Source organism: Aulonocara sp. 'chitande type north' Nkhata Bay, linkage group LG6, assembly GCF_057382095.1.
Source record: "Aulonocara sp. 'chitande type north' Nkhata Bay isolate Kocher_YH1m ecotype deep benthic linkage group LG6, A_spYH_male_GT1.1, whole genome shotgun sequence".
Classification (NCBI taxonomy): Eukaryota; Metazoa; Chordata; class Actinopteri; order Cichliformes; family Cichlidae; genus Aulonocara; species Aulonocara sp. 'chitande type north' Nkhata Bay.
The window spans coordinates 28,260,550-28,387,810 of record NC_141349.1 but is presented as its reverse complement, the minus strand read 5'-3'; the positions used below and the strand labels follow the sequence as shown (position 1 = coordinate 28,387,810).

At 39.8% G+C, this 127,261-nt stretch overlaps 2 protein-coding genes and 1 long non-coding RNA gene across 17 annotated transcripts; 2 read left to right on the top strand and 1 right to left on the bottom strand.

The window, feature by feature from the left end:
- The first annotated feature begins 17,644 nt into the window (after positions 1–17,644).
- Positions 17,645–24,426, top strand: LOC147328012 (uncharacterized). The gene is made up of 3 exons (XR_015129906.1): positions 17,645–18,574; positions 19,901–20,100; positions 23,603–24,426. It is a non-coding gene; the product is annotated as an uncharacterized LOC147328012 (long non-coding RNA).
- On the bottom strand, positions 20,498–51,630 carry palm3 (paralemmin 3). 10 transcript variants are annotated; one of them, XM_086296107.1, is made up of 8 exons: positions 51,211–51,630; positions 30,218–30,270; positions 29,636–29,716; positions 26,409–26,536; positions 25,719–25,791; positions 24,003–24,027; positions 23,375–23,422; positions 20,498–22,291 (listed from the first exon to the last, which is right to left on the bottom strand). In XM_086296107.1, exons 2-8 carry the CDS (start codon positions 30,260–30,262, stop codon positions 21,336–21,338), a joined length of 1,356 nt encoding a protein of 451 aa, XP_086152233.1. In that variant the 5' UTR covers positions 30,263–30,270; positions 51,211–51,630; the 3' UTR covers positions 20,498–21,335. The 10 variants fall into 10 exon arrangements, with proteins under 10 accessions (XP_086152233.1, XP_086152232.1, XP_086152234.1 ...); XM_086296106.1 differs by having other exon boundaries at positions 23,375–23,425; positions 51,211–51,629; XM_086296108.1 differs by lacking the exon at positions 23,375–23,422.
- Positions 51,631–58,078: 6,448 nt separating this feature from the next.
- On the top strand, positions 58,079–126,123 carry LOC147328010 (phospholipid phosphatase-related protein type 5-like). Of its 6 annotated transcripts, XM_086296101.1 has the most exons (9): positions 62,025–62,039; positions 62,184–62,221; positions 64,405–64,433; positions 64,567–64,677; positions 85,534–85,722; positions 117,257–117,377; positions 118,585–118,835; positions 120,842–121,018; positions 122,106–124,096. In XM_086296101.1, the coding sequence occupies exons 4-9, from the start codon at positions 64,567–64,569 to the stop codon at positions 122,355–122,357; spliced, it is 1,101 nt and encodes a 366-aa protein (XP_086152227.1). In that variant the 5' UTR covers positions 62,025–62,039; positions 62,184–62,221; positions 64,405–64,433; the 3' UTR covers positions 122,358–124,096. The 6 variants fall into 6 exon arrangements, with proteins under 6 accessions (XP_086152226.1, XP_086152229.1, XP_086152230.1 ...); XM_086296103.1 differs by lacking the exons at positions 62,025–62,039; positions 62,184–62,221; positions 64,405–64,433 and adding exons at positions 58,081–58,750; positions 124,108–126,123 and having other exon boundaries at positions 122,106–122,236; XM_086296104.1 differs by lacking the exons at positions 62,025–62,039; positions 62,184–62,221; positions 64,405–64,433 and adding exons at positions 58,086–58,750; positions 124,108–126,123 and having other exon boundaries at positions 122,106–122,252.
- The last annotated feature ends 1,138 nt before the right edge of the window (positions 126,124–127,261 follow it).

Genomic DNA, 127,261 nt, shown 5'->3' with positions numbered 1-127,261 from the left:
AACAAAGTTAAATATTATATCCTCTGCTCATGTCTGTGACTTGCATGTGATCAAATCAATTTTTTTTCTATTTTTAGAAATATTACATATTGCCACACAAAAAGTTTGGTTAAAAATCAGATGGTTTCAGTGTAGCTGAACAGATTGGGCAGACGATCGATAGCCATAAGGCTATTGCAGAGACCTGGTTTTAAATCTGCCTGAGGCTATTTACTGCATGCCTTCCCCTGCTCTTTCTCCCAGCTTTCCTGTCTTATTTTCTTTGCCTTTTCTAAATCAAAGTTAAAAAGCTCCTTCAAAGATTATTCAAACACTTGGAGTAGATTTAACTTTTCTTTTCAGCAGAGGCCATTAGAGACTCTAATATGCTCATGTAATACGTCACGTTTTTGTCACTGGTTCAGTCTTAACCATGCAGCATGTGAGGGATTCTCAGATCTTCATGATGTTAAAATGTTTTTGACGTTAAAACTTAAGAAGAAGAAGAAATTTCCAAAAGTCAGATAAGTATACAAATACAATGTTAATTCAATAGCCCCAAAATGTACAAGTATATTTTTTAAGTACAAGCATAAAATACCGTTTGACGAAAGTTAGGTAAAGTAGAAATACCTCAACACTATACTTATAGAGCCTAAGTAAATACATCTGACATGAAAATAACTATGATTATTAAACTAGTTTGTAAAAGTTTGACATGCTTACTTCAACTTGTAGCCTGTTAGCTTAGCTTAGCTTAGCTTAAGAGGCAGGGCCAGTTAGCTTAACTCTGTCCAAAGGTTACAAATCCACATAACAGCTCTTCTAGTGCTTATTATATTTCTACTTGGTTGAATCTGCAATGCAACTTTAAAAACAGCAACAGTTTGAATGAAGTTGGAATGATCTGATTACTTATTAGCAGGTATTAATATATGGAGTCTTTGTCAGTTGGGTAGAAACAAAACCCCAGCCACATAATCCCAATTTAAACACGTATTTTTTAAAACATGTCATTTTTTTGGTACAGATTTGATTAACAAACTAAGTTATTTATTATTCTGGTTTGCACAGTTCCTTATTAAGCTACTAAACAGAGCTATGCTAGCTAGTGGGTTTCTTCTGTTTTTTTCATGCTGAGCTATACTACTGTTTCATATTTATATAGTTTAGTTTAGTTTTAGTTTTAGTTTTTTTGAAAGGCAATGGAGATTAAATTGTGCCGTGGAGGTTAGTACGGTGGCCCTGCAGGCCAAATGGACTGCAACTTAAGAAAACACCAGCAATAAGAAAAACGCTGCAAAAGCACACAAAGCACAACGGAAATGTTTTAGGGGATCAGTTGCAGGAACCAAAATATGCTAAGAATTGCGCTGGGAGACACTTAAAAGAAGTGGAGGATTTGTGGGGAAAGAAAAGATGAGAAGCAAGTGTGCTAGCCTAACTATTAGCCTAAAAATCTGTCATCAGTATTGTATGAATCATGATCAAACACACCTACCATGTTTTGGGTTCCTGCAACTGGTCTGTCAGGTTATTGTCTCCCCAGAAACACTTCCTTTGTGCTTTTGGAAATCAGTTTTTCCTATTTCCGTTTTTTTTTCTTCCTATTTCCCTTGTGTTTTGTGTGCTTTTGCAGCGTTTTTCTTATTGCTGGTGTTTTCTTAAGTTGCAGTCTATTTGGCCTCTCAGGGTCACCGTACTATGAAGCTCTCAATACCGCCAATCTAAATAACAACTGTTGCATAAAGCCTGTATTTAAATTAGTAAAAAAAAAAAAAAAAAGATACAGGAAAAAATTACATAGAGCAAGCAATTAATGAGGTTATACTATGGTGAGCATCCATCATCTGTCCATATGTCTTGACCCAAGATGCGTTCGCTATCAAGGTCACATATGTTGTTTTACCAGTAATAACCTGTGAAGTTATTGAAAAGAAGAAATTGTGAAATGTTGATTGTAGTGAGATTGATGTCTGTCTGTCAATGTGTATGATTAAGTGAAGTCCAACAAGATGGAAGTTGAAGGTCCTTAGAGTGTTTTGTATAATATGTGTGAATCTCTGTGAGCAGCTTAAAAGACTCTGGAAAATGATGGGCATTCAAATTGAAAAAAAAAAAAAACAACTGATAAAAGTTTAAACTTTCTGAAGAGACAAGCAAGGTAAACCTTGTTCCCTTGTTTTCTTCTCTTTTTAATTCTTGTCAAGAGAGTCAAGTATCACTAGTTATAGCTTCTTATCCTTTATAGGGTCAGAGGGTAAAAAACAAATAAATACTCTTGAAATATTGTTATAGTCCACCTTGCATGCAAGAAGGCACCAGTTAAGGCTGCAAGTCCTGACATGTTTTTATAAAGACCTTAAAACTGACTTTTTAAACTCATTTCTTCTTTTATTTGGGATACGTCAGCATTATTAGAAGAAAGTACAAAAGAGTAGTCAAACAAACTAAATAAACAGTCCAAAGAATGATTTAGGAGTGGGGTTTCTGTTATAGCAGCAGAATTATGAGGAGCAAAAGAGGATTTTTTATCTTGCAAATGCAAAAATACTACATTTAACAAAATAGCATTAAGTCAAGTTTTTCCCTCTCCAGGAAAGAGCAAATCAAGTCTTGACAGGCTGTGTAGTGGAAGGACCAGGTCAAACTGAAGTACCAGTCTAAATCAGAGACAGAAGTGCTACTTTCTGCTGTGAAGCTGTAAGACAGATAATAGCACTTGTCATCTAAATGACTGACATGGGTGTAGGTATAGAGTGAAGTTTCACTAGAGTTGGAGAAGTACACAATCGTGCTGCTTCTGTGTTTCAGGTCTTGCAGGTCATGTGGGAGAGCCATGCTAGCTGCGGTTAAAGCCCATCTTCCTGGCAGATGATGAGAATCCAGCTGATCCAAAGACTATTCCAAGACTTCCGAGGACAGAGGAGCTGAGATGCTCACAGACATCAAACAGAGTGATGGAAAACAGAGGTAACATGTCTGTGTGTGCAGAAATCATACTTTTAGGTGACAATTTCTCATTGAACTGCTTTATTGTTGCCTTTAATTTTTAGCTTTACTAATAATGCCACTGGGTTTTTTTTCAGTTTGATCAATATTTGCACTGCCATGTCCCGTCACACTGCCTTGTTTATCCTGGATTTAAGTAAGTACAGCTACAGATTGACAAAGTCAATAATTTTCATGTGTTCTTGGAATCTCGGGTGGAAGTGCAGCAACTGTGGGTTTTCTCAGAAGGGTTGGGGTTACAAATGGATAAATTAACATAGACTTTCAGAAAATAAAGTAACGTAATAAAGTAACACCTTGCCAGTGGAGCTGTCTCCTCTTACTAATCTTATATCCTTGATGATGTATAATTATTATAAACTGTGGACACCAATCTTTGAACCTCTGGAAACTTTTTGTACCTTCATATAACATAATATTCTTTCAAGAAGGACAGTGGGTACCCATTAATTTACTTTATATTTTATATTATTAAGATTATTTTTTCGTGCTACTGGAAATGGACTGGCATTAATTAAGCACTTTTTGTAGTCTTACTAAAAGCTTCACCTAATTCATATCTGTGCCTAAGGCTAATTTAAAATCACATATTCACCTCACATGGATGTTTTTGCATTGTGAGAAGAAATCGGAGCACCCGAGCAAGCCCATCAAGCAAGAGGAGAACAAAAGTCCTTAAAAGGTTCTGCGGCACGGCACCGTCATGCTGTTGATATACACTATATATGCAAAAATACTGGGCCACCTGCACATTACAGCTAAATGCAGCTAAGCTACTTCCTCTTTACCAAGATGGCCTTCTATAAGATTTTGGAGTTTGGATATTTTTTGCCAGTTCATCTAGAAGAGCAGAAAATCTAGACAGTGTTGTTGGTTAGGGGTTTGATTTGAGAGTTATTTGTGCACCACACACATTCTTCCACACCAAACACATCCAACCATGCTTTTATGGACAGAAACCAAGAGGCACAGACCAACCCCACTGTTAATATGGCCAAACACTTTTGTACAGAGTACAAGACAGTTAAATAAAACTTAAACTTTTAGAAAACAGGAAAACTCTAAAACTGGGTAAGAGATTAAAATTGACATTTTACCTAATTTATTATTGTATTTGAGTAAAATGCATCTGTTATGCATTGTTTTTGTATCTTTTTGGCTCTCAGAAAGTAGACTTTATAATTATTTTAAAATCCAACAATTAGCCCTACATCATTTATAAAGGCCTATTAAAAGGGGGAAATAGGAGAAAAAACATAATGTCTGTGTGTTTTATTCAGATTTAATTTGTCTGATTATCAGTACAACACTGTTGCTGCAGGTTATATTTTGTGTTTAATTAAATTAAATCTACAAATGATTTTGTCTTCCAATCGAAATTTAAAAACAATAAGAAATAAAAACATCACCATAGAAATTAAATCATTGAAAATGCTGATTTTTACTGTAAAACTCGAACCTGTTTGCAAGGTTCCGCATCTTCCGGGCAAGGACAGAGAGACTCAAGGGGAGCTTCTATCCCCAAGCCATCCGTGCCCTAAACACACACACCCGCCCTCTCACATCATCTATAATTGACTGAGACAGGACTCTCTTCCAGACACTAAACCAAGGCACAATGTACATTTCAATTCCTTTAATTTTAAATATGTTTATATTGTCTATCCTGTAAAATAGTCAGATGTCTATTCATATTAATGTACAGAATTCACCTGCTTGCTGCTACTACTGCACATTCACCCAGTGTATATACTATATATACACTGGGTGAATATATATATATATATATATATATATATATATATATATATATATATATATATATATATATATATATATAGTGTCAGGCTACATTTCACTGTGTGTTATGTGACAAATAAAGAACCTTGAACCTTGAACCTTTAAAGAGTTTAAATTTAATGCTATACAGAAACACAGATAAAGAGAAATTTAAAAACATATTCATACAGTGCACCATCAATTTTATCTTGACAATCTCAAATTTGAGAACGAAAATAGGATAACTAATTAAAGATATCAAAAACTGCATTGGAGATTTATGCATATTTTCAGTAATTATTTATCCACAAATTGATGTCGTCTCAAGCTTGTTGTTCACGTTCAGTCTGAGCGCTCTGGCCTTGACAAAGCTCCTTGGTAGGGTCCATCACAGCAGTTGGAAGCAGATTCAGGCACCTCGCCTGAACTCTGTATTCCTCCAGCTCTTCTGGCTCGGCCGCCCTTCTCTTGCTGAACAGAAGCAAGCGCTCTATTTTCTTTGACTCATTGTCAAATCGCATCACCAGACAGTCTGAACAGGATGTGAAGAGGAAGGTCAGGGTGAGGTTCACCTGCTCTCTTTCATCAAAGTTCAACGTGCTGCCGTCCAGTGAGACGCTATGAGTCTTATGATGACACTCTCCACCGTAATAAACGCTGGGTGTATAGGAAACGTTCGAGGTGACATTAGTATTTGAGAAGTGAATGCTGCTGCTGTCTCTGAGTTTGAAGAACTTCAGGTGTGCTGGGTCGCTGAAACTGCCTGCAAGTAGAGCCCATCTGCCCTCCAGATGACGAGGATCCAGGTCATTTAAAGGCCTGACCAATTCTTCGCAGGTGAGAAGAGTCGAATAGCTCACAGGCATCAACCACAGGAGAACGACGGCACATGCAGCAAGCATGGTTATCTTTGTAGACACCTTTAGTGGTCACAGACTTGAGTTTCAATCTTGTATGCGACCAACAGTAAAAAAGCCTGTCTTAGTTTATAATTAACCGCAAGTGACATAATACTGGAAATGTAAGAGAGCAGAGTCCTCTTTTATTTTATGAAATTTCCTTTTTTTTTAAAAATAAAATAAAATCAGCCCACTCATGGACTCATACAATAAAGATAAAGACGCGGATAACACAAAAACCCCTCTGTTGTTTTGTCATTACTGTGCCTTGATTAAAAAAATCTGTTGGTTGTCCTGAAATAACGAATATTGCCAAAGGTTTCTCACAGTATAAAATTATGTACATGTATATATATATATATATAGCTAAAAGGGTACAAAATGTGTGGTTTGAAAAATAACAGTTATTCAAAGTTTCCTTTATATACTTGTGTAAATAAAAAAGTTGGTATTTATTGGTAATATGCTTTAAAAATACAGTTTTGACAGCTGTATTTCGTTACTCTTCCCTAAGTAAACTTGAACTGTGAGGGGATGTGGATTTGGAAACTATTGGCAGACATTCAGGGATTAAAGAAATCCGAGTTTTCTCCATAGCTGCGTCTCTGTGCCATTCAAATAAATAATGGTGGAAGAGAAATAGAGCCAGGCACATCATAATGAGACAAAAAAAAAAAAGCCAAATAAAAGACACTTAAAAATCATTTAGCAAATGCAAATATTAGGCCAGATTTCACAGAGTTGTTTTTTAAATTTTATTTAAGTGGTTCATTATTTTTACAGAATGAGCAAATCAAGTTCACACATGTGCTTTTAAATGGACGATTCCCACTGCACATCATTTCAGTTGTTTGATGGTTGGTTACGTTTTCTTTTGAGGAAGTAATTGAAAAATATCGAGACATTAACATTTTTTTTATTATTCAAGAGCACAGAGTGATGCAATTCATTTTCTTACACTTTGTCTTTCTAATCTTAGGATGTTTTACGCTGTTTTCAATGGCAACCAATGAAACCATAAAACCCTCTACCTAACGTTATCCAGTCAGTCATGTGTTTGCAGTCTGAAGGGTGATTTAAGGATTCGTGTCCAAGCAACAAGAAAAATACAGAAAATCTGCATCAATTTAGTTTTTGCACATTATGTCCACATTTGTATTCATTCAGCTCTTTGTCACAATATGTCAAAAGCCAGAGTGTCTTAGGCATTTTGACCCTCTGGATTGCCGGATATCTTTTCAGGGCAAAGTTCCTTGGAAGGATCCATCACGAACGGTGCAGTAATGTTCAGACATGCCGCCTGGGCCTTAAACTCCTCCATCTCCGTCTGTCCCACCTCCCTACTCCTGCTGAACAGGTAGAAACGCTGGACTTGCTTTGACTTGTCAAAACGCATCGCCACACAGTCTGAACAAGATGTATTGAGGGCCGTCACAGTGACGTTTAGCTGTTCAAAGGTGAAGCCGCTGCCTTGTAGTGTGATATTAGAATGCATGTATTGACAGCTGTCGTGAGAACTGAAAACGCGCGTGAAGGATATTTTGGAGGTGTCATTGTTACCAGCAAAAATAATCCTGGCACTGTCTCTGCTCTTGAGGCTTTCCAGGTGCGCCGGATCACTCACGCTTCCTGCAACCAAGGCCCAGCTGCCCTCCAAATGGTGAAAATCCAGTTGTTCCAAAGGATGGAGCAAGTTTTCACAGGCAGAAGGAGCTGCATGGCTCACAGACTTCCAGCAGATGAAAACGATGATATAAACAGCAAACATGTCTTATGTGTGATATGTGGCCCTCTTTATGTTGGCAGTGTTCAGATATTAACTGTCACAAGTTAGCATCAGACTGAAAATGAGCCTGGGAATGCAGCTCAGGGGGTTTTCATCCAGTTTTTTTTTTTTTTTTGCAAGCTCTGAAGAGCAGAGTCCTTTTCTTTTGTGTGTCTGTTTATTTTGTGATTGTGAAATGAGCGTTCTGGGACTATCTAATATTAACAGTGCTCGCCTCTCTCTTGCATTACATGTGATGCAGCATTTGGTTCACTGTTGGGTCAACTGTGACTCGGCTGTTCTAGGGTTTGTACATTGTGGGAAACTTCAGGGGGTTTTAATGCATTTATTTTATAAAATGCAAATATTTAGATACAATACTTGTATTATTTTCATGAGACACGCTTTTTAAACCCTCTCTTTGGGTTGATTGTCAGTACAGTTACATACACTTTTACTCACAGCACAACTCTGGTTCCTGTTATAAATTATGCAATTTCTGTGATTAAAGATCAAAGTTAAGGCAAAAAGAAAAGAAAAAGAGAAAAGGAAAAAAAAGTCCCAAAACAGCTCACCTTCTCTTTTCATCGTGTAAGAATTTGCCAGCTTGCAGAAACAAGATGAAATATTGGAGGAAAATTAATCCACTCATATAAATAGACTTATAAAACAAACATTTGAACATACATAAATTAAATTCAGTGTTAAGAACATACAAATAATCAGATGCCTGGGGTGAGAGAAAGACCAAACCATGACTTAAGACTTTTTGCAGTTTAAAATTAAACAATTTAACATAATAATTAATTTTATCAGGTTGGGATAATGATGGTGTTGGCATCGTTTGTTGTGTAATTTTGTTATTATTTTGTTATTATGTGTATTTGAAGTTAAAAGCCCCTGAAAAAATGGTTAAAAAGGATGAATGTGCCGTAACATTACAGGCTGTGAACACAATCTGTACGAGTGTAACGGCGTCACCGTGTTAGACGACAGTTGATTCATGTAAATACAGAGAAGAAACAAATCAGGCTCTGAAGAGTTTTACTGATTACAAAGCAGTAACTTTAAAAGAAATCCGTCAAATATTCTGTGATGAGTTTTTACAGATACCGTGTTGGCACTTATTTTCGGTGATGTTTTCAGTCATTGTTTTCTCCTATCGCAGAATATTAGCAGCACGGTTCCTGTTGTCACGAAGCTTAAATTAAAAGCTCAAGACGCTGCAAGAGAAAGTTTTCTTTGAAGCCAGAGGCTTAAAAATGAATATACTTCTAGTTACAGACTGTTTGAAGAAAACAGATATTAATGAGATGGTTTCCATCAGTGACAGTTGAATTTTACCGAGCTATTATCTCATTGTCTTTCAGTACTTCCTTTCCTCTGCTTTTCTAGCATCTTTAGCTGTTTTCTCTTCAGGACAAAGCTCTTTGGTGGGATCCATCACAACAGGCGGAGGCATGTTCACACACTCCACCTGAGCTCTGAACTCCTCGATCTCCCTTTGCTCCAACTGTCTCCTCCTGCTGTATAGGTAAAAATGTCGCCGGGTCCCCGATTTTACATCAAAACTCAGTAGTATGCAGTCGTCACAGGATGTCTGGATGAAGGTTGTGTTGACTCTGCCGTTGTCAAAGGTGAAGGTGCTGCCCTCCAGCGAGATGTTGAAGGACTTATAAGAGCATGTATTATTTAAACTCATGGTACGTCTAAAGGAGACGTTGGTTTCACTGGCGCTGGAAAACTTAGCAGTAGCACTGTCTCTAAGTCTTAAATGCTCAATCAGGGGTAGTTCACTCAGGCTGCCAGCAATCATAGCCCATCTGCCCTCCAAACGATGGTGGTCCAGCTCATTCAAAGGCCGGAGCAAATATTCACATGCTAGAGGCGCAGCATGGCTCACAGACATCAAGTAGATGACAGCAACGGCACACACAGCTAACATGGCTCTTTCTGACACAGTACCGTCTCTCTGCAGGATTGTGTTGATTTGTTAAGTCTCAGTTTGTATCAGAAAGGTTGGTTAATAAATATATATTGGTTTTATAGTTGCTTAACAAACATTACTTTCACAATACTGAAAATACCAGGGAGCAGAGTCCCTTTTTCATCTGTGGTTTCTTTGATTACACAATAAACAAATGGGACACTGCTTTGTAAATAAGTACACCACGCTGATCTTATACAATTCATCCATCAATCAGTAATCTGTTAAAAGAAGCATAACAAGTACAATCTGTAATAACACCCCCCCCCCCCTTAAGCCCCGGGGCGTTGGGGCTTAAGAGGCTAAGTGCCTTATTGATTGAAGTCAGGGGAGGATGACTAGACCATTTTGAAATAATAGGAAGGAAACAGTAACTCAACAAACCACTTGTTGCTAACAAGGTATGCAGAAGCATCTGAAGCAGGTAGCAGAAGAGCATCTTTCAATGTGCAACACATTGATAATGGGCTACAGCAGCGGAAGACCACACCAGGTCCAATCCCTGACACTTAAGAGCGGGAAACGGAGGCTACAATTCACACGGGCTCACCAACGCTGCAGCAACTGTGTGAGGCTTTGTTGTCACCATGGACCAAAATCTCTGAGGAATGTTTCCAGCACCTTGCTGATCCTTTATGTGACTGTTTTTATTGTTAACTAGCAATATACAAGTGAGTTGAACTGAATCTATGCCACGAAAAATGAAAGCAGTTGTGAAGGCAAAGGGTCCGGTCCTTTTTACTAGCAAAGTACTTCTAATATGTTTGTTTGGAAAACTACATTTTATTTGATAATATTACAGGCACTTATGATGAAATGAGTCTTATGTGTTCAAAGCATCTAATTTTTCCCTTTCAAGAATGTCTTAAAGGCCCTCTGATGAAATTTTAATTTTAAGCCTTGTTAGGATCTGTATGGGTTTTTTTATATGCCAGAAAACACACCATGACCAATAAAGGTTTTTACCTTCTGTGTTGAGCACATTGAGTTTGCATGTGATGAAATGTGCTGTATGAATAAAATGAAACAAAGGACAAAATATACCATCTTGCAGTGGTACATTTTCCATCGTTTCACACAGCTTCATTATTCAACTGTCCATCTCAAACTGAAAGATAATGAAGACACAAAAATGCCTCTATGTAACTGTCTTCATACAGTTCACATCACAGAAGTTGGCAAGCTTTTTGAAATTCATTTTTTATGGGCCATTTCACCTTTATTAGATAACACAGTGAAGAGTGACGGGAAAGCAGGGAAAAGAGCACGTGGGAAAACATGCAGCAAGGGCCCTGGTTTGGAATTGACACCCTTGTGACAAATGGATGCTCGCTCAGCTTGCAAACGAAACCAAACGGGGTCAAACTTTATAATAATGACACACTACTAAACATTAATAAAAATAAGTAAGTGCTCAATTCATCATTTATAGAGCAATACTCCTCCTTAGTATGCAGTTTATTTAAATACAGATATAAATGTTTATTCTTGTTTAATAAGCTCATAACATGCTCATTTTATCATTTATAAAGGCTAAGCATGTATATATATTATGATTAAGGTATGATCATTTGATTAATAATAATTTATTAATTAATAATGTGTCATTATTAAAACAAAACAAAAAAAGTCAACTCACTGTTTGATGGGAACTCCTGAGGTAAAAGTTAAGAAATGATAGTTTTTGTGATTTTAACAGTTTTCATGTTTTTAATTAATTACTTTATTTGGGTTGTGAATTTAGAATTTAAATTTGCACCTTAAAATATCTTCTCAAACATGCCTGAGATACAACAACCTATGAAACAGAGAATAATATGGTGGTGAAGGTGAAAGCTAAAACGTGTATTCTCAGATAATCTTCAAATGAGTTGAAAAACAAAACACTGTATCATAGAAATAACAATCATTTATTTCAAGTTACAAAATCAAATATCAGACTTTTGATCTTTCTACACTAAGGAGTGTGAAATGCACTTCACACACACAAATAATTTTTATTGCTGTATGTTCATCCACCACATCAGAGTGAGAGTTTTCACTTTCTCTTATTCCTTCTGTCCCTCTGTTTTTTCTTCAGGCTGTGCTGCTGGATCGCTGGCAGTCTCTTCGGGACAAAGCGCCTTGGTGGGATCCATCACAGCAGGTGGAGGCATGTTAAGACACTCCACCTGAGCCCTGAACTCCTCCATCTCCTTCTGCTCCAGCTGTCTCCTCCGACTGAACAGGTAAAAATGCTGCCTTTCCCCCGACTCCATTCTCATGTGCATCAGCATGCAGTCATGGCAAGACGTATGGGCAAAGTTTGCACTGAAGTTGTCGTTCTCTGTCCCGTCAAAGGTGTAACTGCTGCCATTCAGAGTGATGTTGTAGGTGTGATACTGGCACTCGTTGTGTAAGCTGATGCTGCGGGTGTAGGAAATATGAGTTTCACTGGTGTTGCTGTAGAAGTTCACAGAGGCACTGTCTCTTTGTTTAAATCGCTCCAGGAATGGTGGGTGGCTCAAACTGCCTGCAACTAAAGCCCATTTCCCCTTCAAATGATGAAGATTGAGTCGGTCTAATGGACGGACCAACTCCTCGCAGGTCAGGGGAGCTGAATGACTCCCAGCCACCAAACAAAGAAGAGAAAGCGCAGCAAAAATCATGTTGAGCTATTAATAGGCAGTCAGTGGAATGTTGTCAGTCACACTGCAGTTTCAAACCTCTGGAGACGGTGAAGTGTGCCGGGTCGTTTTATAGTTGTTCGGAAACATGTAGTTTCACAACACAGGAGAAAAAAGCACGGTAATTTTTCACCTGTGGTTTCCGTGATTGTAAAACTAAACAATATTTTGAAGTCCTGCCTGTGACTATTGATTGTTCACAGATAAGTTTTACCCGCTGACTGGTTTCTCTATTCCAGTACCTGTGGTGTAACACTGTGAAGTCATATTGTTTTTATTTACTGTTCCCAGATTCCGGCTGTTGAAACATATTGTAAGGGATGAAATGCCAGGAGTTGAATAAACAGCACATATTAACAACAGGTGGTGCGCTAATGAAAGCTGCAAAACCTTATTCTTTTTTATTGCACTTTGGTAAACTTAGCCTGGTTGGGAAAATATAAAAATCAGCTTGGTGTTGCATATTTTCTACAATTAATTGTATGCTGAAATATGGAGTTTGGAGTATATAAAATATTCCAAATGAATAAAATTCAAAATCTGTCAAAGTCTGTCAAGTCAAATTCTTCTTCTTCTATTCATCGTCATCTACTCTGATTATAATAAATTTAGATGCTGAACTTTATTGTTTTATTTACTGATAAAGCAACTTTACATAATATTCTGTTATAGTACAATGAACTATGAAGTATAAGAAAGATGGGTGGAGGTAATGGTGGCGATATTTACTTACCCTCTGTTGCACTTTGTGTGCAACTATTTGATTTGGTCAGAAACCCCACAGTTATGCAACACTACCAGAGCCAGAGGGCAGAGTCCTCCCTCTACATGCAGATTCTCTGACATTTTTCTGAAACCATTTCGAATTCTGATGTAATTACATAACTGGGATTTGCTTCATCATAAAAAAAGAAGAAAAATCCCTAATTTCAAAGAATGAGCACACTTCCTTCATTAATTTGTGTTTAAAAGCAACATTGTTATATTCTTATGATATCTTTATTTTGTTAAAGAAGATGTAAGCAGGTACAAACAACCCAGTGGCTACAACATGACATGCATATTTTTGTGTCTGACTGCATCACATCTGTTCAAAGTTTTTTATTCAGTTCATGATTTGTAGGAGTTTATTTAATAAAACCTTTTTAGTTTGTATACATCAAAAAAAAAAGTGGGATATTCTTGTGTATTTTGGTATCTGTAACCCAAAAATATAAGTGGCTGAACTATCCATTTAAATGAGCAAACTAAGAAAATAATTTAATAATGTTATCTAAAGCTGTAAGATTATATAATGGATTTATTAAAGGCCTGTTATTTCTAATTAAAATTATATCCTAAATTCCCACAGCTTAACAAATTAAATCAATTATTTAATCAAAAAGGACAGTCAGACCCAACAATATGAGCCAACGAATGTTCTTTGCTAATCATGACATACCTATGATAGCGAGAGCTTCTTCTTCTTCTTCTTTTTAATAGTAGACTTAATTTAAGTATACTGATAATTGATTTAGTTTCAGTTTTTAAGTTGTTCTTCTTGGGATCAAAAAATATGTCACACAAAACAACTGAATTAATAGCATATAAATATACTAAAGGTATAATATCATAAAAAAACCTAATTCAGTCAGAATGATAATTATCTGTTTTTAGTACATCCAAAGATGTACTAAAATACAATAAGTACATGCACATGTACTTTAAAGCTTTTGATTATTTTTGTGTATTAGAGATAAACTACATATTTATGAAGCGAGAGTAGGATGATAAAAATGTGAAGGAAAAACATTCCAAGATTAAAGTTTATACTGTCAGTTTATAATGAAAACCATTTAGTATGTGGGTGTTTGCATATTTTTTTATCTGTAGTATATTATGTCCAAGATATAAATAATGCAAGTCAGAATCAGCAACAAATATTGCAATCGGTGAAAAAACAAAAAGCATACATTTCAAAAAGTAGCATCATATAAATGAATTCATTTCATATACAGCCATCTGTTATGGTTTCCAACACATGACCTTGATTTGGTAAACTTAGAGAGATTTCTGCTTAGTAACAAAGCTCCTTGGTAGGATCTGTCACAGTAGGTGGTGGCACCCCACTTGAGCACTGAATTCCTCCATCTCCTTCTGCTCCAGCTCTCCTCTGGTTGAAAAAGTTAACTGACTTGTAAGTGGAGGTCATGATCCCAGCAGCGCAGTTTGGACATGTATGAAAGAATGTTAGAGTAAAGGTGAAGCTATTCAGTTTCATGAGGAAGAGCGCCAGTGTGTAATGTACTCTCCGTACTGTGTTTCTCACTGATACTGTGTCTGGTAAAGACGTTCAGGTTTCATAGTTCAGTTTCACATATTTAGCTCAGGAATTCAAAAGATCCTGGATATGTTGATTTGGGAACTGTCAGACCAAAGGGCATGGACTGTGCGTTATTTACACTGGCTGTTTGGTCTTGGTTAGTCGCATATTGTTTATGAAATTAAATTAAATTACAAAAACAGAAGTGTAGTGTTTTTGTGAAATTTTGTAAATTCAGTATTCAGTGTGATATTTGTAATATTTGGGGAACAAATATGAGTTGTACTCTTCTTGTGATTAATACATATGGATATATTTGCATGCATACTAATGAAAAAGCTCACTTGCACAAAATGTGCATACATTCTGCAAACATGCAATGTGAGCAGTTAGACTTAAATAAACTTATTAAGTAGATCAAATGCACTTCCACAGAGAATTTAACTTTATATTATATAGCTTGTGTTTAGTTGTTGAGACATCAGGTCTACTTTGTTGTGTCTCACACGTTTGTCTGACAGTAATGTCTTGTGTGGGCAGAGATTCTAACATAGCCACATTAGCTCTACCAAGCTGTAAAATAAACTGTATAAAAACTCATAAAATGGTAAGACATCAAAGCTTCATGTTGAACCTATAGGTCACAAATAGGTGGTCTTTATTCACCCTTTCTTCCGCTTCAGTTTCACTTGACTTGATTTTGTGTTAGTTTCCGCGTTAAATGTCTTAATAATTTTTATCCAGATTGACAGATTTGGTTACAGCAATAGTTGTACAATACTTTGTATTGAGGCAAATGTAAAAAAAAAAAAAAAAAACTAAAACAAAACACTAAAAGAAAGGCGGTGGAAGCAAATCTGGCTATTGTTTTATAATGAATTAAAGTCTGAGTAGGGGAAAAAAGTCTTCTCTACCAGGGTTCATTAAAATTAAACTACAACCTGAATCTAGGTGCGGAAAAAAATTCAGTTTAATTAAAAAAATGACTATTCACAGCCATCTTCATTGGAAACTGGGCTTCTAATCTCTGCTTTCGTATAAAGCAGCAGGTTGACCACTATCTAGCTGCTGGCGCAGGATCCATATGTAATTGCCCTTTGAAATCCAGTCGTCAGGCAGGACAGACGTCCTGGGAGTTCTCAGCTCAGCAGGAGTTATTTTCACGTAGAAGACATGCTGCATTCCCTTACTCCAGGCGAGTCCAGAGCCTCTGACTTTGGTTTGATCCACATAAGGACCCTGCTGTTATCCATGGGACAATCCCAGGAGCTGGTAGAGACACATGCAGTGATACATGCTGAAGGGAACAAAAGGCACAGACACCGAAAAACAACAGACACTCTGGGCCTTCCAATTTTCTGTCCTGATTCAGTTTTTATCTCTCAATCGTCATCTTGATTTGTCGTAATGCTACCATCTATGCCTGTGAGTGACTCACTCTTCTCTGTAAAAGTTTCTGTTTTTACTTTCTCCCACACAGTCTTACCCCCCTTTCCTCACTCCCTCGTCGCCTGCTTCTGGATTTAGCAGAAGGATTTAATCTGACTGTGTGGACTCCGGTTGATCTGCCTGCTATATAACGTCTCCATAAACATCATGCCCATCATCGTCTGCTCTCATCATCAGAGTGCCCCTTTCTTCCTCCCACTCTTTAACATTGTCATTTGAAACCCGAGCAGGATCTGCCTCAGGAAAACCCAAATCCATTTCCATCCTCATGCTAAGAACAGTGGGTGTCATTGACCTGTTAGCAACTGACTGATTATTCTGCCCTCGAGCAAGGTTTTCCCTACTATTGGTTAGGATGAGTTCATTCTGCTGTTTAACAAAATGTATCAACCACTTCAAAAACAGCAAATAATAAACAAAACAAAAAGAGAAGAATTATAAAATGTTCTAAACCTTTATGCTACGTCGCAAAGCAAAGAAGCAATGGCTGATTGAAGAGTTGAACACAACTCTTGGTGAATTGTGCAGTCTGGACAGAAAGTTCTAGACACTGGATGATATAAATATAAATGAAAGGGTTCAATGTATTTAGCAGACTGCATTTATTGACAATATGTAGTCTGCTACTGAAAGCTGCAGCACTCATTTTCGATTGGTATTTAAGGTAGCTTCTGAAGGGCTAAAAATATTTTCAGTTTGGCATATTTTTGCAATTAGCTGGATGTTATGTTAGAACAGTTCACAGCATATAAAAGCTCCAAACTAAATAAGAGAAGTTTACTGAATAAGAACGTCAAAATAGACGTACATATATTTCTTTAAAATGATATAAACTGCTATAAAATAGTGCTGAAGCCAGTTACCCTCTTCTGTACTGTGTACAACTATTTAGTTGGATCAGAACCCTCCAGTTATGCAACACTGGCAATAACAGGTTCTATGATTTTGAAATAGCAGAAATTTCTGTGAACTGTAGCAAAATCAGATTCAGTTACTGAATAGGGATACACTTTTATTCTATCATCAACAAAATAATGAAAAAAAAAAGTCAAACAGTGAACTAATTTTTGTCATGAATTGATGCTGATTGAAAGCTATATTTTCACATTCTTATTCTACCTTAAAGACAAGCACACATTTTAAAAGGTGTGACCTACTGCTTACCAAATATGCAACATGACGAACATGAAATATCATGAAACCGTGTGTGGATAGTCATTTTTGTTACGGTAAACTGGATGTCATTAATCTCAAGTTTCACAATTTCCCACTGCACAACAAAACTAAACAGACTTTATCTTTCTTTGCACACTGGGAATACTGAAGCAGACTATGAATACTTCCATGTGAACCCATAATTGCTTTAGTTTGGTTTATTATGATGCTACAGTTTCCCACTTTGCTCTTCCCGAGGACAAGGGGAAAAAAGGTATCATCATAATACGCAACATAGGAATTTAATTAACAGCATATGAAAATGTACTAGCGTGCTATATTTGATGCACTAGCAATTTCAGTAGGTTAGTAATATAACATTAGTACACCCAAAGATATGGAGCAATACCGTTAGCTAAAGCTACTATTCTGATGCTCTTGGTTAAACAAAATACTTTGGTTAACCTCTCAGTATACTATGTATTTGAATACATTTTTCAGAGAGCTTCTATTTACTTCTGTGTAAAAGGGCTTATCAAGGTAATTTAAAAATGATGAAGTGGTATAGTGGGGTAATGTGCAGAGAAAAGACTGAGAACTTCTGAGATTAAAGTTATAAATTTACAATAAAAATCATTTTACAGTCTTGGTCTAGCATGGTAATTTACAAGCAAAAATATAGACATTTTTTGATGTGCAGTATGTCATTTCCAAGATATGATTAAATGCACTATATAATGGATCACATAAAACTCATAAAACCATCCAACAAGAACAGGTTCAACAAGCTGTTGTTGGTCCTTAAACATAAAAAAAAAAACACAGATTAAAAAAATGGAGAATTAGAACTCGTTTTTATAGCTTCCAACACATGATCATCAATTGTTATTCTTTTTGTCACACTATACGCTGACATTTGGCACATTGAAGTTAACTGTCTTCTTCGCCTCCTTCTTCTTCTTTCCCCTTGCTCCCTTTATGGGACTTCTATCGTTCTCTGGTCAGTTTGTTGGTTGGTTGTCTGTACAGGACAAAGCTCCATTTTAGGATCCATCACAATAGGTGGAGGCATGCTGAGACACAGCACTTGAGCACTGAACTCCTCCATCTCCTTCTGCTCCAGCTGTCTCCTCCGGCTAAGCACGTAGAACTCCACTGCGCGGTAAGTGGGGGACTTGATGTGCATGGTGAGCACCATACAGTCTGCACAGGATGTATAAAACAAAGTTCCAGTGAGGTTGACATTTCTCGCCGTCATGGTTAAGACGTGGCCTTCCAAAGTAAAGTCAAGGAGTTCATACTGGCATCTGCCAGCAACTCGTTCAGCTGTGATGTACGAGGAGTTGCGGATATCAACAACTACACTGGCTCTTCTTCTGGCAATGGAATCAAATTTCAGACTGACAGCGACTAAAGACCACCTTCCTGTCACATTGTGAATATCAAACTGTTCCAAAGGCTTGACCAACTTTTCACAGGCCACAGGAGCTGAACGGCTCACAGACACCAAACAGAGAAGTGTGAGAAGTATCGCAAACATGATGTCCGTCGCACCGTGGGGTCTCACTGAAAATGTGTCTGGTAAAGAGGTTTTCCTTCTAGTTCAATTCTTTCACATTCTCAGTTTTTTAGTGCTGGAAATTCCAGGATGGGTGAAAGGATTGTGTGTTGTTTACACCACGTTTGGTAAACTCAACATTCAGTCTAATGCAATATTTGAGTAACAAATGGTCAATGACCTCAAGTTGTATGCACTCTTCATTTTATCAGTTGTGATAAATCTGTTTTAAATTGAGAAGAAATGGAAAAATATTAAAACCTCACTTTTGCTTTATTTAGCAGAGACGTTTGAAAGCTTTTGGGTTGGTTTAAGTACCTTTGCCAGCGTGGCTGCTTTAAGCGTAAAATTCATCATCTGCTCTCCCCATAGAGAGAAAATCTTAAATATGAAAATCTAGTAATAATGTTAACACGATACAGGCTGTTCCAATATATTGTGTGCAAGTTTTTTAATTGTTCAGGTTTCAGGCTATTAAATCATAAATGAGAAGTTCTTTCTCAGATGCTCCCCTACATATTACCAAATCTAACACTGAGCTCTTGAGATGAGAAGACAACTTGTGGTTTGCACCAAGTAACTGAACAACTTTGCTTTTTAAGGCATTCTTAACCAGAGTTAAGCCAAGTAATAACACCGGTTGGGCAATATCTCATTAAGTCTCGTTAAGTCTGTTATTGAAAGGAAAGAGTGATGGCGATGGAGGAATATCTGCCTGTTTTGCAATGCTATGCACAACAGCAGTGACTAGCACTGTTACCTCCCGGCAGGAATTTCCTGGGTTTGAATGCTGCAGTTGGCTGGCTCATGTCTGTCTGGAGGTCATATGTTCTCCGTGTGCCTAAGTGGGCTCTCTGAGGCACTCTGTCTTCTTTCTGAAGTCCAGACATGTGCATATTAGCTCAACCAATAATTCCAAATTGGCTGTAGGTGGAAATTTATTGTCTGTCTCTCTTTGTTAGCTCTGCAACAGACTAGTAACCTGTCCTAGGTGTGACATGGATGTGTGGGCCGGACCAGTGAAACTTTGCCTTCTGCCAGTGTGAAGACTTTAAACTGCACATTTAATCACTGAAATATCTCTGTATAAAATGACCATACATGATAAAGAAATGCTACAATAATAAATGAAAGAAATCTTAAATTGAAAGAAATAAGCGTGTAGGTCAGTAGACTTAATCTTGGTGTTGAAAGAAAGGGTTGGCTATAATAGCAAATTTGTAAATATGTAATTTATAGCTTGGACAAATATATCCATGCACAGCCAATCTGCACAGTGATGTTTCAACCTAGTTTAGAGAGGTACAGGATCCCCATGCAATAACTTTTTGAAATGTCTTTGTTGTCAGATGGAGCAGAGATTCTGGGAGCTCTCAGCTCAGCAGGACTTCTTTTCAGTTCGAGGACATGCTGCAGTCCTTTCTCCAAAGACTCCAGCTTTAGTCTGGTCAATAAGAAGACCCTGCTGTTATCCATGGGACTATCCCAAGACCTGGGAGAAGCACATGCAGTGAGACATGTTGAAGGGAACACCAGCTACTGCCAAAAGGTGATGACTAGTTCCCTTATTTCTTTCATAATAAAAAGCTTCATGTGCATACATTTGGAAGACTGGTCCAGTGTGCACTCATGATTCACCTTTCAATGCTTTAACATATCTTTTTCTAAGCAGTATGTCCAAAATAAAAACCAATAAATACAATCTAAAAGTAAACTGCATGTAGTAATACATGCAAAGTTAAGTTTTGTGTCGTGGGATTTCTCAATCTGAATCTTAAATTCTGTTTCCTAGTGGTGTCTATATAACTAGGTAAAAAACCATGAACAGAGAAAAAATGTAATACAGCCATTTTTGCATTTCTTTTGCATGAAGCATGGATGATGTTTTGGGATAAATCCAGTATTTGAAGAACAAACACTCTGAATGCAGACCAAGTTATGTTAAGAAGAGTATTGCAAATGACAGTTTAATCATTAAATCATTTCAAAAAAAAAAAAAAAATTATACACGCTTTCTGTATACAGTATGTACATTTGTAACAGAGTCATCTCAGGAATTCCAGGCCTTCCATGTTAAGAATTTTTTTTTAAAAAAACCCATATGTATCATACTTTTAGGTAATATTTTTTTAACTATCAATGGAGCACACTGTTTATAAATGACACAATTTAACCAAATAGTCAGTTGGTTAAACCTGTTTAGGCTACTGTAGTGGGATTAAAAACATTTATTAAAAAGCCTAAAGCGATAACAGTCCAGCTTCAAGTCAGTAAAACAGAATATCTCCAGAAATTTATGAACCTTTCCATAACATTGCAATTTTCCAGTTACAACTCAGATTTTTAAAACTACAAAATGACTTCAGCAAATAATGTAAAATACATGAAATCATTTTTGTTCTCTCAAGAGAATTTTATCAAACTCAAAACAGTGTGGCCCAAAAAAAACCTGTGGTTTTTCTTTTTAAAACTGTAGTTCCACTTTAAAACTAGTTCAGTCCATGTGATTCCTCTCCTCATGTTGGAGCGAGCACACTTCCTGTTGCAGCATCAAAGCTTGAGACTGGGGATGAGGAAATTTCAAGAGGAATACTAGGAATGTTGGCAGTGGACAGTGGAGGAAAGGGAAGCAGCTTCCAGGCATTCTTATTAAAAAAAATGGATGGATGCACAAAACAAAGAGATGAGGGAAGTAATTGTTATGAACTGAGCAGCCAATGCACAGGCTGAAGGATACTGGCAGAGTGAAGAGGTTGAGAGTAAATGCATGTACACAGAGGGCATTTACATGACAGAGCAGCAGTCGCATTTTTTGGGCTTGGTTGACTCTCCTTGGCTAGCTGCGTTTGGGCTCGGTGCCCCAGCATTGGCTGGGCTGTCAGCGCCTGCTGGCTCTACCATGGTGCTGGGGGCTTTGGCGTTCAACAGAAGGGGTTCCTGTTCCCCAGACCCTGCCTCTGTTCTTTGGTTTTCTTGGGCATCAGCCAGAGGCACCTCCTGGAACTGATCAGTAAGACAGGTAGCCTCTTGTGCTTTTGATGCTGCCTCAGTTTCCTCTGGTACTGCTGCTGATTCTTCAGCTTGAACCTGTAGATTGGGACTAAGATTAGAAGGTTGTGCCTCAGTATAGACAGGCAACAAAGCCACCACAGTGCTCTCTGGAGGACTGATTAGGGACTGCGACTGCACACAGGCTGGATCTTTCAATTCGTTGTCCTGGCCCTCAGTTTTTACATCTCTATCTTCATCTTCACCTGGATTTGCCTTTATGCTATCATCTATGTCTCCCAATGGCTCACTCTCTGGCTCTGTAAAAGTTTCTGTTTGTACATCCTCCTCTGCAGCCTCCCCTCCCTCTTTGCTGGCTTCTGCTTCTGGATTTGGCAGAAGGATCTGGTCTGACTGCACGGACTCCTGTTGATCTGCCTGCGGCACAACCTCTCCAGAAACATCATCCCCATCATCTGTGATGAAGATGCATTCTGCTCTCATCACCAGAGTCCCTTCTTCTTCCTCCTCTTCTTTAACATTGGTATTTGGAACCTTGACTGGATCTTCCTCAGAAACATCCAAATTCTTTCCCATCTCCACACTAACATTACTGGTTGGCCCATTAGTGAGTGACTGATTATTTTCATCTGAAGCACTAACTTCAGTGTTTTCCACACCATTGGTTACAATGACTCCATTTTCATCCAGTAGTGCTTCTTGGTATACCTCCGTATCACTTTCACTTTTTTCTGAAGAAACCAACAAATACATATCAATAAAGGTCAACAAAATTCGTTAAAAAATGTTCTTCATTCATCAGTATTGAACTGAACCTTTTACATTGATTATAAACATTCATAATGGCTGGTGTAGAAGCAGCTTTTCAATACAGTTAGAGGTTGCTTTTTACATCATTAGCTCAGTGCAGCCAATTCATGTGCAACATTTAACCAAACGGTTTTCTATCCATGAATGATCCATTAGATGGAAAAATTATTGACCTGCTCCATGAAGTGCATACTAATGAAGAGAGGTATCCATTTGAATGAAGCAGAACATATTGACCATTTCAACATCAGCTAAAAATACATTAAAAAAGAAAAATAATAATAATATAGATATATTTTTTAGCTGATGTTGAAATAGTGTATATATCAAATAGTAAAAAAATAAATATATGCTAAACCTTTTAGGCTCGGCCATGAGGTAAAGAAGTACTAGCTTTATAAAGAGTTGGAGACACGAGAATGGAAAAAGGACTGGACTTAAACTAGATACGTATGCCAACTAATGTTTTTGAAGCCATTTCAATTCTGCAGTCTGGACAAGAAAGTTTTAGGCACTGGATGATTTCAATATAAATGGATGGGTTGATTACATTTCACCAACTCTTTTGTCTACTTTAACAGCTTGAGTAGCATCCCAACGGACATGTCCATGAACCTGCTGAACTATAAAAATGCAAGTTATGCACTTAGGTTTCTATTAGCATATATTTAAATTCAAACCCTTATCCAACATGTGTAATTATTCATAACAGAATATATGATCTTCCAGTACAGCATAGGTACGCGTGTGCCACTCTGTCCTTTATAATGCAAATTTCTATCAGTGTATACAACTCATATAGACAAGCACATCTGCAGGGAATTACGTGGTCTTTGAGGTGAGATAAACAGGGTCAGCACAAGCTGGTGATTAGATAAGAATTAACAAGAGGAAGGACAGAGAAAGGATAAGATTTTATCAGGCTCAGGATGATGACGGAGATTTTAATAAAAGCCTGGATGTTTCTGGATGATATTCTGTTGAGGTGAATGTCCTATGCCCACCTGATCCAGTTGAATTGTTTTCTCCATTCTGTGCAACATCACTGACCACTTCTAAGGACAAAATAATTAGTTATTAATAGACATGTAATGTGTAACTTGAGCATGCTGAACATGATGGAGCAATAATTAACCAGAATTTACAGTATAAGGTGTAGTGCATCAGTTATTACACCTGTGCTTTGGATAAGCTGTCATGTCCTGACTAAATAACGTTATTCTTTTCTATAGGATGGCATCCATTCACAATCCATTGCAAGTAAAGAAAGAGAAGCTGGAAGAAGTCCCAGAATTAAAGAAATGAAATCTAACCAGTATGGACTGATGCAATTAAGTAAAAGCAGAATTAGTAGCGCAGCTGTTGACTGATAGTTGGTAGGTGCCAGAAAAGTGTGCACGCACACATTAAAAGGTTTTGGACAGAATACCATGTGAGTGTTAAGTGAAGCAGGCAGATGGATGACAGCAATACCTCACTCTACATTTATACATACAAATTCTTTATGAATTTAAACTATTTTTCAGGGTTGATTTACTGAATTTATCACTTTCTTTGATTAAAAAGACAATGAAAAGCAAAGCACCAAATTTTTACATTTCTTAATTCCCAAAGAGATGTTCATCTACTTACCATCTCCAGCATGTAACATTTTTACCTGTTGGGTAAAAAGGAACAGGGGACAAATGAAATGTATTGTACTCAAATGGTGACATTGTGAAGTGTTGACTTTATAAAGTTTGCTAATTTCTACCCAACACTATAATCAGTTAAGACAAGTGCAGTTTAAACTGATCTAAACTGACTAAACTTCCCCCTTCAAATGGGTGAGATCTGATGAGATTGAGACAGATGATCCGCTATGGCAACCACTAAAGGGAGCAGCCAAAAAAAGATGATGCACATTTTAAGTGTACTTAAAGTCAATGCTCTGTCATAAAATACAAACATTAAAAAAGCAACAACCACAATAGCATGAAAGAAAGAAATGAAGCTTTATTTCTGAACAGACTGTGGCTGTAGCCAGCAGCTGCCTGCTGGCGTCACCTCTGCTAATTCGAGTCACTGACTCTCTCAACCGTTATTGTGATGTTGATGCCCTTTGGGGCATTTCTAATGCAATTACCTAATTGCAGACCATCCAAGAAGCTCATTCTCCACTTTTAGTGACTGAAATTTTGGCATTTTAGCCTAAAACTTCGCTCTACAGTTTTTTTTAAAGGTCACCACATATTATTTTCTGTGGTGTGTGAATGTGCTTGCAGAATGATTGCAGTGTTAATGGCATTTATTCACATACTGACTAACTTATCTACTTGTTGCTGTGGCTTGAGCTTTCACCCCTGCTGTGTTAGTCAGCACCACTCAATCAGTGTAAAGCTAGCACAGCACCGCTGTCTGTTCAGATGATTTTGGCCAACGTAATCATGCTGATGTAACATGGATGGAGAGACTAGCTGATGATTTGCACTGAGATAATGATTTTATGTTTGCTGGATGAGTCATTAATAAGCTACGTCCCAGTCCTCCTCCTTTAGATTTAGCGTTCGACACAATTTATTTTGCCAGCTCCCTATAAACAAGCTGCTGCTGCAGCTGATGAGCAAAATTTATGTGGTTTTGCTGTAACCGGTGAAAGTTGACCCCATCTAAAGTACTTAACCACATCAAACACGCAAGAAGTGAAGAAAAATGTGAATTTGGTTTATCAGATGTACTGTACCTTTCACTCACTCCCAGTCTGGCCCACTAAAATCAAAGCCTTATTGGCTGAGCTTGTTTAAAACATTTAATTTTCACAGAAGATAAGGTCAAGCATTCAAAGGTTCCTCTATCACAGCCAGCATGGCTAATAGGCTGTAAAACCTATTAAAAGTGGAATCTTCTGTTTACGTCTCCTACTGATTTTAGTTGAGCTCCAAAAGCCAAGGTTAAGATATACAAGTATGACAAACTTTACTAAAAGACCCTGGAGCAGGCAGTAGACGAGGACAGACAACTTTTGTCCGACTATAAAGGCCTTCGGACGTGAAGTACACATACACGGCCTTGGCTTGAGCTAAAACAATAATTCAAGAGAGGATCTAATGCCGTATTGTTTACATAACGGGGTTGCTTGCATTTATAAAGTTCCTGCTTTTGAACAAGAGGTGCTACATCAAAGGTACATTAAGAGTGGAATGCATTATGCATGGCAAAAAGCCACAGACAGAGGTTGTGGGAAATTTTCTGCTTAATGGAAGATGATGGAGCAAGCTTGTTCAACACATATACCAACCCCTTTTGTGTCCACATAGTGACTGGGTGAGTGGGTGAGTGTGAGTGTGTGTGAGCACACAACTACCGCACCGTTTCACCATCCTCTGTCCTTTGCTCCAGCTTTTCTTGCTCGTCTGCCAACTGCTTATTCTCTGACTGCGACCTGAGATGGACACAAACGTACAAAGAAAGAACAAACACAATCAAACCTATGATAACAACATCCTCATACTGGGTAAGGTCTAAAAGAACTTGGGTAAATATTACATTACCCTAACTGAATAATAGTAGGCATCACTACTACAAGCAGTTTCCCCCAAAATTTTAGTTTACATTTCCTCAAAGGCCATGTACAACATGTGCTGGAAAACTTATAGGAAAGTGATACAAAGCTGTGGACCTTTGGAATAATTAGAGTGGGATCTTTGTAATTTTCAGAGCTTTGACAACTTTGTGCACTACAGTTCAGAAAAATCTCTTCGTGTGTGGCTCCTTCTCTGCGTGAGTTCAGTACTGGCAGGATTAAAATTCAGTTTTGCCAAAGAATACATTATGTACAACAAAAGCAAAAAAAGAGAAGAAAACTATTAGAAGACTGAAACAGAAGAGGGTATTCTGCAATATACATGAAGTTTCAACTATGCAAAAACAACTGAATTGTGACACTTCTCTCATTCTCTGCTTTGCTAACTGTCTCAGACAAACACAAAATGTCTTCCTTGTCTTCTAGCACTAACACACAGATGCACACACACAAAATCCCACAAACTGTGGATATACTTTTCAATGTGCTCTTCCATATGCTGGGCCTGGGCACTCGATGGAGGTGAGTGAAGGCTCTCAGCGTCCAGAGAGGTTGGGGATAAGGGAGCTCCTTCCATTAACCACTGCTCTCTCAGCGACTTCCTCTACAGGAACAAAGAAGGGGTGAAGGAGATGAAGGGGGAAAAACAGTGAACCAACTTTCATTAGTATTGTAGTTCATTAATGTAATTATATTACTGATGGGTTTAGAGGGTAATAATATGGAGAAATAGACTGCAAATATTTTATATATATCCTGATTATATCTCAGATCATTTTCAGTCATATGTTTAAGCAGCACTGCAAATCAATAGATAAACTAGCTTATTAGCAGCACTGGAGGCCTGCCAACATTCAGTTTTTTCATGTTTTCTCCTGTATTTTAAGACTCCCAGCATTATCATTGTGTGTCTAATGATATTCACTTTGCCAAACCATCCATGAAACACAGTCTACACCACAGACATAATAAAAGAGGGACGTGGCTCCAAGACTTATCGTTGCATAGAGGTTTATGGGAAAACAGTCCTCTGCCCCCTCGGTCTTTGACATCAGTAAACACTTTCCTGATGACTTTACTGGACTCAAACACTGTTACAGGTCACATTAAATGGAACATTATTCATTTTATAAATTATAGTAATTTTAAGACTCAGACAGGAGGATTATAAAGGGTACTGCTGATTAGTTAACAATATGTCACTCACAAGTGGTTAGCCAGTAAACATGCAGCTTCGTATCCATCGTGTCTAATTTCAAAATCCCACAATAAAGTGGTCAGGTTTCGTAACAGGACAAACCAGCAGCTGAAATCATGGTGACTACATCCTTTAAAAAAAAACAGACCGTCTATTGTCTAGGCACACAATCAACACACTGTATATAATTTCAACTCTTCTGCCACCTTAAGATACCAACACAAGACCTGACACAAGAGGTGTGCGCACAACTAATAACTCTGTAGGAAGATCTTTTAGATGCTTCACAACTTTTACTTCGAAGGTATGGTAATAAAATGATGAAAACAAATAAATGTGACTTGGGACATATGTTTGAATCAGTGAAGTTGAAAAGCTTTCTAATATTGTACTACTGGATTTAGCATGATTTTTAAAGAAAACATGGTATCCAAACAGTCAAATTATTGACAGGTTTGAAAAGCTCTGTGATATTTTATTTTTGCATTTGTTGAGTATTTCATTTGGTGGATTGGCCAGAAACCAAGAGACTTTTTTTTTGCTACTTGTTAGCACAGGGGAACAGAGCTGTATGAATTTATATTTATCTTCTGTCTTTTATTTTTTTATTATTCTGATTTATTATGTTTTGTATACATATAGATATGAAATATTAAATAAAAATATTCTTACTAATGTGATTATATTATACTACAGCAGTCCACATATAAGTTTAACAGCACAGTCAGAAAGTTTAACAAATGACAGTTAGCACACCGCTACTAGCCTATTTAGCACGAGGCTAACCTGGGCTAGTAGAAATTAATAGACTACAAGAATATTAATAAAACAGCTTCAGAAAATGAAATACCTACAGATAGTGGTTCAGCAAGGTTAGATAAGTTATATCTGGAACGTAGTGAAAGCAATAGAGTTAAGCTAGCTTACTGTTAGGTTACTCTTACTGTGCTGTTAGGTTATGGAACCGAGTTAGCATATTGCTAGTAGTGGTTGCTACCAGCAACAGACGTTTAACTGAAACTCAAGGCCTCTGAACTAACTGCAGGTGGCAGTATAATAAAACAGGAAAACAGTGCAGTAATATTTCATTAACACTTGCGCTAATATATTTAATGCAGTTTGGGGACATTTAAAATTTAATCTTGTTTTACTACAAAAACTAACATTTGATAATGTTATGATAATAGACAGATTTTGTTGACATGTACTGTATATTCTGAAATTGGCAAAAGTCAATATTACCATATTTTAAAGGAAATCCCAGTTGGCCAAGAAAATTGCAACTTGTGAATCTCTGCTTAACATGTCTCTAGGCACCTGCTTGTGCAGTTAATCGAAGCATTACATCAAATAACCTTAATTTAAAAGCACATATCTGATAAAAACTGCTCAAACCTTACCTCGAAATAAAGCATGGCATATAGAAGGCATAGATTTCTATTGAGTGTCATGTCTCTCTATTAAAATGTCTGGTCAAATCAATTCCAGCTGACACCGGGTGAGCTCTATCACAGTCCTCAATGTGATATAAATCTTGTAAAAGTGATATCTCTCACTCTGTAATACGAGGCGATGTCTGCAATCTTCTCAGAAACCGCTCTGTTCCAGATTATTGGCCCATGTGTTCATAATCTGGCCACCGTTGGCCAGTAGTTTCCTACTCAAAAGTAAACGTCACAATACCATCTCTGTGTTTTCTCCTGCTGTGCAGGACAAGCCTAGCTCTGTTCCCCTCCCTGTGCCTTTGGCTAGCTAGGCAGGCCCCTCTAAACTTCTCTGCAGGTCAGGAACTGCATATAAGCTGCTACTCCCACTTATCAAATCCTTGCATCTAACCAGAGGTTAGAGTCAATGTCAAAGCTAATGAATGTGCTAAAAGCTGTAACGATAATAACTCCTGCGAGACGGCAATACAATCATGTAAGATTAATCGCTGAAGCCTCTTGCACATAGACTTTTGATCTCAAAAACGCACATTTGGAGCACTCTGCACAAATTCACAGGCACACACAATATTCTGCTACAGGATTTATACTGGCACACACATGCATACCTGCATGCACACAAACACTTTCTGCACAAATTTCACAAAATTTGAGGAATGTGCCCCAGGGCAGCATAACACAGTGGAGTAGGAAGTTGGAACACCAGTGTGGAAATGATGTGAAAACAATAGAGCAGCTCTGTAACTATGTGAGTGTGTAAACACACACATAAAAACTGATTTCAACAAAGGAAGGCTTGCCGCTAACCTTGTGAGAGAGTGACAGGGCGAGGAAATGTGCAAGTCTGTACTTACAGCTCATCCGTGTGTCTATGTGTGAGATACTGAATGTGAAAAGGAAATAAATTTGGAGGCAATCTGCTTGTTAACAAGCTGGAATGAGCTGGAATGAGCCTACGGAGGATTTTAGCTGAGTGAAATTAAGGCTGTGTCTCTCTGTGTGAGTAAGTGTGTAAATGAATGAGACAGGTTAGCTCATCCTGAATACGTGTGTGTCAGACCTTGAACTGCCGTAGTCTGAGCTTCTCATCCTCCTTCTCTCTTCTGGATCTGTCCTGCTCTTCCTGCAACCGACGCTTCTCCTACAAAAAAGAAGTGGAGGAATGCGAAATATGGCAAGGAAAGAGAATAAATATGGACATACTTAGAGAGTTTAGTAGAAATGAAGAGAGGCAGCAGGAAGATGATTTGGAAGAGTAAATAACACATCAGAAATAAAGAAAGGTGAGAAGCAGCCATGAAGAAGAAGTTAATGGAGAGGAGAAGTGAAATGAGGACACATATCTAACCACCCATCATGTCATAGGACACTGTCACTGTGAACATTAGGTGTACTCTATTTTACATAACGCTCAAAGCAGCTGTTGCCTGGCAAACTGGTGTTGTTTTCGTGGGACCGGGGACAGACTGGCTCAGCACGCAGCACACTCATTAAAATATTTAAGAGTTAAGGACAGCTCTAAGAGCACGGTCTCTTCACCCTCTTTTTTTCCGTGTATGCAGACAAATATGTGTGTGTGTGTGTGTGTGTGTGTGTGTGTGTGTGTGTGTGTGTGTGTGTGTGTGCGCGTGTGTGGACTCACAGCGATGGCCTCAATGCGCTGTTTGTATTTCTCAGCCTCATCCATCTCGGCACCTGGGACAAAAACAAGACGGGATAGGAGCAAAGGTTAAAGATCAGAGGTTAAACAAATATGAGGCGAGTCAGCTGGATGCATTTATGCTCAAAATGTACCATATTCACTGAATTGAGAGAATGAGCTTCAGCACTTATTTTGGATGAATGCTCTGGATTCCTATTATGTGTTTCCTTTTGTTGAGATGTCCATGTTATGCAGTTTTTGACGAGGTTTTTGTGTTCTTGCAAAAAATGTCTCTTGCCTGAAGCAGTATTTCATAAACTTTTTTCAAACTTTTCTCAATAATGTTCCTCCTTTGAATTGTCTTCTCTAAGGGAAGTAAGCCCGAGCAGCTCAAAGCATTTTCTAGTAAAAAAAAAGAAGACATCTGCATAATATGTGTCATTGAACATAAAAAAAGACTTAAAATACTACTCATTAGCTGTTTAAATCCATCACTAAGTTAGTGATAAACAGTATTTTCATGACTTTATTTTTGCTGTGTTGTAGCATTGTTTTTCTTCCTCTGTCTGGTTTAGAAACTGGCTAATGACAGTTACAAAGTGCATCGGAAACAGAAATACTGAACATAAAAATGTGGCTTGTCAAACATTTTTATATCAACAGTTTTGTTTAAAAAACATGCATAACTGATAGGTTTTAAATTAACATAAAAATCATAAGAACCCTCAGCTCTATTTAGACTAACACTAGGGGTTCTAGTACCCCCAGTTGAGAAACACTGGTTTGAAGAGTGTATAAAGATGAGAATCAAACAACATTTCTGCATTGGTCCCCAACTCTCGGAGTGCAGTTGAGTCTCTACATCAGAGGACAGCGGCAGCTAATGAGCGGTATCAAAAATCAAAGGCAGGAATTTAGCCTTTGCTATTTGTGAAGTATGCAGCTGGACTAGCATTACTATGTATCCTCATTATCGGACCCAATATGACTCACGATCATCCGCCCAAAATGTCTTTCCAGTACCCCCATTAAGCTTTTTGTTTTTGTCATGACGCAGCCTCAGGCATCTGCAAGAAGATAAGCACAGACAATATTTGTTTTCCCTTGCAGCTGACACTCTGTGGGATAATATTTGAGTTACCCCAAACTAGGAGCAGAGCCACACATAGCAACCAGCTCACGGCAACTCAGTCATTACCGACTTCCTGCCATCACAAGCCATAACTCTCCATATTTTGCTCTCCACAGAGTGAAACTCTTAAAATAAAATTTAAAAATAAAGTTAACTTCCTAGGAGAAAAACAACACGTATTTCTGACCCGCATGTAATTCAGCACTGACTAGGTTCCATAAAAATATAGGAAACATAATTAAAACAGTTATTGGAAATTGACGTTTTTGGGGGTTTTTACCCCACACAATGACAGCAACATTTTGCTTGTCACCGTCAATCCTGTGTGGTATGCTAGGAGTGCTGTCCTACACCAGTAAACATTTAGCCACCAGGGTAACTGAGATGTCACACTGGGACAGATCTGACTAATGCAGGGAGCCGTTTCTATACCAAATGCCACGCTGTCACAACTACTGCTGCTAATCGCCATCACAGCACTTTGAAGCGCAAAATATGTGCTTACCAATGCACAACATGCACTCGCAAAACACTTTCCAGATGCATAACCTGTAAAACCTCATAAAGATGGCAATAAGCACACCAACAGGAAGGTTACATTTCAGAGATGATGCCAGATTTGAGACTAAAATAAAACTTTATCCTGGCACATCAAATTCAATAAAATTAAAGAAGCTGCCAGAATAAGCCTTGACACATCAACTCTTGGACACATTGCTTGTTTTTCCCCAAAATGCCCTCCCCATCCTGATACACGCACATTGCAAATCAGGTCTCTTTTCTTTCTTCCCAGAAGGCAACCTAGCACTTTAGCTTATGTTGCTCCTAAAATATGGTAGATCTTTCAGGGCTTATCATAGCAAGAAACTTTCTCTTACCAACACCTGAAGGATTCCTTTTGGCACCCTCCAGGAGTGGGGAAGGTAGTGGTGGTGGAGGGGGAGCGGGAGCGGGACTCAAATAAAATATATGAAAATGTGCATGCACTTTGTATGGAGAGGGGAAACAGAGAAAGATGGAAAAAAGGAGGAAAGAGAAAAATTTTGATGAGGACACAACCTCCAGCATGGCTCTCATTATTCTGCCGTTCTCTAAAATGTGCACAAAGTAAAAGCATCAGCAGAAAGACATGGGAAAGTATATACATATGCTATATATACAGAGACAACATAGAATGCAGCCTTCAAGAGCAAAAGAGCAAAAGAGGTAGAAAGAGACAAAATCTTATTGTGCCAGGGTTTTGAATGACTGAAGGTGCAGTGACAGCTTACAGTATAACCCTCCGTGGGGAGCGGCGGCTTGTGTCTCATCAGGGCTCCAGGAGAGCGCCTAGAATAGCAGCCAGAGATAAACAAGCAAACACAAACAAGAGCTTTGATGAGGAGGTATTGAGGAGCTCCCCGTAGACACACAGACTTCGATAATTAGACATGATACAAGAGGGTAGAGAAGGGAAGGCTGACAAAGTCAAAAAGTTAAGAGACTAGGAAAGTCAAGCTGGCTGAAGCTACAGAAACGGAAAAGATGTAAGGGGACGGAGGTGACATGTGCAAATGTAGCAACTGCTTAGGGATTGTGATTTCTTATTGTCACTGCGACTTATTGTCAATGTGACTGACCTGTAACACAAAGAGCCAGAGAGAAAACAAAGGATTTAGAAGAACAGATCCCGATTGTCATCAAACTCAGGTCAGTGGGTTTGCAGCTAAACCAAAGAATAAATTTGTAATCTGGAATTTTAAAAGCCTGGAAGTGGCGCAAAGAAAAACATCCAACATCTGGAGAACTGATTTCCATGCCCTCTGGTGAGGAGGATTTCAAAACCAATCAGTCAAGCTAAGTCAATTTTGTTAATACAGCTCCAAATCAAATCCACTGACACTGTCTAACTGTAGAACCTTAAAGCAAATGCGCTACAAGCATATTTTAAAAGGATAAAAAACAGCACGATGTGCATGATGGGAAGATGTGTAGGCCATATTAGAATAGATAGAAATGGTAAAACAAAAACAAAAATCTGATTTGTGGGGACAGCAGTCTAAGCAGAAACAACCTGACTTCCTCCTCCCTTGCCATCTCTTCCAGGAGGACACCAAAGGTTTTTCCAAGCAGGCTGAGAGGCATAATCTCTCCAGCAAGTCCTGGGTCTGCCCCTGGGCCTCCTCCTGGTAGGAAATGCCTGAAGCATCTCACGCAGGAGGTGGCCAGGAATCATCCTAGTCAGATGCTTGAACCTCCACATGGGGGATATTGGCTTGAACCCCTCTTGAATGACCAAGCTCTTCATCATGTCTCTAAGGGACACCCTGCCACCTTTGGGAGGAAACTCATTTCTGCCACTTGTATCTATTATCTCAATCTTTCAGTCTCACCCAGAGCTCATGGCCATAGGTGAATGTAGGGACATAGATCGACCAGTAAATCAACAGCTTCACTTCACCACAGCTACAACGTCCACATCACTGCTAACACCAAACCAATTTTCAGTCTCCAGTTCCACTCTCTACTCACTTATGACCAAGACCCAAGATACTGGTACTCCTCCACTTGGTAGAGCTACTTATTACCAACCCCTAACTGGGTAATCCATCCTTTTCTGACTGATAACCACGGTTTCAGACTTGGAGGTGCTAATCTTTATCCCGTTCTCATTGACACTCGAATGCAGACCACCCAAGTACAAACTGAAAAGTCAAGTCAACAACCCCCCCCCCCAAATTAGGAGTCATATGAATATGAAATCTTTTTTTTAAACTATGAATCTTTTCACCTCAACTGTGAATATTAACACGACTCCCACAATCATATTCTGGCATTAAGAAAGCCCAGCAGCGCATAAATGTGCGGGACTTCAGGGCCTTTATTAATTTGGCCTAAATCCAATACATCCCAGAAGCAGACAGCGGCAATTAAGTCATGTGGTCATAATCATAGTTTTGCCACTACAGCATTTAATTACAGATAATGCTTCACCTGTAACACCTGCTACATGCCAGCTTAGATCAGTTCCATTAAACCAGATTTGGTTTTGAATGCTGTAATTTGCGTCGAACACAAAGCTTGCCAATTGAAGCTATCTGCTCTCAGTGGTATGACCCTCTACCACACACACAGACACACACTCACACACAGTAGTCTGTGTGCGTCTAGCAATGCTGAGATATCGTTAACAATAACCATTTTGCCAGTGAACCAAAGCAGTGTGAATGTGGGCCAACATAAACAATACAAGGACAGGTTGAAGAGCAGAATTCAGCCATCAATAACTTTGTTTTTCAAAGTTCTAGATGTCGTAGTGCTTTCCCCTCTGTGACATATAAAAATGGCTGGTATAGAAAAGATCTCTCTTGAGAAATGTAAGGGTCAACTATCCACTATCAGAAATAAATGGCAGCTTCAAGGGATGCAACCATACATTTGCTTAGCGCCAGTTGACCGATTCACGCTGACTTGCATCAGCCTGTTGGCCCTTCTTGGACACTTCAATGAACTGCTAATTGATGTGTTCATTGGAAGGCTGAGGAAGTCGAGTTGCGTCACCGTCATTCAGCATTACCCCAGCAGGGTTTCTTTACAAACATTCCTCCTGCCCCGTTGCAAAAGAATGTGGTGCATATTTGCCGTGCATGCATGTGTATGTAAAAATGTATATTTGCCTAGTGGGGAGTCATGAAGTCTGTATACCAAGTGCTTGTGTAGTGACATTAGCTCTGTGGGAACAGATGGAGGAACAGTAGGGTGTCTGCAATGCAAACTACAAGTATTATAGAATTACAGCTCGCAGTTTGTGCTGTTCTCTGATCCACACCGACGGGGAGTGCACAATTGACTGCATATGAGACTGAAAAATGGGAAAGTTGGGTAGTGTTATTTCTAAAAGGCAAGGCACTTAATCAAAAGACCAGAACAACTTCCCTACAAACTTTGATGTTCAGCTAAATCACAGGGCGAATGTAAAGAAAAGTCTGAGAAAATACCACAAAAACCACTTTAAAAAGAAAGTCTCTAAAGAGTCTGCGTGGGATGCAATCAGCACAGTCAGTGTTACCTGATAGGCAGTCATCACATGCATCAATGCCTCATGTTGGTCTCTATTAGGTGGAATACAACCTATAGTGGTAGGAAAGATGCAATGTCTATAAGCTTGCTACATGGGTGTCATAGAAATCTAAAGGATGTTTCTGAGCTCAGAACCTTTTTAAAAAATAATAAATGACTCAAACATGAGAGCAGCAACTGCAGTGAAGCATGGAAACTGAACTTTTGGTATGAGACTAGCAAGATTGTGACATGGTGCACTTTGAGTCCAGACATTGCTACATTGGGATAAATGACTGACAAAGCTCCTGTGATGAACAACTGGCTTAAACAGGAGCACTATAACACCCTAAATATATTTTGGGGAAATTGCATCAATTTAGTCAAAAACTGAGATTATAGGGGAGGACGGTGAGGAGAGGGAGTCACTGAAAGGCCACCCATTTACATTTTGATTGTGGGTGAGGATGAAATCATGCTGCTGACAGAAATACAGAGAAGCAGGGTGGCCAGCACCGCAAGTTTCTGCTCCATTTTTTTTAAAGCTCCTTTCACAGTTCATCCTATAATGACGCTAAGAATACCCCCTCATTAAACTGCTTTTCCTGGTTCAACCCGAAGCAAACAAAGAGGGTTGACGACTAACACAGCAGTGTAGGTGTGCAGGATGGCGTCCTGCTATGCTGGCTCCCTGTTTCACACAGATGTTGATTCAGCTCTGTGACTGGCTCTGTTACAGGCTTAAAGGCAACAATAATCACATAAAAATGCATAATGGCAATGTATGACTATGTGAAAGGGGCTTTGAAGAGATGTGGGGATGGAGATGGGAGATCAAAAAAATAAAAATAATATAAAAGAAGGTGCCGACTGAGAGGAGTGGGGAGCAGATAAGTGTGCGGTATCGTGTGTCCTCAATTACTATAAGCTTACCTAAGTACTAACAGTGTTAGCTTTTTTTCTTTCATAAAAGCAAACCTCATACGCTGAAATCAAGTATAAAGTTTATTGAATCAGCTTGAGGCTCATTTACAATATTGCTTCTAAATGTCCTATTTGTGTTTCTGTTCAGTATTGCTGTAGTTCTTTTCAGCCTTGGGGAATAGAGTCTTCAACTGTAGCATTTAAACTGCAGAAAGGAATAGTCAAAGATGACAGGAGCAAAAAAAAAAGGTTCAAAAACACACTGGGACTAAAAGTTCAATCTGGAAAGTTTCACATTTTCTAATCTGTGAAACAAAGAGAGACAGACAAAGTATTTCAAGGCCACCGCAAGTTCAAAATATCCTTCCACCAAAGTGCTTGGGAACAGGAAGAGCGAAAACATCATCCTTCGGCAGGAGAGCGTGCAATCTCACCGACCCTGATCTCTGAACCGATGCATCCTCTGCTTTCGTCACCGGCTCTTGCTCAGGAAGAGGCAGATTTAAAGAGCCTGCAAACTTACTGTAAAACAAATTAGCAGACTGAACTTCATTTGGAGACGAGTCAGTCAAAGAAGCAATTATTCTTTAGCTTGAGGGATGGACAGAGCAAACTGTAGTAAAGTGCTTTTTCATCAGCTATTGACTTTTGGTTGCTTTGCAGACCCAGCAGCAGAAATTACTTATTGGAGATGGACATCCTGCATATCTAGATGGAAATAAATCTGACACGCAGTGGGAAGGTGTGTTTATGTGGGTTATGTGTGTGTGTGTGTGTGTGTGTGTGTGCTGTACATGAGTGGGTGGTATGAGTGGAATTTGTGTAGCTTGGATCGTTCTGTCTCAAAAGCACACGGCCAACATCCTCTGATTGACAGTCCAGGCCAGGGAAATGAAAACACCACATTCCACTGCTCTGTGTGTGTGTGCGCACACGCGCGCATGTGTGTGTGTCTGCGCACAAATCACAAAAAAAAAAGTTTAATGTGCAATTTGTGTGTGCATTCTAAATCACAGAGCTAACAGTGTAGTAGACACCGGAGCATGTTGAGGATTATCAGAATCAACAGCAGACATCACAGAGCCACTCCAAGTCATTTATCCACTTCATAACTCCAACTACAACCTAGCATCTACGTAACAAAGAGGATAAAACAATTTGTGAATATAAAAGCGCAGAGAAAATCATCCACCTACGAATCTCAGATTTATCAGAGGGTTACCTTTGCAGATGCGAACAGTAAGCTTGCACAAGTCATCACAAGGGAACGCATTTGCTTGAAAGCATCAAAGGACTCACTGCAGGAGGATATCAAAAGACATGTTCCAGTGGCTAAGACTAAAGTGAATTTAATGCACTGACAATCTGACTAAACAGTGTTGAGAGAGGAGACAGTGATGGAACAAAAGCACCTCCAAGGAGCAAATCTCTTTGCTCTCATTTGGTCTCTTAAGTTTTACAGCAGTGAAAAAGATTCAGCGGGATCAATAGGATCCTGTCAGGTAATACACTCACAAGTGCATGTGTGCGCACAGACACACACACACACACAATAGAGTCTCTGTTGAGCAGGTAGTGGGCTGGTCTTCGTTCTGCCCGCAGTATCCTGCTCCAACATAGCACACACCCACAGAACTCCATCCGGGGTTGTACCTCAAAGCAAGTTCAAAGATATGTTTTTGCGATCTTGCTCCACTAAACCTAATTTCTGCAGTAAGGGCAAATACAAAGCTGCTTATAAAATATTTGAATCTACCAAAGATTTGTCAATATAGCTACGACCACATTCAAATTAAATGGGTGATGTTGTCAGCTTATGAACTTATGACCAGTCACAAGTCAGGAAAGATCTACTAGCAGCAGAGCAGACACATTTTACAAAGAGCAAACTATATATATGAACTATGACAAGGTTAAATACGTTACATGCTAAAAACAGCAGCGTTGTTCCAGCCCTAGCAGCACTGTGTGAATGCGTGTGTTTTAGGAAAAGTGTTCAGTGTTCAGATCGTAATATTAAACTGTCTGAAAGCAAGTAAAGAACAAATAAACAACCAGCAAGAAAACCTACGCTTATACAAAAGGTCAACAACTACAAAGAGTTGGACATGAAACAATGGAAACAGATAAGTCACATCTGTGAGAAAAAGAACAACAGCAAGGGTTTAAAAATACTTGCAGTCAGTGGTTAAAAAGAAATTTATAGATTGCATGAAAAAAGGGCTGACTCTGCTGGAATCTATATTCCTCATGATGCTCGCCAGGAAAGACAAAGATTTTAAGCAGTCTCTGAAATCTATACACCTCACTATCTCTTACGCAGGGCTGCAGGATATTCTGAGAAGGAATGAATGATGATGCAATTTTCAAAGAGGTAACTGGTCAATTGGAAGTGATTTTCATATGTGCTGGTCTCTTATCTTGAACGTAACCTGTTCCTGGGCAGATTAGGTGGGCAGAAAGTGAATCATATTCATAATCCTCGGCTGATTCATGAACTCCGGTTGTGATTCTCTTTCCCAACTGGAGTTTGGTTCACTTGGTTTGAAGCAGGGAGAAAAAGTTACACACTGTAACCTATTAGACCTGGAATGTCAGTGCTACATGGATCCATGTACAGAAATGAAGCAAAGCGAATGATAGGGGGCTCTTTCTTTATGGAAGGTTTAGTTTCTTTTGTGTCACAAATAGCTCAGAAAGGTACAGGAAATACTTATTGGGAACAATTTTAGTCAATACTGCAGCTTGACTGAATAGTGTTATCCTGTATCTGACAAAATGATCTACCAAGTCTGCCTTGCTGTGCCTACTGACATATTCTGTGCTGTTAAACTACAGTTTGTGCAGCCATTATGTCTTCAGGCAAACACAGATGGCTGAAAGAATACTAAATACCGTATATGGCTACCTACTGCTCGATGCTGCCCTCCGAGTGGTTCTCAAGACGGGCAAGCTTCTGATCACTGGCTATGTCAAACTCACCATCTGCCACACACATTTAAAATATTAAGTCTAGATGGATTTGGGGTGAGAAATATCAGTTCCACAGCCATTAGGCTGAGCGACTGATCAAAAGCGACAGCATGGCGAGGCCTTTGTTAAGACCTTGTCATCCACTCATCAAATCAGCAGAGGGGCTGCAGAGATTAGCACGGTCATCCAGAACATACATATGTATGATGAAGCTGAAGAATAATGCGCGACGCAGCTTGGATGAGTCATCGTGGCTTACTGAGCATGATTAACATGCAGGATTATCTGTTTTATCCAAATGTGAAGAAGTCAGATTGCTGTAAGAGTCTAACTGTACGCACTTTATAGAATGGCTCAGTTTTAGAAGTGTCAGTGTGCGGAAACACCTCTGTGATCTGAAGGTTTGTGTGAAGTCAGCTCAGGCAGTCTTAATGTAATTAAGAGCTAACAGGGGATTATTATTTTGTACTGAAGATTTCATAATGTTCACAAAGATTATATTTAAATTTGGACTAGATTAAGGTAAAATTTCAGTATTTTTTATTTGGTCTGTAAAGTCAGTGAATCTCTTCACGCCTTAAATTATGGTATGTTGGGTTGGACGTCTCTAAGGAAAGTTAACATTATACAATGTAACGACTTTGCGATTGGGCTATTAAAAAGATAAAATAATTGCATTTCATTTATCATCCATGATGCACTGAACACTTCCCTTAAGCCACCACTGAAAACCATTAACTTTTGAGAACTGTGACTGTATAAATGAAAATCGAATTGAACCTAAAACGAAGCACAAAATGTTAAATTGACCTTTTGAACATTGAACAAATTATTTTTAATATACATTTTTTGCTACTATTTGTGACATTTTTGTGCAAATGACAGAAAATGTGTTAAGAGTTTTCATCTCAATGAATAAATAAAGGCTTGATTCAGTTTGAGTGATGCGAATTTTGTCATCAGAGGATCAGCGCCCTCAAATTTGTACTCCAGTACTCGAGATGTACTCTTCAGGGACTTGAAAAAGTGAACAACAGTAACTGCTCATCCGTGGTGCCTGTAGCTGTTTGTGTGCATCCACAAGTGAGCCTAATCCCAGCCTCAAGCTTCAATTAAAACAAAACCAGTAGTTAAACTTTTAGTTTTACAGCTAGTTTTGTTTGGTTTACTGCAGTCGATGACAGTGCAACTTAGTCACTGCTTTGAAAAACACAGCTATGAGAGCATGATGAGTGGCCATCTAAAACCACCCAAGGTGTGCCTTTATCCACATCTTCTTAGCTGTGGACAGCTTGCAATTAAGCCCACGCACTTCCAAACACTATAGCCACTGTCCCACTGCAGGGCCAGCAGAAACTGCAAAGGAATGCAACACACTGTTCAGCATGTGGGTCTAATAAAATATCCCTATTAATATCACTAAAGGTTTCAGCCGTGTTTCCCTGGCCTAGGTGAAACCCATCGAATTGACAAGGAAGATGTTTGCAAAATGACCATCATGAAAGCACTGGCTAATAGCTGGGTTACCACCCAGCTTTTTGTTTGCATGTAGACTAAGTCATGACCCTGCATGACAGTTATAAAGTGTCACCCTTAAACTGTAAGATGCGTAATCACTGTGCTTTCAGTGTTTTGGTATGCACAAATTCCCTCTATCTGCAGCTACGAAACACTGTGCACAGGTAGTCAAGGTACGTATTAGTTTTCCCGATAAGTAGGAAACCACTGGTTTTTAACCCTGAGGTGGAATGCACCGAGTGGGTGGTGTTACACTCAGATGAGTGAAGATTATATGTTAGATGAGGCTTCACAGGAAAGCGAGAGAGGGTAACTCGATGTCATTACAGTCATTATAACCTTTTACAGTATATTTCACTTTGGTACATGGTGCCAGTGTCATTGCAAGACGTATACTGTTTACATAATAGCTCTAGAAGTGTAAACTTGAAATGAATCTGTAATTTTAAAATGACTAAAACCTCCTAACTTGGAGGAGCAGGGCGAGCTTCAGAAATGAAAAAAGTAAGGGGAGATTAAAGAAAGCATAAAAGACAGATGAGACGGAGACATAAAAGGAAGTAGAGAGGTTAAAACAAGCGGGAGAACAAGAATTAGAGGAAGTGAAGTTAAGAGGGGGATCAGAGTTTCAGACACCTGTTCTGACAAGTCCTGACAAGACACTTGAGGCAGTAACACCACTTTTAACAGTCTACCCGCACACATTAAGTTCACACCAAGACTCTTTATAACGCCCCTGTCTTCATTCTGTGCAGACACATTCACAACAAAGCTAGAATAAAACTAGGAATGCGATAGTAATTTCACCTGCAATAGTGCACTAACAGTTAAAACTGTAAAATAGTCATTTTTCCTAGAAATACAAAAGTGACATTCACATTGTAAGTAAATTACTGAATATCCTGAAATAACCTTTGATGATATCCTCTTATAAACGCTCTATTCCATAAAAAATATTGGACTAAAACTGAGTTTTAAACTTGACACAAGCTTATATACCGAAACTGTTCACTAAGCATAAATTTAGTTTGGAAAACATACTGGGTACTTTTGACTATTCATTCATTAGAACCTGATAAAACCATATTGGGTTTGAAAATACAATTACTCTTGTTTTGTTTAGACTTCATTTAGGAGCTGATGTGAAAAGGAGGCTTCAACTAGGCTTGGACAGACTGGGCTTGTTCTTTTCAAAGAGCACTTTAGAAGCCTTGTGCACTGGCAAAATGTCATCAAAATGAAGGAGAAGACTCTTTTCTCCCCAGCCCAAAGTGGCTCTGCCTCCTCTGCTCAATGATGCACGCAGGCAGTGAGGATGTTCATTTATATTGCTGCCTTCAGGTTATCTGTTTGTGCTGCTTTGTGGTTTAATCATTCACCACTCTCTGCATTAGGAAACTGTCGACTGTGTTAACTGAAAGCAGGTCGTGACAGGTGGCATTCATGCAGCAGAGTCTAATAAACAAAGGCTGCGAACAAATTCTGAATTAAATACTAATCAATTTTAAAATGTATTTCTTGGCTAGCGTACTGATGATGCAGACTGGGCCAGGACTTCATTTATTTTCAAGTCAGCACAGAAAAGTCTGGGAGTAGAACTGAGCGAGTACAGTGAAACACATCTAATGATCGTTATCAATGATTTGACCTCTTTTTGGTTACTAAGACTTATGATTGTGTTATTTTAGGATGTTCTACTCAAGTATTTTCAGACTTTCTATTCCCACACAATTCTTGTCCTAAGTACTCTCTTTGCACTTTAGGCAAGAGTGTGTTAGACATGTATTGGCTTGCTTCTGTGATCTGTCTGCTTGTGTGCCGGATTAGTGCGTGTATGTGTGTGTGTCAGGCAGGTTTGGAGAGGAATGCAGGACTGTTGTAATCCAGTCTCGGTTCATTTTCGCTATTGTCACCGAGTCAAAAGCCTGTAGGCCTGTTTGCCACAGGGCCCCATAGCTCAGTCATGACTACAGACATATTCTCACATATAGTACTGCAGCCTAAATCGTTTTTAAAACAACAACGGGACAACACATCATTAGAAAAGCAATCTGTAGATACAGTGAAAAGAACTCTTAAAAGATCTTTAAATTTCAAGTTTTGAAATAACCTAAGGATACAGTTCACTAAGGTAACAAAATGACCTTGGAGTTTCAAAGTGGTGTTTGTTTAAATTTGTTCTGGAGGATATCCAGTCACCTTGCAAATGTCTAGTCAGGCAACTTAATGTTTAACTTCCCTCCTTCCTTGTAATCATTGTGGACAAGCAAACACAATTTCAACCAATCATTAAATACGTTAAAGACAATACACTGATCCTTCAATCCATAGCTGTCAACACTCTCAGCTTACCATTATGTAAACACAATGTTAGAAATGTGACATGATTTTGCTGCATTTCATTTGGGCATTATCAGTGCCAGACTTAGCTAGGCTGATTTAGTTATTATGGTATAGTTTATCCCCGGATGTCAAACTCGTTTTACACAGAGGGCCACATACAGCTTACTTTGATCTAAGGACGGCCAGATGAGTCAAACTTGTAAAGATGTTTAACTACACATTAAAATGCTGTGTCATGGCAGTGAATGAAAGACATCCGTCATTTGTGCTTAAATTGTAACAAACAAATGCGTAAAATTACAGGTGAAGTTCTGGTAACATAGCTAGTTTTTGTTATTTCACAGAAGAAAAATCCCTTCTTTTTCTGTTTTGTTAAATGGGGGCCCGTTGTAGAAAACAAAACATGTACTATAGTTAAATTTCTATAGTAGATAGTGGGGAAAAATGAAAAAGTCTACAATTTAAGCTTCACATTTTTCAAAGTGTCCTTGCCGGGCCGATTCTAGCCCTGGGGCATTATGTTTGACAAACCTGGTTTACCCTACCAAAGAGTCTAACATTTTTAAATATTTTTTAAACATAGTCATAGACAGTTAGGGAAATCTGTCACTTAAACCAGCGGTCCCCAACCTTTTTTGCGCCACGGACCGGTTTATGCCCGACAATATTTTCACAGACTGTCCTTTAAGGTGTCGCAGATAAATACAACAAAATAAAAGTAGTACCGGTACTGAAAAAAAAGAAGATTTATTCATAACACACGTGAAAAGACCCAGGAAAACCGAGTTAACGATAAAAACGATAACAAAATAACGCTGAAAACCGATAAAAACCCTGAAAACCATACATTTCACACCTGAGCCTCTACTCTCGCGGCCCGGTACCAAACGACTCATGGACCGGTACCGGCCCGAGGCCCGGGGGTTGGGGACCGCTGACTTAAACAACCCTCTTTTTCAAAATTAACTTTTTCTACTGCTCACTGAGTGACTCTGCTCTGCTGACCTTTGGCGTTCCTCAGGGATGTGTTGTAGGACCTAATGTTTTCTTTAACATTCTTCTTTTAACAACATATTTTTCATCATTATGAAAAAAAAACCCAGAGAAAAATGCACACCTCACATATTCTCAGACTTCTTAACTTCAGCTTTAACATGTTTAGTTTAGTTTGGATTGCAAACACAAGCGCACAGACACACACTCATACTTATGTAATTGTTATAAACAGCTGCATTCGTGTGTAATGGTTGTCCATAGAGACGCCTGCTCTGGCATTGTGGAATAGTTTATTAGGCTAAATAATTAACTGCCTTATTTATCTTGAGCTTATCTAATAAAAACATTCAACAGTTTGTGCACCTGTGTCTCCGTCTTCATCTCGGGCTCTTAGAGCCACCCAAAGCTGAGTGGCTCTAAACACAAGTGGAGTAAGCTATCACAGATAAAACAGGGTTTGCTGCTCTTCTTCATGTTGCCCTCAAGCTTTTTTTGTGCTGATATGCTTTTTTTGCCTCACATTTGTAGTCTGACGACTTCTCCTTTTTTTCACCCCTGCCTGGTTCCTTTGCTATTGCATAGAAGTCTTTTCCTTCAGTAGTGTTTGTTCAGTCCTGATTCCAAAAGAAAGAACATCTAATAAAGCAGTTCTCCTTTTCTACTCTTCTCGGAGTTTCTTGATTTTACATTTGGTGTGCGGGATTTCAATTAATGGGGCTTGTAGATGAAGATGAACACATTTTCTGAAAAGAATCCATATACACATTTCTTCCTTCGTTCACACAGATGTGACACAGTTTTATACATCTGTCCCCTGGCCTTTGCTCCAAATCACTCCTTGGGTAGAGTACAGTGTCGTTCATCTTGATTTTCTTTTCCACTTAAAGGGGATCTATTACAATTTCTCCAACTTTCAGTCATTCACACACACACTATTATCATGTTGGATGCTCATATTTAAAGATGGCCAAAACTGCAAATAATAAACTCATTGTCTGTGTAAGTCACCCCATACTTGAAATGCTTGTGCTTAGATACTCTTACATGTGTGATGTCGGACTGGGAAAATTCATAATATAATCATCTTGGCTTAAGGAGAGGTTCAAGAGCTAAAACTGCTCATTTTAGACAAAAGATGATGCTGCACCAGGACACCAAAATAAAATAAAAGGGGTTGTTTTGTTGATCACATAATGCTTATTCTGTGAATACAATGAAACTTAAGAATTAAGAGGTAGATAAGAAACCACATTAAGAAACCATGACCTTATTCACTCATATCCTCCAAATGTAGAACATTACCTCCTTGGTTCCTATTTATCACATAAATCCAAAATCCCACTCTTAATATGAGGTACATAAACTCCACAGGTCATGCTATCTCAAGTCCTCGTACACCTCAGACTTTCAGTACAACCGATTCTGCAGTGGTTGGATGCATTAGTTATGGGCATGAGAAGGAGTATACAACACTAGTGGGTGGTTTTGTGGAGTGGTCTGGGAGAAATAATCTGCTTATGAATGTGAATAAGACCAGAGAGATGACCTCAGAAGGAAGAGGACAGCTACACAACCCATGTCTATCCTGGCGCAGGATGTTGATATGGTGGAAGCGTACAAGTACCTGGGCGTCCACATCAACAACGGGCTGGAAGACCAGTGCTGTATACAAGTTAAGGCTGCATACAAGAACGAGATGAGCAGGCTCTGTTTCTTAAGGAAATTCAGATCCTTTAATACAAGCAGCAAAATGTTGGAGATTTCTTCCAAAAGTCCATTAGTGAGTGCAGTATACTTTGCTGTGATCTGCTGGGGATGCAGAATCAGACCTGCTGACACAAACAGACATAATCAACTGATTAGGAAGGACGCCTCTGTGACTGGCTGCAAACTGCATACTTTTGGAGGGGAGAGGAGGTCAACGAATAAATAGTTTTCCATCACTGACTCATTGTATCCCCGTTGTTTGTTAATTTAGTGGCAGCAAGTTGTGAAATGATTTTGGTCCCTTAGCTTGTCAGTTTGTGGACTGAGCCTACCTGGTTGGAAAATGTTTTACGTACGGCCAAAACTTAACTACACCACCTTATTCTGTACAAGAATGTTTGGTTCTTTGCAGTACTGAAATCTATTAAAATGGTGTAAATGAATATTATTTCCAACCATATATGCTTGAAAAGTCTTTTGTAGCAGAAGTATAGGCTTGGCAAGGGTTTCAATAGCAGCTGACTCAATAACACTTTACCACACTAAACAGGCTATTAGTCAATGTATGAAGGTAATAACTCTCTTTATCTACAGAGCCAAACTTTGGAGTTGGCCATTAAAGTCTGGCACGTAACACCTGCAACTCCATCACAAGCTCTGTGTCTAGTTAGACTTATTGACAGAAATCCAGTAAGAGTGAAGAGTCCAGTAAGAACAAAACCTTTCAGAGCAGGTATGATACACACGTTTCTTCAAATATCCAGAAAGGTTACAGCTCACAATCTCTCATGGTTGCCATTAGACACGGAAAAGGGGTTTAAATGCAACTTCAAAACAACATGTTGAACATTAATTGGTATAAAAACTCGTGACTGCAAACAATTATACAAAATAAACTTCAATAATAAGGGAACAAGTAATATGGATGGGTTTCCAGGTACAGACATCATCATGTGTTCTGGACCTTTCTTTACTGGGAGGGGCAGACGTAAGAGCATAGGACCTTTCTTGACCAAGCAGTAGTTGTACTAATTGTATTTTACTGAATAGCGGACAAGGACACATACCTCTAGGCAGCAAAAGAAAACAACACATGTCAACCCCCTCTGATGATGAAAATACCGTGTTTATGCTGTGATTGCAATAAGCATTTCTGCCAGGACTAAACCACAGCCACCAAGCCCCTACAGACAAACTATGCTTGGTACATCAGTTATATTTTCAGTGTGGGATGTAGATCTGTCACTGGCAGTTTGTGCAGTTCAGCTACAGGTGAGGTTCTTCCAAAATTAGTTGTGAAGTGGCAGTGAGAAGATGTGGTTTACCATATAATTGACTAGACAAGAGCATCACACATTGGCTGCAGCTATGGAAGGATGCCTAACATTAGACTGATTTCTGGAATCACAAAAATGTGAGAAGACTTCAGCTTCTCCCACCACAAAGACACAGACTCACCAAAAATGTGGACACAGTCCTTTCAGTTTTGTTTTTTTTAATTGGGCTGTTTTGTTAAACCACTTTAGTGCACATAATCTAAAACATATCCAGTTCCTGTTTTGCAACCATGCTATTCCAGTGTTTTAAACATCCAATACTTCAGATAAAGATTACCACATTGTTCAGAGTAATTGTTGCGTACAGTGTGCATTAGTGGGATTCTTTTGTTACATCTGTGCATTGCTTGATGGCCAACCTGACTTTGTAACCTAGTAACCACAACTGTGGGCTTTTTTTTTTTTTTTTTTTCTGATGTCTTGTGGTTGTATTACTTATGTTATCATCTTTGTTTCATTTGCAGATAGAAACACCAAATCATTCTAGTTTCTGGAACAGAGCTGCAGCTAGCAGTTACTCTCATTGTTCTCCATTATTGATCAGTTGTTTGGTTCGTATCACCCTCCCACATTTCTAAAAGCACAAGGTTTGTCATGGAGCGCTTGTGTTGTTAATTTATTATCATATAAAGAGTAACACAAAGAAAAATCACAACTGAGACACTGATTCAGATAACCTTTTTGGATTTTTGCTTGAAAATGTACTTAAATGATCAACAGTTTTGCACAAGCAGCAGCTTAATTTGCTGTTAATTACCATTGTATGTCCATCAGAAAGGCCAGATTATCCTGTGGCGGTTCATTAACATTCCTTTTCTATGTATAAATTTGAATTTTACAAGTTGACTTTCCTCCAACGTTTAATATATGATAAAAGCCACAAAGGCACAGGTGACATCTTAATGAAGACTGCAATCTTACACCACAATTTAAAAAGAAATGCATTAGAGGGATGTTTTAAATGCTGGCAAGCTAAGAAGCTAAAGTATTCAGACAGCTTTCAGGCAGCTCTGATATTTCTTGTTATCTCCTCAGACTCCTTCGCTGCCATAACACATTACTTAACTCCCTAATCCTTGACCGCTTGATTAATACTTTTCTTGTGCAGACAAAAGAAGGGATCTTTACTCTTTACCCAGTAAACTGAAGATAGTAAATGTTTTTCCATCCACCCCCTCCCTGTTCGTACTGTCAGCGAGGATTTTCTGAGGCTTTAAGTCATTATTATTGCAAATGAAAGGAATACCACACACAGGCGTTGATTTGAAGAGAAAAACAGTCGTCTGTGCCTAAACAAGACAAGCTAAAGAGACCTGACAAAAAGATGAATCTTATACCACTGTTGATAGCTCAGTATTAGGGAATGGTTGCCATGTGAGGCATCTTCGAAGTGACATGGTGACATATCGCTGAAACATCCTCCAAGGTCATGTAAGCAAACTAGGAAACAATATTCTAGGATGAACTCTTCTTAAAGGGAGAATCCATCCTTTTACACAAATCAATATCTTCACTACTAAAATCGGAAAAGTTAAACTAGGTTATATCTTGAAGGTTATGCTGGCTTGGGCAAAAAGATTTCTAACAAGAAAGCCTGTGTTATAAACAGGGCATGTCAAGTTTTAAAAACATAGCAGTGCAAAAAGCTGGAAGGCTCTAACCAGGGACGCTTTTAAGTTCTGTTTTAAAGCTTGGCCCATATTAGGAACTAAGTAAGAATCTATCCATGTATGATGTCTTTGATGCAATACCTAATTGGTGGAGGAACTGCAGTATGAGTCATAAAGTCATAGTGGGACACAACAGCTTTGCCTAAAATTCGAATTCCAGTTGCTAAAATTTAAATACTGGCAAATGAAACCTAAACCAAATAATACAAGAATGCTGAGACCTTTCTGTCGCAATAGGAAAGACTAAAAAAAAGCTTTACATGTGACCATTATCATAGTAATCTGTTGTTTGCACAGGAACCAGCTCTGCCCATGCTCTGCAATCTGAGTCTAATTCTCTGTTTAGCCAAAAAAATAACCTGAAGCAAGATGTGCATTTTGCACACTGAGATAGAAGCATGAGGCACAGAGTGTGTGTGAGGTAGTACGCCCAAGCAGTACCACACAGTGAGCAGCGGGAATCATTAATCAGGCAAAGCTCCACAGAACATACTTTTAATGGAAAAAGTTGCACTTGTGTAAAAAGCTCAGCTAAAATTTGACAATGTGCTAAAAATCATGGAGGAGTTGGTTACTGGTGTCAATGCTTCAGTGAGGGGCAAAGAAATGTGTAAATCCAATCTCACTTAAACCAGGGATGGACAGACTTTCACGGAGAAATGCTGGAGGCGATTTGACAGTGAGGAATTTCCCTCCTGCTGGAAATTCATCCATCACCCAGTTTGCCAAGCAAAGAAGTGGTGGGTTTCATCACTCCCAGCTACACTTTTGTCTCCTCCCCTTTATCTTTCTGTTTTTTAATCTCCCTCTGCCTTGTCAGAGTCTAACTCTCCAATGCTCTTTTCAACAGGATTTGAAAAGATAAAACTCTTGCTGATTGGTGGTGCTGACGACCACACAGTCTCTCCTGTCCTTTTATCTGCCTTTAACAGCCCGCTCTCTCTTCCTTTTTGCACATTTGTGTAGATTTCTGCAGATTCATATAAAATCTAAATGCTCTGCAAGCGACGTGCATGCGGATCTGGCTGCTATGGTATATTGTTTGTGCATCAAAGATAAAACTTTTCAGCTGAACAACAACAAACAGGCCGTCACTTTTTGCTACACAGGAGTTGGCTTTATTACTATGACACAAAGCAAGAGAGACTGCTGTGACAGCCAAAATGCAACAAAGACATCCACACCATTAAAAGTATGAAATTAAAAAATACCCTTCATGCATGTTTCATTTGTGTCCACATAATGTGGAACATTCGAAGGCTATCTTAGACAGATGTGCTGTCTGGCTTCTTACAGAAGATATTAGCGAGTTTAATGGTTATTTAAGATAAAAATAAAACTGTCACTGTGCAAGAGCAGAAAAACACAAGTTGGAATCAAACAGATGAAAATGTGACAGCAGCTGAATGCAGCACAACTTGCTCTTGGTTGACATTTCAGTCTCCTTCTTTCTCCAAATGGCCTCAAGGCCCTCAGTCCTTCAACCTGACAGAAGACGAGCCATGTCTGGAGCTCCTGCTGGGCGCTCGGCTTGTAAATCAGTATACTCAGCTGCATGCTAAGCAGCCTTTGTTTGATAGGCTGCAAGTTAAATACTGGTTGTTTAAAAGCGAAACTCAGAACACAGATCCTGCATGGCTGTTGGCGAAAATGATGAAACAGCAATGTGTTCCGCTGTAAGTTAGTGAGTCATGAGAGCGAGAAAAACAAATGTGTGGTTGGTCTGATATGCACACCTTAAAATCTGCCTGCTGTGTATCCGTGTGCGGGGTGTCTGCGAGCACCGCTGGTGACATGCAGCTGCAACAATAACTACAAACATGCAAAAAGATGGAGCCTCTATCTCAAACCACATTTCTTGAAGCTACTCTAAATGAACTGCAGACTTGTGCCTCATGGGCGTAATTACCCTATCTCTCAAAACTGATAGAAAGATATTGGAGAACAGAGACGCAAATAGTCTGATACTTAACTGTGAAAAGTTGGGGGTTTTTTGGTGGGGGGTTAAATGATAAAGTCCTAATATGCAGGACCAAAATTTTCTCTGTGAGTTGTATTAATGTTTTTGATCAGGATTAAAGAAACTAAAGAGGGTCCGAAAAAAATAACATATGCGACCCTTTTAAAATTATTTCTTAATGGCTTTAATCAAAAGGTAACTCATTAATGTAGAATGCTTAACAGAGGTCAGACAAGTCAACAGCAGCATGGGCTGTCCCAACACTGTGGCTGGGCTCGCTTCCACCTCTTGGCTCAAACTCAAAAGGTGTCAACCGACCACGTACACCAAATACTTGTTGCAAATCATGCAAAGAATATTCACGGGGAAAATGAAAACATTACGCTGTTACTCACCAGCTCAGGCTTGCCCGCTTGATGATATTATAAGTCCAACACGGTGGGAAAGCTGAATTACACAAAATAGAAAAGTTAAAAAAAATGCGGGGAGAAAAAAAAGTGACCCTTCTTCCGGCTCAATCAATTTTATGAAGAGAGCAAGAAGAGTTACAAAAAATGCGACACAAACTCCCCGGGTAGTGTAACTGTACACCTGAGTAGCTTCAGCGCGGAGCTGGCCCCAAAATGTGACAGTCGTCACATGGAGGCTGGACGACGCGTCGTCAAATGTGTGAAACTTTTTACTTTGAAAGAAAATAAAGTCCTCGTCAAACAGAAAGCGCTTGAAAAAGTGAAAGAGTCCTGCCTTTCGGCGCTCTCCTGCTCTTCCAAACCCGCTTTTTTGGAGTGTATGCGTGTGTGAGGAGGACCAGAGTCGGTCTGTCCGGCGGTTACCTGACTCCAGTCATTACCGTGAGGCCAGCCCTCCTCACAACAGCAGCTGCCGCCTCATGTTTCCTGGTATTGTCGCTCTGAGTGGCTGCAAAACCGACAAACAGCTTTCCTCAAAAGCAACAGGTTGAGATGCTTTCCTCTTTTATTTGCCGAGGACTGAGCTGTGACCTGCGGCTCTGGCTCTGATCCGTTACATTAACATAAGAGTAACGGCGAAAACTCCAGTTACTGTAGTATTTACTTTTCTTCGCGTTTCCTTGTAGCTGTGTAGCTGCACTGTATTAAACCAAGTCTCAATGCTTGTTTCTCGTAGGTGTGCAAGGCCAAGTCGTTTAAAAGGTATGACCATCACGAAAGTCTAACCAGGGTATGAACAAAAATATAATTATCATTATTAGCATCCCTTTCAGTTTCAGTTTCATTAGTGGCAAAATTAATATGCATGCTTTTTTTCTCTCTCTCTTTCGTATGTGTGCAGAGGTGGATGCTATCTGATTTGAACCCGCTGTTAGATCTGCAATACATTTACCCAGTGGCCGCCCCATCTAACACAGCTAGCCCAGCTTCCTGTCTGTTTTCAAAGGAAAAGAAGCTTATTAAAAATAACCGAACTCAGAGCAATTATAACACTTCAGAGGACTGCGCAGTAAAAGTGCAGCTAATTGCATGTAATTAGGTAGCCTATATATTGTGATCCAGCTTTATGATTATTTGTGATGCTGTTCAGCTCCTTTGTGTTATGCTGACAGGTGTTTATATTATTTTGACCAGTCTTTATATACCACCAGTCACCTCTAGCTGTGAGGTGAGTGGGTGGTATATATTGGATTGCCCAATATGTAGCTGTAAAATTAATAGACTGTAACTGCTCAGGGCTGCATTAAGCTATGCGTGTATTTATTATTTATATAGGATGGGAGCCAGGGATTAGATTATAAAGTGTGACCTGTGGGTCATCTGCCTAAATGCTCCTGAGTGTCTGATGTAAACAGGTGCCTGAAATCAACTAATTCAGCTGCATTCTGGTTGCTTGATGGAAACACGAGAGGCTGTTTGGAATATTAATAAGCAAATGAGACAAGGGTAATGTAGGAGTGGGTTGCACATTTATTTGGAATAGCTAATGTGTCATGTCCCTAACCTTTATTTTTCTGTTTGCAATATTTTAAAAAGCAGGGGGGAAAGACACAAAGAAGAATTTCTTGTTGCCTTTGGTAGTAATTTTGCTTGTTTTGTGAACATATTAAAGCCTAACAAACTCTGCATCTACTTTTAAATTACTCTTCAAAGCTTACTTTAACCAAAAGTTGTTTTTAAATAAATAATACAATATTATTTCTTTATCATCCATTTCTTCTTATCGTTAATTAATTCATTACTTAGCCTACCTCTCATAGTCTGTCTGTCCAGGTTTTATGCCGTGCTTTCATATATTGTTATTTTAACTGTGTTTGCCTTTCTTTTTGAGTTTGGATTGTGATCTATTGTCCTGCTTTCTGTACAGCACTTTGCAACCACACTGTTTTGAACAGTGCCCCACAAACAAAGCCTCATTGCTACTGGTAATCATTCAGGCTCTTGTGCAGAAAAATCAATGTTGAGATGCAGATGAATAGTAGAGAATATATATGCTTGTGTTATGATATATTGCCTCATATCAAGGAAAAAGGGTGAAAAGCAGGCACGGTTATACCATTCTGAAGTCCTAATCTCAGACAGTGTCACATACCCCTTCTTATATATCAGCTTTCCAGATAAAGAAGCTCAGTATGTCTCTGCACTGTCGGCAAGCAGCTAGGCTGTCCTTGTGTCTACCAAGGAGCCAAAACACCAGGCACCACAAGAAAGCCAAGGTCATCATCCTAAAAGCTCCATTAAGACTAATTTCGTTTAACCTCCAAAAATCTAATGCACTATCATCTTCACAGTCACCAGATCTGTGTGTTAATTTGGACAGAATCTATTTCAAGGTGCACTTTTGGTGAGCTGGTAGGCACTGGGCCCAAAATCCTTACTAAAGTTGTTTTCACATGTGCCCTGCAGCAGATTTTTCTAGACATTATTAAGAGGAAGTGCACGGGAAAATACTAATGTCTGACTCAGGGAGACTGCCCATTAATCAGTCTTTAACCTGCCAGTTCCCTAGTACAAAATACATGTGAGTCCAGTTGTGCAAAGTTGGGCCGATAGTGCCTTTAGTCCAGTAAATTTACAGCTACTGAGTAGTTGTCTGGCCTCCTGTACTCCCATTGCTCATTGCAACTCAACGATGTATTCCCATTAGCTGACGCAATCTAGCTCCGGCTCTTTGTCACATGTGAGGAAGGACAGCTTCAGACAGTGTCTTGACCTGATTCACATGACATTATCTATGGTTCACGTGTGAAAAAGTCTCAGGGCACTTTATATCAGTGATAAAATAATTTTATGAGTGACAGAAAGGACAGACCAAAGGCGCTATTCAGCTACTCTATAGACCCATGAAATAAAACTAGGCCAAGCTATTTTTACGTATCATTACAGCTTAGTCATATTTCATTTATACTACATATACTTCATCCTCATTTTCCCGCCATTAATTGCTTTTTTAATTTTCCCAAATGTAGGGTATGAACCCCTGATGTCCAAGCGTAACAAGTTCTTTAGAGATGTATTTTAGCCTCATGAATCACAGCTTAGCTGACCTGTGCTGTCTCTTCTTTATAATCCCATTTTGCTTAAAATCTGATTAATTCTTTATATCTGAAAGTCCCTACCATGGCAATTTGAAGTAAGAATGTCCTTGGCTGTGATCCCCTACAGTGATATTATATGAAATGAGTGCATCCACTGACTCGTCCTACTTCTAATTCCCCAAGATACAGTCTTCACACCACACCAGAGAGAGAGAGAGGGAGCACGCAGGCTAAAATCATATAGATAACAATACAGCAACTAGTCCTTTGTCTGTGTTTGTAGGGGAGGCATTTGGCAGGGTAGCAGCGTTTCTTTAACAATACTGCATGCACAGGCTTTTTGTACCTTTGTGTTCACGTGTAGAAGTACCAGCACGGCTCTTTGTTTGCCTGCATCTGTTTTAATGGCATAGTTTGAAAAAAGCGCTGTTCTTGTCTGCGTGCTTATGTAAACACAATACAAATGTAAAGAGGAAGTGGGAACACTGGTTTCTAATGGGCGGTTTACTGACAGGGTTTTGTGGTTTTTAAGAGACAGAATTATCTCAGTGAGGTTCAGCCAGGTTGTTTGCCGTGTAGGTGTTCTCACACATAATCAGGTAAACAGGTACTTTCCACAGTTGTAGCAAACAGCACGAAATAATACACTTCATTCATACATTTTTGGCAATCCAGCATCACACAAACAACTAAAGGCTGGCTAGTTTCCATTTGACTGAGTAGGAAACTTTGTTTTTACATGTACCCTGGTCATCAGATGCTCTGTATCTAGAAAACATTGGGGTTGCGGTTCATTGGTGAAAACACCTTGTGTCTTCTAACAAACCAGTGTGAGCACAGTTGTTAAGGCAAACATTAACAGGGCAGACGCTTGTCAGCACAAAGGTATAACCTGGGGCTGAAAACAGTGCTGACATAAGATGTGACAGTGAAGGAGTAAATCTTTGGACTTCATCTGGTGCTTGCAAACAATTGTGTGTGTGTGTTTATGTGTGTGTTGTCAAGCATTTAAGTAATGTTAAGCTTCACCTTTATTCACCATCACCTGTATTCAAACAGTCATGTGATCCACTTGTGACGTAAATGCTGATTAGGTTATCAGCATCACATGACTGTTTTTACATTACTTCCATGCCTGAAAAGTCCTTTCTAGTGCAAACCTGTGACCTGTGAAGATTTAGATCCTGCCACTCTCTAATAAAACATTAGCTGCACACTTAATAAAGATTTGTGAAGTCTATTGTAAACACAAAGCTGTAGTTCCTATAGATGGGGCTATAAGGAGTGTGTTCAAAATGACTGTAAAGATGATAAGTGTACTGCATGTGTTTCTGTTTGTGTGCATGTCCACTGCACTTGTGTGTCTCAGTGTTTGCAGGCTACACATGCCCACCTCTGTGTGCTTGCTCTATTTAAAGAGCTCTGCAGTGTCTTACCTTGCTTGTTTTGCCCTTGACTTTGTCAACTTTTCGTGCTTTTTCTGTTCTTAGAAAGCGTGATGCAATCTAAGTTATTTTGTCAGACATACATCGTGGTATCAGACCAGACGGGCATATCTAAAAGCATCAGCTGTCATAGAAGAGATATTACAGAAAAATGTACACCTGCAGTGTTTGGGCTAAAGTGATGGGATGGAAAAAGTAGCTCTCCTTTGGGAGATTATAAAAGACAGATATTAATGTAGTCACAAAAAAATACTGCAGTTCTTATGATGTCCTCGCAGGAAGCAGGTGCTGTGGTGACAGGAAATTTGTATCTGTGCAAAAAAAATCCACTTATCCTTATTTTTTTTTATTCAGATTTATTAGCTGTGCAGTTATTGATATGATTTTCTTTTATTTATTTTTTTCATGCCCAACACTTTTTTGTTGCTTCCGAGAGCAGTGATTTAGGCTAGTTGCTAAAGTGTTTTTTTTTTCCTGTGTGTGTTTTACAAGTGGTGTCATTAAGGCAAGGTCATTATTAAGTGGCACTTGTTGAATCTACATTGCGTTTGTGCTGTAATAGCATACACGTTTCTGCGTATTCACATTCCTTTCCTTGATATACCATTCAATGAATGTATTAAGTTACCATGGGAACCATGACATCTGTGACACCACGTGATATTATCTCTGATTTTCAGAAAAAAAGAAACACACTTTACCACATGTGGTCCGTTGTCCCTCTCCAGCTGTGAATGATTCGTTTGAGTGCATTAGAAAGGTGGGTGGCTTCCTGTTAACGACGGAGATGTATTCAAAAAACTGTGTTAGCAATAGGGATGCCAAACACCTTTACTTATTCTTTTATTCTCTTTAGATTTCATTCATCATAATGCTATAGTCTCAAGATGCAATTTGCTATTATTGCCTCGCTTTTATATATTTAAGAGGGATGCAGATATCGTAAACAAGGTTGGTTTCAGCTTGTCATCTAAGGGTGGGGTTTTGGAAGTAGTGGGTGGAAATTTAAAAGGAAGAGGTTTGAAAAATGGATTGGTAATTTCAGATCAAAAGCTCTCTCAATCTCTCTGAGATTATGTTTTTGTTGTTGTTGTTGTTGTTGTTGTTGTGTGTGTGTGTGTGTGTGTGTGTGTGTGTGTGTGTGTGTGTGTGTGTGTGTGTGTGTGTGTGTGTGTCCCTGACAAGGACTAAAAACACTTAAATATATCTATCACTGTTTTGTTTTGTTTCTTATCCAAGTTAGAGTGGGTTGGAGCCCCAGAGGAAGCCCACATGGCCACAACAAAATCAGCAAATTCTGTCAACAACAAAACGAAACTTAGAACACAAATTTTGTTACAGTGCATTTAGAAAAGGTTATGATTTTAGGTGTTTTTTTTGTTGTTTGGTTTTGTATGTGCATGTGTGTGTTTGTGCTAGTATGTATGATTGAAATATGAATTATCGGAGTTCCTTCTGTTTCAGAACTCTGTGTGTCTGTGAATGCAACAACAAATTTTTTTCTTGTCTTTGTCATTTTTTTCTTTGCAGTCAATGTGAAGCCGCAGCTGTATGATGTGCCAGTAGTCCGAATGCATCTTCAGTGGACGCCACGTCCTCTGTCAGTGTGAACAGCCAGCCAAGACAAGACACTACAGCATAAAGAAGTAAAGTATAAGCTCACAATATAATCTGTGCAGGCTACGTCCACCCATTGATGAATGTAATTGCGATGCCTATATGAGACAAAGAAGTACAGACCTGTGCAACAGTGCTGCCTGGTTATTTCACAGTGGTCCAACAGTTCAGCCTCTGCAGCATGTCTAAATATTTACCAAAGGTTACCAGCACATCAACATGTATATGCATGCGCGGCCACAGAAATGCACAAGGTTTCGTTTTAGCCCTGAGGGAGGCAGAATTTATTAAAAATTATGCAGTGTGCTCTTACGTACATACAATAGCCCAGAAAGCTGCCCGTGAACTTTCACCTGAAGGCCCGTGACCTACATTGAAGCGTGTGGGGGATGCATCCCACTTTTCCGCTTGACGATGCATCATTAACCTACTTCTGACTGTCCAAAGCCAAGTCCCTGCAGCTCACCTGAACCCACCGTTGAATTTAGATACAAAAGCACACACACACGCACACATACGAAATGGCACCATACCATTAGTTTATTTTTTTTCTCCATTGCTTTGGCTTTCCACTTTACCATAATTACACAACACACAATGGTACACTCGCTCTCACAGAGTACATGATGTCTTCCTGTGTCAAAGTGGTTTCCTAGGGTACTAAAGTGCACAGCATCTACCATTTTAGCCACTGTGTTGCTTGACACACATACAGTCCCTCCTTCTCTCTTTATCTAATGCTCTCTCTCTCTCTCTCTCTCATACACATTCTGGCTGCTTTCTACTCTCAGTCTCCACTCCTGCCTTCTCATTCTCTTGTTCCCTCTTCCAACTCTGTTTTTTCTTCTTCTCCTCTTTGCTTCTCCTCCTCCTCCTCTTCCTCTTCCACACACGCATACAGATGCACACACACATTTTCTCTCTCGCTTTCTTTCTCTCCCTCTCCTCATATCCACCGGCAACTGAGCAGGCTCCCTCACCAAGCCCGTGGATCCCTTCACTTGACTAATTAGCCTTGAAGTGCTGTTGAAGATCATCATATTTAGCTTAGTGACCTAGCGGCAGAGTGCAGACAGATATAGACTTGGCTGGCTGGAGGCAGAGTGCCTGGCAGCGGGCAAGCTCTCTATCTCTCTCTATTCACACTCACCGCCGAGGGCTTCTCAGTGGCGGAGCGGCGGAAGTGAGGGGCGTTTTTGCTTTGAAAGAGACGAGAAGGGGAAAAGAGAAAGAAGCGGAGCTGAGACCACAACAAAACCTCAGAATGGAAGTCCGCTGCAGGAGCACAACCTCCTAGAGACAGAAACTGTGAGGTGGCAGCCGTTACTTTGCAGCAGCACTGCTTCCAACAAAAAGACATAGAAGGTGAGACTTTTTCAAACCAGTTACTGCTGTGTTTTTTTCTTCTGGCTCTTTTGGGAAACATTTTGTTCCTAAATTTGTGTGAGTGTGGGTGTGTGTGTGCAAGAGAGAGCGAAAAGGAAAAAGTGTGAGTGCAGATGTGCATCAGTGTGACCCACATTGTTGAACCTGAGGAGCAGCACAGCAAGAATTCTCTGTAGGATGTCTCTCTCCCCTCTCTCTCCTTCTCTCTCCTCTTATCTCTCTTCTCCTCTCCTTCTCTCTCTCTCTCTCTCTCTCTCTCACACACACACACACACAGACTCGCACGCAGCTGTGTGACACCACTTGTTGACCTGACATCCAAACTGACATGCTATGAATATTGAAATACTGGTCAGTTGTATGCGTGCACGCATTAGCCCGTGCACACATTTGCATGAATATCAGTGAATGTGTGAATGCACCTGTGCATGTGTGAGATAGTGACTAACTCTTTTTGTGCTGTGCTACCAATGCAAGGCTTAAGGGTGAAAAAAATCATTGTGAGCAACATGGACAGCAACACAAAAGACAATCAGACACAGCTGTCTTATGCCTGATTGCTTCTCACTGCTTTGGAAGATGGGAACATAAAAGAAGACCCAAATACAGTATTTACAGCATGCAGCCCCCTGTGTGGGAATGTATGCATATACAATACACAGTCTTTTGATCTCCTGCCATAACCTAAACAATCTTGTCTTTCATGCTCTGAAGCAGAACCTTACAGTGGAATAGTGTTTAATTAATGAAGCAGACAGGTGGCCTTGAAATTAAAGAATCAAATACATTTATATGAACCACAGCATGAATACTTGTGTCCGTTTCTTCATTAAGCGTACATGTCTGAAGGAAATTCTTGAATATTATAAGAATTTTTGGTCATTAACAAGCCTCATTCAGGTCTATAAATAGCGGGACATGATGTTTGATAACTGCAGAGGAACTACTGATTCTTTAAGTTTGTGCACAATGTCACCTGAGGGTGATTTTTGCCCAAATTGGGATTTTTAATTTAGAAATCTTCCATGTTTAAAGTGACAAAAATAGAATTTTTTCACTCCTTTCACAGCATAAGATGATTATATAAAAAAAATAAGTTCTTTAAATCTTATCTTGTTGCTGCCTCAGAAGTCAGAAAAAGCTTTGATAGCATATATGTATGAGCTTAAATTATCTGCTAGGGGAAAAAAAGCTGTTAAAGATGAGAGAAGATCTAAATGAATTCCGGGTCGTCAGAGTATTACATCTTTAATTCTTTCTTTATTAATGCATATATTGTATCTCTACTATGCATACTATGACAGCGTTTAACTGCCGTGCTCCTGTTCGTCATGCAAATGTGCACTTTGAATCGCCGTCACGAATAACAAGATGGTGTATTTTTAGTGTTTGTGTAAACAGGAATGAATCATTTACCTTGTTTTTACTCTTATTTTATTTTTAATCTGGCTTCTATCATTTTAGGATGTGACTGATAGGGGGTCAAGTGCACAACGAATGCATGGACACACTCCAAACTTGTGAAGTGCCTTCCTTCTCCTCTCACCCATAATGACCATTGATTGGGGAAAGGGCTGACAAGGCAGCAGAGACTCTCACTAAGCCATAAAGTCAGCAAGATAATTGTTGTCAGGGAGATCGGGGAGGGGGCTAAGCTCGATATCTGAGAGGAAAACCAATTGGTTTGCGAGTGAGTAAAATTATATTGAAGATTGCTGAAGCCTTTTGCTTTATGATTGATAATATCAGGATTTCACAGTTCTTGAAAAATGCATTTACTGTGTTAATCAGAGGATATATTGGAAAGCCTTTTGAGGCGCTCCTAAACTTAAAAGAGTAGTAGCTGTCATTATTTAGCATGAGCGCAGTCATTTGCATGTCACAAACCCCTGAGCAACTCATAAGCTACTCTTCTTACTCTGACTTTTATCATCATCCCCCCGCCCCCCCCTTACCACCTCTTCTCAGTTTGGGGACTGGATCTGTTTTTCTTCAGCGTGTACCTGTTATCCCTCAGTCACTATAATTTCCCATTGCTGAGTCTGCTGGCTTTCACCCCACCCGCTTGATTTCTGAAGAGTTTCCGAACGTCTGCATCAGGACTTTGTCTCGCTCTTATCTCTTACTGTCAGGCTTTTGTTTTTGATCATCGCTCCTCTGTTTCCACTCTACTTCTCCTCCTTTCAACCTCATTTCCCCTCCAATTCTTTTGATTGCCTACCCATACTGGTTTGTGTGCGTGTGTGTACCTGTGTGCATTTTTGATGTGCCATGCAGAGTGTCTTTACAGGCATCCCGACAATTTGGTGAGTGAGCTGGTGTGGATGTATACAACTGTGGTTGTGTGTTTGCTTTGGAATAATCTTTTTGTATTCGTACTGATGATAGATAATAAATGGTTTCTCTCTTTGTGCTCCGACATGATTATCTATGAAAATATGAAGCACAGGGGTTATCAGCTGTTTCAAAGGGGCCAATTTATTAATGGATGGATGGCACATTGTGAGCATCAGGAAAAAAGTGTCCTCATTATAGTTAATGATCTTAAGTAGTACAACACTTGGTGCCTCTATTGTTCACCGTGAAGATTTAGTCCCAGAAAAGCGTTACCATATCTTTAAAGAAACACATCACCGAGCTGATGAAGTGATAGCGAGTGAAGCTTTCTCTTATGCTAGGAGAAGCGGTGCTCTAACAAGATGAGTTGTGAGAAAACCTTTCCTCAATTATATTTAGGAGTTCTCAGGTCCATTTTTTTCATTATTAAATGAAGAAGAATATACTTTGAAAAAATCCCCCCTAAAAACTCACCATGGGAAATGTCAGGGGGGTTGTGTTTTAGGTCAAATGAAAAATTACTAGTCTGCCAAGGAGATGATTGGTGGTTGTTTGCCAGTTTGTAATCAAGATTATTCAAAACTGCATGAAAATTTTAGAAGAGGCGGGGCTGGGATCGACAACAAAGTGATTTCTGGAGTTGATTAATGATTTATTATCTTTACGAGACAGGGCAGCTTATATATTTGCATGTGATGTATATTTTCTCAAATAAATATCATAATTAAATAAGAGAAATTAGAATACACTTTCTTGTATGTCTTCAAGAAAACGTCATACTCTTATCACAGTCCAAATATCCTTCTGCACCCAGGGTCTCAATTCATGCATGGTGCAGAGGCATTTTCAGCCTTGACTGTAAGCAGTGAAGACTCAGACTGCTGCAGAAGAAGATGTGTTTAAAAAACACTTTGATATTGACTTTGTAAAGGTAGGTTCAATCTACTTTATATACCACAGAGTTAATCAACAATTTTATATCTTAATTTCTTAGTTATATATTCTACAAAATAAATACTCACTTTTAGGCAAGTAAGTGTCCACCTATCCATTTTTATCTGTTTATCCAATTCAGGGTTGCATGGGGGCAACAACCTGGGAGCCTATCCCAGGGTGAGACACAGGATCACCAGTCTATCACAAGGCTAACACATAGAGACAGATAACCATTCCCACTCACATTTACATCCATGGCCAAGTTAGAAACACCTGTTAACCTAACCACATGCATGTCTTTAGACCGTGGCAGTAGCCAGAGATAACCCACAGAGACATGGGGCGAACACAGAAACCCCACACAGAAAAGCTCCAGACTGGATTTGACCTTTCTCGCTGTGAGATAACAGTTTAATCATCATACTAGTAAATGAAAGAAATTTAAAAACAACTAAACATCCTATCTCATAGAACTATAAAGCAGCATAAATTGATCATGCAAATACACCACTGTATAAAAGTCTTGTGTCGCTTGTCATTTCTTTATATTTTGCCAGGAAAATGGAAAATGGTGCATTTATTCAAATGTAGAAATATAAATGAAATACAGTAAATGGTACAAAACAGAGTTTCTACAATTCTAATGAGCTTGAAAGTCAATATTTAATATGAAAACAGCCTGAACTGTCTTAAACAAGCTTTCCCTGAGACTATTTAAAGAAATAAGAAGAAAGTTCTTGAGGCTTCTTTAAGGAGATTCAAAGCTCTTCTTTGGATGCTGGCTGCCTTTTGTTCTGCTCTCTGTCAAGGCGATCCCACACTGATTCAATAATGTTGAGGTCCGGGCTCTGGGGAGGCCAGTCTATGACTGATAGTGGTCCAGTGTTTGGTTTTCTATCCAGTATGTGTTCGCTATCATTGATGTGATGAAAGATGATGTCAATCGGGCACTTTTCAGATGGTATTTCATGGTAGATCACAATCTGACAGTACTTAAATTAGGAGTACTTAAAGACAAACACCACTGGCTTAAATGCAGCCCCAAACCTTAACAGTCTCCACCATGTTTTGCAGATGGCTATAGACAGTCACTGCTGTATCGTTCTCCTAACCTCCTCCATACAACAGTGATTTAAAACAAAAATTTGGATCCATCACTTCATAGGATGCCACTGATTTTCAATCCAGTTTGTGTTTATTTGGCATCCCTCATCCATTCTCCTTGTTTCACTTTCTTAAGAATGGCTTCTTGACAGCCATCTCACCACTAAGACCTTTTCTCAAGATATGCCAGGTTTTCAGCTAATAGCTATTTCAAAATCACCTTGTTGGTGCAAAAATACTGTTTATGGCTGTGTTATCCCAGGTATTTTTATAGACTCAATTAAAGAAACAAATTAAAGTGTCAAACAGTAAAATGCACATTTGTTTCTTTGCAAAGTTGTCTGTAGACACAACACAGGTTCACCCTCTGAGTTAGGTGCCTTTTTTAAGCTTGAATGATTCATAGGTGAGTGTATGTAGCTTAGCAAAAAAGGGTCAGTGGCAAAGTTATAAAATGCACGAGAACTATTGTTATTAGAGGCAAAGTAAGGAGAAATGAGAGGTAGCTCAAAAGGTTTGCACAACACTAGATCTGAACTGAACTTCAGCAGCATGCAGTGCTTTTTAAATGTATTTTGCTGTGTTTGAACATTGCTTCATTGTAAAGTTTATTGCAGTCTGATTGTTCAGCATTCTCCAAACAAAAACAGCATAAAAACGATTTTTCTAGCATGCTGACCTCTTTCTCTATGAGTAAGGCCTTGCAGAGGTTTTCTCTAGCATATTTTAAAACAAATATATTTGAAACCATCACAGGATGTAGTGATACACAAAAAACTGCACAAGAATCCGCTATACAGGCTTTTCCACTCACACACAGTCCACTCTATGATTGGCACTATATTAACTACCACTTTTTATCGCCCAGAACTATTTAGTGACTCATATTAGGTACAAAGTTGAAGAAAGTGACCAAACTGAAGTGTCAGTCTCTTTGATGGGTTTCTTTTTTGCAAATACAACATTTCAAATCAATTATTAACCACTGCCAAAGCTTAATATTGACTCTGATTCTGTCCAAAATCTCCTCAATACACGTGAGACAACGTGAGGTCAGTGTGTTTACAAATAGTCAGCGTAAGCCAAACATTCAGGCTTCAAACTGCTCTAAACACTCAGTTTCAGATCATTTTCTCTACTCTTGGTTCTGTATGATGACAGTGAGAGGCAATATTGCCACAGTGGTCAGAGCCACAGTCCTGGCTATAAAGCACTGGACCCTCATCTACCTGCTGTTCAAACCTATTTGTTTGCAGGGGGCAGCCAGTCAGTGGAAAGCAGTGAGGTGAGGAGCTAAAGCAGCTTCTTTCAGACAGTGGGTGAAGCGAGTAGACACAAAGGCTCAGTATAAGGATCAGTTCAACACTATAAATCCAGTAGACTGAAGCTTTACAGAGACTTTTTCTTTTCCCCAACAGATGATGGACAGTCGCCTGTCAGCACAGGAGAGGACAATGAGGAACCTTCCTGCAGACAGAGGCTTTCAGAAAACCAGCACCTACATCGTGCCCTGCTTCCTCCTTGTGGAGGTGAGTGTGACTGTTAAGGCACATTTTCTTCAACATTTCAGCGCTTTGGTCCCTGCTGTGCTCATCAGGCTTAACTCACAACAGGACATTTCAGCTTGATTTGGCCCGAACATCATTTGGAAGCTATAACTGAAAGAAATCTACTGCAATCTAAAGGTTTAATGTGTTTTGTGCTGTGGAACAAAATGATGCGCTGTGTAGCAAGCACAGCAGAAATAAAAAAAAAATGCTTTAAATTCAGCTGTGTATTTAGGTCTTGTTGGAAATTTTAGAAACCTCTGTAAGTTGAAGTCACACAGAGCAAACGGATGGAGACATAAAAGCACATTTTACAGCCGTCTGCTGGTGGATGTTCTCTTCGCTTTCTATTCCCTCACTCCTGCATCGCTTTCTGCAATCTCTTCCTGTGTTTCTCATGGTGGATGAAGAGCAAAATGTGTCCCTTGGGGAAAAAATGCATGAATTGGCTGAACCACTTTTCAATTCAGTGACTCTCGAAGGAAGTGATTGATTTTGATTAACTGTCACAAATGGGTAATTACCCCCTCGTCCATGAGTCCGTTTAGTGATAACATTCAGCACAAGGGTGAAGGGATCTGTCACAAAGACCTTTTCCCTCATATGTTCCTGCTCTTCCCACAACTCTTCTTCTTTCCCTGTAATCCCTAAATGACCCGGTGAAGCTCTCATGGATCAAGCTGCATTTCCTAATTAATTGGCCTGATTAAGAACGGAAACCCAATTAGCCTGTGCTACTGTTAACATGCTCCAAGCCTGAGGATCCTCAGAGTTACAGCAGAAATAGCAAAATATGCAAAATTAGCACTTTTTAGCATTAAAATAAGGGTCTTTGCATTTAAATTCAGCCTAGAAATATAATTTCTTACTCTTACATGAGATCAAATGTTAATGTTTAATGTTGATGAAAGCTGTTTAGTCAAGTAGTGCCATAGAGAGCTGACTAGAAATAGAGGTTTTGCAATTGACAATAGTGCCTCCAGTAGGGCCCTGTACCCTAAAAATGATATTCCTAAACAAGTAATGTACATTTTTAAATTGAGGAAAGCATTTTTTTGTGTGCGTGTGTGTCACCAACATATCTTTGATCTTTGTGTTCTTGCTTTCATAGTGTCTCCCCTTTTCAGGAAGCTAACACGAAATCGGGACAGTGTTGGGAAAATCAGGCCCAGACATTGTCCACAGGTTCCCTCTCTCATATGCATCACACAGTAGGCGCTTCGCTGTGTCAGATGTGCTCTCACTACTGGAAATACTCAATTTGGATTTGGCAAGGGGTAGCGCCTGGAGCAAAAGCAAAAGCTGTTTAATGTCTGATCCAACTGATGGGTACTTACTTACAGCTTTTTGTGCCTAAACGTAATCAAAGGGCGAGTGAAAATGAAAGTAAACAGCAAATTAAAACAGACACTAAAGTAGGTGAAATAATGACAGTGCCTTTAAATGAACCCTAGTCTCACGGATTATGTTGCCACCATTCTGCTTATCCGCCCCCTCATGCAGTCTTTATTGATCTTTGTTTTGCCGGAGAGAAAATTGGTTTCTCTTGAAACATCACTGAGAAAGCAATCTAGTTATATGGGAACGTATTTTTATTTGTATTTTTTTTGGAGACTGCTTGGCTGTTCAGTCAAGCAAAGAGCTGATGATGTATATGGCCATTTTTCTGATTTACCAACTGAGACAAACTTAAACTGACTATCACTGATATTGTGAAAAGCTGGTCTCTTTGTGGTATCCATCCATCCTTTTTCTTCCAGTTAGCCAGCTGCCATCGGTTGAGAGGTGGGGTATACCTTAGACAGGTCGCCAGTCTATTTCAGTGCTGTGGATTTGCAGTTTTAAAAAAAATTAAGCTGACTCTTTCTTTTCTACACGACCCAACCTCTTCACCTGAAACTCCAAAGGGATTTTCCTCAGCCTTGTGTTTCATCTCTCTATATGTTCAAAAACACAACAACCTCTTGAGATGTGACTATAACTTTTTTTTTATCTGCTCTTTGTGCCTCAGCCAACACACGGAGCCTGCACTGTTTCCACGCACACACCTCAGTTACCTCTCCATCTCTTTATAGCTCAAATATCTCACGATCCCTCCAGGTTTACACGCGGCCTTAAGCTTGCTTTTATTTTTCATTCATTGCGATTTAGCATTCGCTCATTCTCGGGATCCTCTTGAGGACATGTTATAATGATTTTCCACCTTTATAAAAAAATTGTTCATAGTGCGTTTGTAATATCTCTAGGCTTGAATCTGTCACAGGTGCTCTTCACCTCCTTCTATATTCTCTTTGATGGTCTCCTGAGTACTGCCCAGTCATTCTTTACCTCTCTGCATCACTCCTATTCAGCACTCGGTCCCTTGAGTAATTACCGTACGTTGTTTGTACCATAGATTTCTCCATTATTCCCCTTTGATTGTAAAGCTTCGTCTCCTCCTCCCACTCAAAAGCCAGTCTGCTATCACAAAGTCTCTATTCTCCTCATTTTTCACCAACACTCTGTCCGTGTTTTCCCGTGAGTGTCCATCGTTTCTTAGTATTTCTTTGTGTCGCTCCTCTTGGTTTTGTTCATTTGCTCCTCCTCAGGATAGATTTTGTCCTCGGTAGACCTTGTCCCCAACCTTACCTCATATCAGAATGGAGACAGGAGGGCATTACGTACCAGGGTGTGAGCGCTTCTTCCCATTTTTGCCACCTTATTACCCCATTTCTGAGGACCCCTCTTTTTTTCAGCTTAGAGATGGATTTGGAGATGGAGATTTGGTCTGACTTTAATGACTGTATGTGCACCTGAATGAATCTGCGTGCATTACAGTAGTTTAATAAAGAGTGTTTTAAAATTAAATTCCCCCCTCTGCTGCATTCAGACTAAAGCAGCTTGCTGTAGCATAGCTCCCCCCGGAGGGCACACTCTCCTTTGTTGTTACATTAGCATCTCATTACCCATTTCTTTTCAATCCAAACGCCCAGTCTTATTCCCTCTCTCATTTCCCGCACAATCTAACTGTCTATCTATCACTGTCTGCCGCTCTATCTCTTTTATTCCTTCCTTATAATTTTATTTATGGCGATGGCCCTTTTCCTCTTACTCAGTCAGTCTCTGTCAGTTCGTCACTCCTTTTTTTTTATAAAGGCCTGTCTACCACATCTCACCGCGCTTGTCTGTATTTCTCTTCCCCTGTGATCGTGCTTGTGTCGCCCCCCCTTTAGTGATTGTTTTTTCCCTCTCTCTCTCCCTCTGCTTGATTAAAATGTGAGAACTGGCCCTATCACTTTCCTGTTAAAACAAGAAAGCGTTTACACCATTTTCCTTTAAACTGCATGTGATGAAAACAACATAATGGACAGCTGATTAGTCGTCCTCCTTCGCCGCTCTATCTCTCCGTCCTTGCTGCTCTCTTTTGTTTTTGCTTCATGCTGCTTCTGCAGCTGTGAAGCCACACAAGAGGCTGGTCTGGGGCCTAACAGAGGCACGGCTTCAAAGGATCCTCTTTAAAAAGTCATTTTGATACGACTGGCTCCTGACTTGCTTTAGACACTGGTGGGTGGGAGGAGGGCTGTTCTTTGGTGTGATCTAGGCCAGGCGGGCCTACTGTGAAAATCTGTACTGAAGTCGAGTTACATAGTATCGAAGTAGGAGTGACTATAAATTGACTGTTCTCACTGCAGCCGTCAAATAGTAGTGTTGTATCAGCTGCAACAATAGTAAAATATGATAATTATTACTGTCAACTGTTAATGTGCTGTGGTTATTAATTCATGGCACACAGCTTGTGAAGCGTGCGCGCGGGCTTTCCAGCTTTACTTTTCGGCCAGCTCGGGCTCGCTAAGCTTCCTCCTCTTCGCTCCTTCCTCACGCCTCGTTGGCTGCGTCCTCCTGTGGCATAGCAACTTCTGTAAAATAAACAGACTGCTCAGCATCAGACCACATAATATTTCAGGTCTGCAGCTTATGCTGTCTGATGATACTCTGAGGTGTTAGTTCATGTCAGCTTGCAGCTCTCATAGCTGAGCTTTTCTGTACATACACCAGTACGTGTTTGCTTAGTGATTTTTTTAATAGTCAGTAATATTCATAATACAGTAATACTCGTGGCCATTGATCAGTGGGCTTTGATCAGTGGTTGTTGATCAATGGTCATGAGATTTGCATAATTAGGATTAAGGAACTGACCTCCCAGCCCATTGTTCCTTCACTTGGCTGATTTCAGTCATTATGCAATGTACTGTTTATAAGATTGGGGAAACCTGCAGTCAGTTGAGACTGAAGAAGTCACTTGGATGAGTGACGAAACGTTTCTCCCACAAAACGCTACGTCCAGATGAACAGAATCAACTTTTGGAAGGTCAGTAATACATTCAAAGGCCATCTATTTATATACATCTTGCTAATAGCCAATTGAAACTCTATTGCTTTCAAATTTGCCTTAATTCTTCATGGAATAGATTCAACAAGGTGCTGAAAACAGTCCTCAGAGATTTTGGTCCATGTCCACATGGCAACATCATAGTTGGCTGCACACCCACGATGATCTCCTGTTCTACCACATCCCAAGGTCTTCTGTTTGATTGAGATCTGGTGACTGTGGACCTCCACAGTCACCAGATCTTTTGAGTCCAGGGAAATTATTGTTGTGTTCAAGAAACCAGTTTGAGAGGCTCAGTCCATCACTAGATGGACATAGTTTGATGTGTTGGACATGGTGGGCATCAATACTCAGGTCGGGTGTGGTGTTTAAACCAGGGCTGCCCAATCCCAGTCCTCGAGAGCTACTATCCTGCAGCTTTTAGATGCATCCCTACTCCAACACAGCTGAATCAAATGAATGGCTTGTTATCAGGCCTTTGCCAAACACGATGGCATGCTGAAGAGGTAATCAAACCATTTGATTCAGCTGTGTTGGAGTAGGGATGCATCTAAAAGCTGCAGGACGGTAGCTCTCGAGGACCGGGATTGGGCACCCCTGGTTTAAACAATGCTCAGTTGGTGTGGCAAGAAAAGAATTCTCCCGCACAATTACACCATCACCATCCTGAACCACTGATACAAGACATGTTTTAATGTGGTTTACATCAAATTCTGACCCAACGATTTAATTGTTCCATCAGAAATTTGGTCTGGACAGGGCAACATTTTTCCAGCCTTCTATTTTCCAATTTTGGTGACCTCATGTGAATTGTAGCATCAGCTTTCTGTTCTTAGCTCATAGGAGTGACATGCGGTGTGGTCTTCCGCTGCTGTAAATGGAAAATGGCCTGTATTTGTGTAGCGCTTTACTTAGTCCCTAAGGACCCTGAAGTGCTTTACACTACATTCAGTCATTCACCCATTCACACACACATTCACACACTGGTGATGGCAAGCTACATTGTAGCAACAGCTGCCCTGGGGTGCACTGCTGTAGCCCATCTTCTTCGAGGTTTGACATTCTGTGTTGATTCTCTTCTGGACGCCGAGTTTGTAACAAGTTACCGTTGCGTTCTTGTCAACTCAAAGGAGTCTGCTAATTCTCCTCTGGCATAATCAAAGCATCTGTGCCCAGAGAACTGATTTCTCTTTTTTGGACCATTCTCATTAAACCACCGCCCATTAGGCAACAACAATCTTGCCAAATCCAAAGTCAAATTTAAAGAGGTCAGTGAGGCTATTTATTAAAACTCTGAAGTTTTAATAAATAGGTGCATTTATATGCAACTGTAATAATTTACATCCTCAATCCTAAAACATACTGAGGATATCTTGCAAGTCACAAATTTTCTTGATACTGAAAGTTCAAAACATTCACAGATGTCTTTGCTTTTCCTTTCTAGCGAAACAGTTTTCACTTCTAGCATCCAAAGCAAGACAAAAGTTTTAATATTTAGGCTCTTGGTTGGTTAAGCACTGCTGTTTTTACGCTTCGGTTTGTTTACATGCATTGGGGAGTGTTCGTGCATATGTAAAAAAGTTGTGCAAAGCCTTTTTGTGTCTCAGAGGGAGCTGCGTGAAATGACTTGTCTGAAGTGATGTCACTGAGCCGGTTGTTGTTTGAGTGCGACAAGAATGAAAAATTTAAATCTCTGAATCTGCTGCATCTGTTTTGATCCTTTGTCCATCTCTGACAGTGTTACAATGCAGTGCTAAAACAGTGGAGTGCTCGCCTAATCATAATTTAGATCTCTGGTCTCAAAAAGACTTGCTCCTTCTGATATTTTCAGTATTCAGAAAAATAGAGACACTGAACACATTCCAAATACATGGTTTCATCCCTTTTAGAAACACAGAGCATAAATATCACCATAATTTCTGGGGGCAGTACTGATCCTGACAAAGACAGAGCAAACTTCTGTTTTGTTTTGTCCATCTTGTTGGATTCAGCCCCGGCATCAGTTTGCTTCTTAATATGTTATGTTATTCAGGACAGACACAAATCTAGCATCTTTTTATCGTTTCAGGTTTTAAAAACAAGTTCTCTAGCCTAGCCTAGTTTGCTTTAATAATAAACAGTGTTGCTAATACATCAGACCAACACTTGCCTCCACCAAAGCCTTCTCCTTACATGCGCTCACTTCATCCACAGTCCCTGCTGGGTATGATATCATCTCAGTACATCTTCTACCTTCAGGCAACGTGCTTGATATATCGTTTGCTTTTTTCTAAATATTTCTTTTTGGTTCATTTGTGCTAGGAAGAAGAAACACAATATTTTCTCAGATACAAAGTAATAAACATGACTAGGCTCTATTGCAGCAGCTTTGCATGATTCCCAGTTCAAAACAATCCCTGTTTAACCTGTACTGAAGTCTTGCCTGAAACAAGCCACTTTAGCTTCTCGTCTTTTAAGGTCTCCATCAACGATTGGTTGATCAGTCCCTCTTAGATTGGCAAAGGTTGGCAAATAATTGCCTTCTAATTTATAAATGCAGACAGATTGCCCAGCCTTTGCAACTGACCTAATCCAGTCTGCACCACTGAGTGCAAATCATCTGTGACAGGCATCTGCGTAAAAGGGGACCTGACTCAATTTGTTGCCCACTGGTTTTGCTCCTATGTCAAACCATGTCGTTCGCCTATGTCATTTTGCAGTTAAACTATTTGTGGAGGAATTTCTGAAGTTTTCAGCTATATGAGGTTCTGTCTGAATCTCTTTGTGTATGTAGACGGAAACAGATTTGGAACAGACAGCAACAAATTTGCAATTTTCAACCATTTCTCATAGTTATTCACTGTATTTTAAAAACAGATTGCAAGTAATTGCCACCTTGACCCATTTAATTGTAAACTGACATCAGACTGTCTCTGTGTTATCACTGTCATCACCAAAGCTGCTTTGAAGACCGCATTTCAAAGGTAACAATATCGCCAGATCACAAGTCACAATTCTTTTGGTCCAACCACAGTTTTCCTTATGACTGTAGAATAACCCAGTTTTCTTCTGATTGGTTGGTTTACGAGTCAGAGCTGTGTGCTTGAGATGGCCATCTCATCTATTGCTGTCAGTTTATATATGACAGAAATTAAAAAGAGCATAGAGGGTCCCCATTACCTTTTCCATTAGTGTTCCTTTTCATATGTGCTTTCAGTCCAGCTTTACTTAAATTAAAACGCTCCGGTAGATTAAACGTTATTGCTAAAGTACTGTACATCCCCGTAAGTCATTTTGTAATAGTGCTAATGATTGCCATTAACTTCTTTTTAACTTTGTTATGATCCATTTATTCACAATCAACATTTCCTCATGCCACAAAGGAAAGATAAGAAAAAAATTAATTCAGTTTCATAACATCTCTGAGCACATTACCTTTACACTAGAGCGTCATAGTTTCCTGGTAATTTTTGGGTGATGAAAAAGTGCCTGCACAGATTAATTTTTTTTTTATGTCCCCTCCCTCCTCAAGACACACACATACTCCCATGAAGACACTGTAACAGTTCATTGGCACATCATTCTCTCCCTAGTTCTCTCCTCATTATCTCTCTGACTCCATGAATAGCACCTGCCCGCCTGTCTGCTGCTCTGGGATTTCTCAATATTCTGGGTGGATGTTTGAAACACTTGTTAGCTGCGCTGCTTCCCACCTTTTATCCCTTTAGGGAGGGAGGAAGAAAGGGATGTGGGGGGGGGGGGGGGGGGTGATAGAGATCCTGTACTGTATGGATATCACAATATACTGTAGGTCCCTGTCATCTGCAGGTAATCAGTAGAGTAGCTGAATATCTGGCCAGCGGTATCAGAGCTAACTGTTTTAGAAATAGAACAACAAGATGCTGGAATGAGACTTTCAATAAAATCTGTATCTAAGATATAGTCTTTACAAACTCTTCCTTGGGGGAGCAGGCTGAGGGTCGCAGATGCCAACAGACTTAATAAACTGATCCGTAAGGCCAGCAATGTTGTGGGGATGGAGCTGGACTCCCTCAAGGTGGTGTCGGAGAGGCGGATGCTGTCCAAGATAAAGACAATGTTGGATAACACCTCCCACCCACTCCATGACATGTTGGTCAGTCACAGGAGCTCGTTCAGTGAGAGACTGAGATTACCGAAAAGCACCACTGAACGACACAGGAAATCATTCCTGCCTGTGGCCATCTCCCTGTACAACGCATCCACTTAACACACTGTTTGCTGCTACAACTACACATGTTTCTTTTCCAAATATTTATTTATAAGTGACTTATGTATGTATGTATGTATATATATGTATATATTGTACTATTCTTAGTTAGCGTATTGTCTGTCTTGTCTTAATGTTGGTTTAAAATGGAGCACTGTAACAAAAAATAATTTCCCCCAGGGATCAATAAAGTATTCTGATTCTGATTCTGATTCTATTCATGTTACATGTAATTACAGGAGTCAGATATAGAGGTTGGCTCTCAGTGCTGGTTATCCATGTAGCTCTAAATAGATTCGGCTTAAATTCTAAATTGTACACACTTTTTCCAGAACACGTTAAAATCAAGTTAGATTTAAATTATTCTGCAAAAGTGCTGTTTTTTTAAAGGCTGAAGTAACAATAGAAAAGGGGGATGCATGTCAAATAACTGTTTATTTAAAAAAAAAAAAAAAAGCAAATACATGTGTATATTCATAAGCAAGATAGCGTTGGCATAAAAACCTTTAACTGCACTGTAGGCTTTTATTCTGGCAGCGTGTTTGTGCGAGTGAGCCTCTTCCTTTTATTCCTCCCTGTTTGTAAGATGCGGGGGCATGTGTGCTTGAGGACTGGGGATTTCATACAATTATGTGATTGTTCTTTGGTGTGTAGCAGTGAACATTTAAACGCACTATTCATGGATATGTAGTCCACTGGCACGAGGAAGCTCTAAATGCATTTGTTTGCTATGGGGAGAGAAAGAGAGAGACGGGGGTGAGGGAGCCAGTGAGAGACTGTGGACACAGAGAGACAAAGATGTTTTGACAGTGAGGATGATTGAGAGACATAAAAGGAAATGCAGCGAGAAGGGGAGACACAGAAAGCGTGGGTTTGAAAATTATTGAGGAAAGATGTTTTTGACAGATGACGGGGAAGGGGGGGGCGATTTTAAGATAAATAAACCCATAAGAGAAACAAAAGCACTGGGAGAAAAGAGAGAGAGAGAGAGAGACAGGGAAAAGAGTGGAGGACATGTGGGTGCCCCCCCCCCCCCCCCCCCCCCCCCCACCTCGCCACAAAAAACTGAACGCCTGCTTTGATCCTCTTCATTTCCCTTGTTCCCTTTTTGTATTTTACCTCACTCTCCACTTCACCCTCTTTCACTCTCTCATATATCCTCATTTACTCTCTTGCACCTCCTCTCCCCTGTTTTCCCCTCCTCCCCGCTTCCACTCCTAGTTTTATTTCCCAGCGGCTTTGCCCGGCCGCACTCTGTGATGTACTAATGTCTCATTAACTCTTTTATCTGTCTGTTTATCTTCTTCCACTTCCACTAACCCTAACCCTCTGCTGCTTCTCCCAGTGCTCTCTTAAAGGCTCTATCCCTCTGGCTTGACCAAGGTTTTCCATCTAATCCATCTTGTAGTCCTCTTGCTCAGTGTGTTGTAATACAACCCAGTGACACCAGGCGGCAGTCAAGGCCATTTATTTGCTTGTTATCCATGCTGATTATGATTTCCTTTAGTGAGTTTTTTTTTTTTTTTTACTTTGTTATCTCATATAATCACACTCATCTATTTAACAAATATGTTTTTAAGGGGCAGTGTCCCTGCGATGCATCGTATTGGTGCTCTACTTGAGCTGTTTCTGTCCCAGAGGCTGCATGCGCCCAACACCTTTGCTTTTTTTTTATCTGGAAATCTGCTGAATCTCATAGAGACGCACAGATCGAGATCTCAGCCGCTGTAAAATATTTAGTGGCTCCGATCACGTGAGCGAGTAATCATGTGGCTCATCAGGAAAACAGGAGAGGTGTTGCTGCCTCGTCTCACTCTAATTTAGGTGAAATGTTTTCAGTGAGGCTCTGTGATGTGTGTTGTAACTCTGAAGTCAACTGAAGCCATGCAAATATAAAAAGCGTTTCAGCTGAAGATGCCAGCTTTTGGTTTAGAGGTTAATTTGTGTGGATGTGTTTTTAATTGTGGCTGATTAATGTTGGCACATTAAAAAAAACAGAACATTTAGCTGTTTAGTAACATATAATAAGAAGAAGGTTAAACATTTTGCAGCCACTTTATGAGAAACACCTTCACAGGCTAATGTGTGCCAGAGATCATAATCATTTGTTTTTGGTGACATTATTAAAATATGTTCATTCAGTTATATTATGTATATAACTGTGGTCGAGGTTAAAGGAGGTATTATTGAGGACCTAATGTATTTAACAATTCAATGAAAGATTAAAGGAACAGCACGACAAAGAATCAAGATAATAATTTCCTTATTAACTAAATTTACATATTTTTCTTCTGCCCTGTTGTGATGTTCATTCACACAGACTGCTTTGGTGTGGGTTGTCTGGTTTTGCAGGTATCTGCTGCAAAAATGTTTGCTTTCTCTTTAATATAATAGAACTAAATGATAATTGTACCGTGATATGTTTCATTTAGAAACAGTTATCTGTCTGCATCCGCCAGTTAAAAGAAGCCAATATTACCAGTCAGCTGAGGGAGGCAGTCAGAGGACAAATGTAAGTAAATTTGATTATGGGTTAAACTTTCCCTTTAAAAGCATACATTGTGATGTAAAACTCTTGCACTACCCCTCATTTATTTATATGAAGCTAGGAAAATAGAAAATGTATGTAGCAAGTTAGTGAAACAGGTGCTTAGATGCATATTTTATATAAGACAAAAACAGATTTTTTATCGTTTTAACAAGCTTGAAATTAAATATTTGATGTCTTTTTTCTCCAACACAGCCTTAACTCTATTGGGAAAGCTTTCTTCTTATTTCTTTAAATAGTCTTCAGGAATAATTCTCCACGTTTCTTGGAGGTGATTCAAAGCTCTTCTTTGGATGTTGGCTGCTGTTCTGTTCTCTGTCAAGATGATCTCACACTGCTTCAGTAATGTTGAGGTCTGGGCTCTGGGAAGGCCAATCCATGATTGATAGTGTTTCATTGTGTGTTTTGGATCATTGTCATGCTAACAAATGAAGCTGTTGACAGTCAGATGCTTTTCAGGTGATATTGCATGATGGATCAAGATCTGCTTGTACTTTTCTGCATTCATAATTCATCAGTTTTTAACGTCTCCAACACCACTGCCTGAGAAGCAGCCAGAAACTATGACAAAGCCTCCACTGTGTTTTACAGATAGACACTCACTTCTGCCGTCTTCTGTATATATGGATATGTTGATGACGACAATTTTCAGCTTTAAAAGATCTGTGACTGTTGATTTTTTTTCTTGAGTAATTTGCCATACCTCAGCCTTTTCTCCCTGCTTCCCTTCCTTAACAAGGGATGCCCACCCTTCCACTAAAACCATTTCTGATGAGGCTTCAGTCAACAGTAGAGATAAATATTTCAGGTCCTGTGTCAGGTCTTTGCTGGATTTCTTTTCCTATTTCTTAAGGACATGACTTCCAGATGCTGTTTATCTGCTGCAGATAGCTTTTTAGGCCTGCCAAGGACACACTGCACAATGTGCTGAGATTTGCCAAGTTTGCAGCTAATAGCTATTTGGGAATCACCTTGTTAGTGCAAAAATACTATTATATGCCTGTCAAACTGTGTTATGTTTGGCATTTTTTGTAGATTCGTTTAAATAATTGGGAACAAATGCTGTGTTTTTGCAACAGGCTGCTAAGTTTTCTGTTATTTGGAGATCCAATACTACTTCATCCTTCCAGTTAGGGGGCTTTTTCATGCTTGAATGATTCATGGGTCAGTGATAAATGACATAAAAACTACAGCCTGGACTGAAAATTAGTGGGGAAAAAGCATTCAGTTAGAAAGCCTGGAGAACTAAGAGCACATTAAAAAAATTACAATAAAGTCTAGCTCCTTGGAAGCAAAGGAATTAGACTTTTCCAAAGTAGATTTTATTGCAGAACATTTACATCAGGTGCAACTAATACGCATGACTCAAAAAAATTAAAAACAACATAACTAATTTATATAAATGAAGTTTCAAATGTGCAAAACCATACTTAAATATAGAAAATTATCTCTTAAATGTAGGCTTACCCAGCCTCACCCGTGCTCATTATGACTCAGTTATAGTATAGAGTGTATATTCATTTAAAAACACTGCAGACCTGCTGTTAGCAAAAAGCAGCAGCATGCCTCCAGTTCATCCTGAGCCCTGTGACATTTGTCTTCTTGCAGCAGGACGCTGTCATCTCGTCACCAGCCTCCATCCACACATTCTCACCTCCTGTAAACATGTTTGACTTTAGCAGTTGACTTTTCTGCCATCTGGCTGCTCCACACAGGCCGACGGTAGACATGCAGCAGTTATATGCGAACTCACAGTTTGGCCCCAGGAGACATTAGTGATGCCCACTCTATTTTCACCTCTAGTTTCCCTACCCATAATGCACCATTATTGTCACATTTCATTTCCCCCTTTCCAGTTAAAGGGCTTTTAGGGGAAGGAGATTTTCCTCATTTTCTGTCACGAGTCCCATATTAGTCTCTTTGATTTCTTGCTTTTTCTCCCTTTGAAGTGCAGAGGTGTAAGCATTAAGTCTTAATTACATGGTCTGATAAGTGATTTCAGTTTACTGGGTCAGATGGAAAGAGGTCAAGCTCTTGAATCTTTTGCAATTTACAAATCTGATTTAATCCCATGGCTAAATTTATCCTGACAGATTTTAGTATCTAAATCAAATTGGGTTTTATTGCATAACAGTGCAATCCCTTTTTTTCATCATCATTTCTGCTGGCAACATTGTTCCAGATTCTGAAGCAGCAGGCTAGAAATAACAAATCTATGTGATTCATAAACAGGGATGCCAATTCCTGGCTGTGCTATGATATTTACTGTGCAGTACAGTACGGCTGTACGTTCTTATTTCAAAGATTTACAAGCATATAGTTGTGTTTGCATGACAGTAAGCCTTTCAAACCTCAGTGTCCACCAAGACTTAAAAAATGCATGAAATATTTAGTTTCGTCATATTTGAATTTTTTTTTTAAAATATGTGAACAGAAGCCATTGTCTTATTTCCTGTCGTTGAACTGGCATTCAATGTTTCGAGGCTTTAGTGTTTTATCCTTTATAGTCTTTGAAAGATTAATTTCACATCTCTTGAAACAGACTGACAGAGCAGTGAAAGGAACACGCTTTGTGGCATAAAACCAACTGCTAATTTTCACATTCAGAGAAGATAACAAGCAAATTTATTTAGACCCTTTTTTGTGATAACATATGTGATAGCCACAGACTTTCTCTGCCCTCTTGACACTATGATTATGTGGATTCATTTCTTATAGAATATATATAATACACAGTAAACCAGCAACTTGTCACTCTACTCTTGGCACACTATCATTAGAATAGAATAGAATAGAATAGAATAGAATAAAATGCCTTTATTGTCACTATACAGTTGTACGATGAGATACAGAGCATCTCCTACTCAGTGTAAACATGCTGGGGGGGGGGGGGGGGTACAGTTCTGCAGCGCTATATACATATGGACAGTATTAACATAGAGAAAAAGAGATATATATATACATATAATGTACAAATATGCAAGCCGTTTAAAAAAAAAAAGTAATATGTAATAAATAGTGTTGTGTATATACAATTGAGTTATTGCACATAGAATTGGTATTGCACAGTGGTGGTCCATAGAGGAAGTGGGAATAAAAAAATTGGGGGGGGGGGCTGTGTTATCGGTGCATGTGTGAGTTCAGGTCAGTTATGGCTTTGGGGAAGTAACTGTTTTTGAGTCTGTGGGTTTTTGTGCTGATGCACCTGTAGGGCTTCCCTGAGGGAAGCCCTACAGGTGCTTACACATTACTTTACTTTATCCCCTTCAGAAAGTAAATCATTCTACTTATGCATCACTCTTATTTACCACCTGAGTGATGTTGGTTTGCTTAGCAATTCATAATATTAACATTAAACCTTACGTATTGCTAAATATCCGCACAAATGCTTGTGCACAAATACTCTGAAAATAAGACGAGGATACACAAGGTCATCCTTTTAGTGTTGTTCTACTGAGCCACCAGCAGACCTGATAAAAGCAAACACAAAGAGCACTTCAAAATGCTGTGTCAACAGTGCTCATATTAAAGAGAAGGGCAACATTTACTGTACTATTTTCAATTCCGCGAGCCTGTTCATCTCTGCTTCGGTGACCTGTTGAAAATTCAGGCTCTGGCTGCTTGGTTGGGGCTGGCACACATTTGAGCATCTCTTTGGACTTTGAGGTCTATCATTACTGGCTTTGTGTTGTCATGTATTTGCAGTTTTTTGGAGACATTTCATGTTTACAGCAGTGAGTTGTTGTCGCTCACCCATTCTGCACTCTACCGTCACATTTCTTAAAATGAAAGTGAATTAATTTGAATTTTTGTCTTATCCTCCACATGATAGTTGTTGTTCTTGAAGGCGTGCAAAAATTACATATTTTATTGTTTGATTAGGAGGACTTTTGTGTGAATGCAGCTCTTAAGCCTGGTTCTGTCTGTGTTTCATTACAATTTCACCATGCTTTATTTCTATTTCCAGGCGAGTTTCCCAAATAGCCTCTAAAGAATTTAACAAAGAGCTGATAAATTACTAAGAGAAACATTGAACATTTACAAGTAGCAGATATAAATCTAGTGCAAGATACATTTTAACAAAAAATTTAAGTATGCTACTTTAAAAATTTTAAAAAAAGGAAATAAAACATTTTGTTTTATTTTGTATGTGAGAATTAGGCAGAGGTCTTATGTGTGTACACCCTGAACAAAAATGAGGACAGAATTGAAAGGGGAAGGTGTGGACCATCTGGTGAGCACTCCTTTAAGTGGGACAAACAGGTGGACCGACTGGATTCAAAGGGTGCCAGAGTCGCGACGTATTGGGGCAATAAAGAAGACATTTATTTTCAGTGGCTGCAAGGAAGACTTACTGTGTAAAAAATCAAAATTTAAGCACTTCTACTGGTTACTATTGTAGCAAAGATGTTAATGAATTTACAACGGCAGTATCCTGGTTAAAGAGCATGTGTGAAGATGACTTGTGACAGAATGACATTTGGCTTGCCATAGCCCTTCATTACCACCCTTACTACCAACTTTAATTCATCAGTGCTGTTCATGATGCTTTAGAAATAATTTTATGCAAATTAATATTCCATGGTGACTTGTGCAGGATGTTCCTCGATGCTAATTAGAAACCATCAACTTGAAGTTGCTTTGACCTTTACAGATATTACGGCAAACTGGCAGTGCCTGCGGAATATGCAGGGATTTGGTTTCTTGTTTGTGTGTAATAAAGATGGATTAAATGTTATATATCACCTCTGAATTTGTAATCAGTAGGAATACTATGTATATTTCCTGTTTTTACCAAGTTAACGAACTTTAATTACTCAAGAATTTCAATCTGTCCAAATGCAGAACTTTTAGCCAGTTTTAGAAACTGGGGAGTGGTTTAGCAGAGACCAAGAGCTTTTGACCCCAACCCAGTCCACAAAGCACACGACCTCTTTGGCTGCTCTTGCTGCTGAATGGCCCAGAGGAGGATGGGCCTATGCAGGTTGCTCTGGCTTAGTCCTTAAAGGGCCCCATGGACTAAGGTTTGGACACCTGGTGGTCGTGAGTGAGCTCCTCCCTAATACCCTGGGTGGGTATTAGGTATCATTTTGAATTGCACTTAGTCTGGCCTCTCAATCAGAATACATTTTGTTTTGGGAAATCTTACCAGGGGCAAGTTGCCTTAGACAGTATAGCTGCTGGGATTACTTGGGCTTCAAACCCCCCTTACATCATGCCCCCTAGGTGAGATGCTTCAGGCTTCAGTCATATTCAGGACCAAGGACACTGGAGAGACTGGCTTGTGAACACCTTGATATACCCCCTTCATACACACACACACACACGCACACACACACACACGCACACACACACACACACACACACACACACACACACACACACACACACACACACACACACACACAAAGCCAGGAAAGTAAGGGGATAGGTAGGTCCAGAGCCGTTGAAGTGTTGAAATCCCGTAAGGCTTGCAATGATCTACTTTGACTTTCTCGTGAAAATTACCCCCCATTTGAATGTTCTGACTACAAGCAAACATGATGCTTAATTCTTATAGTACACGATGTATAAGTCTGATGGGACATATAGTACACAAACACTGACAGTTGCGTAGAGCAAAAGTAGATACCAAAATGACGCGTAATCTCCCAGGGAGGTTTTCTGCGGTTGTTTTCAAACGTTTTTTAAACTTTGATGGTTGTTCGCAGACCTCCCTCGCTCTCTTTCTCCCACTATCTACACCTCCCTGCCTCAAGCCTTCTGTTGCTCGGGCAGAAGAGAGAAATGGATGATGGAAAGAAATGTTCAACACAGCGTATCTGTGTCAGAGTTCCTGCTCAGACATGGGAATGCACCCACATGCCCACAGACACTCACGGAAACACACCCACATACTGAAACACAAACACACACACAAAGCTCATGTAAAGGGAAACGAAAAAACCATGGAGGAATAAGTTGCTTGATATTATTGGTCTATATATAAACTACAGGCTGTGTGTGTTTTTTAAAGATTTCGCTCGAATGGCCTACGTGATGATGCTCTCTTCATTTGGGACCCTCAGTGAAACGTCTCCCATAAACAGAGTTATGTAGATTACGTCTGCATATTGCCAACAGGAACAGATCAATTATTTGATCTTGTTGCTCATGAAGGGAATCCATTCATTGAAATTCAATAACTGTTTACAAAAACACTGAAGAGAAACGTGTAGACTTGCAGATCAGACAGCAGAGCTGGGTGTGTAATGAATGTTTAAATTAGGTCACCCTCTCCATCCCATCTTCAGTGCTCCTTTCTGTGTAATAAAGCAGAATAGTATCTAAGACATAACAAGCCTCCCCTTCCCATAGCATTAATCCGTGTGGGCTCTCTGTTTTCTGAAGAGCATAAACGTGTTGGAGGACGTTTCTCAGTGTTATGTCACTTTTCCAGCCATCTGCCACTGTGAAACCTTTCTCTTTTGGTGCTGTAAAAGAAGATGAAGCTCCTTCAGCACATCTCTTCATTTCAAATGAATAAATGCAAGTCTGCTTGACATTGTCGCATAAAATGAAATAGCATTTTAGAAGCTTTCGGTTAAAAGCACTCAACATGTTAAGCATCTTTTGCTCTGTGTGTAGTTGAAGTTACATTATATGCAGGAAGTTAAAGCAAGAGTTTTGTAGATGGCATGTTTGCCTTGCCAGGTGACTCCCTGAAGTCTTTACACAACAGCGAGTTTGCTCAACAGTCAGCTGAGACTGCGGGAATCCACAGCACTCATTAACTGGTCTCCAAGATGTTGCTACAGCCAGCACATTTACAAGTGACTAACTTCTCAAAGACATGTGCAAGGTGCCCATCAGTGTCTATGGCACGATGCATGGGGTTATATACACAGTGAAGCACGTTGCACTTCCAACTTTGTTGAGGATTTCATGATGCTTCACTGAAATGCAGTGAGTAGTAGCTTTTAGGGTTTATGTTTATGTGAAGTAAAACTAAATAAGTGAATCAGAAAGTAAAAATAAAGGACTTTGTGTAAAATCCAGTATTTTGTCAACCCAGCAGTTTACTTTTACGGCAACATGAGGTATTGCGTAAGAATGTACCCAGACCCCATTTTGTTCATTAACACCACCTGATAGATGAATGAAAGAAGGCGTGCCATTTTTCTTTTAAGCACACCAACTTTGATCACTTACGTGCATTTAAAACCTCTGGTAGTAGATCTCATGGTAAGCTAGAAAACTGAGCTTTGTAACATGTTTTATGCTGCGAGAAAAGAGAAAAGTCCAGTAATCCAAACAGAGATGTAATGAAGAAACACAGTGAAACTCACCAGTTCGACACAACAAGGAACATGGGAAAACTGAAAGCTTAAATATGTAATGAGGGGAGGTCCTTTTCCATCAGGTGGAGAGCAGCTAAAAATATGAGGGCAGTGTTAGCCAAGGAGTACAAAACTCAAGCGTAGCGGTTAACGTCATTTATTTACAATAACACAAGAGTAGAGCATTTCAAAAAATGGAAAAACTAACGGCGAGCTAGATGTCCCTTTTATACAGACGACATGCAGAAGTCTTGAAACACATGCTCTAGCACCAAACATCACAGAAGTCACTCTTCACCAGTCGTATCACACTGGGAAAGGCCTTCTTACTGGTTCCAACTCCTCCACTACATCCAGCACCAGTTCCACAGACAATTCCAGGGCCAATCTCATTGGCATCCATCTGGCCAATCCATCCTGTTGCTCTTGTGAAGCTCTGCCATCTTCATGCTTGTGCCACCTCTGCATATGCTCTGTGCCACCTCTGTCTGACTGCCCTCACCTCCCATCTTTTATGCAGCACTAGCAGGTGCAGATAATTTTTTTTTGATTAAGGTGTGAGTAGGAAGTAAAAGAAAAACTTCAGAATAAAAGCATGCATGCAAAATGTATACAAAAAACATGGTATAAACTAAACCACTAAAAAACACAGAATAAAACATTAAAACTACTCCTACCCCAAAACAAATACAGACAAGGTAACAGGGATAGAGGACACAGCGGGGGGAAACAAGACATGGGTTAATTGAATAGAAAAAAAAAACACAAGGGGAAGAAAAAGTGATAACGTCCCACAAAACCAAACAGACCAAAAAAAAACAGGAAGTAACTAAACACCAAGCACACATAGAGACTTAACAAGACATAGATGAGGCAGCATAACTGAAATGTAACCAACCGGAAAACTCTGAAGTCCAGCACATAATCAAAAACAAACAAACCTAGGAAATCATTAATAAGCTGTAATAATTATTAACTCTCAGCTGGGGTCCTTTCTTAAGATCTGCTTTGACTTATGATGTAGTACTCTGTTGTTGTGGTTGAAAACCAAGGATCTCATCACATGATTAATTTGTTCATTTATATTTTGTTAATGTGCAAATGCTAAATAGTAAAACTTTCTTCAAGTAAAATAAGAAATTGTTAGTGACAGCCACAAAAACCGCTACAATTTGCTCCTTGTCTCACTGTCCCTGAAGCTGCAAACCAGCTCAGCCTGCCAGCAGAGGCTCCTCATGTTTTGCTGCTGATAAATTTGTCCTTCGCATACAATGCAAGTCCATCTAGCAAGCATTTAGGCTGCAGCTTAAGAGGAAACTAATCAGCAGCTCTCTATATTTAAACTCACATTTTCCTTTTTCATTTGCAGTTTTTTTTGTTTCGGGCCGATCTGCGAGGGCAAGCTAATATTGCACAAACCTCCAGTTTTCAGTTGCAAATTTACAGGAGCTCGCACTGCAGTCACTTTTTTTTTCCTGCAAAGAGCGTCTGTGTGCTGTTTACTGGAGTATAAATGAATAATTAGAACTTGTGCATCTGTCTCATCTTGGGAGAATATCTCACATTTTTTGATGTGTTCTATGTTTATCATCGCCTCTTCCTGTCCTCTCCCTCACATACATACAATCTGCTTTGAAATGCTTATTTATTATTTATGTTTTAACAGCAATGAAGGTCATATTTTATGCTTCACAGCTCCTGCTTTGCATAAATCTGATATTTTATAAATGTCAGAGTAGCACAAAGTTATGCAGACTCATGTACCCTGATTCTGCTTGTTCTCATACTCTCTGCTCTTGCCCGGGTTCTTCCTTTCCCTGTTGCCTGCTCCTTCCTCACTATTCTGCTCTTTTTCACCTCTCTGTGTCTCACCCTCCACTCTCTCTCCTGCCCTTCTTCAGCTCTTCTTCTGTTCCTCCATACAGCTTTTTTTTCTTTGATCGCTCTCCATTTGTTTCTTTACCCTCCCACTCAGCATACTGACACAGCTGAAGGGATCTCTCTCTCTCACACTCTGTCTCCCTCATTGCTCTCATTCTTCTCTCTATCTGTCTTTCTCCTTATTTGCCTCCCTCCGTCTCTATCTTTACCTCCCTCCCTCACTCTCCCTCCTTTCCTCCCTCTCTGTCATCCTCCTCCCTCGCTATCTCTCCATGCACACTTGATTCATTTTACACATTACGGAAGCATCCATCATTTTGCTCTGTGGAGGAAAAATCTCTTCTTTTTTCCCCCTTTTCTTTTTAAAAAAAAAAAAAAAAACCCGCAACAGTATTTTCCACTTCTCTTCTTTACGGCTGTCTTCTCTTTCCCAACTCCTACACTCTCCTGTGGATCCAATCCTAAAGCTGGAACCAATATGTTTTATTTTCAGCTGGTCATCATGGCAGGGACCGTTCTGTTGGCGTACTACTTTGAGTACACAGACACGTTCCCCGTGCACATCCAGGGCTTCTTCTGCTTTGACAAAGCTTACTCCAAGCCGTACCCAGGACCAGAAGAAAACAGCAAGGCTCCACCTGTCCTCGTCTACTCTCTCGTCACCGCCATACCCACTGTGACGGTGAGTCTGTTTTCAACTTAAATTAAAAAAAAGATACTTCCACATGTGATCATCCTGCACACATGCACACATATCTTACATGAATATACGTGACAGTCATGCACACAACATTGACCCACAGCATGTGAAATAAACACGCACATGCACATGGACAGTACCTCCTCATCTACACGTGGTGTTTATGGATTAAAACAGGGTAGCGATGCGTAGGTGTGCATCCTCGTGGACTCGCAGCTCTGTTTGTGTGGTTGCGTTCTCTGTAATAACCATGGCAACGGGCACTATATTTGTCCTCCACAGAGCAGTCAGAGATAGCTACAGTGTGCAGAAAGTCTGTCCTTATTTCCACATTGCATTAAAACAGAATAAAACATCACCTCTGAGTGGTCTGACTTATTTAGGTCTGCAAGGCACAGTTTCATTATTTTCACCTGTTACTTCAATATGCATATAGAAGCATCTTCAGTAGCTGAGTAGAATTGAATACTGTCAGTCATAATACAGCAGATCAGACCAATCAGTGTTAAAGTGCTTTCTTTTAGTAATTATCTTTAGGAATTTATCAATTTTCATTGGCACTCAATCAGTTTATAGTGGCTATAATTCATGTAATTACCCCAAGTTAATCACAGCATGCACAGTTTCTCATCAGTAGATTTGAATATCATTAATAATGAAACATTCACATCCTCATCAAAGCTGTGCATCCATGACTTCTGTCTCTTAGGGACTACTTCTTTGATGCCCTACAATTAATTGGCAGTAGGACATGTCTGCCTCGGAAACACATATTAGGGCAGTGCACACATAAAAAAAAATCCTCCACACATACTTTATAAACTTACATATATCATTAGTTGGCCTGTTTTACTTATGTATCACTTGCACATTATTGTGTGTAACTGATATTTAGGTTGTGTGAGACTTTACCACCAGTTTAGGAATCATCCAAAGTTGACATGCATATCACAGATGCACAGGTGGAGCCTAGCGTGTGCTCTAATGCTTGCAGGCTCCAAGCGTCGGGGTACAGAGTGGGAGCAGAGTGGTGTGATTTTGCCTGGAGAAGGGAAGCGGCTTTTTTAAAAGTCAGAGCATCTGTGTTCTCTTTTTCTGGAAGATAACGCTCCATCCCACAAGTCTTTCTTTAGTAACAATGAAAAAGGCAGACATTTTGCAAACTTTTCCCTCAAATTTCACTCAGACTTTTAGCTACAAACACAACTCTAGCTCTTTCAAGTGACCGTGCAAACACTTGTTTTAACAAAGTATCCTTATCTCGTGTGTGCGGATTCTATCTTTGATAGCTCAAGATTATTTTCAAATTCACCAGAAATTGTGCAGATTTTTCTTTTTTCCCTTTAACCCCTCTTCTTTTTTGCTGCTCTCTCTTTTCACGTACACTTGCTGCATTGTCTTGCCCAAGTTAAAATATTTATAACAGAACTCTGGAGATTTACGTTTAGTCTCTCCATTAAATGAGGACTGAGATGTTCTGACATCTAGCCCTTAGTGTGACTGAATCTCCAGAAATGCTGACACCTACACTTTCTATAATGAATATAGGAAGTTTTTTTTGTTCCATTAGAGTCCATTTATTTATTAGAATAACCCAAGTGAAAGCCCCAGATTTAAATTTTCTGACTACACAACCCCCCTTCCAGAGCCACTGAAGACATTTTACTGCAGTTTTTGTGAGACGAGAGATACTCCCTTTGATAAACAGTGAAATTTGAGTGCCCCTAGAAATGTCTTTGCATAACTTTGCACAACCTTTCAATGAATCTGTCACATGCAGGAATGTGTTTAGTTTAGTTCTCTGTAAGATAGGCATGTGTTGCACTGACACTCAGGGCAGGTGCTCCTCTGGCTGACACAGCATTTAAGCAGCAAAACAAAATAGTGCACTACTGTAATGAGATTAAATATGTCTGTAATGTAACAAAGAAATGCATTAGTCTTCTTAGATTCAGAGTTTTCATCCTACTTTCTAATCCAAAAATTATGCCACTTGTGTTGCATAACTTCTTCAATTATCTGCATAATGAGGAGATAAGAAAGAGAAAGAAAAGAGAGAAAGAAAACATCATGAGATGCATCAACGTGCGTGAAAAGGCTCTCTGAAGAATGTGATGGCAAAGTGCAAAGCTCTTTGGTATGTCTTTGTTTTCAGGAAAGCATATGCATTGATATGTAAGGATGGCAATTATGTAATAATGGATTTCAGGCGAGGTTGCAGAGCTATGCTAAATAAGTTAATGAGCATTAAAAGATATTTTCTATACGATTAGTAAAGTCATACCTTACATGTCTTTTACAAATTAAAAAGTGATGTTTTATATATATTGTATTGTATTTTGTATCACATATAAAGCCAAATTCTGTTCAGACGAGGACATCACCATTCAAAGTGATATAAAGTTCTGAAATGATGTGCACATTACATTTCTAAGTGCTACATGCTTAATATAATGCACTTTAACTAAACAACTCAGCTGAAGTGAAGTGAGGACCTGCTCAGCGGAATACATTTGTCTTCATCTACACAGATATGTGAGGTCAGACAGTGTCAGAGGCATGACTCAGGAATTCAAATTTCATTTAAATCTCCTCTTACTGGCAATATGCTGAACATTAAATAATTCATCTCACCATTAACATTTTACAGAATGTGTTTCCTACCCTTCAGTACACGTTCCTGGAAATGGCTCTGTACTTTTCTACTGATCTACTGGAGCAACATACACTCACCCAGTACTTTATTAGGTACACCTCTTCAACTGACTGTTACCTAATCAGCCAATCATATAGTAGAAACTCAATGCATTTAGACGTGTGGACATGGTCGAGACGACCTGCTGAAGTTCAAATAGAGCATCAGAACTGGGGGGAAAAGGGCGACTACAAGCGGGTGATGGTTATTGGTGCCAGACTGGTTGGTCTGAATATTTCAGAAATTGATGATCTACTGGGATTTTCCCACACAAATATTTCTTGAGGTTTATGGGGAATGGTCTGTAAAAAAAGTTCTATGAGTGAAAATGCCATGTTGCTATGAGAGGTGAATGGCCAGATTAATTTGAGCTGATAGAAAGGCAACAGTAACTGCCATGTTAACCAGCAGGATTACACAGCATGTCACAAAGCTCACATCATCTCAAACTGATTTCTTGAACACGACAGCGAGTTCACTGGCCTCAGCTCTGCAACTGTGTGATGCTATTGTGTCATTATGAACCAAAGTCTCTGAGGAATGTCTCCAGCGCTTTGTTCAGACTATGCTGCGAGGAATTAAGACAAATAAAATATTTCAAGTTTTCGGCTGTTTTAAGATTAAGCAGGTCTATTCAACACATCTGTCAGACCTCTGCACTGGTGTGGGACCATGAATTTGTTTTTTTGGGTGCATTTCAGTTTCAGGATCCATTTACTTTTTTTAAAATTAAGCCTTGCTTTTTCTTTTTATCTGTTTATTTAAGCTTGTTTTTTCACCCTGGAATAAATTTTGGCTTCCATTATGGTTTTCTGCAATCGCACCCAAGCAAGGGTGATTGAATGACTAAGGCACTGGACTACAATCAAAAGCTCCATGAGGGGTTTTTTTTTCATAATATAATTATTTATTTTCCATTTGTTTTTCCATCAAGTCCTTCACATATTTTTGTTAGAAAAAATGGTAAGCAATAGCTAGTAGCACACATTAGCCTTGGTGAAAATTTGATTTGCACTGGTTAAAACAGAGTCCACTCCATCTCTCTGACCCAAAAGTCTGTTCTGAAGCTGACTGTGCTGAAAAGCAGTGCAAATCTTGTTAATCTCAAACAACCTGTAAGAACTGAATAGCACACACACCAGATTGTGTGGGAGTGTGTGCAGTACGTGAATGCTGCACAATGCTAAAGGGACACACAGAGAGGAAGTGAGAGGGTGAGTGAAATAAAGGCACTTGTGTGGTACTTGGCAAAAATGCTGTAGGTTTCAGTGCATCAGTGAAGGTAAGTGTGTGGGAGGATGACGGCACACATCTCCTCCGCGGCCACTGAAAATCATTTTTGTGTGTGAAGATAGAAAACGGCGTGTGTGTGTGTGCGCACGCAGTAGTGCTCGGATCTAAGTACTAGTCAGAGTAGCCTCAGGCGATCTCTATGACTTTCCACAACTGCAGATAATTCTGTTTTTACAGACACAGTATTCAGTGCAGAGCATGTAGCATCCCGCGTGTGCAATACATGTAGCAAATGCATTACAGGTGACATTTCAGCACTCATTTTAATCATCACTCAAAGCTGAAAGAGCAAGGTGAAGTGCTATTTGAACCATTTGCTAATTACGTGCATGTGTGTGTGTGTATTTGAGTGTATTTGAGTGAATGGAGACCTTATGTGCACATGTTGATATCACACTGCAATCCACCCAGTGGTAATTGCAGGCTTGGTGTGAGCTTTCACAGCACGTGGACACACACACACGCACACTCACACTCACACACAAGGGTGCGGCAAATGAATGAAGTTTTGAATGCAGAGGTTTATTTCTCCACCTTTTTTATGTGGGTCAGAGGCATAATGCTAAATACCTTTGCCCTTGAGAGCTCCGTTCTAATGCTGCTAAATATAAGCCTCTCAAACTGTGTGAGAAGGCACAGCGAGGGCGCTCTTTGAGAGGAGAGACGCAGAGACAGAACGAGTTCAAAACGCAGCAAATACAAACTACAACATCGAGGCAGAGAAATGGCGAAATGAAAGAAAAGAAAATGAAAAAGAAGTGTTAGGGCAGCCAAAAAAGAAGGAAAGAAGAAACAAGAGGCTCTATTCCAAGTTTGTTTTCTGCTGTCTGTTAAAGCTTGGGAAAAAACCTTCATGCATTATGCAATTCCATGTGACAGAAAGATGGGGATTGGGGCAAACCAGGGATACAGACCACATTATCCAGTCATGCCAGAGTTTATCAAGGGAGAGCTCTTGATGCATGAAAATCTGTATGGTGCTGTTGCCATCACAGGGTCTGAAGTGATGAAGGGGAACAATAGTGGGAGTGGAAGAGGACTGGCGAAAGCAAAGTAGCTTTGAATAAATGCAGCATTCGGGGGAAGGAGATGGTCCTGCTTGTCAGATGTCTGGGTGTTTGCAGATCAGCGTGATGAAGCTGGAGAGACAGGATACAGTGCTTTATTTTTTAATTGTCAATTTCCTTTCTTTTGCTGTTTGATAATTATCTTTTTGTCACAATGAGTTATTTTGAGATATTAAAAGAGCTCCATCAGTGGAGCTTAACACCATAAAATGAAGAAATGGCATAAAAATTAAATGCCTTTCAAGTCTTTTAGTGTCAACTCTTTTGTTTTTGCCACTGTTTGCAATAAAAACAGGAAATTGTTCACAAAATTAAACCTGGATTGTACAGAAAACAACAAATCGCCAGTGCTTATATTTCCAGTCTGTGTGCTGGGACGTATCAGATTAGGACATTTGACAGATGACATCGTGACTACTGGTTAGTATTCTCAATGACAAGGTGGCTATAAAAACAAAAAACCCTGCTGCTTATCATTTCAGAGAACATGATTTTGTCAAATGTAATGTTCTCACACCTCTAATAAGATAGCTTCTCCCTCAGGAAACTATCTTTTTAGAGTTATTTCTGTCAAAGGTGTCGAACACAAAAGCTGAACTCCTTCCCTGCTGATCTTTTTGGGCTCAAAGTCATTAAATGTGCTCTAACCTGTGAACTCTTTAGAAGACGTTTGCTCTCTGTAACCACAAACCAAACTCTTCCTGTAGCCGTCGCATTGAAATGTAATTATTATGTGATTGCAATGTTCAAAATTTGGTGTTTAATCTGGATTCATGTTGTGTTGTCGCCACCTACTGGTGGGCCTGAGTGTGGCGCTTTGTAGTGCGCATGCTTTGGGGTGATGCTCAATTAAGCGCACGTGTCACCAGAGACTGAAGGCTCGAGCCAGAAAGAGAATGCTGGCCTGTGTAAAGGGTGGAAATATAGAAGATATGGACTACAATTGCTCATGAATGTTCAGTAGAAAGGCGCACACGGTATGTTGGTGCATTTACTTTGTGTGTATGTTTTATTTGAGTTGTAATTTTTGTTCTGCTGATGTAATATCCGTGTTTTTCATTGATCATTTCACCATAGTTTTTCACGGTGTTTGCTGGTGAAAAGAAGATTAAAATACTGGCTGAACATCAGTTGGAGCATGGCCCTTTATTCTACTTCGAACATGAAAAACCTTCAGGAGCAGTTACAGTGAAAAACGTGGCCTGTTATGGAGCGAGCAGCCAGAGCCCTGCACGCCGTTCTTCCAAGACGGCAGCCCACATGGAAGAGTAGACTGTGAGTTCTTACATCAGCGAAACGTTTGAACGGCATAAAGAGATCTAAGAAAAAGCCAAAAAGAAAATTGTATGGTGTAGATATTGTACATTTGTTCATTTATTGAAAGTTTATTACTGTGCTGTTTGATATTTAAGGTAGTGTACTCTGGGTAAGTTTCCTTTTATTGTTCTAAGTTGTTGGTTCAAAACATTGTAATGGAGCAGAGTACACAAGAAACTCATATCCTTGAGCAAATACTTCTAGCCTTAGAAGATGAAAAGGCACAGTTAGAAAAGAAATTAGAAACTGAACTTGAAGATGCAGAAAGAGAAGAAGTTGAAGCACGCATAGGAGAAATTCATTGAGACCTTGAAATACACAAAATAGGGCTGCCTCAGCCATCATCTAAACCTGACGCAGAGGTGAGGCGGACAGACCGTCAAAGGCAACTAACAGAAAAAATGCGTGATTTTAAACAGACAGAGATAACAAGCAAAGAAAGAAAGTTTATGTCAACATATTTAAACTTTAAGGCAGAAATTCAGCTCACTAGGTCCAAACTTAAAGAAGAATGTTCTAAAGCAGAATTAGCTGAAATGATCAAGTCAGTAGAAAAATGTGAGTTAGACCTACAGCAAGATTATGTGGCTTTACGTGCACTGACTACACCATCTCAAGATATGAGAAGAAAGATGGATAGCTGTACTTCAGTTTCTGCTGAGATGATGATACTTCTGAAAAGGCGTTACGCTAGGGCTGCTCGATTATGGCAAAAATGATAATCACGATTATTTTCACTGAAATTGAGATCACGATTATTTGATGATATTTATTTAACCCTTTAAGACCTACCATAGAACCAAGTCGGCCAGAGCTTATATTATTTATTTTACATGCTGTAGTGCCATTTGTGGGAGCATTTCAAGTTGCTATACATCAATACAACTGTTATGGCCCATATTTTAATAATATGTATGTATTAAGTCCATAGTAACTACATTAATTGCAAAAAAGTGCAATAAACTAGAAAAAAATTGAAAATCGTTTTTGTTTTGTTTTTTACATATATTTCTACTTGGAGAAATTTAAGAGGCTTATCCCTCAAATCTTTAAATACAAAAAAGTTGCAAAAAATAGTTTACAACAACAGGAAATTTATTTTGAGTGTCTTCATAGTTTTATTTTGGAGATACAGCAATTTTTATATACTGCAGGAAAAACAAAAAAAAACAATCCTATGATGCAAATTTGCAAAGAAAACAGCAGGTGCATCAAAATAAGGCACAAGCATTCTCCACTGCAACCACTGAACATCCAAGGTATGGACATTGAGGCTGTGGACAGCTACAGGTACCTTGGTGTTCATCTGAACAATAGACTGGACTGGACTCATAACTCAGACGCCCTCTACAGGAAAGGGGAGAGCAGGCTGTACCTGCTGCGGAGACTCAGGTCGTTTGGAGTGGAGGGCCCACTCCTGAAGAAATTCTATGACTCTGTTGTGGCTTCTGCTATCTTTTATGGCGTGGTCTGCTGGGGCGGCAGCATCTCTGCTGGGGACAGGAAGAGACTGAACAGGGTGATCCGAAGGGCCAGCTCTGTTCTAGGATGCCCTCTGGACCCAGTGGAGGTGGTGAGTGACAGGAGAATGGCGGCTAAGCTGTCATCCCTGATGGACAACATCTCCCACCCCATGCAGCAGACTGTGACAGCACTGAGCAGCTCCTTCAGTGGGAGACTGCGGCACCCACGGTGTGGGACGGAGAGATTTCGCAGGTCTTTCCTCCCCACTGCTGTCAGACTCCACAACAAAGACTTTAACTGATCAAGCACACACATCCATACATATGCAATAATACTAAGTGCAATAATCCTTTCTGTCATCGTTGTATTTTTACTCAGTTGTATATAGTATTTGTATTTGTATTCTATTTTTCTTATTGTATATTTATTTTATTTTATTCTACTGTATATAGTATTTTATTTTATTCTATTCTGTACAGTTGTGTACTGTATTTATTCTTATTGTATTCTAATTTTTGCCTCATAACTTTTGCACTGTCCACTTCCTGCTGTGACAAAACAAATTTCCCACGTGTGGGACTAATAAAGGTTATCTTATCTTATCTTAAACTATTTCCAGCAGTGCAATTCGAGTTCTAAGCATCCCAGAAACTATTCAGAAAAGTCAAACATGACTTATAAAAACACCAGTATAGGCTTTTAAGGCCTACAAGTAAAAAACTACATTTTCCGCGAAAATGACGTCACTTCCGGTTTCGGGCAGGAAATGGCGGACATGCGATAGTTCGCGTTGACGTCTTTTTCAATGTGGGTAGTGTTACGAACAGCTGATCGGATCGGCAAAGCGTGTTTCTGGAATATTATGTTTTTGTTCCTGCAAGCGCTTTTTATGCAATTTTTGCAAAGCTTTATGTGGAAGGAAACCATGACCTAGGACAAGCTGATGGCATAAGATGTAAGTACAACTCCTCTGGTTTCATATGGAAAAAAATTTATTGCGCTAGCTTAGCGGCTTAGCGGGATTTAAAAATAGTTACACAAAATGGAGCTTGCTGCTCTGACCGGCTTTAAAGGGTTAACAATAACAATGTGTTGAATAATGACTTTAAAAAATAATATAAAATAGTGTGCAAATACTGATAACAGTGCAAATGTTTGCAATATAAGAAATAAATGAAAAATTTAAACATCTATGTTTAGTGTTTAGCAAAGTTTACACACTATGTCTACTTGATCCACGTCTGACTCCGCGAACCCATAATGTTTCCACACCACTGAAGTTTTTTTTTTTTTACCTCTTTTCAACCAACGGCAGTCACTCTTCTCTCCAAATAACTTCTGCTTAGCTTTCCGAGCTTCCCTCGGGTCCTCTTAATTGTTGTGACGCGTGTTCGAAATGCAGAGCGGTGCACTCAATTTGCCACACGGAGCAGCGCGAGAGTAAAGCATGAGGGAGGGGCTAATAATTGGCTCAGTCATTTTTAATGATCGTTGAAAACCCAGATCGTAATCGTGATTAAAATTCGATTAATTGAGCAGCCCTACGTTACGCAGATGCTGACAAAGAGTTTGATGCAGGAGCTGTAAAAGAATCACTACTTCAGTTACTCCAAAGAGAAGGTGCAGAATCAATTTATGGCTCAACTGTGTCTAGAGCTGGAAGAAATAGCCAGCACAGCCATAGTCAGCAAGGAAGTCATGTATCTGCAAGGAAAGCAGAGGCAGCAGCACGACTGGCATCGAAGCAAGCTGAAATAAACAGAGAAATGGAAATATCTGCCCGGAGAAAGGAGATATTAGCTCAACAAGAGCAACTGAAAATGTTGGAAAATCAAAGAGATCTTGAGGTCATTCCGGCAGAATACAATGTATATGCTGAAGAGGAATCAAAAATGAATGCTGAAATAAGAAATTGTGAAGTAAGGAGTACTTTGTCTTTCAGTCAGCTTCCTAAACCACTTAGCAGTCCCCCATGCACCCAAGTTCCTCAGAGCACTGCACCTCCTCACTCTGAAGGTAAATTCATCCTGACCTCACAAAGTGTTCACGCCCCTCACTATGATACTCAAGTGGTGCCAAAAGAAAGTGAGCCGTCTCTGGTGCAGGCATTAAAAGAGTCCTTAGTAATGTCTAGACTCCCAGTGCCAGAGCCGTTTACATTTACAGGAGACCCACTTAAATTTGTTGAGTGGAGCACTTGCTTTAAGGCGCTTATCGAGACTAGCTGCACAGATTCAGCCCATAAGCTGTTCTACTTGAAGAAGTACATTGGTGGAGAAGCTCTCTGTGTTTTAGAAGGGACATTTTATCGAAGTGACGAGGAAGCTTACAAACAAGCTTGGGGTGCTCTGAACAAACGCTATGGACACCCATTTGTAGTTCAAAGAGACTTTAGGGGAAAACTAAGCAGTTGGCCAAAGATTGGTCCAGAGGAGTCACTTAAATTGAGAGAGTTTAGTGATTTCCTCATTTCTTTTAAGAATGCTATGCCTCACATCCAAGGCCTCAAGGTTTTAGATGATTGTGAAGAAAATCAAAAAATATTGCTGAAACTTCCTGACTGGGCCACAACCTGCTGGAATCGTTATGTCACAAAATTACTGGATGAAGAAAAGGCATATCCAGGGTTTGCAGAATTTGCAGACTTTGTGGCTGAAGAGGCGCGTATAGCATGTAATCCAGTTTCTTCTCTGTTTGCCTTAAAAAACACATTTGAAAAACCTGAGAAAGAACAAAAACGTCTGAAGGCCAGTGTCCTGGTGACATCAGCAAATGGCTCTAAAGATGTGAAGAACACAACTACAGTTAAGAGCAACAGAAAATCAAAACCCAACCCTTCCTCAACTCAGAACAAACGGCAACTTGAATGTATCTGCTGCAAGCAAAATCATTTTATCTATAAATGTGCAAAGTTTACAGCAATGCCGCTTGAAGAAAAGAAACAGTTTATTAGGGACAACAATATGTGCTTTGCTTGTCTGCGAGTCGGCCACATTTCCAAAAACTGTCGACAGAGAGCAACATGTAATGTCTGCAGACGAAGCCACCCTTCTCCTCTCCATGAAGATCCTCCACTGGGAGATGAACCTGAACCACCATCAGAAGAGGAGAATGCAGCCACCATATCGTGCAGTGTGAGAGTGGGCAACAATGATTGCACTTCAATGATTGTTCCAGTGTGGCTTTCTTCATCAGCGAAGAATCAAGAGACATTGGTTTATACTTTGCTAGACACCCAAAGCAGCAACACATTTATTGACCAAGATATTTGTGAAAAGATACAGGCAAGCAGGGAACCAGTGAAGCTAAAGCTGACAACAATGACTGACAGGTGTTCGATTGTACCTAGTCAAAGAGTGGATGGACTGAGGGTAAGAGGGTACAACTCAGAAAAGTTCATTGACTTGCCACCAACTTACACTCAAGAGTACATTCCATTGGAGAAACACACTATTCCAACTCGAGAGACAGCAAAAAAGTGGCCCCATCTACTTAGCATTGCAAATGAAATGCCAGATCTCTTGGACTGTCCTATAGCTCTTCTCATTGGTTACGACTGTGCAAGAGCGCTAAAGCCAAGGGAAGTCATACCAGGAAATGATTATGATCCCTATGCAATAAAAACAGACTTAGGGTGGAGTATCGTGGGAGCCATTAAGCCATGGAAAAGTTCGATGGAAGCAGCAGGGATCTGTCATCGTGTCACAGTAAAGGTGCTGCCATCTGTCACACCTGCTTCTGTGATTAAAGCACTTGAAAATGACTTTCTGGACACAAACCATAAAGAAGGGAGTGTATCTCAAGAGGACATTCAGTTTCTAGAGATGCTGAATGAGAGCATTCACTACAATGAGGAAGGCCATTTAGAAATGCCTCTGCCTTTTAGAGAACGCCCACAGCTTCCAAATAACAAGCAGCTTGCAATGTTTTGCTTGAAACGTTTAAAAGGAAAAATGGATAAGAACCCAAAGTACAAGGAAGACTACATCAAGTTCATGAATAGTGTCTTTAAAGATGGTGATGCAGAGGAAGCAGATGGCACATCAGGTAGTAACACATGGTACATTCCGCACCATGGCGTGTATCATCCCAGGAAGCCAGAGAAAATTCGAGTTGTTTTCGACTGCTCTGCTAAACACGAAGGCATCTCTTTAAATGACCACCTACTCACAGGCCCAGACTTGATTAATGCTCAGGCAGGGGTTTTGTGCAGATTTCGAGAGCATCAAATAGCAATTATGTGTGATGTGGAAAAAATGTTTCATCGCTTCCATGTCAACCCAGAGGATCGAGACCTCTTAAGGTTTCTGTGGTGGAAGGACGGGAATACAGATACTGAGCCTAAGGAGTATCGCATGCGAGTCCACATTTTTGGAGCGGCATCATCACCGGGATGTGCTAACTATGGCATGAAGTATCTCGCCAGGGAACAAAAAAAGGACTACCCACTGGCAGCCAGATTCATTCACAAAAACTTTTATGTGGATGACGGGCTAATCAGCATTGATTCAGTAAGGGAAGCCAAGCAGCTGGTCTGTGAAGCACAAGAGGTCTGTGCAAAAGGGAAACTGCGCTTGCACAAATTTGCATGCAACAACAAGGAGGTCATGAGCATTATCCCAGAAACAGAACGAGCCAGCAAGACCAAAGATGTAAACCTGAACTACTCTGTAATTCAAATGCAAAGTGTGCTGGGAGTAAAGTGGAACATAGACGCTGACGTGTTCTCATTCAGTGTAGCCCTCAAAGAAATGCCAGGAAATGTGCAAACGTGGAGTGGGATGGATGATCCTATTCCCCCGGCACTAGAGACCAAATGGAAAGCATGGTTCGGTGACTTGGAGAATCTAAAAAGGATTGAAATACCAAGATGCCTTGTTCCTGAGAACTTCGGCAAGGTCAAAAAAATTGAGCTGCATCATTTTTCGGATGCCAGCAGAAGTGGCTATGGACAATGTTCATACATCAGGATTGTTGCTGATAAGAACGTGCATTGCGCACTGGTCATGGGTAAAGCCAGAGTGGCACCCACAAGAATAATCACTATCCCACGCCTTGAGCTCACTGCAGCTGCAGTTTCTGCAGCTTTAAGTAACTTCCTCAGGTCAGAGCTCAAGCGGAAAATTGACGAGGAGTTTTTCTGGAACGATTCTAAAGTGACGCTTGGATACATAAAAAATGATGCTCGTGGCTTTCATGTCTTTGTGGCAAATCGAGTTCAGAAAATAAGAGACTCTACTGATCCGAAGCAATGGTTTTACATTGAATCTGATCAAAATCCAGCTGATCACGCGTCTAGGGGCCTCAAGGTGGCAGATCTGCTAAGCTCGAATTGGCTCACTGGACCTAAATTCCTATGGGAAAGGGAAATTGTCACAAACCAACATTCCCCTGATCTTCTTGTTGGGGACCCAGAAGTAAAGGTCCTGAAGACAAATGCCCTTGAAGAAAACAGCTTTCTTGAGAGGTTCTCAAGATTTTCCAATTGGGATACAGCTCTTAACGTTGTGGCAAGAATTAAAAGACTTGCAAGGAGAGATAACTCAGGACCCATTAGTGTAAAAGAAAGACAAATGGCTGCTTTTGTACTCCTCCAGGCAGCACAGAGGGAAGCCTTTAAAGAAGAGCTCAAATGGTTCAGTCAAAACTCAGCTGGACTACCAAAAACTCATAAAATGTATCAACTTGATCCTATTTTGGTAGACAACTTGCTTAGGGTTGGAGGAAGGTTGAGAAAATCCTCAGCATCATTTGCATTGAAGCATCCAGTAATCCTTCCAAAGGAAGGCATTGTCACACAACTCGTTCTTGACCACTGTCACAACAAAACGCAACACCAAGGCCGAGGCCAAACTCTGAACAAACTCAGGGAAAGTGGCTATTGGATCATAGGTGGCAGTAAGGTAATGGCCAAATACATTGAAGGGTGTGTCAATTGTAGAAAAGTGTGTGGGCCAGCTGAAGAACAACGCATGGCTGACTTGCCATTTGACAGAGTGGATCCTTTGCCCCCATTCACCTACACTGGAGTTGATGTTTTTGGCCTCTTCTATACGAAACAAGGTCGAAAGGAATGGAAGAGGTATGGCCTATTGTTTACGTGTTTGAGCTCGAGAGCCGCACACATTGAGATGTTGGAGGATCTCTCCACTGACGCATTTATAAACGCTTTAAGATGCTTCATAGCAATCAGAGGCACAGTCAGACAGATTCAATCTGACCAAGGGACAAATTTTGTCGGAGCTAAGAACGAGTTCAAGAAGGGTCTGTTGGAATTAGACAAGGAGATGATTTCTACTTATCTAGCTAAAAACCAGTGTGACTTTCAAATGAATGTTCCTGAAGCTAGTCACAGAGGAGGCATTTGGGAACGACAGATCCGCACTGTTAGGAATGTCATGAGTTCTGTCCTAGCCCAAGCCACAGGGAGGTTAGATGACACCTCATTGAGAACTTTCTTCTACGAGGCCATGTCAATTTTGAACCATCGTCCACTCACTACTGATACAATCAACGACACCAACAGTGCTGAGCCTTTGACGTCTAATCATTTGCTCACAATGAAAGAGTCTGTGCCACTTCCGCCTCCTGGTAGATTTGTAAGAGAAGATTTGTACGCCAGGAAGAGGTGGCGGAGGGTGCAATATTTAACAGAGTTGTTCTGGAGCAGGTGGCGCAAGGAATACCTAACCAGCATTAGTTTAAGACAACGATGGCATACTCCTAAACAAAATGTACAGGTTGGAGATGTAGTGATTTTAAAAGAGGACAATATTCCAAGAATTGAATGGAAATTGGCAAGGGTGGTTGAAGCCAATGAAGATGATGATGGTTTAGTGCGGAAGGTTAAGATCCAAATAGGGCAAAAGGATCTGGGAAAGAAAGGTGAACGTTTGAAACAAGTCTCTTTTCTTGAGAGACCAGTTCAGAAACTAGTGGTACTAGTTAAAGGGTCTAAACTACAGTGAAGTAGTACAAGGGTTAAGAACACAAACATAACATTTTTGTAACATAAGTTGATGTTTGATTGTCAATTTATTAAAAATTACAGGATTTAATTTTGCTTAACACATGTAAATAGAAATCCTTTGTAATTTTGGTGGCAGTGTAGCCGTCGCATTGAAATGTAATTATTATGTGATTGCAATGTTCAAAATTTGGTGTTTAATCTGGATTCATGTTGTGTTGTCGCCACCTACTGGTGGGCCTGAGTGTGGCGCTTTGTAGTGCACATGCTTTGGGGTGATGCTCAATTAAGCGCACGTGTCACCAGAGACTGAAGGCTCGAGCCAGAAAGAGAATGCTGGCCTGTGTAAAGGGTGGAAATATAGAAGATATGGACTACAATTGCTCATGAATGTTCAGTAGAAAGGCGCACACGGTATGTTGGTGCATTTACTTTGTGTGTATGTTTTATTTGAGTTGTAATTTTTGTTCTGCTGATGTAATATCCGTGTTTTTCATTGATCATTTCACCATAGTTTTTCACGGTGTTTGCTGGTGAAAAGAAGATTAAAATACTGGCTGAACATCAGTTGGAGCATGGCCCTTTATTCTACTTCGAACATGAAAAACCTTCAGGAGCAGTTACACTTCCTCCTGTGGTAACATGCGGCTACTTCACAACAGCCAATCTGCTCAATTAGATGTCAGAAAAGAGATGGAAATGTCAGCTGTAACTGCAGCCGGCAACAACTAGTCCTAGAAATTGGTTTCCCTCTTTACTCCCAGCTCAGGTGTAGACTTGCAGATTAAATTGGTGGAAGGGTGTGGGTGAGCCCAGCAACAGTGGAGTTCTCATGTATGAAAATGGTCCCCATCATACTCCTTGACAGAGCCTTTGTTATGCTAATGTTTCGAAAATTATGATGTTCAGAAAATCCGGGCTTTTCCTGTTCCCATTTATTGCCTTTCTCTATTCTATATTTACCTCCTATTGTTATTCTAATCAGACTTGTCATCTTTGACAAGCAGCCCAAAAGGAATCTGCTCGCACACATGCACACCAATGCACAGAAACATACAACTACATACTCATAAACTGTAAAGGAAAGCTGAAACGAGCGTCTTTCGTGGATCACGACGGCTCTGAACTCATACTTTTGTACAGACATTTCGGATTGATTGCAGTTACCTTCTGTATTTTTTGGACACTCGTGCACACATAAGCCTAACATAACAAAATAATCATATACAAATTGACCAGAAGTTTGCATACTGCTAAGCCTGGGCACAATCCCTCATGAATAATGGAGTCACATATGAAAGACAGAAGAAGACTGAGCAGAGCCACTGGGTGAGAGGACAGATTTGAGTGTGACACTGAAACTCTTCCAGTATTTTCGTTCCAAAACCATGGATGTTGTAGTTGCTGTGAAAAGGTGCTTGTAATGCTGCCGTCACTGTATTTTCAGTGCTTATTGTTTGCACTCTCTAGTTTACTTGATTATGTTTGATTAATCCTGTGTGTTTCAGTGCTACCTTCTGTGTCTGTTGCCATGGTTTGCTGAATTGCAGTGCATGAGAGCTTTAAACTGTATATAACACATAGATGTGGACACTATGATGTCACCTATATTTTGTTTGTTAACTTTTGAAGCCTGTGGTTGTTGATTTTTCAGAGCTAGAAGTCACCACGTTTTGCTGACAGAGTGCATGTGAAGTTTTCAGCAAACTTGGTTAGTGCTTTCCATCCGCAGACTGGAAGAGTGTGTCAGATGAGTGTAATAAACATGCTCCAAAATGAACCAACACTACAAACACTGCAGAGAGGCCCAGACTTGAATTACTGGAGGTGAAGCCTAGCTGACAACTATCAGGGGCCTGTGTCAGCATCCACCTGTCAGTCAAAGCAGTCAGACCCAGATAATCCATAACTTTAAGCCTTAGTTTAAACAGATGCATTTAAATTAAGGTTCCACCAAACCATTTTTTCCTAAAACAGGCTATAAACCTGTTTATTTATTTTAACGTGGGAATCTATGGGGATTGCGTTTAGAGTCAGCCTCAAGTGGCCATTCAAATAATGTAGTTTTTGGCATTTCTGTCTTGGCTTCATTTTTCAGCCCCAGAGGTTAACAAAATGCTTTGATCAGTGTAATGTATGCCTTAGTAGCTTCATTTGTGAGCGGGACCTTAAATATTTCTGGGGGCCCTGAGAGGCAGCAGTGTTTCTGGTGTGACTTAATAGTCACACAAAGCACACATAGCAGTGTCTGTGTGCTTATCAATGCTAGAACCAGGTTAAAGTGAAACAAACTTTCCTGCACGCAGTCCAGTATAAATATTTTTCTGGTTAAAATTACTCCACAGAGATAAGCAGAGAATGTGAAGGCAAAATCACAGAAGACATTCTTGCAGGGAACAGAGTGAAAGTGGCTGTACACTGATTAGGGAAATGATGGGCAAATGTGTACTGTTGGCATGAGTAGATGAGGGGGCTGGGGAACATTGGGAAAAACTCAGGACAGCTGCTTGAGGGTGAGGAAATGGCATGGTCTGGAACTACCAGAAGGACAAGAAGTAAGTAAAATCACAAAATATTAGCCTAGTACTTTCTCCTTGTCATAGATCAGCATTAGAGAAGGTATTAAACTGTCAAAAGGTGACTATAATTAGACTGGCATTAACAATTGTGAAAAAGGAAACACAACCTTCTACATATCAGCACATAAAAAATTCACCTGGTTCTCACCAGATCTTAAAATTGGGTAAGTACAGCCTCAGATGAACAGCAACAAATCACGATGTCATTATTTATTTAACAAAAAATGCAGAAGCAATGAGGAAAAAACTACAGAGCCTGTAGCTTGCAGAAGCAGCTTTAGCAGTACAACCTAAACTAAAGTAATCACTTTCAGGGACATTTATTTATGCACAGCGCTCTCAAAGCCCCAACATAGCATTTCATTGAGGTTTAAGTCGGCCATTGCAAAACCTTGATGTAGATTTACTGCTGTGCTCGGGATCATCCTGTTCCATGACACAGTTTTGGCCAAGCTTTAGCTGTCGGACAGCGGACCCACATTTTACTTTAGAACCCTTTGACATCATGGTTGACCCGTCGACTGCAAAATTCTCAGGTCCTGTGGCTGTGAAACAATCTCAGATCATCCTCCCTCCATCACTGTAGTTAACAGTTGGTGTGAGGTGTTTGTGCTGATATTGTGTAATTGGACTTTTGCCAAACATGGTGCGGTGCATTATGGCCAAGCATCTCCACTTTGGTCTCGTCTGTCCAAAGGACATTGTTTCTGAAGTCTTGTGGTTTTCTCAGATGCAGCTCTGCAGCTGCTGCCATGTTCTTTTTCGAGAGAACAGCGTCTCCTGCCAGCACTTCCAAACAACAGATATTTTTTTTTCACATTTTTCTCCAGTTGTCAAGAATTTTAACATCTAACTAACTGAGGCTCGTCTGAGAAGCAGCTCTTGTTTTGTTTTTGTTTATATCTTTGCAGTTTCTTTGAGCATTGCATGGTCAGACATTGGGGGTGAACTTTTTCCACTTGCAAATAATCTTTTTCACTCTAAATGATAGGTATACAATTATTTTGAAATGGCCCTGTCTCAGATGTCTTTCCTCCTTTACTATTGTATTAACACATACCTTCATTTTTCAAATCTGCAAACATAATTAAATGGCATTACTGTTTATCTTAGTAGGCACTCATAAAACTACACATAACTACACAAATATTGGGGAAATCTGTTTGTTTTATTTGTCTGGGAAAAAAATATCTGCCCATAAATCAAATTTTATATGTCTTTAAAATCCTGTATCAGTTGGGCAAACACTGTTTCTGCGTTTGGTTTAGTTTTTTTTAGTTTTTTTGTTTAACAGATAATAACAATTTAATATGTGATGTGATGTTGTTCACCTGAGGATGTATTTACCTAATTTTAAGACATGCAATGGACCTGATGTTTTGTATTGTGTCCTGATCCTTAAAACCTTTAAACTGCAGTAGGGTCTCAAGGACACTTATACGTGTGGATTGAAATGATAGAGAAGTCTTCCAATTTATAGATAATCCATTCTACTTCCTGTGCATCAGTTATCTGACTGTCACTGATGAATTATTAGAATTATAAGCTACTTTTCATAATCTAAAGGGGTTTGCACTGGTAAAAAAAAAAAGTTGTAAGCTGTTTGACCAGTGACCATCAAATCACAGTGTCTCGAGATCATTGGCGAGATCATTGCGTCATCATGTGTATGAGGTGGAGCAGTGGAAAAAAGGGCAGGGATAATAAGGGATAATCACAGCTTTATCCTGTCACTGCCATTCATACTTGGTTGAGGTCTGAAAAATGAAGACAGAAGGGCCCATGCTGATACGCCTGACCAGCTATCTGCTCCCATTGTGATAGCCTGTAAGACATGGTCTAACCCGCAGATGAGAACCCTAATCCCCCAATATACTCGCACTCTGGTAGATTAGCTGCAAGGTCTCTTCCCACACTGAGCCAGGATCCCTCAGTTTCTTCTTAAGAGGACACAGATGGAAGGAAACTTATATGGGGAGAAGATTATGAGTATATGGAAAGAGAAATAAATAGAAAAAACAGAGACAAAGCAGGAAGAGGACAGGGAGGGGGAGACTCAAAGAACGAGAGAGATGAAAATGCAAAAGAAACAATAGAGAAAATGGGAAAGGAAGAATATTGGGGTCATAGTTAAAATCTTAGAGGATTGAGAGAAGGCAAGAAAGGACTTTTTTTTTATTTATATCAAAGAAAAACAGTGAAAAAGAGAGATGCTTCTGGTAGCCTACTTTCTCCTCCACAAAGACCTGAGAAAGCCGGCCTATAAAAATAAAAACAGTAAAAACAGAGCTAGAGATACAGAGAAGGATGGAGAGAGTGTGGGTGATGATGAAGCTAAATTGTCATGGTTACCATTGCTAGTCTGTGCGAAGGCTGGCCGTGTATCTGCGTGCGTGTGTGTTTAAAGTAGAGCACTGGGCTTGCAGTGTCAACAGATGTCATGTGATATTTGCAGAAGGCTTATGTAGATTGAGTGTAATCCTTATGAAGGCTTTTTTCTTTCAATTTGCTTCTTTCCACATTAACCAACGAAGAGCCGTTTTCAGCATTACATCATTTTTAAACTGTGGATAATTGTAAAGAACATCTATCAAGACACGCGTTATAGACACAAACCGTAAATACATAGAGCAGGAATGTAGCACTGCATCAAATGTGAGTCACTCTGAGCATTTCACGGTGTAAATGGATAGCTAAATTTACTGTTTTCTCACGATGTGCCCGAGGTGTTAGCGAAGAAAAGTCCTCGCAAATCTGGAACAAAAAAAAGGGAAGGAATGGATGCATCGGTTTACATTTTCACACTCTGCCTCAAGCTTTACATGCTTTTTATACGTCGTGACGTCAAACCAACATTTAATGCTGCATCACTGATTCCTGATTGTTGTTACTCACAGTGCATCCTGCGAACGAGTGTGTGTGTCTGTTTTCTACGTATATTGTGTGTCTGTGTGTGATATGATGTCTGTTTTTGAAGGAGCTCTCGTATATTTCTTTGCGGAGGGGCTGAGAAATTGAAAGTGACGCTTGACTGAACACCCTGGATACATCTGATGTTACAGAAAAACATGAGTTTGCAGGTCCTGCCTTTACAGACAAAGCTGACGATTAGATGCCTGTTAACGGCTCCGTTGTCTTACAATACATTTCTGAAAAATTAGGTTTTCAACAGGCTGTTTTTCTCTGATGTTAAAATAATAACGATCACCCTTTCATCCTTTTTGATGTTCGCTCGCTTGTGAAGCAAGAATGAGTGTGCAGAGTCATGCTTACAAAAGCAGGCAAAAGCACATCCCACAATCAGCTGTCACTCAGACCCAGGCAGTGTTTTGGTTGTTACTCAAGAAAAGTAATGAAGTACGTAGCATAATTAAAAGCAGAGAAAGCCACGAGTACTCGTTACGTTTTTGTTTCTCTTTAAAATGACCTGAAACACGTACATAATAACCAGCTAACAATAGAAATCTCAGGCTACAGGCTCACACACCAACACAAATTCCTATCCTAATGAGGATACACGTACCATCTTTTCTTCAGTTTTTACATATGAACACCAGCACAAAGACACTTCCTACAAAGCAAATTCCACAGTGATTCTTTTGAAGCATGAACAAGCAGAAATGGAGGCTTCAAGCCTGACTGCTCGTCACTGCTTTAGTTACCTGTTGAAGTTCAGGCTCTAGCTGGGCAAGTTACTTTGAAAAAGTAATTAATTATAGTTACTAGTTACTTCTTCAAAAAAGTAACTGAGTTAGTAACTGAGTTACAATATTCTAAAAGTAATTAATTACTTGAAAAGTAACTATTGCGTTACTTTAAAAAAACGTTTAACCCTCTGGGGTCCAGGGTATAATTGGCCATTTTTAACTACTTTTGATTTTCCCTCCACATTTTACCTTTAAAAAGGAATTTACTTTGCCTTGTTTGGTATCATTCTTTTCAGCACAACCTCACATGTCTGAATTTACAGTTGTGTTTTCATTTTGATATACTGTATTACCACAATAAAATCAGACAAAAATCGTAAAATCAGAGTAGAAAAGGTTTTCTTTTTTTTACTGTAACAACCACAAACATGTTTAGTGAATCATATTTCATAACTTTAAATGCAAATGTAAATCTTCAATTTTAAAATCCTATGCACAAGTTTTGCAAAGTTATTTGCATCCATTTACCTTTTACCTCAATTTTTTAAATAACCATTTCAAACTATTTACAGAACAAATCAGCTGTTCTGCATTAAATAAGATGCCACACAAATTATTTGTGCCACTCCAAAAAAATCATTTCTGTCCACTATGAAGGAGAACATCACAGCCTGATATCTGCAGGTCTGACAGCAGCAGGCGTATCACTCCTGTTTCTACCTGGAGACAGCAGTTGCCTCATTGTTCTGACACACAACACAAAACTATCCACAACACTACACACTAACTACACAAGACAACGCATTAACTACACACTCCAAACACGCTAAACACAAATCTCTCACATCTCAAAACTCGCTCTCTCTCTTTTTCTGCTGTCTCTCCCTCTCTCTCTCTCTCTCCGTCACTCCTAAAACGTCCCCTGTTGTGTTTTTTTTCTCTCTCATAAGCACAGAGTGCTTGCTAGCGCTGTCCTTAGACAGTAAACGCGACTAAGCTTTGAGGGAAAAACCAGAGTCATTTGTATCATGACTCTGGTTTTGACTCTATCTACACAATTTGAAAGCTGGTATATATCACCTTGTTGCTTTGTCTTTAAGTGGTCATGTGACTGGCTTACCACAACTACTTTACTCTTCCTCACTCAAACAGCAGCACTCATGTGATTGTATGTATATAAGATGCGGTAAGCTGAACACAGCTTCAACCTTCTGTTTGTTGAAAAACAGTAACGGACCGCATTTTCTCAGACAGTCTCGGTCGTTGTGTCCTTGGGCAAGGCACTTCACCAGTTGCCCACTGGTGGTGGTCAGAGGGCCTGGTGGCGCCAGTGTCCGGCAGCCTCGCCTCTGTCAGTGCGCCCCAGGGCGGCTGTGGCTACACTGTAGCTTACCATCACCAGTGTGTGAATGTGTGTGTGAATGGGTGGATGATTGTGTATAGTGTAAAGCGCTTTGGGGTCCTTAGGACCAAGTAAAGCGCTATACAAATACAGACCATTTACCATTTACGTTACACCCAAAACTGGTCACAGAGAGCCCAAAACGCCAATTAAGATCAACTCAGCCTCTTGATTTTGTTCCCTCACTTTGAGCAAACACATTCATGTTCTCATTCCTGTGCCACCTCTGTTTCCCTGGATGTCCTTATAACTTTTTCAACCTCTAGTTGTCAGGGCTGCACATCAAAGACTCCACAGCTACTCCCTGACTCGCAAAGTCACACTAACGGGTTTTGCTGTACACAGACACCTACACATTTGTGCACAACACATGAATAAATGTGCCTATTTTCTCAACAAAGAAGGTTGTTTGGTCTCTGTGACAGGAGAGGGCAATTTGTGACACTCATTCATCATTTCTCTTTTTAGTGCCCCTCTCTGCTACCCCATGTTCCTCCCTCCACTATCTCCGTGTCGTCTCATTCCCACACCCTGTTGCGTTATCTCTCTTCAGGTATTTTTCACACAAATGCCTGCCTGTATCCTGCCATCTCCTCTCACTACCTGAGAACTCTTTTATCCCTCCCTGAATAGTCCTACAAAAAAATAAATATGGCCTAAAAAACACAGCAACTGCCTCCAGAAAACAGCCAACATCTGCTCAAAACTAACTGACTGCCAAGTCAGATTTTCACATTGCTTCAGTGGATTTTCAGTCCACCAAGACTGTGCGAATTAAAGTTAATGTTGGCAGGACTCAGACACCTGTCTTGTGTACTTGTGTTTTCATACTGTTACAGCCTAGCCTTGCTCATTTGGAGTCTCCTAAATCAAATCAAATCAGTGCATGTCGGAATTTGTTATACTATATCCCACTTTTGCATGAATACATATGGTATGTGTTGCCTCAAAAATACCTTTCAGATAGACCTCATGATGGCTTTGAAAGCAACCCATAAACAATCAGATTGATTTTCAATCAACATAATGGCACCAGACACCTAAAGCATGGAAAGCAGGTTATATTTTGCTTTGGGCTGCATGCTGGCAGTCTGGCAGCTCCCATCCACATTGTTCTGATCTTAACAAATTCATTGAACCTCACAAATACTTTCAAATTACCCAACGATGCTTAGCACCATTAGAGTCAGATTATTAGCTTGGAATCAGTTGCTTTGTATTTCTGAATGCTGTTTCACCTCATTACCTTCCTCTAAACTGGAACCTCCTCACAAAGCTTGTCACCTGCTTTACTATCTGTTTGTCGGATAATAATATTTCACCCTTTTCATATTTGCACCAACCTTCTTTTTCTCTCTCTCTCTTTTGGCTTGGTTGACCATATGTGTGTGGTTGTGGTTGAGTATTTGCTATTGCTAAAAAGCAGAGATTACGATTGCGATATCTTCTATGGGTTTAATTTGCATTGCTGTAAATGCGAGAGGAATATACTGTTGCTGCTTTAGCAGAGTTTTGAAGTTTCACAGAAATTCTGCTGACATGAAGTTGTTGTCAGAATCAAATCATGCTGACAGAAGATCTTGCTGCTTGATTATAAAGCATTTTCAAGCTTTCTCTATGTATTAATGTCATTTATACTGACAGCAAACTGTGTGTTTTCAGTATACTTTTCCATACATTAACTTTGTTTCAGCTGTTTTTTTTACATTGCAACTGTTCAATTGCATTTTACACACTCAGTACTGGCTGCTATCACTGATACACTGGAAGCCTGGAAATACTTCTGTGTGACAAAAGTTAAATCTAGAGTGTGGTATTGTATGTATGTAAATAAGCATTGGGTATGTGCCAATCCTTGCACACAATGTTGAGTAAGTCTATCAGCATCAGATAAATCTCTCTGTATTTATTTATTTTTTTAATAGTGTGCAGTTTTAAATTTTGTGTCTGCAGTTGCATTTCCGATGTGGCGCACCTGCCGAATACTGAGCAACAATTCAACCAAGGATTTTTCTCCATGATGGGCCATCCTGTTCATACAAAGCACCAGACCGCTCATTCTGTAGCTTAGCTCCACTGGTTGATGTAATAAGTGACAGACTAGTTATAAATATCAGTGATATGTTCATCCGTGTCTGTGTGTGTATGCTTTACGGTAGCGTGTATTTTTTCGCCCTAAATGTTCCTACCTTGCAGCGTTTAGCTTTGTCTGGTTTAAGAGCCTTTTCTTTTTTTCATTGCTGATATAGAACAAATGCAAGAGCCCATCAGGATATTTGTAAGTGGCCCGACTGTCCATTTCATGGCCACATTCATAGTCTGGCACCCTTTACATCAACAAGTAGTGCTGCAAAATAAGCGGTCTGCTCGTTTGCATGAGCAGCCTGGGATGGAGGCATATTGCTGAATTAATGCTTCAGTGTTCCTGCGGAAGAGAAGCAGGCAGACAGTTGGTTTGTCCATCCATGTCCATCTTTAGTGTTTGCTCACTCTCTCAATTGACTATGCAGCAAGAGATTCGTGCTGACATAGTCGTGTGCAATGTGTGGGTTCTGAAAGAGCTCTGAACTCCTGTTTGCAATGTGAAAGCTGGGCAAGGTGACCGGTCACACCTGGGCAAAACCATCCTCAGAACACAGTGCAATGACCCACCCAGTGCATCTTTTGTTAGCAAGTAAAGACTGGTTTGCCTGAGCTGAAGAGGAAAGGAATCCTATTGGTGGAGAAGGATTAGGGTACGGCACTACCAGATTTTTAGAGCCTATTGTGGAAAAAAAAATAGGACTTTTTACTGATACAACAAGTAAAAAAAAGATATTTGTGAGTGAGAATTACAGTCTAAGAGAGAAAGTGATCGACTGCAAGGATAAGCAAAAACATGCACATGTGTTGCACACCACACATTTAAACCTGTGATAATATTATTAATCCTTTATTTATTATTTAAAAATCTCATTTCCAAGAGAGACCTGGCATCACTCTTTCAGTGATTGTTTTTAACGTCGCTCTTAATGATCTGTATATTTCTCACATACTGGTACAGAATATTGTATTTGTTTTAATTGTTATGTGGTGCATGTGTTTTTGAATTTTTGCTGCCATGATGCCAGGTCTCTCTTCATTCAGTAAAAGCACAGTACTAGTATATTATCAACAACCAACAACAGGTGCCTATTTACACAGCTAGCAACTACCATTAAAAAAACAACATTAGCATTCATTTGAGGTAATATACTTGGCAATATTAATTCCATTATTCATTCTCTTTTATAACTGTTTAATCTGAAAGCATCCATTAACTACTAAGAGAAATACGTGACTCTGTTAAATGCTGGACTATGTAAACTGAGTGACCTTTTTAACGCTTTTGCAATCCCAAAAAAAAAAAAAAAAAGTCACACAGCACTTTATTCTGCAGACTTTAAGCACTTTATCTATCACGCACACATGCACGAACATCAAACTCATGGATGTATCTGAGGCAGTTTCGTGTGCAGTATCTTGTCTGGGGACTCTACAGAATACATACTGGATGAGCTGGGGATCAAACCACAGATTTACTGATTAGTCAACACCTTGCTGTCTCTCCTGAGCCCATAGCTGCTAACTGTGTGCCTGCTGTTTGTAGCTGAACAGGCTGAATATGGGGAATTTTATTTTGTATCGTTGGAAATGTTGGAAAGCTATGACAATGAGACAAATACAAATTAACTCTGTATCACTGAGGGGAGCCCTCTCAAACTGCAAACAATCCCCATGTCTTTTTATTATAAAGTATTTATAAGTGTAGCTTTGATGTATGTGCTGTGATAATAAGGTACTGTATATTACTATGTTTCAAACATACCTTGTTCAACAAAATTAAGTTAATACTTGATCATCACAGTGTTACACAAAACTTCATGGATGTCAGTCTGTTCAGTTAGGAAGCAGAAACCATTGTGAATCCATTTTATTTCCTCCCAGTGCAAATGAAAGTGACTGGACAAGCAACAAGACAACCAAAAAGGAAGTGGTTTAGCAGGAGATGTGCCATTACATGAGTAGAGCTGGGGTGACAGAGTGGTAGTAGGACCAGTTTCTGCTCCTTTGTGCGAGGAAGAAGAGGAGGCACAAAATTGCTTCCAGCAGGTTACTAATGTGCATGTTCCTAATCAGACTCTGAGAAATAGTCTTTATGAGGGTGGCTAACAAGTGCTAACATCCTTAGTGGGTCCTGTGCTCACACTTCGCAGCTCAATCAGCATTCGCCAGAAAATCCCAACACTGGTAAGTCTGCTGTGGTGTTCTGTCCTTGTGTTACAGCATGTGTCCTGATAAAACTGCCACACTCTTGAGACTGTGCTGCAACAGTAGCAAACCTTCTTGCAATGCCACATATTGATGTACAGTCCTGGTGGAGCTGGACTACCTACTGATTACTATGAAGAGACTTCTTTGTTAAAAGCTGGGGAAAACCAAGACTACTTTTTAAAATTTCCGTTCAGAAGTTTCACTGTGATTAAAGTCGGGGTTTTGTGGAGCAGCAGGAAGTTACTTTTAGTGAGGTCGGTGTGGGGGAAAAGGATTGAAACCACATAATTCTGATGACAGCAGGAGACATGTAGGGGATAACAATTCAGTTGGAAACCTTCCTGTGAATGTCAGTGTGAACACAGCTTTGGAGTAGCGGGAAAAAATTAATGATAATGGAGTGGATATGGCAACCACTTCCCTAATTGGTGTGCAGTCTTGATTTTCTCACAGTGAGAATTAGGGGGAGGAAAAACATGGCAGAGGAAGGGGTAACAAGCCCATTCAGTTGTTAGCTGTAGCTGCAGCTTTGTATGAAACACCACACTTCCTAAAGCACTGAACATTGCACTGCTATCACATCAGAAATGAATATTTTATTTAAACGTAAACCTTCAAATACATGCTTCAACAAGTGTCCTCCACTCTGTCTTCCCAATTCCTGAATTGTTTTTGTTCCTGTGCAATCTGAAAAGCTATGTAATGTTTTAAAAAAAAATATAGAGGTGGGTCTGTAACAAAGATTTTCTGAGGCATATACTGACAAATCAGTATTCATTAAGTAACACTGTTTGTGTAACCTCGGTATGCTGTCTGAGGGAGCTGTGCACGATTAATATTCCCTCAGTAATTACACAAAATGTCATTTGCTGTTAGAAATAAGAAAGAATTAAACCAGGTGGTTGTTTGAGTGGAAATTTGTATAGTCTTAATTAGGATATTTGTTTGTGCATCTTCACTAAGTATTCAGTTGTGAGGTGGATTGTCTTGAACAGATTTAGTTGTCCTCTTACCAGAAATGATGGTTGTGCTAGTTTCTGCAGTTTGTGAGCATTTGTGAAGTTAGAACTGGATTCTTCTGAAATGAAGATGACAATTTAACATTAATGAATAAGAAAAAAAACATGCGTAACATCAGTGGCTAAACAGAAAATGCCAGCTGGAGGCGTGGATGGATATTTATTGTGTTACACTAGATTCCAGCTTGGTGACCTTTAAAGACAACGAAGATGCTATAATTGTGGATGTATTAGTGATTAAGATGATGGTATTCTAATTTATTTAATCCTTTCAGTGACTTGATAGCACCGTGATTTGATTTGATCTTTAATTGTAACTACTTGTCCTTATTTATATATTAAAAAAAAAACATCCATCCCTTAGGTTTACCAGCTTATTACTGAATGTCACAAACACACCTTTTAGAACAGGTTTCTGGAGGTCTGAATGTGCACAACACATGTGATGTTCTGTGAGCCAGCACAACCACCTTCACTGTTGTTTTTTACAGTTAGCTCAGTGTTACATGCTCTTTCCTTTGTATTTGTTTCCTCTATCCACTTTTCCTCTTTTCTGTTCCTCTCCCTTACTTATCTCTTCTTTCTTTCTCATGGCATGATTGATGGCTGGGATGGCGGTCCTGGAAGTCTGTTTTTCTGCAGCTGTACTTGTTAGTTTCGTTTTCTTTCTTCAGGGCAGGAGTTTCTGGGTCCAAGACCCCATTGTTTCTCTGGCCCAAACCCATTTCACCTTGTTTTTTTTTTTTTCTTTTTTACGCTCTTTCTCTCTCCATTTAAATAAAAGAAGTTTTTTGGTCATGGAGATAAGTTGATGGCCGTAACAGCTGCTGTGTCCTGCTTCTACACGCTGAAAGTTTTTGCAACATTGTCAAGATGGCAACCATTAAAGATTAGAAATGTATACTGCACCACTCCACCATTTGCGTTCTCATAGAGTACTTAATGTAGCCATATAATTGTCAGCGCAAATGCGCGTAGGCACTTAATGGTGTGAGCATAAGTATGGAATTATGAGATTCGAGACACAGTGTGTGTGTAATATGTACAAATAGGGATGCAGCTGTCTTCTGTGGGTTTTGCTGAAGTTTAAAAATGGCCAAATAACGCGCTGCACCCAATTAGCGCATGCTGTTCTTTATAAGGTCTGTGTGACGCTGCTTACACATCCTGCTGCCCTGCAGAGATGTCTTCCTTTTTGTGGTCGTGCTAGTGGCAGCCAGAGCACTCGTAAACCACACACGTGGCATGCTTCCTTGATTTGTTATAAAAACAAAAGCAAACAAAAGAAAATCTTTTTTGCACTCCACACTAGAAAGAAAGCTGCTAAAACTAATTTGAGAATTGTAGATTGAGCCTCTTGATAGTTTTAATTATGTTGTTATAGACCTCTTTAATCTGTAATCTCAGCTTCACAATGATTATTTGCCAGCACCATTTGCAAGTCTCTTTGCCTCCTGCCTTGTTGGCTGCTAGCTACTGTATCTATCATCAGTGGTGCTGTCTCCTCCGGTCTTCTACATATTCTCCCCACACTCACTTCACACAGCCAAGTCACAGGAATACATTAGAAGAGTTTTATCATGATCCTACTGTAGAAACACTACAAAGGTAGTTCCTTGTGATGGCTTAAATCTTTGTATTGCCTTGCAACCTAAATAATTACCTCACTACACATGTTCCTGTCAGACAGATGCTCTCTTTCAATTTTATAGCAACGCCCAAGTTCAGTTCAGAGAATCAAAGAAAGACTGCTTTCATTTCCTCCTCTCTAAAGCTCTGCCACGGCCTCTGTGGATTCTGACCATATGTTTTAAACCAAATACAAGAAAGCCTTTCCTTTGTAGTGTTGCTTTCTCAGTGAAACTCACTGTGATCCAAATTTTACGACCACCAACAGAGGCTTGATAGAGCTTTTTAAGTTTGGGCAACAGGCTGAAATTTACATGTAACTGCTTTACCTGTTATATTGTATTTCTTCATGTGGAAAAAAAGAGTTTTATATATCAAGTCAACATCTCTGCCTCAGTAAAATGACAAGAAGCTTGCACTATGAGACAGGTGGGTGTCACCTAAATCTCTGCAGGAGACATCGCAGGATAGGATGAATGAGTACAAGTCTCTGCCTGAAAGCAACACAACAGGGTGAAATCTGCCATGTGCACGCATACATGTCAAGTCAGTGCACAAGAGCAGCTAGAGAAAATCCGGACCCAAAGAATGACCGTAACACACTTACATACATAACAAAACTTTATAAATAAATAAATACTGAATAAATGTGTCATACAGCCATCACGTCCACAGAAATGATGTGCACATAAGGTCAGTAACTGACAGCAGCTCCATTCTGACACATAGCTCTACCTACCCACACCTGTCACTCACTCTAGCATCAGTACCAGTACTCAGTTCTGAAAAATCAAAACTTTATCGTCCATCCTGAGACAGATTTATCTTACGATACTTGTTTTAAAAGATTTTTTTAATTCCTTATCTATTATTCATCTATTATTCAGTCACACGCCAGCTCTTCTGATGTAGATCCAGGATCACTTGCACTTAGCACTATACAATATACTATCATTAAATGGATTTCCTCGATAGCTCAGAGGGACGGGATGCCAAACATTAGGACTGCTTTGAAAGGGAAAAATTTCCACTAAGAAGAAAAATTCCTGGGACTAGAACTCTCTTCAGGCAAAATGAATTTACACTTTTTGCTGAATTAATCTCGATAAATAGTTAGAACTCTGTAGTAGGTCGTCTTCATTTTCATGCTAAACTTTGAAGGTGATCGCAGGGATGCAGGAGCAACACTCTCAACCTGCACACCCCTGCTGCATAGCTTTGCGGCACTCAGGTGACATTATGCTGCAAACAGATAATTTATGGTGGCACACACGCTACTACATGTCACACCGAGTCCTCTATTGGTAATTCTTACTCCGTAACACAAACCCCAGCCTTCATCTGCCACACTAAGGGCAATGAGCTTTAGTGCATTAGCATCGTCCCACGCTTTTGGCCCTGGGCCACGCATATTGTATGAGCAGGCAACCTACATATACCCATGCTTCTGTCAGCGGAGGTCCCCTGATAAGACAGGTTCAGTGTGCAGAGTTTAATGGTGTCCTGGAGTGTGTATTATAGTGTTTAGTCAATTTATTCTCCTGTCAAAAGAGATCAAGGTCCTGCTGCTTTGACTTAAAAGTGCTTTTCAAACAGCTGCCAGATGCTCTGGGTGTGCGCTCTTCAAATGAGTTTTGGAATGTAAAAATACTGATATATACAGTGATGGGTGATAGGGTGCGATCAGTGTGAGCTAAAGCATTTGCTCATAGATTTTAAGCATTTCAAGAAAGTCATATAAAATGGGTTTGATTGATCTTATCTTTCAGACCGAGCTTGTTAACTTGTGTGACATAACCAGTCCATCCATGATTTTATGGAGTTGCAGTAAAATCTGAGCGGAAAAACCGGATAGACGCTGGCAAACAAACTTTCGCTGATGACAAGGAATGGGAGGTGTTGGTGTCGGGATTTACTAGCAGCATAAAATCAGCCAAATGATGAGGGGAAATTTTAATCAAGGCTGTGGGAGAAACAGTCATGAATAATTTTGGCTTTGCACCATGTTTAACTGACAGAATATTCATCGAGGCTGATCAATACTTAAGCGCACAGTTTAAGCTTTCTGTTTGACAAAAATGTTTGTGGTCTCTCTCTCTTGGTGTGTGTGTGTGTGTGTGTGTGTGTGTGTGTGTGTGTCCCAGATTCTTATCGGGGAGGTGACCAGTTTTTTTGTGAAGACAGAAGGCGCTCAGGAGAAGACCATAGTGACGGCTGACTGCTGTTACTTCAACCCTCTCCTCCGTAGGATCGTACGTTTTCTGGGTCAGTCACAGTCTTAAAGATCAGAGCTTCTTCTGCTTTTAACTAATAAATCCTCTCTTCTCTGGGGTGCAGCCTCATTAAGGCTCACACCACTACATCTCTATCTTACAGTATGTAGACTAAACACAAAAAGCCCTTGTCCTTAACATGAGTCTCCTGTGGACGCATTTTCGTTAGCCTTATTTTTATGTCCCATTCTGTTGATGCTCTGTGATCTTTTTCACCACATCTGTATGACAGACTGAGGTTCTGAAGCATAAAAGCAAAGACTGCTTCTGTCTAGTCATTTGTTGCACACTTGAATTAAAATGAATTGAAACCAGTGTGGCTTTGTGAGTTCGCCTTTACTGCATCTGCAAATATATACATGGACATAGCACAGCGTTCCACACTTTTGCAGTCTCACATAACGCTTATAGGCGCACTGCCTTATGGGTAGTGTTTAAACTCAAACCACTAATATTTCTTACAGTGGAACAATGAAATAAACATAAACAAAAGATAGTGTGATCCACCAGTCTATATCTGCTGTGATTACAGCCCGGTACAGGTATAAATCCACAAAAGTGCCACGAGGTTTCCGCACAAACTAATGAATTAGATCTAGCTGCTAATCGTTAGCATCACGGCTAATTCACATCGCTACCAATAACTTATATACTAATGACACATAGTGGGGATTAACGGCCAACTTTCCCACATTCTCTGCAACCCCGTGGACTCATCTGTAGATACATTTTAAGTTATTTACCATCTTGTATCTGCTTACCTGCAAATATATACATGAACATAGCACAGCGTTCCACACTTTTGCAGTCTCACATAACGCTTATTGGCGCACTGCCTTATGGGTAGTGGCTGGCTTCTTTACTCCCGCTAGAGCTGCTCATTTTAGGGGATACTCCCTCTTGTGGTGTAACGGAGGAATAACTACGCTTCCTGCACTATGTCATTTTTGGAGACTGGGGCACACATTATTTTACCACAATCAAAGAAAATACAGATTTGAACAATCAGACCATTTAACTAACTACAATATTGTCACTAAAGATTATGGGGGGTGTCTTGTTTTGTCCACAATGTCTTTCTTGTCCTTACACATTTGGTGCGAAACACATAAAATCAACAATAACAGCTGAAATCCCAGGAGAGTGCTTGTTTTCTTGTACACACTCCCTCACTTTCACTCTGTCTGTCTTTCGCTCAGGTGTGTACTCTTTCGGCCTCTTTACCACCACCATCTTTGCCAATGCCGGTCAGGTGGTGACAGGAAACCAGACGCCTCATTTCCTATCTGCCTGTAAGCCAAACTACACAGCTCTGGGCTGCCAGTCTCCACTGCAGTACATCGCAGAGCACCGAGCCTGCACAGGAAACCCGTATCTGGTGGTGTCCGCCCGCAAATCCTTCCCCTCCAAAGATGCAGCGCTCAGCTTCTACTCAGCCATCTACACGGTGGTAGGAGACTTTCTTTTTTGAGTCTGGGTGAAGGGAGATGCACCGGATGAGATGACTGATGATCTGGTTTTACTTTATGAAGAGTCTTTAGAAGAGCTGTAACACACAACAAAGCACCAGAAAAGTTTCTGATAAGTGGCTTAAAGTAGACTAATATTGTTTATATTGTTTAACATTTTTACTATTATTCAAGTCTAGCTAATGCTGAGAGCTGAGTTATCAGCTGCTGAGCTTGGCAAGCAAGGTGCATCCACAGACTGTACAGGTGAATTGCACAGACACATACACCTCCCAATTTGTGCCAGAAGAAATATAAATGAAATACTATAATTTTACTCATCAAATTTGGAGTATAGGTTACTTGGACTGGCTGTGCAATTAATCATACATATCTGTCAAATAATTACAGTAAAAATGCTTCAAAAGGAAGTGAAATGAAAACATGGCTGGTTTCAGATAGCTGACGTAAACACTAGCACGCAGCTGGAGCCCTCAGCCACCTGTAATTCAACAGTCTGTAATTTAAAAAACTAATAATAGAATAGACTACCCCCATATATTTGTATATGTATAGATGTACAAACAGGTTTTTGTACCAGGTTGAAAACATGGTTATTTTTTCCACTGTTAAGTATTTTTCAGCTGCTTGGATCTGACACACACTAAATCCTGGCAGCACATCAACCCTACTCTCCGCCTACACTGGCTCCCAATAGAGTGCACTGATATAAATATGAGATCTTCTACAAGTCCCTCCACAGTCTTGGCCCTATGTACCTCTATGAACTGATCTTCATCCCGTGACAACCACCTCCACCCTTCCTTCCTTTCAACCTGTTTGTGTGGCTGGTCTTAACCACAGGCACTGGAGGGCTGGTGTGGCTTGTTTCCCATCAGTGACACTGAAAAGAATGAAAGGTTCACATGCTGCAGAACTCCAGTTTTCTGATTTACTGCATCTAGAAGTGATGTTTTGAGCACACCAGCGTTCTATGAAATGCCTCTGAGCTCAGTTGCTGGGTGGCTCTGTGGTTTGGATTTTTACACTAAACAACACTGCATGAACCATTTCTTTACCCATGCTCTAACTTACACCGCTGATTGTACTGACTACATCCATTATAGTTAGTTAAAGTTCTTTTCTTCTTTAAAATAAACTGTATTTAAATTGGCATTTGTGTGCATCTTCCTTTTCGTCATGGCCATGTGGCTCTATACACCATCCCAGAGTCACTTGCTCCTCAAACACGAGGCAGCCGTCCATTTCCATCTCCACGTTGGAGATCGTGGGGTACAGAATCATATGTGTCGGGATTCAAACACTAGCCAATGCTACCACTTTACATCAGTTATGACAAATATAAGGTTAAGCCTGGTAGTTCTTTCAACCACATTTTAAGGTATGTGCACAAATAAAAAACAGAAGTAAAATTCCCGATTATCCCTAGATAAATCTACATTTTACGAACATACTGAAATAAACAGCTTGAACACAGTCTTTATATTAATATTATATATTTTATAGAGCATAGCAAACCGAAAATCATCTTTTCTTAAAACAATCCCTCTGCAAACTGGCAAGTTTTATACCTGACTTTCAAAGTTTTGAATATTCAGAATTAAAATATGTTCATGTAAGAGATTATAAAGTAAAAAACGTTCACTTAACTAAGTTGGACAAAAAGAACACACACCCTTCTGCCTCTTTTCTCTGGAATTACATTAACTTGCTCCTGTCATTTTAGAACCTTTAAACCAGCTGCGGTGGTTTTATTATGCTGCTTTCCCTGCGGATAAACCACTCAGCTGTTCAAAAATCCCTGCAGAGTGCGGCCTCTTGTGGTTTACTCAAGCTGTTTGAACTATTAAGCTAGTCAGTGTCTAGAATATTTTGCATTATCTCAGCTTGCTGCTTGAGCTTTCAACACATTGTTCAACTCTTTGCTTTGTTAAGATAACATAGCATTTTAAAAATGTACCTAATTCAGTATATTACTGCTTTCCAGATGTATGTGACTCTGGTGTTCAGGACAAAAGGGACCCGCCTGATGAAGCCCACATTATGCTTGGTGCTGCTGTCTCTGGCTGTGCTGGTTGGGGTGGTGAGGGTGACTGAACACAGGAACCACTGGAACGATGTTCTGGCTGGATTCGTAACGGGTGGTGCCATTGCTGCCTTTCTGGTAAGAAGGAGAAAGGGAGGGAGGAAACACTGAGAGGGGTAGTAAAAGAAAGTAGGGTGAAAGAGGCGATAGATCATAGCCTATTTATACACCTCCAGATAGGAACACAGTCACCTTATATGCTGTCAGTTGCTATAAGCTGCCTACAGCTGCTTCTATCTCTGCAAGCTGCTCAGCAACCCGCCTACATCCTCCACCCTCCTTATTTTCATTCTGTGCCTGACTTAATCAATGCCACGTCTGCTGCCATCGTGCCTGCTCTGTTCTGTAGCCATCAGGCCTTGCTGTCAAATATAAATTACTGTCAATGGACATCACAATCTTCTCTGACTAAACTGACTGAATGTTCTGTTAATATTTGTATTCTTGTATTTAAATGTGTGATTTAAAGGTAGAATTTTAATTCACATTTATTGTATTTCCATTTTACAGTTACAGAGAACAACCGTTGCAAAAATAAATGAATAACATAACCAGCGTGCTTTTCGTATGTCACTGTCCTTTGTCTGTTTGCATTTTAGTTTCATTTTCTTGTCATTCTCGAGTTTACATGCTGTTTTTGTGGATGTCGTACTTTCTGAGCCTTCACCATCATAAAAACTCAAACTGTGATCTGTTCCACTCCATTTTCTGTGTGTGGGACATGTTGAAGGGAGAAATGTGGTAAAATACGGTTACAGGAATGATGGTGGGAGGATTTACTGATGATTAAGGCTACAAAAAGGATGCACTTCCATACATGACTGTAAAAGAAAAAAAAGCGTGGACTAAACAGAGTCTTTTATATTGATAATTCAAATAATGTCATTTAGTGTTGGACCTCTTGACCCAAAGTATCAGTATTAACTTCAAAGATCAAAGTCATTTCTGGTGTGTGTCCCTAAGAATATAAATTTCTTTCCATGCCTCCCCGCAAAATTCATTGCCTATCCCTCTTTCTTTTATCTCAGTCTCTCCCACTTCACTATCTGTTTCCATGCACACTTCAGCATTTCATGCAGCAGAAAATCATCCATCTCTATAGTGGAGTAGAGAGAATTTCTCCCTTCCTTTTCCCTTTACACCTTTTTTGTCTGCTCTCTACCAGGTGTCATGTGTGATCAACAATTTCAGGCCAACCCAGATAGCAGCGTCGACTCCTCCACCTCCTCAGCGCTCAGAGCCCCCCGTTGGGCTGCCTCTTCTCAGCCTGCCCCGCGTGGAGAGTCCACTTGAAAAGTTAAGTGGCCTCCAGGTAAGGGGTGGGGGAAACGAAATGTACCAAAGCAATCAAAACAATGTTTTAAATGTGCATGTACTTGTTTTTTTATCGAAATGTTTGGGCATTTTCATTCCATGACAAATCAGTGAGTACATCCAACCTGACCTCCTCAGAATCAGCTGTAGTGTCTTTAGAAAAACTATATAAATTTTTAACATTATAGAAAAAAAAACTTGACATATTACAGGCCATCATATTACATATTTTCCAGTGTTTGTGATCTTTTTTTGAGCTTCAGATCAATTTTACACCCACTTTGAGTGCTACAGTCTAAACCCAGATCTTATCTATTGCTATGCATGTTTTCTCTTATTTCTATAACCAGCTTTGAGCGTCAATATCATGGGATGTAGTCTGTAATGTAGAAGAACAGAAAAAAAAGCATTTACTTTTAAGGGTCATATCCACAAGTGATCGAGGTGGCTGGTCACAACAAGTAGAATATAAAAGGTCTTTTGTTTTGATGCCAGGTTCATTTTCCAGCTCTGATTCCTTTGTGTTGAAATCCTTTACTAATCATTACTAACAACTAACCATTTTTTTTTAAATTGAACATCCATTTCCTTCAGAATAGCCTTAATGCTTCATCGCATAGATTCAACAAAGTGCTGGAAACACAGTTGCTGCAGATTTTTACTTGGCTGCACATCCACATCCTGAATCTCCCATTCCCCACATCCCTAAGGTGCTTTATTGGATTGAGATCTGGTAACTATGGAGACCATTGGAGTACGGTGATGTCATTGTCATGTTCAACCCATCAGAACATAGCTGCTCGGCTCACAAAGGAATAGACGTGGTCAGCAACAATACTCAGGCAGGCTGTGGTAGTGAAACAATGCTCAATTGGTTCTAAGGGAGCCAAAGACTGCCAAGAAAATACTCCCCAAACCATTACACCAGCAGTCTGAACTGTTGATCAAAGGCAGGATGGATCAGTGCTTTCATGTTGTTGATATTTTATTCTGATTCCGTCTGAATGTCGCAGCAGGAATCAAGACTGATAAGACTGGGCAGCATTTTTCCAATCTTCTGTTTCCTGTGCAATTTATAGGAGTTGCACACACCAGGTGATCTTCTGCTGCTGTGGCTGATCTGCTTTGAGGTTTAACATGTGTTCAGATATGCTCTTCTGCATAGCTTGGATGTGATTAATGGTTATTAAAGTTACTCTTTACTTTCTATTACCTCGAAGCAGTCTGACTATACTTCAGGATGTCAGCGTGACCATGTGTACATGGATCTAAATGGACCCAATTATTGCTATGTGATTAAATATTTGCATTATTAAACAATTGAACAGATGTACCAGTGACTGCCAGTGATTGTATGTGCAGAGGTTGGATTGCAATTTGACGTGAATATACAAAAACCATAGTGACAAAACAACACGCACCCAGAGACCTGTGGAATTGATATTTTCATAAAGCATATGTGCAACAAGACAACCTATTAGAGAAAATTTTCATACATCAGTATGAAGGAGCAACTTTGTAAGGCTTTGTTTTTATATACTAAAAAAAAGTCAGCTGATTTGAGGGGTCAGATTTTATGGATCTTTTATGGAATGATCTTCCTGTCTTGTTTGACTCATTATGTCTTAATGTGTACCAGATGCTCTGATCTCTGTCTGATATCCCAGCTTTGTGTGTCCATTCTCTTGTCTAGACATCATCACTGGGCATTTTTTTTTTACTGTTATTATCTCAGTCTAGTCAAGTTCATTTGCCCTTTTCGCTCAAATTGAACTTCCCAAATATTTTACAATGTGTTCTGATATGAATTTTCTCTCTCGTCTTCCCCTCCCTTTCCTGTGTCCTCCCATTAGGCTCCAGGGCTACCGTATTCTGAGATCACATGACCATCAGCCAATCCCGTCCCCCGCCCCTCCCGATGTGCTCCTCCCCTCACGACGTTGCCTCACCAGCGCAGTCTAGACCTGCCCACTGAGTGCCCCCCGCCCTGCCACGCCCACCCTGAAGGACGAAAGCCTCTCAGACGAGTCAAATCCACCCAGGTCTGAAGGTCCACCCGTCACATGAGACAAACCAGCAAAAATCACACACGGCGAGCCTGGCCAAAATTCGCCATCTGCTAAGGACCAGATGGAGACAGAGACCTGCCCTCCTTACCTTGCACTGTCCTGTTTGTCATCCACGGTGGCCTACCTTCTCCTTTGGGTGAAAAAGACCCATTTCATGACTCGCCAAAGCCAGAGCTGTTAAAGCAATACTGTTTCCTGCTTTCTTGTCCAGTTTTTCCACAAAGACTATAAAGACTGTTGGCTGGTGATGACTTGATATTTTAAAAACAACAACAACAACAACAACAAAAACAATTAAAAAAACAACTCAGCAGCGCTGAGGGTTTGGGGATCGAAGAAAATCCCGGGCACAAGTGAATTGCCCTCAAGACCATTTTGTAACACTCAGGATGATTAAATAGAAACAAGCAGAGGACAGGAATAAGAACAAAGACCTTTATAATAAGAATACACGTACCATCGAGAGTATTAACATTTTCTTTTGTCCTCAAAGTCAATAAGAGATGCTGTCAAAGAGAAAGCACTTTTGTAAATTATAGCACAGATGAACCGACTCAGTGTTCACGAAACTGTGTTGTATCCTATTTTATTTTATTTTATATTGTGTGACGTGATAGAAGAGAGATTTATACACACCACAGCTGTGCTCGTGATGCCACGTGTTTTGTGGCATCATTTAATTCATCCTCGAAGTGAACAGCATTTGATTTTCACCAACTTTCCAAATATCCTTATTCCTTTCTATTCAGGTGTGTGTTCTAAATGTACTGTAGGATTAATCTCCATCCTGTGAAACATTATGGAGAGCTCTGTGATTTGACATACTGCCTGTTCCAATGTGAAAGTCTGTAAAAACAAAATCCCTTTTGTCTGTTTCCCTCGTCCCCTTTTTTAACACTTCCATGCATCGTCTTTTATTCCAGAGTACATTCATCTAAATACTGGACACCTGTATGATGTTTCCTACAATTATATCAGCTGGTGTTTCCAAAACTAGTCTGTAATAAGAGTGGTTATGACATCAGTTTGCTGCAGTTCATGCATCTGTCCTGTCTAGTTGTTCCTAGCTCCATCAGTGTTTCCTCTCACCGATTCTCTAACAGTGATGGCACAGACCAGTGTGTAAGACAGAGGTAAGCCCTCTGAGCTGTGTATACTTTTGTACAGAATATAGTTTTTTTTTTACACAGTATATACCACATTATGTTTTATTGTGTGAAAAATGTGAAGCTACCTGAAGCTGTCTTGTATGAACATGAGTAGTAGCCTGATCTAAAGCAGGAATGTAGCACAGCGGAGAAGTGTGTGAAATCTAAAAGCATAAAATTGGGGTGTTTGGCTCACAACTTGCTTGCTTCTGCTCAGTTCAAAAGGACACTCCAGGGAGGGTATACTACTCTACACACTGGGTTATATAAAGAAGACGTTGTTAAGGTTTTATTAAGCGTGTGTGTGCGTGCGTGTGCATATTTGTGTGTATGTTTATAATGAGCACATTGTATGGCAGCATAACTGTTAATTTGGCAATCTGTTTTCTTAAGTTAAACTGTCAAAAGTAGCTGCTATAATTACACACTTGTACATGTGTGTAACTGCAGGCCTTCGAAGGACCCCTGCCAAGGCTTCTTAACAATGCCTGTTATAGCAGGTGCTCATTATAGCTCTGTGATTACCTACGGTGAAACTTTGTAAATAACTGAAGAGATAGAGAATACCATAACTGTCTAAATAATGTTATTTTCATGTTGAAATGTCACTGTTTTGTATTTATTTACCAAAATAAATCACAATTATAACACACCGCTTGGTGAATTACATTTTCTAATTTTCACTTTGTTTGCTACCGTTAATGAGGATATGGATTTTATGTGTTACTCTTTTTTTGTTGCATGGTCTTATTTGAAATACCGGACATTCAGTAGTGGTGCATGCTGCACATGCAAGTGACGGTTTTTGGACAATTTGTTTCAGTTGGGCAGCTAGCAAGAATGGTAAATGGACCGGTTCTTATATAGCACTTTACTACTCTGGCTGAGCACTCAAAGCACTTTATATAACTTGCCATTCACACAAATATTCACTATGCTTTGGTGCTTTTTATATAACTTTAACATACATTCATACTCTGTGTCAAAGAGCAACTTGGGGTTAGTATCTTGCCCCATTACAAGAATTCTGCATGCAGTCTGGATCAAACCACCAACCAACCACCAATTAGTAGATGACCCATTCTAGCCAAACCCAACTACCCCCAGCTACAGCCACCCCTGAGTCCTGGGTTCAAATCCACAGGCGGCTGAGGCTTTTCTGTGTAATTCCACCCACAGTCTAATGACATACACAGGGTTAGGTTTATTAGCAATACTAAACCAGCCATAGGTCTCTCTCTGTGTTAGCGCTGAATCACCTGTCCCAGGTGTACCCTTTACTTGCCCTATTTTAGCCTCCCTGTGACCCTGAATTAGATAGCTGAAGAAAATGGACAAATGGTTTCTGTTAATCTTGACAACAGTGACCAGAAAAATCAATCTCCTCCTTCACTACATCCATGAAGCGTCTCTGTGGTCTTCCTCTTTTCCTCTTCCCTGACAGCACCCTTTATTTTGCTTTTACTTTTTGGGATTTTTAGAGAACAAAGTAAACATACAAAGTGCTAAAGAATAAGAATGTACAAATTTGAAAAATGCAAAAATAACTTCACTGGAACTTAAAGCAATTTCAAATTCAGTGGAAACAATTGAAAACAAGTACACATGGTTTAAAGAAGCAAAACAATACAAATAAATCACACTTATCTCACAGAGTTCTTCGTGCAGGGAATTACACAGTCGTGCTGCTGAGAGTGCACGGGCTTGATCATCTTTAGTGTCCTGACAAGTCTTTGGCATTACTTATAAAGGTCATGTTGGAAGATCTCAGGCAATATTATATGGAGTCA

What these genes read in the sequence shown, in the direction of transcription:
- palm3 (XM_086296106.1), bottom strand. Translation starts at nt 30,262, where the DNA reads ATGGATGAGGCTGAGAAATACAAACAGCGCATTGAGGCCATCGCT. An exon ending in AGCGCATTGAGGCCATCGCT is followed by an intron (nt 29,717 to 30,217) that starts GTGAGTCCACAC and finishes TCTTTTTTGTAG; the next exon opens with GAGAAGCGTCGGTTGCAGGA. An exon ending in AATGTTACATGCTGGAGATG is followed by an intron (nt 23,426 to 24,002) that starts GTAAGTAGATGA and finishes TTTTGTCCTTAG; the next exon opens with AAGTGGTCAGTGATGTTGCA.
- LOC147328010 (XM_086296100.1), top strand. Translation starts at nt 64,567, where the DNA reads ATGATGGACAGTCGCCTGTCAGCACAGGAGAGGACAATGAGGAACCTT. An exon ending in CCTGCTTCCTCCTTGTGGAG is followed by an intron (nt 64,678 to 85,533) that starts GTGAGTGTGACT and finishes TTTTATTTTCAG; the next exon opens with CTGGTCATCATGGCAGGGAC. An exon ending in TAGGATCGTACGTTTTCTGG is followed by an intron (nt 117,378 to 118,584) that starts GTCAGTCACAGT and finishes TCTTTCGCTCAG; the next exon opens with GTGTGTACTCTTTCGGCCTC.